Consider the following 106,673-nt stretch of genomic DNA (forward strand, 5'->3'; position numbering starts at 1 on the left):
TATTTTGGATGAAACACTGAAAACCAGACCATTTCACACTTTTTTTTTGAAAATTTCATCTGCTATTCTGACCTGCTTAGGTGAGCAGCTGTGCCTCCTTTATTCATACTAGTCACACTGAAAGCAGACGGAAAGCTGTGGCAAGATGTCCTGTCTGCTGGGTGCAGCATGTTAGGAACTGAGAGGATCTCACAGCTTTGTGCAGAAACTGTCTTGGCATTTTCAGTCCATTAAGTACAACGGATTTTTTTTCCCTTTGTAGTAAAACCAGGTATTGGTTTCTGAGGAAAAGCACATACAATACAAATAACTGAACTACATCCTTTTCCAGCTCTTTAAATCTGTATCCTTTTCTTATCATTTTTGGTAGCGTTTGAATTTGACAAAGGAATTTTATGTTCCATTGACATTTAAAAACAAAATCAGAGTATCTTTCAGTGCATTAGAAGAGTGTAATTCTGAAGAGCTGATTTTTTATTTCCTTTGGTGAATAACTTGGTGAAGATACAGGGATACACATCCATGTCTCAACGCCGCCTTTTAAGGGAAGGACATGAAAGTCATTTTAGGATCCTACCAAGATTCATCCAAATCCTGCATGGCAGACGGTACTCACGGAATAACCCACGCCAAATATGCTCTGGTGAGGTGAATGTATAGGTGATCCTATAGTGTGATTTATATCTACATAGAATGTTTGCATTTAAATTGGAGCAGTGTGTGAGGTGAATATGAGCAGTAAGTAGCCTAGTATTGGTGTTACTGATTTTCTCAACTCTGATGATTCTTGCAGGAACCAGTATTTCTTCTCAAAGCATACTCATGTAGGGATCTAGCACCTGTTATAGTTAAAAAATATATATCTTTATCCATACTAGATACTACTCACGGATAGCGATTACTCTCTGTCACCAGTACTTGCTGGAGAAAAACATTGTATCCTGGTTTTTCTTGCAGTTCCAGGTGTATCTTACAGACACAGATTTAAATGCTTTACACCACCCCCCCCTTTGATACTCTAGAAGAACTTCACTGTACTCAAAAAAATCAGGAAGCCTCTGATCTTTAAGTGTAATGTACTAAATTTAGGGCTTGCCGCCATTTATTCAATCTCAAAATCTGTTTCATACAGTATGTTACTGTGACTGATAATTATATAATCTTTGTATTTAGTAAAGCTACATTTTGTTGGGGTTTTTCCCTGAAATAGGTTAACCCTGACTAGGTGAGATAAGCTGAAGCAAATTTTTCAATAACTAATTAATCCTTTCTTGGTTTTATATGCACAGTGACCTATTAATGTTTAAAAGAGGACTTTTTTTTCTGTTTCTTTTTAAATTCATTTGAGCATACGAAATTTAAATCAACATAAGCTAAGCTACCTTTACATGAAAATATAAAATTTTCAAGGCCTTTCAATATTCCTTTCTTTAATGTTGACACTAACTCTTAGAAAAAAATTAGGGAGAGAAAAATTCCTCTCTGGTGGTTCCTTTTGCTCACGCCTTCTTTTGTACTGTGCTCACTGAGCCTTTTGTCATCTATTTTCTTTGGAATGAAGATTGTGAGGTTTTTGATAACCTTTTTTCTGTAACTTCTGAAATGTAAAGGGTTCGCCTTTCCTGACTTACCAGTTCTAGGCATTCACGATGCCAAGGTTTGGTACCTTTAGGAGTGCTAACTAATAAATTACCAAGATTTAACAATTACTTCCATTCAGCTCAGACTGGAAAAAGTTTTCATGTTAATTGCTAGTAATCACAGTAAAGTCAGGAAAAATTTATTTGTGTTTTAAACACATGGGGTGCAATCTTACAAAGCAAAGCAAAACAAGGCCTCCTCAAATTTCAATCTTACCTTCCTTTAGGATTCGACCATCACTTGGTAGTAATCACACTGCAGTCAAGTTCAAAGTGTTGCATAGAAGCTACCACTTGCACCAATTGTTTTATAACATTTATGTACTTCTGAGTTGCGGATGCCTGCTGGCCATTCATGAATGGATTGGAGCTAATTCCAAGTATAGGCAAAGCCTTGCTGCATAGGAGAAAAACACAAATTTAATGTATTGAACACATTCTAACACAGATAGTTTTCCTTATTTTAGCCTAATTTCCTTCAGACTTAGATCCTTAATGTAAATCTTGTAATGCTATACAATCATCTCTTATTTACAGGTTCCTTTCACTATATATAGGTGTGTATAGTCAGAAAACTGTATGTTTCTGTAGGAAGCTGTCTGTCTTCTCTCCCACCCATCTTTATTATTATTCCCAAACTCCTTTTGGTTGTGTTGCAGCCTTTTCTGTTTGAAGTCTTCAATTATGCAAAAATTTGTTTCCTTTCCTTCCTGTTACCCATTTTGACAGTAGGAAAGAAATTATATGCTTCTAATGTTAACCTTATATATCCAGTAAGAACTATTCCATTGTTTTGGTCAAAGCCCTTTGATGGCCTTTTGGACTGATAAAGAGTTTTCCCGCCTTCCTGGTGGCAGGTCTCAATTAGCATTCAGTGTCACTTCCAGACCAAATGTTACACAGAAGGTGGATCAAGGGTTTAGACTGTGGAAAGGGAGAGGTACTGCAGCCTGGGAACATTTCTGTCCTTTGGCTACACTGGGTAAAATTACAATTTTGGCAAGCATGTATTTCCAAAGTAAATGTGCTTGTGATTCTGTGAATCCCATGATGTATGCATCTCTTTTCTCCTTGTGACAAGATTAAGCCACTCTGTCCTGTTGTCCCAGGTCTCACAGAGCTTTGTTCTCTCTTCATTATCACCTCTGGAAATTGCCGAGAGCAGGTTTGCTTGCTGTCGCTTCACCCTTTCCCCGCATGTTAAAATCTTTAATATAGAGTATAGAAATCTTTATATGAACAATAAATGTCCTAGTTCATATATTGATTTTGCATTACCTTATTTACCTTAATAAGGGAAGCTGGGCTGGCTTCCAGAGTCTTCATGCTTCATCAAATCCATCTTTGTTTTATTTTCATTTTAACAAAGCAGACTTTATTTACTTATAGCGCAGGGACAGTTGGATCTGTCCTCCTTCGCCTAATCCTCATTGCACTGCTCTCTGTGGGTGTCTTTTACCCAGGGCAGGCTATGTTGCCTTTATGCCCTCACCCTGGTTGAGCCCTGGCTCTGGTGACGCTTGCTCTTCGGAACACAGAGGTTTGGGACCAGGTGCCATGTGGCCCCTCCTGCCTGGGCAGGCAGGGCCCAGGCTGATATGGCCAGGCTCATGTGAGACAGCATCGTGGTTTCTGCATCCATCCCTGACCAAACATATTCTGCGTGCTTCTGCATCTCTGACTGCTGGCAGGTGGGACAGCAGTTGTAGAGTTCGCAGAGGATTTCAGCCCTGGAAAGCCGTGGCTTCAAGCAGTCTTCTGTGGGGACACCTGTCTCCCATCAGCAGGGGAGATTTTCCAGGCTGCTGACCTGCTGTGGCCCTTTGTGATGGGCTTCCTGGTGTGCTGCTCACAGACCATCCTTTGAGATTCTTCCTCTTCTTGCTTTCTCTACGCAAATGGGAACAGTAGGTCAGCTTGAACCGAGAGCTGTAAAACAAGTCTGGCAAGTGGAGGCTCCAGAGTCATCCGTCTTCAGTCTGTGCTGTGCTTAGTATGGCCGGGGAGTATCTTTGGAGGCATCCTGTAGTCTGCATCTTTTCACACTGGATTCAGGTTGGTTTTCTGATGAAGATGGACTGAAGCTCTGAGGCGGTTTGCTTTCACATGTACGCTCTAAGCATGTAATGAATGGATGGATGAGGAGCCTATCCACGTCCCAGGGTCCTTCCAATCCAATCCAATCCAATCCAATCCAATCCAATCCAATCCAAAGAAGTTCTGCGACAAGGTACAGTGAGGCAATGCTGTAATGTGGTTGTCTAATATATTTTTGTAGTGAAAGAGTCAGACAAAGCTTGGTTAACCCACAACCTGGGTAATCCACCACAAATAGTGAAGAGGAGTCTAGAGGAAGAGCCCTCTTGCATCTTCCATGTCAGCCAAGGGGATGGAGATGTGGTGCATCTTCTCTTGGAGTTGTATGAGTTTTTCTGTTGGATATTGGGCATTCTTGTATGGGAAGAGCGTGTTAGCTTACAGGCAGGATAGCAAAATGCATGGATGCAGGAGGTGTCAGACTGAACATATATCAGACTGAATACATTAATACAGCAGACATACTTAAGTACCTGAAGGCTTCTACACAGCCAAAGCCTGCCTGAAGCCTGTGTAAACACTGAGATTGCTGCTCACTGTTAAAGTCTGCCACTACAACTTTATTACTGTTAGTCCCCACGCTAGATAGGTCCAGGCATGTAAGGCTGTGTTTATTGTTTGCTGCATTCACACCTTTGCTGGCTGGATGAACGTGTTGAAAAGGGATTTATTTGAGATTTGGGATTTCCATGCTTGAGACTTCCATTACCTGTCCTGCTGGAAATGCCCTTACACTTTTTCCAGCAGAAAGCTGGAGAAGAGAGTTGGGTGTGAATCCATAGCAGAGGTGATAAACTGCACCAAAATATTAAACCTATGAGTAAGCAATTCAGTACAACTAGTTCCAGATAGTGTTGTGAATATCTGAGAGAAAAACAGTTTTGTTTTGCCTTGTTAAAGCCTAACATGAGTGAAAATATGCTTAGGGCTTCAGCCTATAGCCTAGATATACTGTATCAGACACTGGGTATATCGGCAGTCTGTAAATATTCAGGGTGGGGACATGAGGGGAGACCACTATAATTAAAGAGGTAATTACAAGAACAATGGCGTTACGGGAGGAAAATATATTTGTAAAGTCATCTTGTGCCACCTATTGCATTTATGGAACAAAGTTCAATTAATATGAAAGCTCTTACCTTCTTGGGGTAGTTTGTTCTGAGCAGAGGAAGGGAAAAGTGGACATTTTTCTTCTCTGGTGATGAATCACAGAGGAATTTCTGTGGCAGAAATGAAGAGCTATTATTTTTTCTCAGAATGGTGTTCGTGGCTGGATTTTGTGGCTCAGGGTAAGTTGGCTTAACTTTATAATAACTCCTAGATCTTGTAAATGTAAACAGACTTGTGCAGTCTGCTAAATCAGGAGTGTGTAAGGTGTGTGGCTTGGGACTGTGTTCTTAGAAGCATTCTGAACTCCCTGTTTTACATGTGCCAGAAACGCATGCATTTCAGGAGTCTTACTACTATAAATTTTGTTAGCTCATTGATTCTTGAAAATACACTCTGTTCACAGAATGCACGTTGCTGGAAGAGTTTGACTGGTGGGTGGTAGTGTTTAGGTCTTATTTTAAATTCCCTTTTCTGAAGGAAGTAAAATATTAGATATTTTAGGATCTAAAGTTTCATATAAGGTTTTTATGGAACTTACTTCCCTCTCAAACAGCATCCCCACTCCCAATTTGTTACCATATAATACCTGTGATGTGCTTAAATTAAATTATTTATTTGGCTCAGCCAAGTTACTCAGTGAAAAGTGAGCACATCTCTTTTGGAGTGAGGCAGTAAGTCCATCAAGAACAAGCTCCTTCTTCCCTCAGAAATTAGTTTCAGAGCATCATCACACAATTTTATAGGGCAGTTTTCTGATAAAGAGGTTGTTCCTGTTCAGAGATACCAATTCAGCGACACTGGCAAATGTTGTTTTTCTTCCTTCACTTAGGTGTCTGTACTGACTTGTCCTATAAAACTGAGGGACCCCCAGCCTCCTTTTTTAACTGCTTTTTTCTGAAATTTTTAATTTAGGGGCATTTTTTATTTTAAAATCTTTATTCTTTTTGTTAAAAAGTAAAAGTAAAGGAAATGCATGATTTGAGGTGTGTATTTTACAATTACATTAAGATGCATGCTGTGATAGAAAGTAGCAATATCTAAAATGGGGGACCAATCAGCAGATTTCTGAGAGTGGTCCCTCTCAAGATCCCTGAAATTGCTTATTATTTCCCATTTCTTGTGTTAAAAAGTGATTTGAATTCCTTTTTAAACAACATAAAATTATAATATTCTAAATTACAATGTTATAGAAGTTACTACTTTAAAACTTTTGGTGCCTTACTCAGTTTGGGGGAAACAATTTTATTTCTCCAGCTGCGTGCATAATAATGAAGGAATATCTAGGCTCTGGGATACTGATGTACAGGCCACCACTTTTATTCCCCTGGATGACGATTCCTCCAAGAAAACAAGGGTTTTTAAGAATCTTTCCAATAAGAGAGAGGCACACGCACACAGAATTAAGGGCAATACAAGACCTTGCCTCTGGGCTCCTGTTCCAGTAGATCCACTGACCCTGAACTCCTTGAGCAGGACCTCCCCAGCCTCTGCCTATGATTTTCTCTTTGTCCCTGTTTGCTAAGATTTAAGTTGTCTATGAGTCTTTTTACAAGGAACAGAGCTTTTCTAAGGGTTGTTGTGTGACGTTAAGGGTTACACATATGAATGGAGAAAAAAATGTCAAAAATAGTTGTGTTACTTTGACACATCTAAAATGAATCCTCAGAAAACAAAACCTGACTGTGCCTGCGACTCTTGAAATGGGGAAAAAATGTCTTCCTGACCCTTAGTGCTATTTTAAAAGCCCATTTAATTAGAGGCACTAGCATATATGGCATTAATGCCATGGTATGCAGTGAGTTAGTAGGAAGTTATATTTTTCCTGCTTTCATGGCTGCTGCAGAATATCATATGGCTTTATGAGGAAAGGACATTGGAAAAAATAATGCAATAGTGAAAGAAAGAACTTACAGTTTCCCTGATGAATAAGCAGAGATACTTTGCTTCAATAATTTAGAGTAAAAATGACTTGCTCTTCTTATAGCACGCTTTTGCTTTCCCAGGAGAATTGTCAACAAGAAGGTATTTACTCTCTGGGCAGAACCAGTCCTGGAGCCAGGATGTAACTTTATTTACTCCCTTTATCTTCTTCATTGTTCTTTCAAGACGTTTCCCATCTCATCTGCTGTTGCAGTCTGTTCAGCTGTACTAAAGTCATGCTTAATAGGATGGCCTGCACTACTTCCTTTACTGTGTATGCTTGTGGTGTTTAACAAAATCCCACGATCTTCAAATTAACCTCAAAGGTTAAGCTAACCTGAAAAGGTTGAACGTACATGGCCTTGTGGTAAAGCACGCTAAGTTAAAAGGATCAAAGTTTATTGTAAGATTTCCAGCACTTCCTGATTGAAGCTAGCTCTTGTATTTATTTTTTTTTTTAATCTTATTTCAGAGCCACTATGTCTTCTTCCAAAGCAGGAAGTGAAGATCAACACAACTTTCATGTGTTTCATTTCTTGCTCAGTGATTTAAAAAAAACCCAAAAGAGATTCTATTTTAGTCAGCGGTTAATCCAACCTCACACACAACTTCTGTTACTTGCACTTTGACTTGAGTATGGCATGAAACCTTCCTTGATCTTGTTGGTCATTGCTTTTTGTGAAAATAATAGACAAGGGCTGCTGACAGTCTTAGTTTTCACATTTACTTACACTTCTTTAGTATCTGTCAACTGTCTTTGGTGTCATTGACGGTGAGTTTGTCAACTTGCACACAATTTGGGATGAGGGACCGGGCTGTTGAATAGGTTCATTCTTTCCTTTTGGACTGAGGCTAGAGAACTAACTGGAGGACCCTATGGGAATCTTCTGTAGGGGCTGCTTCTTATCCCTTCTTATTCCCAGGTGGAAGAAATGTGAGATTTTTCCACCTGCACTGCCATCAGCATGCAGTGAGTCTTATCCTCATCTAATTATTTTAATCAGACTTACATTTATTTCTCATTTCAAAGTTTCTAGTCAATTTTGAAACTTTTGTAAAGTAGAGGCCACAAAAAAGTGAGTCTGGGGACCAAGTTAGAGGAGGACCTTGAATGGCTCAGTGGGAGTAGCTTGCAGTTGTCTTTTAGTAAGGAATTTTGTCCACTTCACAAACATGTAGCAGTTGATGGGGCAGTTGGGAAATAATGATCCTATAATTTCAGATGTGAGTGGTTAGTCAAGAGTATACTTTTAAAAATTGTGACTAGTACAGTTCTGGCGACAGTTTATCTTAGAGTTGTCCTGGATTACAATAACTCTTGTGATCTGTGAATTACCTACATTAATCTTAATCTGGATGGGACTGTATTCTGAAAATCGTTAGGAGTTTCAGATGGACAATCATAGTTGCTTAGTTGCATTAGTCGTGAGTAATTCTCTGAATGATTCCATCTTTTGATACACTTCTCTGAGAAATCACTTCAGAAGTTTCCACAGTATGTGACATATAGTTGATGTGAATATATGTCACAGGGCTACTCAAAGAACTTGTTTATATGTGTCTTTGGCTTTTGGGGAAGGAGCTACTCGCTTTTCAGGCTTTTATTTAAAGGAAAAATGTAATCTGTATTTCCCTCCTTTTCTTCTTCCTTTTCTTTCCCTTCCTTTTCTTTACAAAAGTCGTAAGCTTTCATAAGTGTTTTCTCTGTTTTAGCCAAACACTTATCTAATTCCTACCATCTTTGGTGGATTCAGAAGGTGTATATGAGAAAATGGATAGGGATCAGTAGGTCAGTTGTTTTTAAAGAGAGCTAGCATGTGAAATGAAGAATTCAAGATACTGCCTCTGTCCTTTTACATTAGGGGAGCTCTACCTTTTCAATACTGCATGTCATAGCTGGGTTTTTGAAACAGAAACTCAAAAACATGTCCTTCTTGGGAGCCCAAAACCACACTCTAGCTTCTACCATGTAAACCTCTAGAACTCCAGTAGTGTGTTCAGACATTTTAACTGGACTGTTCATGTGGGCCACAGATACTGTTTTTCTATCTGTGTCTGTATTGTCTACCACAGTGGCTATCAAAGATTGTTTAAGGACTTCAGGTGCGAGTACAGGTGGTGTCTACTACCTTCTTCAGTGTAAACCTTTCCCCTTTTGGTTGATAACATTTGGCCTTGGTACTTTCTCTGATTTTTTTCTGACTTCCAACTATTGAAAATTATGTTCTTTGTCTGTAAGGTAAGTTGTAATAATAAATTTTGCAGATGTTGTCATGTGACTTTATAGAGTTATTTTAGGGATAGATTCCTGAAGAAAAAAAAATCAAGCTACTGAGTCTTTTGAGTGTTTTCCTGTGTAATTAGAAGTTATTTTAAAGTTGAGAAGCAAAATTCTCTGATGTCAGTAAAATGAAAACATTTTATGCTGTGCTTCACTTACAGAAATATGTGATTTTTTACTTGAATCAGATAAGACATGGCAGTCTCCAGATGCGCTCGCTTAATAATGATACAGAGTGCTAACTTAATATTTCATGAAAAGGTACCTCCTTTGTCCAAATGAAGTATTTACATTGCTTGTGACGAAATCTTGTAATGCTTCACAGATGAAACAGTTTGTAGACACAACAGAATCTCCTATGGCAGAAAAGGCATCAGAGAAATAAAATATAGATTTAGTCATTTTTCAACTCAAGCAGCAAGACAAAATGTGTGTTTAAGATACCCTGAGGGGAGATTGCTGTGTTTTCCTGTGTGTGACTGGAACTTTTTAAGATTTACGTTGTCAAACAAAGGGACTAATACTTTTCACAATTTGAGAGAGGAGCTGCTTTGGCTCAGATGACTGGCTTTACAGTGCTACTTAACCGACATATGAGCCACCAGAAGCTCAAAGACACAGGATGATGTAAATGGAAGTTGGGTACCTCAGCCAAAAAGTGGGACCCTCAGAGTCCTCGCTTGGTCCTTTGGGTCCATAGGTATTACCACTTTGTGAGTACAATTTTCGCAGTGCCCAAAATTATCCCTCTGGGAATGCCAGATTTGCCACCCTAAACTGCAGTGGCATCCTTAAGTGAGGAGATCCTCTGCTTATGTCCTGTGAGGCATCCTGATCTGGTTAGCACGCTCCGAGTGCGAGTGATGTGCACCAGCAGTTCAGCACGAAACCAACCTCTGCTGCCATTTTCACTGAAAGCATTAGAGGAGGTTTGATGGCACACACCTTTAATATTGGAGCTTAAGAATATAAGAGCTGTCCCTGTGGCCCTGAACAAAGCCTATTTTCTTGCTAAAGGAGGGACTGGGGGTTTTGGCCCTGCTCTTGGAATTTCTTTCTATATTGAATTGTCTCTTAAATACAGATCAGACTGTATGCAGAGAACTTCAGCTGCGTTGGAAAAATTTCTAATGAACCTTTAGGTTTTGTGGTGTTAGGAGATCGTTTTGAGGATCACATGCCCTTGGACTCAGGTATCAGCTTTCTCCCTGAAGGTGCCTAAACCACTGTTTGACAGTGAAACCAGTTTACTGCCTAAACAACTGGAATTTGATGGGGATTTGAGGATAAAGCTCTTACAGTAGCAAGAGTTATGGATCCTCCACCCAGTATTTTCCACTCTGGCATGCTTCCAGTATAAAAAGGAGAAAAGGTGTTGCCAAGCCCATCTTATCAGATGGGTTTTGAGGCATTAGCCCAATTTCAGGCCACCTCAGTTTAGCCCCCTTCAGTGCTACAAAGTAACCCAGCCTATTTTTCAGGAACAAGGAGTCATAAACAGAGTAATAACAGCTGTTTTCCACATTAGATTGCTTCCTTCTCTCAGTTATGAAAGCCTATTATTATTATTGTTTACATTTAAACAATGGGAATGCTCTGTCCCCTCTCTCCCTGTCCCAGCACACACCAACCTCGAACACTCGTGCTCCACAGGATTTTTACGGGTGCTCTGCAACACAGTCGTAGTAGTGCACCGCTGCCCTGAAGTCTCCTCTCCAAACAATGGGCTTGTTCACTCTTGAATAGTTTAAATTTTTTAAAACAATTTCCTCTATGTGACTATGTTTATTATATAAAGGAAAAAACAGAGGTTGCTGTTGGTACCTGCAAACAGCATCAGTGCTTCAGTAACAGAAGGCATGTTTTACAGAATCACAGAATCACTAAGGTTGGAAAAGACCTGTAAGATCATCAAGTCCAACCATAAAAACAAACAAACAAACAAACAAAAAACACAAAAAAAACCCCAACCAAAAAAAACCCAAAAAACCACCACACACCCACAAAAAAAAAAAAAATCAAAACCACCCACAAACCACACCACAACCCACACCAAAAACAACCCACCCACACCACACAGCACCATGCCCATCAAGCCACATCCCACAATGCCACATCCACACGCTCCTTCAATACCTCCAGAGAGGGTGACTCTACCACCTCCCTGGGCAGTCTATTCCAGTGTTTCACTACTCTCTCAGTAAAGAACTTTTTCCTAATATCCAGCCTGAACCTCCCCTGGCGCAACTTGAGGCCATTTCCTCTTGTCCTGTCACTCGTCACTTGGGAGAAGAGACTAACACCCACCTCTCTGCAACCCCCTTTCACGTAGTTGTAGAGAGCGATGAGGTCTCCCCTCAGCCTCCTTTTCTCCAGACTGAACAACCCCAGCTCCCTCAGCCGCTCCCCATAAGACTTGTGTTCCAGACCCCTCACCAGCTTCGTCGCCCTTCTCTGGACACGCTTCAGCACCTCAATGTCCTTCTTGTAGTGAGGGGCCCAAAACTGAACACAGTACTCGAGTTGCGGCCTCACCAGAGCCGAGTACAGAGGCATGATCACCTCCCTGCTCCTGCTGGCCACACCATTTCTGATACAGGCCAGGATGCCATTGGCCTTCTTGGCCACCTGGGCACGCTGCTGGCACAATACCAACAGTTAGGCAAGCGAGGGGAGGCAATATGGTATAAAACAGTAATAAAAGAACAGAGAAAATGTGACAAAGTAGGCTTTGGGTTACCGTTTGCCAAATTGTGGAGCATACTAGAAATACACTGATCAGCTCCTAATCTCTGCTGTTGCATGAGAGACAGTAGCTTCAGTGCAACTGCTGCTGCAGATGAGAACACGCTCATTTATGTCTGAGTCCATTTTTCAGTGCTTAGGCTTCAGGAGAAACCTTGGTTGTGGGTTTATAGCACTGCACTTGATCTAAAGACCTGCTTGCGAAAGGAGTATTTGCACAAGCTCTTCGTCAGCTGACTGCTGGTGGCTGCACCTGTGAATCTTTAAATGCCTGCAAATCCACAGCAGCTGGGCTGGCTGAAGCTGAATACCTGTCAGCTGCCAGGAGGTGCCAGACAGATGCGTGCTGCTTTTTTAGGCAAGCTGATGACAGAGCTGTGAGTCTTTTCCCTCCACTCAGGTACAGTGAGAGCTTCTTCCTTCTTGCCTGAAGAAGAAAACATGAAATAAGCTCAGTGAAGTCATGGGGTTTTGTTGTTGGTTTGGGGGGACTAATATACTTATATGCTCTTACTTATTTGTAGCTGAGCTGCTGTTCCCTTCACTAGCTAATGAACTAGGGAGACTTAAAAGGAAGATGTGGATTGTTTTTTTCTGTTCTAAGGAATTACATGCAACAGTAGGGACTTGAATACATCTTGTATGTAAACTGCATCAAATTTGTTCATAGTGCGGGAAAAGAAATTCTGATGAGGGAAAAACCCTGAGAGCTGCTGGAAAGCATTTCTAGAATCTTAGGATGGGGAAAAAATCGACTATTTGGGGACCCCTTACACCTTACTTCCCCGAGTGCTCTGAAGAAGTCTGTACATTATATTTCTTAAACAAAAATCCCCTTTCTTGCCCTGAAGTTTCCCTCCAAAATGTAGTGCAGCAAATATATCCTTGTTAGGGAGTGGGGATACTCTTAATGTCACTTTGCTGCTGCTGCTCTCTTTGTCTGAGCAGTATCTTTGGTTCTTTGCTGATCCTTTGAATTGACTGGGTATCTGTATTTGTTATCCTTGGTATTGTGCGTTTGGTGTCCTGAAAAGGTGTGTATATGTGTTCAGCATTGGCTAAACTGTTGTAGCGTGGGGATCAAAAAAGCACCAGTCACAGGATGTTCTGTGTTTGAGTAAGGGGAGACAGAGGGTTTTGGCCAAGGACATAAAATCTGTCCTGTTAAAAAGACTTTGTTAAATACTTCAAAGATTGGCTGCAGGATGAGACCTTAACTGAAGAGGCCTTATTTGCGGCCACCATAGTGCAGGGAACTACAAAGAGTGCCCTCACCTTTGATCCTCTTGCCCCGTGCTTTTCTCTTAATGCAACTACAAGGGTAAGGGCTAAGTTAAAATTATGTTCGACTAATCAGGTATGCACTTGGTAAGACAGGAGCTGGTGGAAACTAAATGCATTTTTTGCAGAGGCAACAAGAGGAAGAGCAGCAAGAATGTCTGGGAGTTGGTGTCTGGGTTGTCTCTTACTCCTATGAGATTCATGGGCATTAGTTCAGCTGCTGCATGTGTCAGAACAAGTGGAATTTGCTCTTTGGCCTTTGTTCCATCCTTCTTTACATCTTCATTCTTCTTATGGAAAGGAGAAGAAACACAAAACTGTTTCAAAAGCTTTTGGGGGTTGAGGCATTGCCCCAGAACTGCAGAAGGGGGGGACTTGGCAAGTTTTGCTTTCTGTTAATTGCAAAGTCCTGATCGGTGGAGATTAGGAGGTTGACATGATGGGTTGCCAAGTTTTTGTAAGTCTTTCCTCCTTTTTAGCTAAAGGTTGCATAATGACATCTCTTGCATGGCTGGTGCACCTATTTTTGTTACTGCACATCCCAAAATAGTGTGAAGGTTTTTGAGGCGTGCTGAAAAATCCTGCCTTCTGAAGTTGGAGGCTAATGGTAATAAACCGCCCTTGGCAGAGGAGTGGTTTTGTTGTCTGAATTCACAACTCTGCCTGAGCTGTCACATCTAGGCCAAAAGTAAATACAGAAATAGGGCAAGTAGCAATATTTAATGTGGAAAATGAAGGTAATGTTGCTGTTAAAAAGCTTGGTCTCCATACTGCTATCCTGAACGGGCCAGGAAGCATCCCAGGGAACTGGAAAAGAAGGAAAATGTTTGTTGCTTTAGGTTGATTAAAATCTCAGGGACTGGCTGTTTTTTCAATCAGGTAAGGGTATAGGTTTCCTGTTTGCTTCCCGGAGACTGGAAACAGGACGCAGTTACAGCTGCTGTGTATCTTTGTTGCAGTTGTTTATGGATGTTGTAACAACTCTTTGCAGGGTTAGATTTTTTTTTTTAAGAATTGTTTTATTAAAGGAATCCCTGCCTTTTTTGTAATGATACAATAATGTTTTCTTAAAAATCCTGCATCTACAAAGTAAATAGGTCAGGTGTGATTGTATGTCATGTCTTTCCACAGAGAGCAGTGTAAGCTTTCTCTTTTCTCCATTGACTAAATTTAACCAAGAATATTGCACTGCTAAGCACAAGGGGTAAGGTAATTTGTTGTCTCATTGCAGTGAGATTTTCTTTCTTGGAAGGAAGTTAATTTCTGTCCAGAACCTGAAGCAGTTCTCCAGATTGCCTCTCCAGAAGAAGCTGGTCTAAGTGTGTTTTCTGCTCTTTTTGATTGGTGGAAAATGAGCTTTGGTTACTCTTTGCTGATGTTAAGTCTCCTCTTTTCTGAAGGGAACTGTGGAGCTTGTCGAAGCCCAGGAGGGTGAAAGGATTGGCAATGGGAGAAATTGAGATACTATTTTGGGAACCTGTAAGTGCAGGGAATGGTGGGCTTTGAGGATTGCTTAAAGCATTTGCTTGCATTTTTTCACACTTTTCCCATGAGTGGGGACTTGGTGGGTTGCGTGGCCACAGGCAGCTTGCTGCAGCACGCATGCCTTGGCCACAAAAATTCCAAATCATGAGTCAAAATCAAAACTGGCTTGAAAAGTAAGAAGCTGTTAAGAAGACAATGGCATTTTTATCCTATCTGTTATGCGGGTTTGACTATTTTCAAGTGTAACCTTACAATAGCATGGCTCAGATTTATGCAGGGTAAGTAAGACTTAAGGTTGATGGCCAACTCACCAATCTAAAATGACAGGTAACTGAGATGATCTAATAGCCAGATTTTTTTATTTCATTGGGAGCTATGAATGATCCTCCAGTGCTGAAATACCATAACTACCTTGTCCAAAAAGATCCAAACTGATCATTTTAGAGATGTGATGGAATTAATATTTTCTGTGTCTTAATTTTATCTCTGATCAAAAGCAGGTTTCTCTCCTCTCTGTCCTGTTTGCTCTTTCAGGATTTTGGGGAACGATGATTTCTGCAAATGTTCTTTTCCTTTCCTTCCTTTGTAATAAATAGTTTTGCAGGTTTTATCTGTGTTCATCAGTGTTACAGGAGCATCTGATATTTTTGTTGGAACCAATTCTCCCATGACTTTTGACCTGAAAGTTTTTATGCTTCCTGAATATGTTGTTAATCTGGAAAAAAATGATTTTGTGTACCTCAAGAGTCACAAAAAGAGTTTCCTATTGCTGACAAGGTTTTATTTTATATTTTGACTATAAATATAGTTGTGATTGTGGCACAACACTTCATTTGTTGTAATAGTCTGTGTTGATTTTCCTTGCTTTCTGGAGTAATGTTCTTATTAACATATATTGTTTCAGAATACAAAGTAAACCTGTTTTTCCTTTCCTGAATTCAGCTTTCATCACATGTTTCTGTTCTCATTACTCACAGAGAGTAATGAGTTAGGTTATCCTTTCTGTTGCTACTGAACTCCATATCCATTTCTTTTTCTTATCTCCTCCACTTGCTCCTTTAATCCCATTGCTGCTGTAAAAATGGATCTCATCCTCTTGATTTTCCTGAATTTTAGTCTTACCTTCTATCTAACGTCAGTGGTGATTTATTTCCACCTTTAATTACAGTTTTCAATTCTTATCAGACTGCAATCTCCCATCCACTGAATTTTGAATACTGCTGCAGACCATTTCAGCGCAGAGCCAGGAGCCCTCTTTTCCTCACCCCAGTGCAGTCTGAGTATCCGCATCTCATTGCAGGCAGTGCTGTACGGAGTACTGCTGCTTGTGAAGTTAAGAAGGTCACATCCATTTCTTTGTTGGCTTTTGCAGCTGTGGACAGATGAAACTGTCACCAAATACTGCAGGATCAAGTGTTTTACTACTAACTCCTGCGTGATCAAATTCAACCTGAAAAAAAGCCCGTTTTTTGTGTCTCGTTGAAAGGAGAAACCTCAGTAAATCCTGCAGGAGGGGCCTAGGATTAAATACTTGTGGGAGCATGTTTAGAAAGGATGTGTAAATAGAAAACTATAAACTGATTGAAATTCAGTTCACAGAACACCAAAAAGATATAATTTTGACATTAGAAATGGAAACAGATGTGTGATAACTGCATTCAGTGGCCAGGCTTCTGTCATGGTTTTAGGGAAGAAACTCTATGTGTAGTGACGAGGTCGGAGAAGTGCTGTCCCTGATGGGGTGTTACACTTCCTAAAAAAGTACTGAAGTCGTCTTTTGCTTTTTGCTTTACTTTCCGGATACCCAGCGTAAGGGATGTGTAATCTTCAAAGCTTTTAAGTTTATTATTGTCTTACAGTGCAAAGTGTACTTTTAAGATGTAATCCCTCAGTAGCTTTCCTTACATTCTTCCTGGCAATATCTTTTTTGAGAGATTGCAGGGTTCATCCTATTAATTGAACAGCATCCTTCACTTTGAAGTGCTCCAGCAACTATTGCTATTACCAGCATGCTCATTTTCATGGAAGCAGTGTCTTCCTTTATGCATGGCAGCTTTTACTGTTTTTCTCTGACTATGAGTTTTGATTGCTTGTTCTTGCTTAAATTTAGGTTTGGGTGTGATACAGGGACCTTTTCTGATGACTTAGCATCCAAGTTGGAAACTGCCAAAGCAATTTCTAAATGGGTTAGTTTTGTTGCTGCATGGAGATTTAACAAGCTGCTTTGTATAATGGATTTATACAAACACATATTTGTGTGTGTATGGATGTATAATGTGTATATAAATTAATTTTCAGTGTTTTGGAATCTTTTGATGTAAACCAGACAGAATTGGCAATTTTGAATGCTTAATGACTTTAAAAAGAATGAAACCTTTTTTGTATTCATTCTTTGAAAAAAAACATCAAGAAGGATTAGAAGGAGAAAATGAATAGGGCTTTTAAATAGTCTAGTATGCTAAACTAGATGCCAACAGATGATGCATCAAATTGCTCAACGTCTTCAAAACTCTATGCAATTATAAATTCTGCAGTTACAGGTGTGAGTTAGGTGTATTTGCTAGGTTTTTTTAGAGAGAGTATACATTTACATTATGCTAAAGATGATCCTGTAAGGATAGCTTTTGTCATGCTGAGTCCCACAAAGTGCCACATGGTTTTGTTGATGTGCTTTTTGCGAAGTACCTCACCCCTGAAGGAAAAATACATTTAATAATTATACTTTAATGTTGAACTTAGCCAAAGTTTAATATCCTTTACCACAAACATTGCTACCCTCATGCTGCACACTTGCATGTGCTTTATTAAGCAGGTACAGTATCTTGTCTATTTAAGCCACAGTCATAGCTTCCTTCTCTGGGTTTCATAAAACTAAGATGACCCAGCCTTTTACCCTCAGTTGACTGCATGCATCCTTCAACAGCTTCTCCCACAGCGTTTTCCTCTGCTCTGTGGGCTGGAGTACGTTCCTCGCAGCCCATGCTGAGGTGGCAGGGAGAGCTTAACTGAGCGCGGAGTATGAGTGGAGTTGAAATGAATTTCCTTGTGTTTATAAATACATACATGTGTTCCCATGCAGATTTTCTCAGGAGGGCTGTTGTTCCTGTGTGTTTTAATAGAGCTTAAATCTGCCCCTAAGCCTTGTTGCTAACATGCATGCTCATGTACCACAGTTTTCCTCTCCGCTTGTATTTCAAGCTGGATCAGGAAGGCCAGGGCAGGGTTTTGTGCTTCAACTTGTTTGTTCTTTCTTGCTGCTGTTCTCTGAAGTGCACAGCAAGGAGACCAGCTATTATAACCGTGGAGCAAACATTTCTCCCATGCACACACTCCAAAATAGAATGCTGAAATAAAAAGGCATTTGGTTACGGGCTGGAGTCCTCTTTTTCCAGGAGGGTGTTTCATAATCTGCTTCACAGGAGCCTGTAGTGTCTCTAGCCCGGTGAAATTTTAAGCTTTCTGTGCAGCATAGAACTGCTAGAAAAACAAAACCACCCTTGCATGAAATACCATTTAGCCAGGTGACTGAGGCCAATTTCTACAGAGACACTCTGTTTGGGCTCCTGTCCCACCCGCCCAGCGGGAGCAGGCTCTGAGTCTCCTGTACAGCACAGGCTGAGGCCTATATACCATTTCTTCACATGTGTTGTTCAGTCTGAGGACACTCTGGTTCCTGAAAGTGGGAGGTGAACGTGTGTCTAGTTGGTTAATATTGAAGAGTAGTAGGGTTGAAACAAACAAGGCTATATTTTGGTGCTCTGAGCCATGGTCATTATTAGATCTTGAATGGTCCAGGAAGAACGTACGTAACTGTGGGTTTTGGAGATTTGAAGGCTAGGAAGGAGAGGAAGCTAGGTGGGAGCCTGGAGGATGGGTATTACATGTATCTGTTGTGCTAGTCCAAGAAATAAAATTATTTTTAAACTAGTACTTGGTCTTCAGCTGAATGACTTGCTCCCCTGTTTCCTCTGCTCTGAAATTTGAAGGCAGAAGCCTGTTGAGATCTTGTTGTCTGCATTACATACAACATGAAGGGGCTCTGGAACAGGTGGTGTTGATTAACACAAGGGTTTAGAATGCTTCTGTCTTGACAATGAGAACAAGCACAGCCAACATGCTGTAGGTTGTTCTGTTTCCTCTTTTACATTCATGGTTTTGGTTTCATTTCTTAAGGAAGTAGCCAGCTTGCCAAAGTATCAGGTTCCCGTGTCTTACTGAATTGGGTGTAGGTGCGTCTGATACCTTTCTGAGAAGGGTGTTATCTCCTCTTTCACTTGATTTTAATCTCTGAAGGAAGGCCATAAAACTTCCCCTCCCTCTCTTTGTGTGTCTGGAAAGCACTCCTATGCCTGCTTTATCATTGCGTAGAACTTCGGATAACAAAAGTTAGGTTTTCAGCATGCTGTGTTGCAGGTGACAGCAAACCCCTGTTACTCCTAACAGTCATATCTAGTTAGCCAAGCATATTGCTGAGGACTCTCGCTAGCCAATGTTTGAGACTGGCTTGGTGCTGTTAAGTAAGAAATTAGTATCAGTGGTTATACTTGCATACGGAATATCATATGTAGTAGGATTTCTACGTGCTCTGAGACTATTCTTCCTGGGGCAATGTTGTGGTGCAAGAGCTAGAAATGCTGTGAATTGTGATCTTTGTCTGAGGACTACAAGTCAAGATAGTGATCTAGGAGCACCCACCTCCATCGAGCCAATTAGGTGACAGTCCTGGAAAGGAGGGAGTACAGGCTTAGAGCTGAGCCGTAGATCCTGTTTCTGATGTTGTGACAGATGCTGTTACCTGATCCAGGAGATGTCACTTACTCTGTCTCAACTCTCACAGGTGTGAGTATTTACATGACTTGTGGGAGCGGTGTGAAGACTCATTCACTAATTTTGAACTGTCTTCGAAATCCAATATACTAGTAATGACCTCATAAAATACAGAACAGTTAAGTAAAACATTTCTAAGGAGTGTTATTTCTTTTAAATCTACCTTTAATTAAAAACATCTGATATTGCTTAGGAAATGCTTGTGTTTTGACATAGCACAAAATGTAATGGGCCCCAAAATGAAATAGCAAAATTTAAAATAAATTACCTCAATTACATTCTTCAGGTCACATTTTAATGCCATGCACTGAATAGAGCTGCTTATATAGATGGTAGATTTATTATAATACATCTGACTGGTTTGGATTATCAACATTTCCTGCCACATGGCAGGAAACGCAGTGAGAACGCAAATGGGGCATTTCAGAAAATAACCTCTGGTGCAGTCTGTGGGTGACCTGCGTTTGTTTGGGTTTGTTTTTATGGGATTGGTTGATGGCTGGGAGTGCTGAAGCAGAAACTGAGCTTTTCCCCACCTGCAAATGGGATTTTGTGAACAGATGAAACCATCAATCCAAGTTTTTTATTCTCACTGTCCTCTTTCCTTGACCCCTCTTGTTGTGAAAGGACGATTATAACACCATGAAGTGAAGAAAAACAATCCATTTGTTTTCATACGGTTGTTGCTGTCACTCCTGCTCATTGGTTCACTCTTTGTATTAGTGAGTCTGGATGGCTGGTAACTAATCTCAAGTCTATTAATTAACAGGTAGTCCATCACTGGGCAATTACTTTAAAGGATCAAGTAAACCAAGATGTCTCAGCATTCATGTCTGAAAGATCCTATGGAATACTTTGGTTATAGCTGATTTCAGCATCTGTTTCCTTATTTCTCATTGTCTTATGAATAATATTTGTACATATTTCAACTTACAAAGTCACATTAGTAGAATACATGTGCTTTTGGCAGTTCCTGCTGCTTCACGTGGGCTCCTTCATGGGGAACAGGTGCTTAATGGGTTTACCACCAAGGAAAACACCCCAGTTTGTTCCACCAAAGATATGTGGCTGAGAATTCCCACACAAACAGGAAATGCTGGATGCATTTCTGGGGAACTTTCTAACCAAAGGTTCATTGGAAAAGGACATCTGCCCCTTTGGTAGTTCATTTCCCTGTGTGGAGTAGGGGTGGGTGGTAAAAAAAGATTATGATGGTGGATTTACTGGATCATCGTTTGTTAAAACTAGGGCTCTTAAAGGGAGGTTCTTGACAAGGCACACTTAGGATTAATTTTTTAATGCATTCTTACTCTGATGTTTGAACAGTGCATGTGTTCACATTTAAAGCAAACAGCTTGCATCTAATGCATGCCAGTGCTTTATGCAGGAAGACAAGAAGTGGTAACCAGCAACCAGCGAGCCCTTCGGAGGACCTCTGAGCCTGCTGACAGGCACAGTTGCTCTGCATGTAATTTGAAGAAAGGTATTGTGTCCCCAGTGGCTTGGGTTTGACTGAAAGATGGAGTTTTGCGCTCTCATTTTGCACTGAAGACGGGCACACAGATAAATAGGTCACTGTCTGCGGAACTATTTTGCACTAAATCAATTAGCAGCAACATGACCTTAAGCCTGATCTCTTTGCTCTACAAAGATATTGCTGAATTGTGGCTTCTTCTGAAGAAAAGCACAGGTGTGTCTAGTTTTTCAAATTTTCTTAGTTACTTGATTGCAGGTCAGGTAGGAACTCTGTCAGATAATATTATCCTACTGAGGAAAAGGGGATGTGTTTTAGTACAAAGGCAGCAGTTGTACTCTTTTTGTGTAGATTCATATATACATACAACTTACTGTTATGGGGGGGGGGTGTGTTCTGTCCTTGTGTAAATTTGCAGTGTATACTTTTATTTGCAGTAGTATTTCTCGGTATATCAGATGTATCCATTAAATCTATTCCTATATATTACATGGAAGGTACTTTGCAGTGATTATGGCAATCAGAACCGCTGCTAAAGCTTACAAGGAGAGTTTGCTGTTGCAGAGAGCTGACCTGCTGTTCCTGAATTACAGTGGTTTTTAATTTTCAATTAATTGCATTTTATGTAAATATCAGATACATAATTTCTCCTGATCCCTATTTGAGGTAGGGAAAAAGCGTAATTTCTTTCACAGGATACAGTTTGGCATCCCCTAGTTGTTAGTATAGGAGGGTTAATCTAAAAGGCATTATTTCTTAAATTCTTTCAGTCAGAGCTTTCTATAGGAATCTTGTTTCTGTTAAGATATAATGAAACAGTGGAGATATTATTTGCTGTTAATAGTGCAGCTACAGTCCATTGCAAAACTGAAAGCATGTTTTGTGGAATAGGGACAAGCAAAAATTGCTTCCTTATTCTGGTGTTCGAATTCACATTTCCAGTTCTGTTTTCTGCTTTTGGTATGTGTGACTATTGCAAAGGAGGACCAGAGAAAGAGCACTGAGTCCATGGACTGGTGTCTAACCTTCCAATGTTGCTGCTTTTGAAATGTCAAATTTAAATGAAACAGGTATGTAAAGGGTGGATCTTCTAACCAAAGGGTGGATCTTCTTACTAATCTTTAATTAGTATTACTAATTAAATTATCAACAGGTGAGTCTGAGTGCTCTGATTCTCAGTAGTGCTCTATGCTACGAGGGGTAATGCCAAAAGGCGTGCTGCTTAGGAGGAATAAATGAAAGATTTAAGAAAGGTGAAGCTAACCAGATGGAAAGGGTGGAGGGATTAATTAATCTGAGTAACTTTTGGTCTTCATGTGCATCCTTGTCTGTGCTGAGAGGAAAGGGGTGGATTTAGGAAATGGATTTTTAATGTATGAGAGAGGGGATGTCTGTTTTAAACTGCAGAACCATGGAGTGTTTTGTGTCAGATCATGGTGATGCATATGTAGCCATGCGAGGACTATTTGTGTAAGTTGCCAAGTTTAAAATAGGAGGTTTTAATCTGTATTTGATTATAGAGAAATAAGTGGGCAGGGTTGCTTTTGCTGGCAACTACTAAGGCTTGATTTTCATCTGTTGACTGCCACCACTTCTTGTGGGCACGTTCGGTGTGCCAGAGATTGCTCCTTCACAGAGATGTGTTGAAAGATTTTTTGTGTTCAAAGTGGGCAGAGGGTTTGTCCCTTTCACCCGGACTGTTGTTTCCTCTTCCTCCTGAGTGCAATATTGGGGGAGGGGTGCCTACAGTCAGCAGAGGAGAGGGAATGAAAGCAAAGGAGAGGTCTCAGATACCCATCTTTTTATTCGCAACTATTACCCATCTTTCTATTCTATTCCTGTGAAAATTTCCAAGGAAAACAATGTCTTCTTGGGGAATTCCTTTGTCAATCCACGTCAGGGAGTGAGGGTAGGGAGATGGGGGAAAAAGGATGGACAAACTGAAAAGAGAGGGTGGGTTTGGCATATGGTCGCAGGACTCAAGTTCTGCTTGAAGACTGTGCAAGTAGCTGACAGCACTGCTCCCCTGTGGAGACTTTCCTAGTTTTCTTTGTAGGCAGGTGAAAAGCAGAAAGAGGATGACTGGAGTCTCAGCAGAGGTCTTCTGTCTGTGCTTGTAGTTGAGGTGAGTTCCTTAAAACCTGGCTGTCGCAGCCTTATTTGCAATGAAGGTGGACTCACTCCAGCAGCTGGAGTCAGGCGCAGCACTTGGGAGTGGCCTGTCAGGGAATGAATGGTGCAGTGGATGAATTGCCAGCATTCACCACATCTCTGTTAAGAACATGCCAAAGCGTTATCTGAAAGGAGGAGAGCAAGGCAAGTCAGTACCATGCTCGGTTGCCTATGAGCCAGGTATGTGATCTTGTCAGAGCTATAGTACTGCAGCGGGAAGGAGTCTGCTACTGGCTGGTAGGTTTGCATCCTGCAAAGCTGTTATCGACATGGGACCCTTCCTGAGGGTTGTGAACAGTTCTCATGAAACAAATTACTTGCTAGATCTTTTTAGAAAGCAGAGCTACTTCATCATGACTCTGGGATGCTTCATCTTGTTCTTTGGAAGAGCTATTGGCTTAGTTTTCTTTTTTTGCTTTAATTTTGTTTTCCAGAAAATTGATACAGCGTGTAATATATGGTGGTAGACGGATTTTATTAGCCTGAGATACAGCAGGTGTCTCAACACAACCGAGTTTTACCCTATTCTGCATTCATTTTTAAAGTCAATATACTGAATTTAGTACACAATTTAGTTTGTATGTGTTCATTTGTTGTAAGGCCATGATATCTATGTTGGAAATTTTTCTTTCCAGGATTGTGTGGTGGGCTTGGGGACTTCTCAGCAGGGAAATCCTTCAGAATTACAGAAAAATGTAGGTTAGAAGGGACCCCTGAAGGCCACCTAGTCCAGCCTCCTGCTCGAAGCAAGATTAAATTTAAAGCACATTTCTTGGAAACCTGTCCATGTGAGTTTTGTATACCTCTGAGAGCGGAGATCCCTCAGCCTTGCTGAGCAGCCTGTTCCAGTGCTTGGTTTTTTTCATGGTGAATTTTTTCTCATGCATTGAGGTGGAATTTCCCTTGCTGCAGCATCTGACTGTTGCCTCTCATCCCTTTGCTCTGCAAAGTTTCAGTAAAGACATTCACTCCTTTCTGATAAGCATTAGTATTCTTTAAAATAAATGCTCCAGATTCTATAGAGCACCTTTGGTGTCATTGAAACCTGGTACTTAGTGGGACGTAGGGCCAGGTTTTTAAAAGTAAATCCCCATCTTAAAACTACTGATGTGACTTTTTTTGTTCATTTGGCTTTTTGTTTGTTTATTTTAACCTGCCTTCAGTCTCAAAGGAGCAGACTATCCAGTGATGTCAAATGAGACTTCAGATGAGAATACCCAGCACTAGGGAAGTTCAAGGTCAAAGTTTGCTCTTTAGCCTCTTCACTGGACATGATGCATGAGAGATTCTGCCTTTCATCATTACCATGTTACCTTGAAATTAAGGGAGCCTTATGTTTGTTTTCTCAAATGTTTTTATAGATGCTGTGTCTCAGGCACTTCTCTGAGCATCAAATATCCGAACTTCTTTAATTTACATGGCTTTTCTCTTCAAAATGCAGCCCTACTGCATTTCTGTTTTGTGCAGAAGACCCAAAGCCTTTGAAAATGGAAGAGCAGTCACTCATGGTGCTTTTTAAAGACCCTGGCTTTTATAAACCTTGTTACTTTTTTAATATGCATCTACTTTGTACTTGGCACACACAAAATAGGGATTTTTTTTGTTTTGTTTTAGGGAGCTCAAGTAATTTCCCTGTATGCCCGAAAGGGCAGATTTTTTTTTTTAAGAGAAAGCTGTCAATCTCTGGATTTAAAGTTTAGCAAAACAACCTCTCAAAACAGAGGTAATATGCAGTTAGACTGTTACAGTTACAGAAACATAATCTAATGGTTTTTTGCAGATGAGACACTGAAATAAATCCAAGAAATTATATGTTCATTGATGTGTTTTGCACAGTCGGTTTCCATCAAAAATAACTCCTTGCTTACAGGGCCAGAGCTTTATTTAGCAGAACTTGATTAGTCATTACAGCCACGTGCCAAATTCTCAGATTGGATAATTAATGGATGCTTAATTTGAGGCCTAAAAGAGGTGAAAATGGGTGTCTATAAAGCAAAGGATGCTCCTGCCAAACCTCTAGCATACTGCCTGCAAAATGCTGGGTGTGAGCAGCAGACCTGACTGTATTGCATTAAAGGACTCTAGCTGCCCACGAGAGATACCGAACCATGTCCTGCCTCTGTATTACCTGAAGCAGTTAATATTAGCAGTGCTTTAGAGAGACATGTGGTGGGTTTCATCTTTTTAATGGTATTGGGCAGTAAGCCACAGTACTTCAAGAGCTGCTTCGTTACCAACTCTGTCATCTGTGTGGTAAGGTGGGGCAGCCAGTCCGGTTATGAACTCAGCCACATCTTCTTTATAAGTCATCTGCAGTGAGAGTCCCACCAAGAACTGGGAAGTTTACAAACAGCTGCAAGTAAATGTGTCTTAGCTGAAAACTAGTACTCAGCTCCATATAAGCCACTTAGTGAACACTTAGATCTTCCTTTTCTGTCACACCCATGAAGTGCTTCACATCCCCTTTCAAAGCATTAGTTTATAGATGTACAGTTCTGTGGAAAAGTGCTAATGTCACGGTACCACAAAATACATTGTTCGTTAGCCATCCTTCATATCACTGAAATGATAAAATTCAAGAAAGACCTTTTACCAGGGTCTGCAGTGACAGAACAAGTAGCACTGGCTTTAAAGTGGAAGAGGGTATGTTTAGATTGGACATAAGGAAGATTTTATTTTTTTATGATGAGGGTGATGAGACACTGGAACAGGCTGCCCAGAGAAGTTGTGGATGCCCCAACTCTGCAAGTGCTCAAGGTCAGGTTGGATAGAGCTTTGAGCAACCTGATCTAGTAAAAGACGTCCCTGCCCATGGCAGGGGGGGTTGGACTAGATGATCTTTGAAGGTCCCTTCCAACCCAAACCATTCTGTGACAGCTTCACAACTGTTAGTGCTGCAGCCTAATGCTATGATTAACATCAAGTCCTGTTTCCAGTGTTTCAAGCAGTGTGCTGTGCAGGCTTGTACTGTGGCTGTGCGTATTGGTAATCCTCCTTGAGTAAGGGAAGTGTAATTTCTCTCCAGAATAGATGTGTACAATAAGCAATTAGATTTTACCACTTTGCTGTTTTATGAAAGTGATTAATTTTCAGATCAAGAATAAAATCGTTGTTTAAAATCTTATCTTGCTTCCAATATATCACACAAAAATAGCATTCCATTTAGTAGAATTGTGACGTACTCATGCAGCTGGTCCTGTCTGTGTTGACTTTTCAGTTAAAGCTTTGGGGCATGCTTTAGGATATGTTTTTTTCCACAGAGGGAGGGTTGAAAGCAGGTCGTTTCAGTGGAGAAGGATCTTTGGTTTGATTGCCTGAAAAGATATCCACTTTAGCATATGTGTTTAAGCTGTGTGATTGCATCATTAGTTTTTAAGTCATGCTGAAGATGAGTTCTATAATTTGCATGCAGTTCTTTTATTCAGAATTGATTTTTCCATTTTCCGTATTTGTAAGACTTCCCCTTCTTTTCAAGGCTTTAGTACTTAGAAAGCAAAATTCCCATAATAATTTTCTCAGAGCATTAAATCTTATTAAATGCAGTTGGCAAAATCTATCATTTTTGTTATTCTGAGGAGGCTTGTTTGCTAAAGTACTAAGTGAGACACATCTGGGTCACTCGCATTCTTATCACTCAAGTGCTGGCTAGGGGAACATTCTCTGCTGCTCAGGCTGTATCTAATATTTCTCCATTTAAAAAAAAATGAGTCTTGGCTTTTTGCAAAATCTGCCGCTTGTAGGTGACTAAGTACCTCTAATACTTTAGAAATAATTTCATACTATACACTCAGCATGATTTGCAGTATTAAGGAGTTAATGATGCTGCAGTTTTGGCAAAATTTGTAAACCATATTTTGGGAGCATGGTTCCTAGCAGTCTGAAACTATCCTGCAAGAACAGAAAAGGGTTTACTAGCAGGCAAATAAAATTTCTTTATCTTTCTTCAGGATCTCCTGGAAAGAGGTTGAGAGGAATATTATTGTTACAATAGAAAGACCATGCCATACGCACCAGGTGAATTTTTACTTTTAAATGGTATGTCCATGTGATCGGTGTTGCTGCCCTTTAAGTCCTTTTTGTGGCTGACAAAAAGTTATGCTACGATATGGCTGTGTGGCATGATTCAAAGTTCCCCTTGCTTCTCAGTTTGGGAAGGGAGTAATTATCATGACTTGAAATAGCATGAAGAACATCTCTTTCTCACCAAAACGGATTAGGTGCGCTTAAACACTGTATGGAGCAAAAACATGGCAAAACAGATTAGATGCTGTAACTGGTAACACTTTCCGATTTCTTGCAACATTGCAATATCTCCCTCCCATTTTTTTTTCATAGCTTCTAATGTGATTTGTCTTGTTTTAGATTTTCTTCAAGTATAAAGAAATACTAGGTCTTGTGTTGATCCCTAGATTGCCTTCCTAATTATTACATAGTTTTCTTCTAGTTACAGATCAGCTAGTATTTGATTACTCTTGTAAGCCATATCCAAACTTAATGCTAAACCCTGAGAAGCTGTGGGATTACAGAGTATGTGTGTCAAGAAGGCGTGACTGATGAAGCAGAAGTTGTTTTTACCACTCACAGTACCCTGTGAGTACATCTACTATACAGGAAAGCGAGAGGATTGTATTTCCTCTGACGTTTGTGCTTTGAGGTAATATTATTTAGGCAAACTAAGACTGAGAACTTTATTGTGTTTTGCAAAAGTGGAGGTGGAAGAAGGAAGATAACAAAGACAAATACATCCTTTGACATGCGTAATAGGTGGACAAATCCAAAAATTTTAGAGAAGAGTTTGAAAGAAAGAAAAATCTGGGTTGGCTGTCAAAGTATGCTTTTGAGCAGGTATTTCATAATTTGAGTCAAGAAAATGTGGACTGTTGCACATGTTGTCATCTTGTGCCAGCCCAGCAGCACTGCATTTGCTGTACACCTCAAAAGTTTGGTTTTTAAAGAAGGATCATTGATTAATCTCCCTACGTGAAACCAAACCGTCATCCTCGTAGTTTTGTAGTTAGTCCTGTGCCAAAGCTCCAAGCCTGTGGTCTCAAAGAAGAAACAGATGGACTTTTTTTTCCTCTTTAATTGTGATTACAGGAAGCAGGAACTACGTGGGTAAAGCAGGTGGTTCAGGAGGCATCTATATAATACAAAGTTTTTTTTGTTTTTCTGTTATTTCACACATGACAAGTTCCCATCCCTTGTATTTAAATACTGGAATTGTAGCATCTGGGGATTACTTAATGTCTCTTCTAAGTAGTTGTGTTGTTCTTCAGGTATGATTAAATGAGCAGAGTTATCAAGGTTCATTTCAATGGAAACATTTAAGTATTACCAAAACTTATGGATTATGAAAAATGCTGCAGAAATATCATGGACTCTGTGAAAGATCTGAATGGTCAGGGCTTCTGATGCATGAGTCATTAAAAACACCACTCCAACAGTAAGTGCCACTGTCCACTGTGCATGGGCTTATAATAGAGAGAACATCACTCCTAAGGTTTTAGATGTTCTTTGGCAGTATCGCTTCCAAGGCTTGACTCAACTAGATCCTTACTTAAGATTGAAAATGTGTGGGTTTCCAGCATAGCCTGTTGCAGCAATGGGCTACATAGACATGCTATTTGATGCATATTGTGGCAATAGGCTATACAGTCCTAGAAAATGAATTGATTTTAGTAATGCCACAGAAGAGGAACTTACATAAAGCATGATTCGCTGAAAAGAAAAAATATCTCAATTTGAGCACCTCTTTTATGCACCAGGGCTCTTGAAAGGAAACTGTTTTTTCTGAATGGGAGAGGAAATGGGAGATGTAGCTTGACTGTAGGCTGTTAAGATTTTACAAGTAAAATTCTTAAATATCTGTATCATTTAAAATATTTTTTGGACACCCAGTGCCATACAAAGCTGTTTGGAGCGCTAGGTTACTTTATTTCTATTTGTGCTAGCAATTGGGATGCTGGTGGAGGTGAATAATTTGTATTTCCTGCTTGCTTCGGATATTTTAGGTCACTAGAAATGAACAAGTTGTGAGAGCACCGTCTTACCCGGGTGATAATTTTCTTCCTAACTACACTTAAGCAGAGAGCTGCCTTTTGCATGATAATTCCAGACGTTTAATCACTTGCTTCTCCTGGCCCCTTGTTTTGTTTGCAGTGTAGTCAAACAAAATAGAAATTAACTCTCTCTGAAGATATTTCAAACTGATGAGGTTTTAATACGTAGTTTATGAACACTTGCATGAACTCCTGTCATCAGCCCAGTGTGGCTACAAATAGCGCATGGACCAGAGGAGCTCAGTCTGCAGCTGTTGTGCCTGAGCACACGAGCACAGAGCTTGCAGGGATCGTCGCTATTCAGCGACAATTTTTAAAATTCAGTTTTAAAGCTGGAGACCTGTCTTGGCGTCTTGACTAGTTGCACGTGGCTTAGCACGGAAGAGGGCTATCTTCACCAGCTCTGCTGCTCTGGCCCTTCCTCCTTTGGGCCCTACACAAAGGAGTTGACTGTTAGTGATGGTGGTCGGGGAACCAAGATGAAGAGGAAAGAATGACGAAATGAAAGGTTTGCCTTGGGGCTGAGAGAGATGAAGGGACTGCTCTGAAAGTCATTGTCTTGCATTTAGAATTACCAGACGGGAGGGTGCTTTAATGAAGAGATTTTTCAAATGAAGACCCCTCTTCATAAAAGGCATTCAGCTCTTTGAGTGGGTAGGCTGTTCCAGAGGAGAAGCAAAACAAAACTGGTTGAGAAAGAGACATTATTTCTTCAATTTAAGGCATGAATTTCATAGAGAAGCCATAGACGTGTTTTCAGGAAAATCTTGATGACTTGGCAAGAAAGAGGAAAAATGATTTGTAGTTTGCTTTATAGTGTGCTACTGGGATGTGTGGTGAAAGGCATAATTGTGTCTGTATGTGTACGAACAGGTTGGCTTTTGAGTTGCTATAAAGTAATGGCCATAGAATTTCATGCGGAACTACTCAAAAGGTGGTGTAATTCCAGCTGGCTTGGTGGGAATTGGATTAAACCTATTACGAGAGGCTTGTGAGTTGTGTTCTGAGACTTCTTTCCACGTAATGTAGATACGCTCTGTTCAGACTCCAGAATTGTCTTCTGTGAAAATGGGTTTGCTTCGGCATGTTGGGTGAACTCCAAATGATGAGTTTCAGTTTGACCGGAAAAGAAAGAGGAGCCTTTTACCAATAAGTGAAGATTTTGACTTGAGTGACATAGATCGTTTTCTCAGATCCGTGTTTCTTCAGGGCTTACTGGCACAAGGTAATTCAAGCGCAAGTTATCTTTGTGCCCTCGTGCTTAAATCTGTCATTCTGCTTCATTTGAAATGCAGTCAGGTGCCTTTGATGGGATGGGGTCAGGCCCCTCTAAGCCAACTTCCTCCATCATAGAGACAGGACTATCAAAGCAAGATTTAAAATTGAATTAGAAGATTATATATCCGCAAGACTGTGGTTCATCTTTTCAAAGAGAAAGGCTTTTTTTAGTGAGAACCACATATTTAACTGATTCCTTTATGTTAGCAAGATGACACTTCTGTCCTCTCTGACATTCATAATTTAAACACTAGATAATGTGGTTTTTAAAGAACCTCCAGTTGTTGGCTTAGGAAAAAAAACATCTTTGTGTGTTCCTAACTATTATGTGTGTTCAGTTTTTAAAAATAATGATTAAAAAAAGCAGTAATAACTTTACAGAACCTTGCTTTACTGTTTATTAGCACCCACAATACCAGATGCATTATAAATCCCAGGGGCTATATTTTAAGCAGACTACTCTGGAAAACTCTTTTAAATGAGCTCTTCAGGAAAGACTGGATATTCTAGCATGTTTTGGTGTAAGCATCTCTTTTCAGCCATGAATTTTAGATACAGTAAAACAGACAAACTCCTAGGTCTCTGTTTTGAAAATGCTGTGTAAAGCAGTCAAGGTAGAACAGGGAAGATCATGAGCTGTGTAAATCTTAATCCATGTAACTGGGAACAGAGTTTGGGCCTGTAAAAATTCCTTAGGAAACAGTGAACAGATTTTCAGTAATTCTGTATTTTAACGTGCACTTAATTAGCTTTACTAAAATAGAAATTGTCCCTGAAGGCTGTAGCAAGTGGCAGGTTCTCTATTTAAACAATATTTCCAAGAAATTATTTTCCCCAAAGTCCATGAGTGTAAGGATTGTGTGTCCTCGCGGTCTGTTTAGCGTGTGTGCCTTTCCTTACCTTATCCTGTTAAGGAAATAGCATATTCAAGTAATGATGGACAAACTTAAAGTGAAATCAGATTCAGTCCCAGACAAACTGATGAAGTCTCTTTTCTAGAGGGATGCTAAATATAAAGGAAATTATGCAGAGTGATGAGTTTTTACAATTGCATCTTCTCTGAAAGGAGACACACAGAGTATTGGAGAGAAATTTCTGGCTAAATCTGTGAGCACTGATAGTGGATTCAGGTGTATCCTGTCAAGCTGCTGGATGCAAACTGTTCAGCAGTTCCAACAGCTGCAATTTCTAGCATTGTTTTGTACTGCTACTTGTTATCTCAGTTGTTTCAAATTATTGAAAATCAGCTCTGATCTTAACACATGTTCTGCTTCCTGAAGAGTGGCATGAAACCAGATCAGCAAGATGAGAAGGCGGCTGTGCCGTAGTGGAGGAGAGCGCAGCAGGATGGGCTTCTGGAGGTTTTCTATCTGTGAACAGGCACAGTGTGCTGCTCCTGCAGTTGCAAACACACTAGCTCTGAAATTTGAGGTAAAACTGGGTTTAAAACCAGGGGGAGGAAAATAATGGCTTTTCAGTGAAACCCTATTTGACTGCAAGGTTGTGGGCTGCCCTGTGCTGATTGCAAAAGGTGCTGTTCCTATGAGAGAGAACATTGGGGCAATCAAATCTAGGCTTGCGTCTTTACCTGGCTTGAGTCAGAACCACAGTGGGATTGATCACATGGATACATAAGGAAATAGTGATCGTTACGTATCTGGGAAACATAAAGTAAAGAGTTTCCCTGACTTACGAACATCTTGCCTGCTTGAATGGTGTGTGTCACGTATTTACTTATGTATGAAAAACACACCTATTTTATTACATGCTTATGCTGCAATAATGAAAATTATTTCTGCCTGTGACTGTAGGCAGGATGGCATATTACAAAGTGTTTACATTCTTTTTCCCATCTCCCACGAAAAATTCGGTGTTGATCATGTAATAGGTTATATTCAGGTAAATGGGTCCGCCTGCAGGTATTGGTTTGCAGAATCAGGGGTGTTTAGTTTCTTAAACACTGCTGCAGGAGGGTTCCTTATATTAAAAAGCCCTGACAGCAAAAATAAAATCTACAATCCTTTTTCCATTTAGCGGGGTTCCCTCTTCTGGAAATGACTTGGCCATCGGAGATTGGACTTTTGAACGATCTGTGTTCGGTTTTCTGTTAAAAACATTAAGATGATGACATAACTGAAAGTCTGGGTGAAATATGACTTAGCAGTTAAACATATCCACTTATGGATTTGACAGCATGGTATGCAGAGGTCTTCTGATCAAGCAGCAGTTCACCGGATGTAGAAAAATAGCTCTGATCAGTGTGTGACCTTGAAACTGGTCATGGGTCTTCCTCTGCCAGACTGGCTGAAAGAGAACAGAGATGTTCTGTTTCCCAGTATAAGCTGTTGCTTATCTGGAAGAAGTAACTGTAAGTGGGGTTTTTTGCTGGTCTCAAATAATTGCAATAATAGTTGCAACTCTGTCATGCAGTCTTTATCGTGGTCAGCGAAACTGAGGTTTCTGCTTGAAATACCTCTGCTCAAACACTGTGGCAGAAAACAAAGACTTGGGGAAAGCAGCATGTTTGTCATTAAGCTAAAGTGGAAGGGCTGAGATAAAAGGTGAAGCAATGCTTTTCACAGCTGAGGTACGAGTGTGTGTGTGTGTTTTCAATGTGAGGATGTCCTTTCAAGCCTGTTCTACCTACCTTATTGAACGCTGTTGCTTTGGGATATTTGAATACTAGACAACAGGCTAGAGGGAGCATAAGTTTCTCTTCTCCGTGTGAGTTGTGAAGGTTTTAATAAAATTTTAATTTGATATGTAAAAAACCCACTGTTTAAAATCATTCCTGAGGAATATTAGCTACAGTGTTTGGTTCAGTAACATGCTGTACTGCTTCCGAGCGTCAGCAAATCCACATTACTCTTTTATCAATATGCTGTTCAAAGCAAAGTTTGCCCTTGGCAGACACTTGAAAGACTCCAAACGTTTTCACGTATTTTTCAAAACTTGGATAGTTTTCTGGATGTTTGTGTTCTTGGGATGATTTCTTGTGATGTCTCCTGTGAAATTTTACATAAAATGACTTTGCAATGCAAATTTTTTTTTTTTCCTCCACAGATGAAATCATGCATCAGGATATCATTCCCCTCTATGCTGCAGATATTCACGACCAGTTAAAGAAACAATTTGCTTACCTGTCAGGTAAGACTATGGTGTTCCCTTCTACAGACATTGCTTAGGTGTATGGTTGGGTCTGTTGTGCTTTCATAGTTTTTGAGGTCTCGTATAGGAGAAATTCATGTTTTATGAGCAACTCAAAATACAGACTACCAGGACTTGTTATTCAAGGATTTATCAAAAAAAGATGTTTTTTTTAAAAAAAAAAAAGTAAATAAGCATTTTATATTATAGTTCATTTTCCGGTATCGAGGATAATGGGATGGAATTGAGGGTAAGATAAAAGAATAAACGGGGGTTAGATAAATAAGGAATTGCTGATGAGCCCAGTACAGGAACATGTAGTTTCCTGTAGTGAGTGCTAAGAGAACTGTGGGTACTTACCCTGAGCTCCCCAGTGCTTGGAACTGAGGCAGGACTCAAACACTGACCTAGAGGTCTCTGAGCTAACTGAGCCCTTGCTGAGAGTTGGAGAGTGCAGTGTGGATGCACTGGTGGTTGCTGTGGTCTTGCCGTTCTAGGCCCACAGGCTACGCTGATGCTGGCTCTGCTGTCAGGTTCGATAATGAAGCCCAAGCTGACACCTTGGACTTGACCAAAGTAGTGTCTGAGCAAGCACCACAGTACCATGTTCCCCCACCGGCTCAGTGCGAGGGGTCAGGCATATGTAGCACCAAGTTCTGGACTGGGTTTTCGGCTTGGTATCACCACCTGCCTTTTTCAAAGGAACGTGCTTTCAGGCATAAAGCCATCTTTAAAAGCAGGACAGCCATGTTCAGACAGTGTAGAGTGTCTTTGAGATGCCCCCGAATAACCTGTGCCAGGTAGGTGGTGGGGGCCTGTGTTTACGTGCCGTGCACGTGTTGGTTGCTGGGCTTGATCTGTCTTGATGCCGGGACCACAGCTGGCTGCTAATGGGTAAAGGGAGATACTGCCTTTGCTCACTGATCAAGCTGTGTGGCAGGTATCTGATAAGCTTCTGAGTTTGTTTTCCTGCCCTCTTGTTGGTTAAGCTCTTGCAGGTGTGCGGCAGCAAACTTGCTGGAGTTACTGCCCTGCCCTCCCTCCGATACATAGAGAGGGAGAGCATCAGTGGCTTTGCAGAGCTGCCCTGCCTCCTTCAGCATAAAGGAGGTTTACCTCTCTAGCCTGAAGCTGGGCTTTATGACTGTTCCCTTTTCCTTTGAATCCCTCCCTACATCAGATCAAGAGATATGGGGGAATAAAGCAATGTACTGCTTTGCTTGGCAAGAGCTCACTGAATCTTGTTGTACTCATAATTAACCATTAATTATGATTTATTCCTGCCATAGAAGCTAAACTAAGTGTAGGTCTGTGGTAGTGATTGTGTTTTCTGTGGGGTGGTGATAACACTTGGAAATAAGATTCTTTTGTTTATGAAGTTGGCTGTTCGTGCTCCATTTGAGACGATAGTGTTTAAGCTACAGTTCTTTTCTGGCAGTTTATTTTTTTGACTTTCCAAGCTCGTCCTTCTTATCTAGGGGCATAATAGTGTTATGCAAGAATCAGCCTATCTAGGAAACTGTAAGTAGGGTTTACATTTTGCCCTTCTGAAAAGAGGGGGACTGAGTGGTGACTGCAGTAGACGAATAAAATCTCATTGAGTCCAACTGGAGATTGTTCACGTCTTAAGATTGTTGAGTTCACACAGCCACAAGCGTCTTCAGCACTCATTACATCCACTGTGCAATGGAGCTTAGTAAGAGCAGCCGTTCCTCATTCTATTTTCTTATATTTATTCACCATCTGTCTATTAGAAGTCTGTTTTGTCTGCCTGAAATAGCAGGACAGCTGCATTGCTGTGGACTGTGATGATATCCTCTCTTGTATTTTATTATTCTTGGGCAATTTGACTGTAAGGCATTTTCATTACACTTTGGACTTCAGTTCTTTTATCCTAATATTCTCCTGCAGGACACTGACAGCTGATTTTCTGTGCTGTACCAAATAGTGGTGGTGTGGGTTGTGTGAACAAAGGAACAGAGCTAATATTTTGATACTTGGTTATGTACAAGAACAACTCGATATATTTGTTCTTGCAGTTGTGCTTACGACTGGCTTTGCTGGAATGCCACTTAAGATATTCACAGTGTGTGTGAAGGGGACTTTTTTGCTTATTATTAAGTTGTCTTGGAAATAGAATCTTAGGGCATGGCATAAAACTCATTAAAATGAAAGTCCATAGATTACAAATACTTTTGGTAGATAGCATCTTTGTGGGTATGGTGAATTGTGTAATGTCTTAGATGCACTTCAATTTTTAGTTCTTGGCTTTTGCAGCAATGCAACATATACTTGAAAATCGCTTTAGTTTCTCTAATAGGATGTATCTAGGTCTCGTGGGATGCTTGCTTGAATAGTGAATGAAGCCTAGTCTGCTTCTGTGGCTAAAGGCTGTAGCCCTTCCCAAGCTACTTTCTGTGTTTTGGTCTAAATCAGGGTCCCTTCTTTCTCTTGGTATCTTTTCCTCTGCAGGTACAAGGTAATTTGTGTCCTTCATTCTGCTAGATTATAATGGAAATGTTACAGTGTTACAGGGACATCCAAATTAGGCTTGAAATGATATGAAAATAAAGCAAAAACTTACATTAATGCTGGAGGTTTTAGTAAATATAGCAAAGTGCGATGGGATCAAGGTGCTAGCTACTCCTACAGATGCTGAAGGCTCTAGTTCTCTCTCAGCAGTGAGTATGAAGTCGTGTGTTCAGCTTAAACCTAATGGAGGGACAAGCTGTGGATGAGGTTTTTAATCAATCATTCACATAACAAGTTTATAAACCCCGAAGTTAATATTTTACCTCAGGCCCGGCTGTTTACATTTTTCCCTTAGAGTTTTTTTCTTTCTGTGGAACAAGGTCCTTATCTCTGCAAGAATTGTCGTTACTCTTTTTTGTTGTTGCTAGGCTGTATTAAACATCCTCTCTACATGGTTCACTGTTTCACCTGTCCTACTTTTTTCTTTAGTTAGTATTTGTGCAACCACTTTTTCTTCTGCATTGCAAAGCATCTTCTGCCTTTTTTTTTTAATCCTCACAAAGGACATTCGAAGGTCCATTTAAGTCTCTGGAAAATGTATTCATTACAGTCTTTCATTCGCATTTTATATTTTCTTTCATAAGTATTTTCTTTTCTCTTTCCTTGATTGGAAAGTTGCTGTGTGACTTTCATACCCAACTTTGCAACTATCTGCCATTGCTGTATGGAGGTATGTTAAAATAAATGTAGATGAAGAAGAGCATACAGATATGTGTGTATGTTTATATGCATCTTAAATCATACAAGCTATGTGATGTGCAAATGAGACTCTTGGCCACCATAAGTACTGAACCAATTATTTCAACTCATTTTCCGTTCAATTCCTCTTTATGCATTGAACAACTTCAAACAAAGTATTTCCATTAAAGGAAATACAAATAGGGGTTCATGCTACTTGCATTTTTACCTATCTATTCATAGTTGGTTTTCCTGCAGTTGAAAGAGTTTGCATTGGTACTAGCTTTCAAAATGCTTATATCTTTGGCCCTTTAAATTATCATTCTAAATAATAAGTTTCTCCTCGCTCTCTGTAACTTTATTTCCTTGGCTGTGCTCTTGCCCTCCTCTGTGGAAATGATCTGGAAATACCTCACTGGTTATACTGTTCCCTTCGAAGTATCCATGGGTGCTGAGTCTGTTTGTAAAATTGTGTTTGAGAACTTCTGAGTGGATCCTGTACCATGTACATTGCACCAGTTAGTTTAAAATACCAACTTGGTTTTTGTTGCCAATACAACATGGTCAATGTGTATGTTGTGTTTTGACAGTGGAAGAGCTATTACTTAGCAGTTTCTGTCTTGCACAGGTATAGTCTTAACTGCTGTTTTATATTCACTGTGCTAAACCCACAGTCTGTAGAGATTTTTTTTTTTAAAAAATGGTAGTAAAGAAAATGAGAAAGGAAAAAAATGGATCCTTGGCTAAGAGATCTCTAGTTCAAACACATTCAGGTACAAATTTAGTTGTTGCAATCTGATTTCTAAGCCAGTATACTTGCTGCTGATCAGCCTGTGCAAAATGCAGCTTGTGAAGTTATACAAGTAAAACTTCTCTCTCATTTCAAGGAAAGAATATTTTAATAAATTTCTCTTGATTCTGTTTTTCTTTGCAAAGGATATGCAATGAAGCTTTTATCCACTCCCTCATTGAAGTCTACATGTAATTTCAAATACCCAGAGTACTCCAGTTAATTATATTATGCAAGTAGGAAGGAGAAATTCTTTATCAGAAACATACAAACATAATAGATGAACCACCACAACAGTAAAGCAAAATGTGTAGTAAGCTTTTCTCTCATTCACACAAGGACCTCACTTCTGACAACTGTGAAAAAGATTACTTTTACTTAAGCTAGGTCTTTTGAACCAAAGTTGTAGATCCGAGCTGTTTAACAATGATGATGCTCTTGAATCGTGTGTGCATATTGATTAACGTAGAGATCATATTTTTTTCTTATAGTCTGAATACCATTTTATTTGCATTATAGATTCAGGCTAGAAGACCTACATCTTTGCTCCATCATAATCTAATTATATCCATCTACCTTGCTTTCTTTTTGTGGAGTTGGGCAGAGTGCTTTTGAGAATACCTTTTCTTATGCAAACAGGAGCAGAATAACTAGGGAAACATTACGAAATCATCTCCTGCTCTTCTTTCCTGGAAGTCTGAGCAATTTCCTTTGCTGCTCCTAAATTTGGCTGGCCCTACGAAAAAAGCTAGCATGTCTTTCACAGGGTTGTGGGGAATTATCCTTTTTTCTATGTGTGTGTACACACACACGTGTGTGTGTGTTTTTTAGCAGCTGTACAATTAATCGTTTTTGTAATTTGCCCTGTTAGTGACATTTTAAATTGAAAAGAGTATTAATTATTTCTCATTTGAGATTATTTTTAGATAACAAGTCACTAATACGACTCTTGGTTAGAATTTGTGTAAAATCGTCTTGCAATTTCCTTGGCTTGGAACTTCTCTATCACCTTACTTGCTTAATAAAAAAAAAAAAACAAACCCAAAAGAGATTGCAGCTGTGGTGGGAGAAGTTAGATGTAGCAGAATCTAAAGAATAAGTGCTAAAGAATAAATGCTAAATTACGTAGACCTAAGGTAAACTTTAACAGTCCCATCTCACAGTAAGTAGCACAGCTAGTTTTCCAAGGATCATTTCCAAAGATCAGTCCCCTCATACACAAGACCAGGATGCTCTGGGTCCACATAATTTGAATGGTTGGCACTATTGTTTAAATAATTGTATACAAAAGTTAGGAACATGAAGTGCTATTTCCTAAGCACATTTAAGTCTTATTTTACTACCTAGCCTGTGGAGCTAATGTGATTCAACATGGTTTTAAAATGTGTATTTCCTCAAGACACAGGGCTGTCACTGATGTAAAAACTGACCAAAGACCAAGGCGTGTAATTCTATTTAGAAGACTGCTCCACCTAACTGGAGGTTTACTAGAATTGTAGAGATTTATCTACTGAAAAATTTCCATTTCACAGAAATAATTTGTGTTTTCTTTGATACTAAATCTGTTGAAGAAGTTTCAGTTGAATAGGTTGCCAAAGTAAGTTATAAATGAGCTAATAACGAAATTTTGCTTTAATGAAGGCTCATGGAGGTAGGGTGTAAGCAGATCTACTTAATTTAAAGTGGTATTTTGTTTTTATTTTTTTAATTGCTGGCATACAATTCAGTGCTCTTTACTTCTATGGTGTTTCCATTTTTAGCCTGAAAAATAATAATCCTCACATTTGAAGAATGTTCCTTACAGCTGCATGTTATGAGACAAGTCTCAAGTAATTCTTGGGACTCATTTCAGGTAAAGTGTGTGTGGACTGATTGCACGTGCTTAAGGACTGATGCATTCTCTTCTGCTCTTTGTAATTTAAACAAAAACAAAAGCTGGCACTCAAGTGGCATTTTTTTAATATCTCAAAAAGAAATAATACTGAATGTTTTTCAACATTTTCATAGCATCATGGAATCGCAGAATCCTGGAATGGTTTGTGTTGGAAGGCACCTTTAAAGATCATCTAGTCCAACCACCCTGCCATGTGTAGGGACATCTTTCATTAGATCAGGTTGCTCAAAGCCCCATCCAACATTTCCTTTGCATAGTCACAACTGTGTTTATATTTTTAAATGAAAATAAGGGGTTTAATAGCCTTTCATAAATTTAGATTAAACTTAAAAAAAAAAAAAAACCCAAACAAACAAACAACAAAAAACCCCCCTAAGATTAGACTAAGAAAATGCTCTCAAAGAGATACTCAGTTGTCTTGGGAACACATAAAACAATTCCAGTTGGATAAGTCAGTGCATCCCTGCTTAAGCCTAGAAATAGGAGCAGGCTTGTGTGTGCCATTGTGGACAGAACTTGGCCAGCAAATAAGTTGAGGCTGTTCCACAGCTGTGGCTGAAATTTCAGGACTGTAAACTAGAGGGGAAGGAGAGAGATGATTTTTCAATGGTTATGACTATGAGGTATCTAGTCATAGTTACTCTACCAACAAACCTGAATTTATTAAAATATTACAGTTAAAATCACTATTTTTTTGGATGGTGATTAAAATTCCAGTTGCACATTTCGGAAATTACTCTTTACAGACTGAATTACTTTCATGAGTGGTAGCACTCATAGAGTTCATCTAGGTTTCGTGTCCTTTTCTTGTAATTGGGTGTATATACTTCTGAAATGCTGGAAGGTTATGTGAATTGGTTTTAGTAAGATGTAAAATTTTTGCCTTAAGCCTGCATTTCAAGAAGGATGAGAGAAGTAAAATTGTTCATTTTGTCACTCACATGCTTTCCCTCTCACTAAAAACAAATGCAACAACAATAAAAAACCTCAACCTAGCTTCCCAAATTCCCATTTCCCTTTTATCTACTCCCCTTAGATTCTGTAGCTTGACTTTGTTCTGGGAGAAGGGAAGAAAACCACATTTTACACAGCTAATTTTGGAATAAACTCTGTAATGCTGCTTTTGCGGAGGTGAAGCAAGAAAAAGTGATTCTAAATAAAGGGGGGCAAAAAAATCACTCCTTGCTGCATCATGTTCATTATGAAATAAAGGACACTTTAAAAAGTGAACCCACCTACTGCTTTTACTATTATTTAATACAAACACAATTTAAATCTAGGATTTTTACTTTGTTATATTTCCCATGCCAGTTTTGTAGCTTGCTGTGACAAGCACTCATTTGTAAGTAGCGACTGCTTTGCCGGGTGGCCTGTCTCCCATTGATGGCCATGTATTTAAAGTTGTAATACAGAAAGTGACTTCTATAGGCCAGCAATGTTAAAGCTGAAATTATACAGAATTTATTACATACAGCACTTCAGGTCACTCAGCCCTCAACTCTTTTCAGCAGCGAGGTCCTGATAAGGAAAAGCACTTGAGCAGCATTTGAAGGTGTATGTGTGCCTGGCAGGAAAATACTGGAGAAAAAGATAATCAGTGAGTGACGATCTTCTAACAGCACGTGGCAGGACAGAGTTGTCTCCACCCAAGATAACCACGGATGGCTGTACTAGAAACTGAAAATTAATAGGCAGTGTCAAGGCAGGATGGTTCTATTTGCCCTTGACAATCAGTGGTGGTCTGGGAACTTCCTGAAGGTCATAGCCCGGGCTTCTGCTTTTAGGACATGTCCTGCAAGCCTATTGTTGTTGTTCTTTTGTTTCGTATGTCCTATTTATAGAAATTAAGTAGAACAAAGCAAGTAACCGACAGGGATACAGCAAATAATGTATAATTGTACCTAAAAATAGATATTCTAGAGAGAGCAGAACACCTCATGAGCAACAGAAATAATCATTATCATGCTTGCAGATTGTTTTTAGTGAGAGAGGAAAATGCTTTGGTCCTGAGAGCCTGGGTAGAACAAAAAATAATAGAATCAAAACTGGTCTTAACTTACATTTGTGTTGTGAACGTTTATATAGCTACTATTAACTCCCTTAACATTGCTGCCTTTGGATGTGTCGTAAAGGTTATTTTTGCAAACTTATGGTATTTGCATAATAATTGCATTTTCTTGTTGTTTAAATGCATCCAGAGCACGTTATTTTCTAATGTAGTTTGATTTCAAGAGCTACACAGTGGTAGCACCATATTGCCTGTAAGCTGGTAGATTGAAGCCAGAGTCACCACAAATTAACATAAGGATACTATTTAAGCTCCTGTAATTACATGCGGTTTTGGAGGGAAATGGTGGTTTCTTTTATCAAATGAATCTGAGCTCAAATGTTTCTCTTCTTTTTCTGGTGATGTTAGATGTAAAGGCACTTGAAGTGGCTAATAGCACACTATAATTTTCACAAATCACTGGTTTTGTCATGATCAGGCAGTGTTATTAATACAGTTTATAGCTGATTTCTGCACAATTGTCAGATTTCAGGGCTGGAAAAAATATCCTTGTTATTTTGCCACAGTCATTTTTGGCTGTTTTTCTTCTCTTTTTGAACTGTCAAGCAAAGATAACTTTCCAGCAATGTGTCCCTGCCACCCCCCAACCGTTAACTTCATGCAGTCGCTAGGTCTCAACAAGTCCTTTGTCCAACCTGTCTTTATGAGAATATCCTTGCTTAAGACGTGAAATGTTAACATTGCCTTTAAAAAAAATTATATTTTGTATATTAAAATGTGCGTGAAGCACATTACAAAGTGTTGCATTTGTGAATTCTACCCAGTGGTGCAAATGCCAGAAAAGATACAGATGGTATCTAGCTCATCAGCAACCATACTGCAACGTAGGTGTTTGGCTCTGCTGTACCTTTTGTAGGTAATCCGAGAAGTTGAACAGGAAATCTCATTTGAAACACCTTCTCCTAGTTCTTTTAATGTTCTGCCACTTCTTTTAGACTGTCCTGGAAGCAGTGCAGCTAGCTGAAGGAGGGGGTGTGGTGTTGTAGGAATGAGTTCAAACTGGTAAGAAGGTTGAGTTCAGTTCAAGATGGAGATTTGCCTCCTTAATTCTGAATTAACTTCTTTTTCTAAATCAGTTCATTTCTTTCTCCAAATTGGTTATATTTACATACAGTTGACATTTATCAAAAGAAAGATGCACTGCCATCTGGTGTCAAAACTGTGTTCACATGAGCAAAGACATTTGTACGGAAAAAATCTAATGTGGTGTAACAAGTTCCTTTCTATAAAACTTCCTAAGCTCTGAAAAAGAGACTAGACTGTTCAGAATAAACACTGTCCATGCTGATGAGCCCCGTACCAAAAAAACAAGAAACAACACAGTAGTTTCATTACTGGGAAATTGCAGGCTACATAAAGGCACTTGCATGTAAAGATGCCTGCTGTTTGTTTCTTTTTTAGGTGGAAGAGGGGGAGATGGATGCCCTGTTATCACCTTTCCAGACTATCCAGCTTTCAGCGAGATCCCTGAGAAGGAGTTCCAGAACGTACTGACCTACCTGACGAGCATCCCAAGGTGAGCACCTGTCTAGGAGAAAATACCCTTTTATCTGTTAATTGATTTCTCACATTCAGTCACTTAGCTGATGGTGTAAAGGTCAGGCTTGGTATTTAATTAAAGAAAAGGAAAATGCAGCTTATAGTGCAGTGTCAATAAATGTTGATTAGTGACAGCTGCCTTATATAGTGCTTTTTATATTTCATCAGAAAATCACTTCCTGGTATGTATGGATGCAGATTCTGTGATGGACGTTGTCCTCGTTTCTTATCTTTGCTGTATGTTGGAGTGCAATGTTCTGTGTTTTAATTGAAAGTATGTACAATTTTGGCATACATGCTAATTCCTGGATGCTAGTCAAGATGTTACTCAGTGTGAGGGAATGCTCCATAGTTACATACAGAGGTTTGTCCTAATCACTTGTGCTCTGTTTCCGTGGTTGAGCTGAATGTACGGTCTTTGCAGCACTTCCAGAACTTTGACTGAGGATGCTAAGCAGGCCCAGCAATTAATCCTGGCTCTCTTAGAGGGCACAGTAGTGTTATTAATGGGCTGCTCAATAAAAATTGTGGTTTTGTTGAAGATCTGTTAGGGAATGAAATAGTGAGGTTCAAGATCCTGATGGAGGTGAGGAAGGCAAGTAGCAGAGTAGGGTACAGACCCTAGACTTCAAGAAAACAGACTTTGGGCTTATTCAGGGAACTAGTAGGTGGGATTCAGTGGAAGGCAACTCTGAAGAATAAATCTGAGCTGGCAAGTTTTTAAGGACAGCATCCTCCATCCTGGAAAATGAACAGACATAACAGGAGGCTGACCTGGCTGAACAGGGAGCTTGTGACCGAGCCGCAGTACAAAGACAGCATACAGGAAATGAACACTGAGGCAGGGACAGGAACAGGAATATAGAAGCATTGCCCAAACATGTAGGGATAATTTCAGGAAAGTCAAAGCACACCTGGAGCTGAGGGACAAGGAGCAAGGGGACATCAGGGGCCCCCCAGTAAAACTTCTGTTGCTTTAGCAGTACAGGAATAAACAAGGAAAATGTAGACCTGTGCTGAATGGGCTAGGTAAATTAGTAGCAGCCAACACAGATGAGGCTGAGTCACTTGAATTCCTTGCTTCGGTCTTCTCTGACACTGTCTCCCAGGCCTGTGTGTTTAGAGACAGGGTTCAAGGAAGAGAATGACTAGCAACAGGTGAGGATCAAGTCAAGGATCTCTTGAGAAATCTTCACCCAAATCTAGTCTTTGGGATATGCTAAACTGCATCAAGAGTGGTGAGGAGGCCGGCCAATGTCGTAACGAGGCTGGTCTCCATCATCTTTGAAAGGTTTTTGAAATCAGAGATGGACCATGATGACTGGAGAAAGACAAATATTGCATTCATCTTCAGAAAGGGCAAGAATAATGATCCGGAGCATTACAGGCTGGTCAACCTCACTTTGGTCTGTGAGAAAATTATGGAGTGAGTTCTCTTAAAACACATTTATGGGCACAAGAAAGAAAGAGGTGATGGGGAGTAGCCAGCATGGATTGAACAACAATAAATTGTGGTTGACCAATGTATTCCTGTGATGAAATTACTGGATGCATGAATGAGGGGAAACTGTGCGTGTCTTTTACCTCACCTTGAGCAAAATTTTTAACAGTGTCTTCCCTAGCACCCTTGTATCCGCTTTGAGTTGCTATGTCTTGACAGATGGTATGCTGGATGGGGGAGAAACTGCTTGGATCATCAAGCTCAGAGAGGTGGTTAATGGCTCATGCTCTATCTGCAGAGTTCCTCAGGGAACCATATGTATCTGTGTTGCCAGACATCCTTGGCAAGGACCTGGAGGAGGAGGTGGAGTGCACCCTCATCAAGTTTGTGGCTGAGAAACTAGTCAACCAGTCAATACACTTCAGGGAAGGACTGCCATTCAGAGCAACCTAGATGGACAGGAGGAATGGGCTGACAGGAACCTCATGAAATTTGACAATGGCAAATGTCAAGTCATGCAATTGGGATGGACTAACCCTCTGCAAGAGTGTGGGAATGAACTGGCTGTGGGGCTGCTCTTCTGAAAAGGACCTGGGGGCCCAGATAGCCAGCAGGCTAAATGTGAGCCAGCAGGTTGGCCTGGCAGCAGTGAAGGCTGGCGTCCTGGGGCTGCACCAGCAGGAGCATGGCCCGGAGCGGGTGATAGCAGGAGTACCCTGGCTGGCTTTCTCCAGACCCCACCTGTGGTGTGGGCCCAGCTCTGAGCTACCACAGGGTGAGGGCTTAAAAACTGGAGCAAGTCCAGCAGGGCCCCCGTAATGGTGGGGGCTGGAGCTGATGTGCAAGGAGAGGCTACAGAAGCCGGGCTTGCTTAGTCAGGGGAGGGAAAGCTGTGGGGGCCCAACAGCCACCATTCCCAATGATGGTGGGGCAGCAGGGAGGTGGCAATGGGCTCCTCACAGAGGTGGGCGGCAGAGAGAAGGAGGCCCAGTGTGGGATTGGGAACAGAGAGGTTCTGACCTGGATATAAGGAAAAACAATTGTCGATGGGAGGATAATGAAGCATTGAGAAAAGCTGCCCAAGAGAGGCTATGGAGTCTCTGTGCCTGGAGGTTTTCAACATCTGACCGTAGAAAGCCCTGAACAACCTGTTCTGAATTTGGAGTTGACTGTGCTTTGAGCAGGAGGTTGGACTAGAAGCCTCCTGAGATCCCTTCAGACCTGAATGAAGGTATGAATCAAGAGATCTCCTTTATGTCTTTCTCAAATCGGGCTATATGGCTCTCCCAGACTAAAAACTCCTAGAAACACAGGTTGTATAACACTGATTACATGTTGGTCTCAAGCTGTATTTTGCATTCTTTTCACTGACAGCATTCAGTGCAATTGAATTTAGCATGGACCGTGCTAAATTCACGTTTGGAACAAATCATGGCAGATTTCCTTCATGCATGTGTGTGCTTTTGTTTACTGTACATGCATGAAGAGAAAAAGTGTTCTTGTAAAGGGCTTTGCTATTAATTATTTTGTAGGACCTACTCCCTGTGAGGGAATACTGGTTGTACACAGCACAATACTGCGAGATGCCCTCCTGATTGTACTTGTTAACCCCTAGTTTATCAGGGAGAGGAGCCGTGAAGCTGACAGCCAGCTTAATTTTCTTTGTTAATCACTGTGTTGGTTAAATTGTGTGGTGCTAAGCCTCCCTTGATAGTATCTTTCTTGAATACTGTTATTAGAAATAATTATGTACTAAATTCACATCTGCTCTTCCTTTTGAAAGTCCTTGGTGGTGTGCTTCATGGTGGCCCATTGAACTTCTGCACAGAGTGGGGTTTATGTGAGAACTTCTGATCGGCACAAACAGCATCTGGTGCAGGGGGGAGGACTGAGCGCATCCCAGAGCATCAGTTTGGCAGGAGCACGTTTTCACTAACTGAAAGTCTAGGAGTAGATTTTCTGGAGGTTTTTCTGTTCATTTCCCTTACTCTCCAACAATTATTCTATGCGTACTGAGCCACAAGTAGCCATTCCTGAAGTCTGGCTGTTCTTGTAGGATTTTCTGGTTTCTTTAATTTCTAATTCTTTAGAAAGAGATCACTGTTCTGTGTAAACAAAGGAAATATTCCAGTTGGCTAGATATGAAGAGTAAGGTGTTAACTATTGTGAATGTAACAATATTTTAGGTATTAGGGTGATAACTGTTCCATTTCAAACTTGTAGAAATAATGCCACTGTTAAGATACTGATAAAATTGGGACCTTTTTGTGCCTGAGAATTGCTATAATCTCAAAGGGCTGAAGACATCCCTGACATCTTCGCTAGCAGTGTTACGAGCTTACTGTGTAAAATGTTGTTTGAGCTGTTGTGCAGGTTTATAGCAATAACAAACTGCAGAAATGCCACTAGCTGGATGTCAGCATACATCCCCTTATAAAATATGTTTTGCTAATGATAAACTATTGACTGCCTATACCACAAAGACAGGCAGTATTGTAATTTTCCTTGAATTGTGATATTTCTAGTGCTGTTAAAGGTATTGTAGGATAGGATTTTTGCTGTTAACTTAGTTTTCAAGGGCTAAAATTTCAAAGACTGTTTTGGATGCTTTGGAAACTGCTTTTGAGGGAAGTGGAGGAAGTTCATTATTTATTTATTTTATAAGTTTATTAAAGAGGGTCAAGGACTACAGATTTACAGGAAGGATACAAATACAGCACACAGCTTTTATGCATGGACTGCTCTCCAGATCAGTGTCATTTAGCTTATGAAATACGTAACTCTGTCTTTCGGCTGTTCTGACTGACTGAGGGGAAACAGACTTTTCTGTGAAAAGCCCTGTAGAGCACGGACATATCTGGAGCCACGAGAGTTCCTCAGAAAACTATTTGTGCTACTCGGCCCTGTACAAGATTCCTGATCACAGCAAGGGGTTGGCAACAATAACTCAAAACTCATTGTCTGACTGCCTGCATTCGCGTGTTAAGGGAAATGGTATTTCATGGGAATGACAGTGAGGAGCTGCTAAGAGCCTTGTAAGAAGGGACCTTTCTGTGCTCTGCAGTGGAGTTCACCGAATAAAACATTTACCGGTATAGTAAATCTTAGCAGTGGCATCAGGTTTTCAAAATTTGTTCCCAAGTGAAAGAAGTAATCTTGGTAATAAGACTAGCTTAGGATTTCGTTGAAAGAGGAAAAACTGAAACCTGTTAACCTACCTTTATTATTCTCTCTAGTTTTAAAGGTAAACATGACTGTGTCCCCTCTTACCGCATTATTGTTCTATACTATCTAAACACTGGGTTTTGCAGGCTTTTTCTGTGTAAACTTTCTCTTGTCTTTTTCATAGTGAACTTTAAGCATGAAGAGTTAAATGTCTCATGGGCCACCTTGCATTTAGGAATGGAACTATTACAACTTGCAGGGTACCAACTTAGATGACCATGGAGTAGAATAGTGCAAATTGCAGAGGTATCAGCATGCGCTCAGGTGTGTAAATGCCTGATACGCAAGGATGTTAAGAAAGGAGACACTGGAAGGGGAATACCTCATCTCAATTTAAGATACTCATTTAACCCTGGTGCAACTGTATATCATTAAGCAGAGACCTGAACCATCTTCAGGTAGGTGTTGTTAATGTTGCAAGGTAAATTCATGTTCTATAGATAGCTGGATAAAATACGATGTCTAATGTATAGTTTGTAACATACAATTGCAAAATATTCAGTACAGGTTGTTGACATAGTGTGTGACAGCAGTCGTGTATGCTGTGTACTTAAAGATCACTGGTGTGTCAGGAAAAAATGATCAATTAAGGATGAGTACTATAGACAATGGAAGATTACAGCTAATCCTTTTATAACTGCTGTTGTGGAAATGAGATATATGTTGTAAAGGTATACATGTAATACTTCTGAAACATGTTTTTCCTTTTAGCAACTAGTATTTTTTTATTATTATTGAAGTACAAGATAAAGTTTTATTAAAGAGGTGGAGATTCTCTTAGATTTTGCTTAGGTCAAGTGATTTTATATTTTAAACATATAGTACCCAAGGTGAAAGAAAAAGAATCCATGGCAATATGTAATGTATTTAAGGCAATACTTTCTAGGAAGAGCATTTTAACTGAAATGTTGAATTGGTACAAATACTTTACATATAAGTATTGATCCACAGGGATTAATAGTGCCTATCAATGGAGTTGCTGAATAAAGTCATATCTGTAGATAAGTGTCTGTAAGAGGTGAGCTCTTTAAATTCAACTGGGTTTCAGCAGAGGACAGTGAGCCAAGTCTTGCATCTATTTGAGATGCTTTGAGGACATTTTATAATGTCCATGTAGCTAGTCTGATTCTCCTTCTGCAGAGAAGAGTGTCTCCTAATACTTCACTGGGTGAGCCCTTTGGGGATTGCTGCCAAGCTGGGTAGGAAAAGGAGGTAATGCAGAACAAGGTTGTCTCACCTCTTAGCTGAGTAAAAAACTGACGACCTCCATACACAGTGTCCATCGTTGTTATTGCAAAGTGGGAGAGGCACCTGTGGGATGTACCTTTTACATCCCACATATACAAAGGGTGGAGGAAGACTATTCCATTCAAATTTGCAATAGGCTCCTGAAATATCTGCCAACTGTACCTTTAAGTCATCTCAGGGCATTCAGTATTCTCTTCTTTTTTCCTGTTTTGAAAGTTTTTCTTCTTCTATTTCTCCTAGTAAATAGACTTTTAAGATTTGTTTTGTACCTTGAAGGCAAGTGTTATTCATACTTACTTCTATCCATCACAGCTGTCACTCTAAACATATTTTATTAAGTGTATACACATTCTTGGAATATGAATTTACCAAATGTAGGGAGTAGCATGAGAACTTGGTCCAAAAGGAATTAATAGATAATTGCAGTGGTTAAAAAAAAAAAAAGACAGGATTTTTCAACATATGTCTTTGCTTCTGGTTAATTAGCAGTTTCTACTGTGATCAGAAAACAATGTGCTATACGAGAGAACAAAAGGATATAGTTTTAATGCTTTTCTTCGTTGCTCATGTAGGTTCATCTTTGAACAAAGGAAGCAAGCTAAAATACTTGTGGTCACAAGAGACTGGAAAATTAATATTTTAAATGTGTAACACTGAGTCTTAAATACAAAGTTCCTTTCAACAGAAATAAGAAATAGTGTAGGTTAGAAAATTCAGAACAGGTTTTGATGCCAGTTTGAGTCCCCACACTGCTGATTAAATACAATACACAGGCCTTTTTTGCTTATATTCAGAAAGAGCCTTGTACAGCCTGTCTTTGTAATGCCTTTCTGTCCTTCTTCATGATCTTGAGCATATCTCAGGTTAACTTGTCGTGTTCGGCTATTTCCTGTTTTGAAAGCCTTCCCTGTCGGTTTCCTGCCCAGGAGAACGTTCCCTTCTTTGAGATCCCAAATGCTTGAACACCATGTGGCCTTCTAAGAAATCTTGTTGTTTGTGGTACTGTCTGGTGTTGGAAACTAGGGAACCATCCTGTCCAAGTAACAAAACAGAACAAGATGACCTCCAAAAGTGTCAATGTCCAACAGTTTGAAAGCTCATTTCTTAAGGTTTGTGAAGCTTCAGGTAGACCCTTTCTTGTTAACTACACCAGCTCCCCATTCTTTGGGATAACACTGGAAAACTGAAAAAGAAATGCCTGTGCTAAGCCTTCCAGTAGGTTCAGATCTGACAAGACTTCACTAGTGTGTGGGCACAGCAAAGCTGTGCGTGGATTTAGGTAGGGACCAGAAGAATGTGCCACAGTGTGGCATGGGTGTTGCTGGAGCTAACAAACCTCAGCGCAAAGGACACTGGAGAGCACAGAGCTTGGGTCTGGCCAGTTTCCTTGGCATAGATCCACCATCGTGCCCTGGAAGCGGGGGCAGCCGTGTTGGGGTAACGCTGTGTTTTGAGCTGGTAAGTCCCTCAGGGTCCAGGCTGACCTTGCGAAGAGACAGTGTGGGAGGGTAACTGCACATGTTTCCTCGTTTATCCGCAAACTAAACAAGCAGCCCACCACTAGCTAAGAGTTAACCACTTTTGTTTTATAGGGCGCCGGGGGTGGACGTCATCACATAATGGGCAAGAAGTGCCAGAAAACAGATGCCCTGACAGTTTGTGCTGACATACTGAGCAACAGCTTTGCAGCTTCAGAGTTTATTTCTGTCAGCTGTGATTCATTTCCATGTTCTCCTCTTTGTTGGATTACAATCCAGGCTGAAGATGTGGAACCTGTACCCTGCTGTTACCTTGGCAGCCCTTCAGATTTGTCAGTGAGAACATCCCAGGACTTCCAGCAAAATTTGTCATGCTGTGTGTGCCCTTCCTTCCTCAGAGCACAGCTGCCAAACAGTTGCAAATGCCATATGTTCCTGTAAGCAGAAAGCAAATGTAAAGGCTTAGGTTTGAAGTAAGAGCATTGTATCTTAAAGTTAAGTGGTAGTTTGAAGCTTTTGTGTCAGATACGTAGTTTGGCAAGATTAGGTCAAAGCACAACATGTTACTTACTTACACAGTCTGAATTTTTACTGGGCTTGGGTTTGGAACAATTTACACTTGTTTGATGTCCATCTTGTAAATGTCTTAAACTTCTTTTAAAGCTTAGCCCTATATGGGCAAAGCTTTTCTAGTCTTTAAATCCCACTTACACCTTCAGGGCTTAGAGGATTTGAGTAGTATATAGGCTCTGTATGCATGACACACTGTCTAGGGGTAGATTTAATCTGCTAAGGAGACAAGGTGAATTGATCACTGTAACATTGTGGAAGTTAATAGATAAAATGCTGGATGTCATGAAGGAGCTTTCATTAGACCAGTCCTAAGTTCAGAGTATTTAACACCCTATTTAAGTATAAACTCAGCTTTCTAAAACACAACATGTAGCATTCCAGATAAGGCTGTACCAATACTTTGTGCAGTGGCATTAATGGTGGTTGAGGTATACTGGAAACACATATAATTCCAATATGATAGTTCTGTACAGGTATAAAAATGCTTTGGTGGAGTCTGACTTAATGGCTCTAAAGTGAGGATCCTGTAGGCTTTCTGTTGCTCATATTTACTTAATCTTAACCAATGTGGAGCCCTTTTGCCTTTCTTGACCTATTTATCCTTAATTGTCCCTCAAGAAAACGTGGCCTACTTTAGCCATCTGTAGTTAAGTCTAAATGAGTCCTCAAAGTTGTTGTCTTTCTTCAAACAGTCCTTCCTAAAGCAGCTCTGTGTGACCTGAAGAAATTACACTGGATTTTCCATTTAGAATATTAAAACTCCTCTTTAAAAAAACTTACTTTAGTTAATTTCACACACTAAAAGAGGATCTGTTAAGCAATAACTTTGTATTTTAATGATTATTTCTGTTATCTGCAGAAACTCATCAAAGCCATTCTGATTTTAGTCTGCAAGGTTCCTTGGTGGGGTAAAGCTTGCTAAGTTACCATAAAAAAGGCTGATGGGTACCACAGAAAGGAAATCAGTGCTTGTGGTACAAGCAGATGTCCAGGCCCAGGCAGATGATGATGCCTGGACACTTCACTTCTTATTTTTAACACTGGCTACATTCCCTCAGCTTCCTCCCAACAACATAAGCTTTTTGGAGCAGAAAGAATGTCAGCATATATGATGGAATATAGCCAGCATTACTGTACTCCAATCAGTCATGTTTATTTTGAGGAGGAATTGGCTTGAAAGTGGGAGAGAGGCTGATTTGAGGACATGGAATAGCATAGGAGATAAAGAGGAGCTATAGGGACCAATCAAGGAAGACACTGATGCCTGTATCTCGGAAGCCGAGTGGGGAGGGAGAAGAGAAGTGTGACTGTATGCTATATAAATTGGCATAAATACTTTAAGATAAATAACGTGTGTACCAGTGCTGCTTACTTGGCTGAGGAACACAAGCAGTGCTTGGCACGGAAGTGCCTCAAGTAAAATGTTTGGATTCGTATCTCACCATTTCAAGGGACCTTCTGCTGTGCAGGATAAAGACCTTTGGTTGCCTTTGGGACCAAGGCTTGAGAGGAGCTCTCCTGGTTGTCAGTGAGTTGTCACTCGCCTCATCAACAGTATGTCTCCGATAGTAGCCTATCTTCCTTTCGGGTTCTTGCTTTGTAGGCAGATGCAGTGAGCTGTTGCTGTCACAGTCCTGCGGTGACTGATGGATTTTCAGCTCGGGGTAGGGCTCCATGTAACCATGCATGGCTTTCTGAGCTACAGTCATTGTGAAGTTTGGATGAGACTTCCAAAGTTTTGAATTATTATCAGCCCCTTAGACAAAGCTCTTTGAAGTGGTTTTCATTATTTTGTCTCCTGTTTATCTGGCCTTTAAGATCTCCTGCCGTTGACACAACCTCATGTGTAATTATCTTGCCTATGGTTCTAAAGTTGCAAAAAGCATTTTCACGGTGTTGCTCTTCCAGGCTGTATGATTCCGCTCGTCTCTTCTGCCTCATGAGCAAATTATAACCACTTGCCTATCATGGTTTTTACTTATGCCACCTCACACCCCAACATTCATCTAAATTCTTCTTTGCCTGCTTGCTGTGAGATCATATAATACAATTTTGTGTCTCTGATGATTCCCCAATCCCAAGAAAATTGAAATATGGGTGTTTTCAGACATACCTAGGGCATGAACCAGTAACAGCTGAGACTGAAAGTAAGCATAATAGAAAAAGGAAGATAAAAGGTTTTTATCAGTGGTACACTGGATAAGATTTAGGGAGAGAACTGGAATGTGCAGAAGGAAGAAGAAAAAAAAAGTGCACAGTGGAGGGAGGGAAATGCATCAAATTTCTTATCTGAACCTTGTCTAATGATGAAACTAACAGGTTCAGCTCCAACACAAAGGCTCGGATTTTCTTCATTTCCCATGCAGCTTCATCTGTTTCTCTGAAGGGAAGGCAGTAACTCTCAAAACCAAAGTAAAGAGGAGGTCAAATGCTGTGTTTTGAATGTGCATTTAAAAATCCATCTATTCACAGAATTCCAATGTAGAATGAAAAAGATGTTGGATAGTATGCACATTGTTGTAGTCATAGTGATTTAGGTGAGTGGGTTTTTTTGGGGGGAGCAGTTTTTATTTTCAGAATCAGATTTTAAACATAAGAATCAATGAGAAATGGTGCCTTCTGACTTACAGGTTGTGCTTCTGCTGTGGAGTATCACAACAGCAGCTGTTGGGTGAAATGCAGCTGTTACTGCCAGGAACTTTATATATATAATTTTTACTTGTCAGTCAGTGACTTTGGACAGACCACTAGAGGCTGCACTTGTGTAGCAGCACTTCCAACTGTCTCATTTTAAAATTATTTTGCTGGATTTCCTTCTCTTTCCTATATTTCTTCATGAACAATGGTCAGCCTTAGTTTGAGTTGGGTAGGTTTTTCCTTCCGCAGTTAAAGTTCATTGAGCTGACTATGAGAGGGCCCAATAATCAAATATAATAAATTCTTCTAGATCAATAGCCGTTTGTTGAAGCACAGTACAGGCACTCACTAGTCAAACACAATAATGAGTAGGTGGCAGGTTTTGTCCCTGACTCCAGAGATTTGGATATGGAGAGATAAAGGTGCGGTGCAGTGACTTCTACACCACCAAGCACCAGCTTTGAATTCAGCACCTCAGGAAGCTTGAGGTGAGCCTGTTCCTTGGGCCTATGCTCCATGGATGTTTTCCCGGGAGATCAGAAGCAGTGGACATGTCCTCCCAACTGTCCTTCCTACACTAGCTGACTTCTTCAGCGTTTTCAGCTGAAGAGATATAGGTTACAAAAATTAAAGACAAAACTGTATTACTAATTCCATCTGAAATTATGCAGAAGTTGTTAATCATTGCATTCCCATTTTTGTCCCCTATGCAGTGCCATGTGCCAGAGATGGAGCGTGCTCATCATTTCTGTTTTTTCTCATAAATGCTGCTGGAATAAGAACTGATATCTGATAGGCCGGTTACACACCTCAACTGAAAGTGATTCTTGCGGGAATCCAAACTGAGCTGTCAGGCCCACGGTTTGAATCGGAGCCGAAGTGTCACGCCAGGTTGCTTTAGGGGCTCAGGAGGTCTGCTAGGTAGCCAAAGAGCTTCATCCGGGTGTTCGTAAACATTATGTTCGTAAATGTTACCCTTGTTAGGAACAAATCTGTTCTTAGATGTGTGCAGTTTTCTTTGACCTCAGTTAGTTGTACATACACATCTGTGGCAGAATTTGGCACCAAACTGCTCTTTTCTGACTAACCAATTAAATGTCATGACAGGATCATACAGTTGTATGTACAACCATCTTTTGTGAATAGGTTTTCATTCTATTTAATTTCTTGGCAAATTGTTTCTTTACCGCTGTTACCTCAATATCCGTGCAAACCTCAAATTTTCTGTCATAAAAATAGAAAATATAATTTTAAAGTTTGCTAATTTAGAGCAAGGGTATTTAGTGGGAGGGTATTACCGTCCAGCTTTCAGAACACTTCCACCTTGTCTTAGGTGTGTAATCACTTTGATTTGTACACTTACTTAGCAAATTTGGGATATCATTTCTAACATCGGTGTTATAAAGCATTATATCATTTTTTATTCTCCAGGCTCTTCTTCAGTTACATGCTTTTAAGTACTAATTTAAGTGCAGGTTTCTAGAAAACACATAAGTAAGATCTGAAATAGCAGCAGCATTACAAAGCAGTATTCAGCTTAGATACTGTGTTAAAACCTAAAGGCTCACTTAGCAATTGAAACTAGAAAGTTCATTGTCCAATGCAGAGCTCAAATAATGTCTGGTTTATAGTTCTTCTTCAGTTCCTGCTATCTCTAAATTGATTTAATCAGGTACCTTCTACAGTGAGCCTGGGTATTGTGCGCTATAAAAGCCTGTGATATCTGAAGCTTTCAAACTGGGGTGTGTTATATCCTCTTATTTCCATCATTTACTCAAGAAAGCACAAGACCACTTTCTTCTTCTTAGAGACTGTGGTTTCCAATGTCAAAGTCCTTAATCTTAGTCTCACTTTGGATAGTGAGAAAGAAGCTGTCATAAGATCACAATACTTAAAGACCAATTAAGTACAAAAATATTTTTAAATTCATAAGTAGAACACCTTTTAAAATGAAGGGAACATGCCAAATATGATAATTTTTTTGTTTCTTTTTTAAAATACCCAGCTGGTGGATTTGTTTTGAAATTAAGTGAATAAATTGGCCCGTTTTGAAACCAAGTAGGCTTTATGATAATGAGCAATCAAGAATTGTAAGAAAATGAAATTGCTGTAGGTCTAATTAATGTTTAGTGCCTGGGTACTAGATTTTGTTTAATGTTACAGTTGAACTTTAACCTTTTTTTTTCTTTGTCAAATTCATAAACCATTAAATTATTCTGCCCTAGGAAAAAATGCATCCTCTAGGACTTACCTAGTGATTGAATAGAAGAAGTCTTGGTTATCCTATGTAAGGTACACAAGCAGGGGACATGTGGGGCAAGGCTGTGCCAGGTGAATTGTTCCTGCCCTTTTCCTTGCTGGGAAACCAGCATAAAACTAGTAATTTGAAATGTCACCATAGGGCTTAGCTGAATTATTTTCTTTCATAGTTGCTGTACTGGAGATTTCTATCTTGATTTGTTAATATCATTAATACCATGTTCTTCATAATATTATCTGGCTGTGTTCTAGAGCATATAAAAGCCACTAAAGAGATGGCTCTTCTCTGCTTTCATTCATTGCCAGGCCATTAGTAGTTTCATTTTTTTTTTAATGTGTGAAACACTTATGATTAAGAAAGAGGTTTTGTCTCCCCCTCACTGCCCTCCCCCCCCCCCCCCCCCAAGAAGTCATTCCTAGCAGCAGCAGAAGAGGTGGAGAAGTGGTCTTTGAAGGGGCTCAGGTTCAGTCAGTTGAAATGCCTCTGAAATGTAGGATGCGAAGTTTTTCTTGGGAACCAATAACCTTGCTAGCTAGCGTCCAGTTTCCAATAGCCTGTTCCTAAGCAAAGTACCAGAGAATGCTGTTCTTGATTACCCTAGCTAAAATGCTGATGACTGAATATAGGATGACTTCTGGCTTCAAAGAGTGATAGCTGCTGGAAGCATTTTTATCACTGGGGGCATGATGGGAATGCTTGGTATTCAAAGTGTTCGTTACCCCTGTGCTCAGGCTACTGGACTGTCTCCTTGTCTGTGCTGAACCTGTTTGAGCTCCAGCTTGTCTTTTTCTGCACTGGATACAATTCTACCTTTGAGATTTAGTTGTTTTTTTGTTTTTTTTTTTTTAAAGAGCTCGTCCACACAACTCTTGTGGCATGCCAAGCATAAACCTAACTGCTTTATGGACAGGATGGGCAATACCATTCCTAAGATGATCTGTCACTGTGTCTTGCAAGTTTGCCCTTTTGTGGTACAGTAGTATGGTAGATGATGGGTGGATGGGCCAATTTCACAGTCCTTCCTACATAGGCTGATGTGTTGCATGCCAAAAAAGTTCAGGATTTGTGAACCACATGAGACCCTGCATCTCTTCAAGCAGTGTGTGTGTATCACTGATGCACATTGATGGTCAATGATGAGCTACACAGGGTGAGTAAGCTTTAAGAATGGGTGGTACCAGGGATCTAAAGACAGCTTCAGCTGCTTATAATGCAGATTGCTGCAGACATTTGCCTTGGTGCTCTGCTCAGTGCAGTAATTCTTCACTGAATATTACTGAAGTCCTACTATCAAAATAGCTGTTCAGCTGTTGAGAGCAAGAATTTCTAGTAATTTTGTATGTATAGGCAGAGGTAGTCAAGATAGGGAACAATCCTGAGTGTAATGTAAGCCAACTGTTTAATAATAAGGCTTTAAGACTGAAATTCACTTTTACTAAACTGGAATTATTTAAGCTAAAATGCTGCACAGAATTTCAAACATCCAAAAGCTTGATATTATTGAGTTGCTCTGATGAACCTGAAGATTTGCTTTGTTTTGTTTGTAGTAGAGAGCAATGTATGCAAGCAGTTTTCATACAGCAGTGTAGACATAATAAGAACTTATTTGTGTAGCGGTTGTCACCACCCATACCTTGGAGAAATGCAAGGATCTTTCGATGATGACTATGTAATTGCTTCCACACATCCCAGAGGGAAGTTTCTTTCTGCAGTCCTATGTACTATAAGCTTTCCCACCCTTTCCCCCAGGTGCATGAGCTCATAAGTCTTGCAAACAAGACAAAGAGGAAGATGTCCCCATAATCTAAAGCTGAGGATTCACTAAGTGGAAAATCAGTTCCTGCTCTACAGTCTACATGGAGAACTCGGTGCTTGTTGGGCAGGTACTTCAACATCACTCTCTCACCATCTCCAAATGGTGTTACACTGGCTCCCCAAGATGGAGGGAGGGGACTGAGCAGAAGTCTACCCTCTGCTGCATTTTTTCCCATTATCTGCCCTCCGTGGCCCCTGTTCCCCTTCCTCTGCCTTCTACCTTTCTGACCTGGCCTTTGTGAGTTTGCTGGACATTCTTCCTGCAGAGCAGTGATGGTTCCTCTGCCTTTATAAAAATGTTCTGTTCTTTGTGCTGGTGAATAAACAGAAGAACAGAGCTTATCTCATGATGGGGTTTTTGTGTGTGTGTGTTAGGAGGGAAACAAAGGAAGGAAATACTAGCTTTGAATTACAAGCTTATATAAATTATGTTTCAGAAAGTACACCGGATACAAGTTAATGTATTAGAGAAAACAGAGGTTGTAAGGGAAATGTCAAAAAGCTTTAATAGGCAGGTGCTTCTGCTAAGGTTGTCTGCTGTTTCTCGCTCTAAGGGTTGGTTTCCAGTCATTTACAATTCTGCCAAATTTTCTTTTCATTTGTGATGTCTCACCTGAGTTTCTGTTTTAATGTTCAGCCAAAATAGCGGAGCTGTTGCCAAGAGATTAGGGAACAAATCCACTGTGTTTTTCAAACACTGAAACAGCCCTTTGTTTGAGAAGCTCAAGTGCCTCCATCCTTTGGTCAAGGACTTGGGGACTTGACACTTTGACACAAGGGCCACCATTCTTCTAAGAAATACCTTGAGAAAAATCTGCCTAAATCCCAGGTCACAGATGCTCAGTAGCTGCTTAAGTCTGTTGTCAAAAAAGTCCTGCTTCATCCTGGGGCTGAGCAGGGGCTTCTCCATGGTTGCAGAATGAGCTACCCTAGAGCCAGGTCCACTACCAGGGCTGAGAGCAGGAAGACTGTCTCATGGGATGCGAGTGCTGCCCGTTGACAAGCAGGCAATGCAGGCAAGCTGCCTGACTCAACAGGCAGGACCACGGCCAAGGGAAGTGTCCACCTGAGGGAAGATACTGAAAGATTGAGTGGGACGTGGGGTAAGGGAGACTTGGGTTGGAGGATGAGGGGACTGTGATATTCGGGAAGGGGTGGGATGAGAACTGATTTGGTCATTTGTCCTGACAGTATAAAATAAAAAAAGGTAAAGTGCCAAGATTTTTGAGCTGTTCTTGGGACAAGGCAGGAAGGAATGAGAGTGGTTGAAGTGAGGAATGAGAGAGACAAATGCGGGTGGTGGTGACAAGTTTATTATAGAGAGGTGTGAGAAGCTAAGCTGATGAGCACAATGCAATTGGAGCAAGGCAGGGGGTAAAGCTTGATGAGCGGGACAGGCCGTGTCCATCAGAGCATGCTTCTGCTGAGACACAGGAGAAGCCAGAATGCTTTACTCTCAAGCAAATGCAGGGGGAGGGGAGGGGGGGAAATGAGTGTTTGGATAGAATGTAATAAATGTGGCTGAGGGAAAAAGGGACAGCTGGCACTCACTGTTAAATCAGGAGCCAAAGGAAGATTGAATACCTGCTTGTTACCAGAGCACTATTTATCCTATGCTCTAAAAGGGGGGGGGCGGGGCGGGGGGGGTTTGTCTTGCAACTGTCTTGTAACTACATATGCAGGTGTGTGTGGCAGCAAAGAGATGTCAGTAGAGCAGGGGTGCATTGGCAAACAGACCTGTTGCCAGTATTTACTCTTCTTGAATACGTGACTTTATTGTCTTCATAATGTTCTCAACTTTGTTGTACACAATGTCTTAGTTTGGTTTGTTGCTTCCTGCCTATGACTTGCTGGAGCTGGATCCCAGACTCAATAGCCAGCCCTTTGCAACAAGACACCGTTGTCAAGATAACAAATATTTTTCCCACCATGATTGGTTTAGAACAGAGCATTTAATTTTTTTTAAGCAATCTATGTTAATGGAGCGTTAACGGTTTGAAGTCAGGTGCTCAAGACTTTGTCCCTGGGTCTCTTCTAGCCAGTTGTGGGGAATCCTGGCTTTTATTTCTGAGCCTGGAAGGGGGACACATTCTAAATCATGCAACCACCTGACGTATTTGATCCCTCGGTTTGATCCAGTAGAAAAAGAAGGCTGGCTAAAGACATCTTTTGGTCTATCTTAGAGATGTGCTTTGCTTTGTCAACTCTTCCACTTAAGTAAGCCTTGTCTTTTTTTCTAGGAGAAAGATATTAAGCTCTGCTTATTGCCAGGTGTTGAGGCAGATGTGGAGCTGCCATACAGATCTTCTCCGGGATCACAGCTGAAGCCTGTCTTTCCCTGTGCTCCTGGAGAGAAATGTGATTGATGCTGTCAGAGGCTTTAATTTTATTCCTGTTATGCAGAAATGTCAAAGATGTTGCATTTAGATACTCTGGGATCTGAGATTTCACTTCCACTGAAGAAGTATGCAGAAATTTCAGGACTCCCAGGGACTTCTACTGTGCAGGGAAAATAGCTCTTTAAAAGTCTTAATACTCTTCAAAATCCACGTAAACTGCTGTGGGAACAGCTGTAGCACCTTTTTGCCTCTATTCATCCACATTTAGGCTGTGTGACCCAAGGAGTTTGTTTTGCTCCCTGATTATTGTGGAACATAGTTGCTATTAGCATTTTATTTTGCTCAGTGACTAAAGATTAAAATGGTAGGAACTTTAAATGGGGAACAGAAAGATGCTAAAATAAATCTGGATCTCTCTCCTCCTCTTGCCCTTCAAATAAAGAAAGAGAAGGAAGAGGGGAAGCTTTAGTAAATCATGGAAGTTTACTGTAGTGGGACACATATTGCCAATATAAAGCCCTGTTTGTCTGCAAGGGTTATTCAGGCTTACAAGGCAAGTACTGAGATGTTGTTTATCAGTGTTGTCTTAATCCAGAGGCGAGAGTTAGGTAACATGTGCTGAATGTGAGCAGTGAGGGGTCGTTTCTTATATTCTCGTATGTTAAAATGACTGCTTCGCATCTTTTGAAAGAAAGCAAGTGTTCCTTTGCATTTTTTATGATTATTCCTGTTTCTCCCTAAATATTTAGTCTGTGAATTTGAGCAATATTACAGTTTGTAACTTTGAAGAATAGCTTAAGATGACACATCTGGGTACCTGTGTTTTTCATTTTCCTCAACATCCTCTTATTATTATGCTACCAACATAATCTTATAAAGCAAAGCTGGTTTTTTCATGATTCGGCAATTCTGAATAAGGGATCCTGACATTCTGTTACGTTGATTTTTATATTGTCTTTTAAGGTATGATGATAACAAATTGATGCACAATATTCCTAAATGTCATACAATGCAGATAGTTGGCCTTGCAGTAAATTATTATCCTGGCTGAAAATACAGCACATATATTAGAAATGACCAAACACATGAAAAAATAACAAATCCGAGCCTGTCTGCCTTGTATTTGCCTGTCATTTCTATTTTGATTGCGATTGGCTGGCAAGGGCTGCTGCTGGCATTGCACAATTGGCTTAGATGGGGAATTACAAAACAGGAGCAGATCCCTTGATTGGGACTCCGTAGCACATGCCACTGAGCACAGGCAAAAAAGAAAGGTCACTTGTACGCAAGGGTTTGAGGGGATCTCTCTCACAGATGTTTCCATTCCAGAGAAGTGCCTCTGATCTCTTTCTCATCTATGACTTGGAGTGTTTGAATGCCATAGGGATTTTTTGTTTTGGTGTATGTAAAAATGCACCTGGGAACAAGTTTGCAACCTGGAGGCATATGAGAATTTCAGATGCGCAGAGCAATATCGTGGAATAATCAGTAAGACCTGCATTTTTAAGGAGTTTTAAGTATCAGTGAGGAGGAAGGCGATTCAAACAGAAGGTTAAAAGCAGACGCCAAAGGAAAACAACTTTGTTTTGATCCTGGAATTATATTGAAAACAGCATGAAGGAAGGATTATATCGGCACTGAAACAGTGGAGAATCAAAGGGGTTTATTTTCATCTGAAATAATCTCTGTACAAGAAATATAAAAACTACCTTTTGTGAAAAAGAACAATTCATGATTTGAATATGGTCTGGAGCTCTGTGGAACATATTTGGGACTGCTGCATTTCTGTAGTATAGTATATCTTCATCTAAACATATCAAGATTCTGCACAAAAAGGTCAAGCTACTTTTTTAAACTAGTTTTTAACTGCTTTTTTTAGTGAGAAAACCAGAGGAGTTTCATTTGTATTTTTAACTAAACTTTCTCTTTTTCTTCTTTTCTCCTCCAAACTTAGTTTACGAGATGCTGGAATTGGATTTATTCTTGTCATAGATCGCAGACAGGACAAATGGACCTCTGTGAAAGCTTCCATACTGCGGATAGCAGTGAGTACTGTTTTAAATTAACTCCTTAGAAAGATTTTCCATGTTGAACCTTCCTCTTATGAGTAGAAAAGCAGCAATGACTGTACTTCTTCAACAAAATGTTAGCTGATATATGAGACAAAAAGTATCCAGTAGTGCTTTTGTGTCCCAGCTGACTGGGACCGAGCATCATGTGTCTATGATGTGCTTTTAATGCATCTTGCAGCTCAGGACATCAGCCTGAGAAGGCACTTGAAGAGCGTGTGTGTGGATGCAAGTGTGTGCAGCATGCAGCTCTCCCAAGTGGGAGCTAATATTTGCATGGGTAACCTGTGCATCTCATAGAGAGCTTTGGGTCCACCTTTCACTATTTGAGTGAGCTTCCTCTTTAGAAAGAGTTAAGGATGAGGGTCCTGATTTAGTTTACCACTTGTGAAAGGAATTCAGGTGTAAAAGCTGATCTTGTGGTGTTCAAATTAAAGAAAAGGTTGCTTGTAAGCAAGAAAATCTTACATACCTACTATGATCAATCAACAGCACATGTGGTTACTTTCAGTCTCCTTTTTAATTAATATTTTTTAAAATATGAAAACTAAGCTTTTTAGAGGCTTTTTTTACAGAAGTAGGAAAAGACAGATTCATGTTTATCATGTTCTTAGCATACTGTTTGTTTACTTTTTAGTTTATTTTTCTTATTATCCTTGCTTGAATTGTTAGTGTTGATAATCTTTCCAGTAAGTGCTGAAAATCAGAGCTGTAAGCATCTTTTCTTTAATTTTTCATGACTGAAAATTTTAAGCTCTATAAAATAAAAGTCAAATCAAAACAGTAAATGCCATTTTTGTGTAGCACCATTTTGACCAAAGAACTGTTTGTTTATTGTAAATTAAAAGGTATTTATTTATTTAAAGGTAATGTATAATTCCCCCTATAAGACTTTTTGTAAATGAATATATGATATAATATTCCCACAATACAACCTTTTCCACAATAAGTATGTTTAGGAATGTTAACATAAAAAATATACAGAAATATTAGCAAAACTTGCTTTTGCAGCTCACTTTGAGATTTTGAGATGCAGCATTGAACAGATTCCAGTAGTGGAAACAGAGCAGCACAATTTGGGGTGGTTAAAGAAAAAGGACTATATCTCTGAGTTTTTGAATCTCTTTCAAACTCCAATGCTGTAGTTTCTGTTTAAAGACAGATAAGTATTCCACATATGACAGTCCTTTTATTTATGTAATTGAAGTGGTAGTGGGTGGGGGGCAACTACAGACATGTTGCTTATAGCCATAATATTAACATTTATGGTAACGTTCCTCCAGTGTCCGTTATTTTGCCTAGAAGCACAATATACAGGACCTGAGTATCTATTCCCCATGATATGGGAACCATCATTGTAGTGATGCTGTTGGTGCCTAAGGGTTTTGCCTGGAGAAGGGTGTTACGTGCAGCGAGCTCTGTGGGTTGCAGTGCTGTTGATGGTGGGTTATCTTTCTTTTTTCTTCTTTTCTCATTCTTCTGTGAGCTTTATTTAAAAGAGAAATCATGCTTCCTATCTGAAGTCTAATCTGTTAGAGGCCTGATCTTTTTTTAATATCTGTTTCTTTTCACTGAACTGGCTCAGTGTTGGCTTTATATTGTGTCCGTGGATGCACGTGGTAGTATTCCTCTTGGGCTTCTGCAATAGTCACATCATCCCTGAACACTTCAAAATTTTACCTTCCCATTCCAAAAAAAGATGTAGTGACAAATCCTTGTTTACAGTCTCCACCATTTCTTTACTATAATATTTGCCATAAGTGAACTCTAAACGGGTTTCTGCTGTCTCTTACTTAAAAAAAAAAAGGCAAACCAAAGCCAAGTATACAGGATACATATCTTGCGACAAAGTTGCGAGGATTTCTCTGGGTCCTGCTGATGGACAAAGATTTCTAAATGGCTCAAGGGTAACTAGAGGCCTAACTTCCACTTCTTTGGTTTTCCTAACCATTAGAAGTGTCTTTTGATGGTGATAAAGCATGTGGTGTCATTTGGGCTCTCTAGATTGAACCTTATGTTTGAAAGTCTGGTATCTCTAGCAATTTTGATTGCTTATTGCTGTGTGTGAGGATATGAGTCTCACGTTAGTTGAGGAGAGAGTTTTGGCTGTTGGCTCATTTGTACTAGGTCCTGCAGCGTCTTCCCAGCAGTCTTTCTCAATTTTTCTCTAATTGCCCCAAGGGGGTTGACTATTTCAATTTGTGATATCAGAGATGACAGCACAGGGTGCTGTGGCTGGAGCGATGCCCGACAGGAATATCCTGTCTGGAGCATCTGCCCATCACTAATATCCCGACAACTGTAGGAAGTATATTTGTAAGCACTGAGCAGCTGCTAACCAGAAACTCATAGTAATGTGTATTTTTTTAATAATTATTATTTTATGTTGTTTCCAAGACTCCTCACACACACAGAATCACAGAATCACTAAGGTTGGAAAGGACCTGTAAGATCATCAAGTCCAACCATCAACCAACACCACCATGCCCATTAAACCATGTCCCACAGTGCCTCGTCCACACGTTCCTTGAACACCTCCGGTGGTGGTGACGCCACCACCTCCCTGGGCAGCTTATTCCAGTGTCTCACCACTCTCTCAGTAAAGAAATTTTTCCTAATATCCAGTCTGAACCTCCCCTGGCGCAACTTGAGGCCATTTTCTCTAGTTCTATCACTAGTCACTTGGGAGAAGAGACCAACACCCACCTCTCTACAACCTCCTTTCAGGCAGATGCAGAGAGCGATGAGGTCTCCCCTCAGCCTCCTCTTCTCCAGACTGAACAACCCCAGCTCCCTCAGCCGCTCCCCATAAGACTTATGCTCCAGACCCCTCACCAGCTTCATCACCCTTCTCTGGACACGCTCCAGCACCTCAATGTCCTTCTTGTAGTGAGGGGCCCAAAACTGAACACAGGATTCGAGGTGCGGCCTCACCAGCGCCGAGTACAGGGGCACGATCACCTCCCTACTCCTGTTGGCCACACCATTTCTGATACAGGCCAGGATGCCGTTGGCCTTCTTGGCCACCTGGGCACACTGCTGGCTCATATTCATCCATCTGTCAATCAACACCCCCAGGTCCTTTTCCTCTGGGCAGCTTTCCAGCCACTCATCCCCAAGCCTGTGGCATTGCCTGGGGTTGTTGTGGCCAAAGTGCAGGACCCGGCACTTGGCCTTGTTGAACCTCATACAATTGGCCCGGGCCCATCGATCCAGCCTGTCCGGATCCCTCTGCAGAGCCTTCCGACCCTCAAGCAGATCAACACACCCGCCCAACTTGGTGTCATCTGCAAATTTGCTGAGGGTGCACTCTATCCCCTCATCCAGATCATCAATAAAGACATTAAACAAGACCGGTCCCAAAACCGAGCCCTGGGGGACTCCGCTTGTGACCGGCCTCCAACTGGATTTAACTCCATTCACCACAACTCTCTGGGCTTGGCTGTCCAGACAGTTTTTTACCCAGCAAAGAGTGCACCTGTCTAAGCCACGAGTTGCCAGCTTCTCCAGGAGAATGCTGTGGGAGACAGTATCGAAGGCTTTACTAAAGTCCAGGTAGACAACATCCACAGCCTTTCCCTCACCCACTGGGCGGGTCACCTGGTCATAGAAGGAGATCAGGTTGGTCAAGCAGGACCTGCCTCTCATGAACCCGTGCTGGCTGGGCCTGATCCCTTGGTTGTCCTGCACGTGCCCTGTGAGCGCCCTCAAGATGAACCTCTCCGTAATGTTTGGTTTGTATTAGTAGATGTTAGGAGTATGTTTTGAAACAAAACTGTTGAGGAAAGAATTTTTGTTTCAGGCTGAAATTAATGTGGAAAATCTTTCTATATAATAAAAAAATTCTAGGCTTCATTTTTCCTTCTTTGTTGTTAGGGATCATTTTTTTTCCTGGGACAGAAAATGAGCAATGACAAGCTGAATCTTTATTTCATGCTGATACTTTAGGGTTCCTACAGAGAGTCAAGGCTGTGAAGACAAGGTAAACCTATTTTTGCAGACGTAGTGGAAGGACAGTGGCTGCACCGTTCATGCAGGATGACTGCTGCTGAAGCACGTGCAGTGACAGCAGAACTGAAAGCAAAGACACAGGCACTGGGCTGAAAGATGGCCCCTCTTTTCCTGGCATGTGACAGAGAGATTGTGGCAAGCACATGCCCAGGCATGGAGGATTTGCTGTTGTTATACTCTACTTGACAAAACTTCAATGGGCAGGCGGCCCAGGAGGTTGTCCTTAGCCAGTGCAAGACTGCAGACTGTGTGGCTTAAGAGACACTGCAAACAAGATTATTTTTTCATTTTTCCCCTGATTTAGCTAAAGTGAAGTTATTAGCCTAGTGTGGTCAAGCATGGCACATGTTTGGAGGGTGACTCATCCTATCTGAGATAGGTGTGATGGATAACCTAGAGACACTGTTAACTATATAGAAAGCTTAACTTTTAGATGGCTGTAAGTTGGACAGAATTTATCCCTACTGTTGAGTCTCTAGGAAGAATCTGGCCTACTGGGATAGCCAGGCTGAGAGGTGGAGTTCTGGTAGAGATGCCAAAAGCCAAGCTTTATGTTAAGTGTGAAGTCTTGGTAGTAAATTGTCGTCTTCCTAGAGAGGCCGTAGAAAACTGAAAGGTATTACAAGAAAAATATCGAAGTTAGCTGTTGCAAATTGTTCACTCTTAATACATTGTTGTTTGAAGATACAAAAATTCTTAGGTTTTTGCCCTCTCAGCTGAGATTCTTCTAAATTTGTATTATAATGTCCTGTTTTCAGTTAAACACAGTATGCAGAGACACACCAGACCTTGCTGAACTTTTTAGCTTCTGTGGCTGAGCAAGTGGGTAGGCTCATGGAAATAAGGCATGGTTCCTGAATGAGGGTGCCAGGAGGAGCAATCACATAGCTTGGTAAAATGGCTCCATGTTGTCCCAACTGAAGTCAGGTGACTGACAAACACCAGACAAATTGATCCCCTTTTCCTTTCCATGCAGTCAAAAATGAGTTGGGTTTTTTTACTCTTTTTATTGTTACCATAGCCAAAAAAACACTATTCAATCCACAGTTGTAGGAGCAAGGCACATTAGTAAGCAGTGTGTTCTGGGGTTTCACACTGCTCTGTTCATGTTTCCAGTGTCTTTTCTTAAAAAAATGAAGCCTATGTCATTACCTTGTCTTTGTCTCTGTTGTCCTGTCATCATTGTTTTCCTCCATCTTGAGGGAATGGTTGAAGTGTGAACTCAGCCTTTTAGAAAAAAAAAACCCAAACTGCATTCAACATCATGAAAAGTTTCACTCATAGCCATCCATCAACCTCATAGTGAAAGGCCAGAGAAAATAAACGTCCTTAAACTTGGTGCTTAGGGAATAACATATGTGTGGGCAACTGCTCTTGAGGAAGCAGTTGGTATGGAGGTCACTCAAGTAGTAGTGAGAAAAGTTTATCCAGGTACAAAATTTTGCAGCCCTTTCTAAATGCGACAAGAGTTGGGTTTTATCCAACCTCCTGGGGAAGTTTGCTTCGTGATTTGCCACCTTTGATTAAGGATGCAGGTTTCGTGCCTTCTGTTTTGGACTGCATTGTCCAGGGCACTGTTTTTCTTAGCTCTTCATAAATCAAAATGCAGTCTTCACTGTAACAGAGGTTTAGCCCATTAACTTCTTTGAAGATTAGGGCCAAGACCTTTAGCTGGCAGGAGGAGACCAAAAGCCAACGGAGAGACTGGAGTGCTAATACCAGCCTAAACCTTGCAGGAGCCAGGCAGTCCCATTTTTGTGCCATCTGGAGTCTTATCGCTGGTTTTGCATCCAAGGTGAGGAACAGTGAACTACAGTAATCTGACCTTGAGTTCTCTGACCTTGTTTGTAGAGAGACGTTGAGTTTCTTAGTGACTTGTTGATGGAGAAAGGATGCGTTTAGTAACTGATGCTCCATGAAAGGCACTATTTTATGTGATGGATAGGTATTTCCCGCTAGCCCCGTTTCTAGCTAGCTCTTTGTGTCATGTCCTGAAAACTGTAATGACACACAACAATTTGTATGGGTTAAGATTGAAAAAACAGCTCTTTTTTGAGCCCCTAGTCATGTTTCTCATTTTTGCTTGGATCCAAAACAATTCCAAGAACTTGACAGTATGATGAAGCTGGAACAGTATTTGTATTTATTTTGTAGCTATCATTATGAATGATTCCAGTAAATGATAAACTAAAAAGGTGATTTTGAGATGCTGAATGGTTTTGTCTTATTGCTTTGGAAGTTTTGAGAATATTACTTGTGCAGGTACTTTCACAGTTATCCTTGTATAGCCAGCCATTTTTCCTTTTTAGTACATTTTTTTTAATGCATAAAAGGAGAAGTGAATCACTTATTTAAACTCTGAAAACAGGTTCATAACATCACAAGCATTAAATCCAGATCTAATGCAAAACAGCTCAATGTTTTTAAAACTAGATTTCAAACTGCTCCTTTTATGAATTGATTTAATTCAAGATTCTTTCTTGACAAAAAGCCTGTGTAAGAGACTTCATTCTAGCCAGGAATAAACAGTCTTGCAAAAAAAAAAAAAGTACTTATTAGCTCCTTTATATACAGAGGTATTTTGGAAAGAAGGGCCCTGTGGCTTATGGCATGCTAGAAGAGTGTAGAAGAGAAAACACCACCACAGAGTTTGGTAATGTGGGTATATTGAAGCTCTTCATAAAATGAAAAATAGTTTTGTTCCAAGTATTTTAAGACAGAACTACTAAACTGAGTCAAGTGTTAGCTCTTTGATGGCTCGCATGGTTCAGATATTTCTGAAAGCTGGCTGTTTACTTGGGAAGCAGAAGAAAAGGGATTGTAGGTTCACTGTTTATCAGAACAGCTTTCCTTTGCTATGTAGGAGTATAAAAGACTTCTGAGTACCGGGGCAGCTGAGTGAATTGCTCTGTGGGATTGAACAGCAGACTGCGACTTTATTTTAAGTGCATCTCTGTCTGAAAGGTATACATATTTATCTACATAATTCCTTTGTAAACTAAACAAGCCCTAGGAGGAAACCTGAGATATGAAAAGTCAACGGTGTTGGTTTTCTTTTCCAAAAGCTCAACTTCTGGTATTCACTGCTGAAAGCTGTAGTGACTGGCTCCTGGTTGTAGACCCGGGCCACTGCTCTGCTCCTGTGCTGCCTCTTCCGGGGAGTGGCAGCCTGGCGGCACTGCATCCTGTCTCAATGAATATTGTGACTGTTGTAAAGTACGCCATTTAATGAGACTTATTCCTCCTTTGAAAATGCCATCTGCCCAATAGCCTATAGCACATATGCGCTGTTGACAATTGCTGTCAGGCGGGAGTGTGTGGGACTGCTGCTCTGCCTGACTGGTGCAGGTAAAACTGTTGAATGGCTTAAATAGCTCCCTGTTGGCACCAACAAAGCAAGACCACGTTACACAATGGAAACTGAAGATAGGAAGAATCTCAGTACCTGTCTTTGGGTAAACACTGTCCTTCCTCCCCTGCAAATAATCTGTTACTACCCCTTAGCAAGCACCAGGCAGGGGTTGTTTCCTGCTCAGCTTTTGTGATTCCTTACCAGGCATTCAGCATCGTGTCATCTTCATTCATGAGATGGCCTGCATCTCCTTACTTCCCCTTATTAGCAGCTGCTTAACTTCAGGGTTAGTACTGGTGCTACAGACAGCCTCTCTGTCATTAATATTCTGTGAAGGAGAGTGATAATTAAGATTATACACAACTAACAATTTTACATTTTGTTCAAAACCCAGCTGGGTTCAGTATCTGTAAGTTCCCCTTTCCAGAGGCCTGGAGTATGCAGTGGAAGGCTCCCCATCCATGAGAAGTGGATGCCTGAAAGCAGGCAGGTCAACCTGCTCCTTCGTGTTTATCAACTGGTTTCCTGGAGGACTTAAGGTAGCCTCTGTTTTGTCCAGCCAGCAAAAGTTCTTTCAATGTTCCAGGTTTGGGCTACTCATAGGGCAGCAAAGATCTCACTGTATTGGAAAGCTTTGATTTAAGGGCTGTGCTGTGCTGTATATAAATTCTTGGTTTGGTCAGATTTATTTTAAAGCTGAAAACTACAGGCACGTCTACATCTTTTTCTGTATCTTTGGAATTGGCACTAGCCTGACTGGATGGGGAAGTGAAGGAGATAAGCAAATAGCAAACTAATCCCATGAGTGTCATGAAGTATCAAACAAGTGCCAGTGATGATGCAAGTGAGATGAAGGAATATATGGGTTGGGCTAGGATAGTACAGGGGCTACCTTAATTTTCATAGAGGATACCAGAAATATAGACAGTGTTTTTTTTTTCCTACTGGTCTTTTTTGCATAGGCATTAAATGAGTTGAAGTACAATATTTGCGACAAGATGTTGGGGGAGCAGGTAATGTTAATCAATCTAGTAAAGAAAGGCACTTTTGGAAAAAACAGTATTCAAGCACACAAACCCTTCTTCAAGTGACAATGTTGTTCAGTGACTTCACTAAAACAGTCCTTAAAGGCACTTCACCTTATGACACTATTAAATGTACATGAATATTTTTGTGCTTAACACTTGACACAGCATTGTTGAGAAGTCATTGTTTGGTCTGCCTGCTTAGCATGCAGTGGCTTCAAACAAATATGCTGCTGGGCTGGAATGGAGACTGTTGTTGTTCTATCTTGTTCAGGGTGAAGTTGACTGGTTGACAAAGTTCAAACACATTTAAGGAGTCTCTCTTGCACCATATTGTTGTCTCTGCAATTCACCACAGCTTTAGAAAGAAAAAAAACGTTAGGAAAATAGTAATATTTGGACAGTGAAGGTACAAGAACAGATAAACTGGAATAGCTGGCACTGGTCCAGCATTGTTTACTGTAGCAATCCTCCCTTTTTTGTTGTTGTTTCACAAAGATCAATCTGCAGATTTGACTCCTAGCCAGGACAAGCAGAGGAGGCATCATTTTTTGAGACTGGGTTGTGCCGTTGTGCCGTTGTGCTGTCATCGAGTCCAACTCCCTGCTCTTTGCACGACTACCTAAAACTAAACCATATGACTAAAAGCATCGTCCAGATGCTCCTTGAACTCTGACAGGCTTGGTGCCATGACCGCTGTGCTGGGGAGCCTGTTCCAGTGACCGACAACCATCTCAATGAAGAACCTTTTCCTAATATCCAATCTGAACTTCCCCCGACACAGCTTCATTCCATTTCCTCGTGTCCTATTGCTGGTCACCAGAGAGAGGAGATCAGCACCTCCCCCTCTCCTGCCACCCTTGAGGAAGTTGTAGACTGCGATGAGGTCATCCCTCAGCCTTCTCTTCTCCAAGATGAACTAACCAAGTGACCTCAGCCACTCCTCATAAGTCTTGCTCTCCTCGGGACACACTTCAATAGTTTGATGTCCTTCTTATATTGAGGCGCGCAAAACTGCACACAGTGCTTGAGGTGGGACTGCACCAGTGCACCCTGTCCAAACACATCTTGAAAGCCTTCAGCAATGGGCACTCTACCCCAACCCTGGGGAAGGTTGCTGTGAGTGATTGTTCTCACTGTAAAATGATTTCTTTCTTATATTGAGATGAAACTTCTCCTGATACAAGTTGTACCCATTGCCCTTTGTCTTCTCTGTGTGGCTCCCTGTGAAGAGAGAGCCTCTGTCCTCTTTGTAGCCAGCCTTTAAGTGATGGCTGGAATACTGTGGTGAGGTCTCCCCTGAGCCTTCTCTTCTCCAGGAAGAAGAGACCTAACTCTTTCAGTCTTTCCTCGTAGGGCAGGTTCTCCAGCCCACTGATCATCTTCATGGCCCTCCTTTGTATCCTTTCCAGTCTGTCTGCATCTTTCTTGAATTGTGAGGACTAGAACAGGACACAGTACTCCAGGTGCAGCCGGACAAGTGCTGAGTAGAGTGGGATGGTCATGTCTCTATCTCTGTTAGTCATGCCCCCGTGGATGCAGCCCCAGATGCGATTTGCCCTAGTCCCTGCAGTGACCCACTGCTGACTTATGTTCAGCTTGTTGTCCACCTGGACCCCCAGGTCCCTTTCAGTGTATTTTGTCTAAAATTCTGGAGTAAAAGTCTAGACTACAGTCACAAAGTGTAAAAGTGAGAATTTAAAGTTAGAATGAAGAAATTGATTACTCATACATGTAACTTAAAATTTACTTTTACTGTTTGGTGTCTTTTATGCATCTTAATTTCATGCCATTGTGTGTTTCTAATGTACCTACTCAACTTGAAGCTAAGAAGATAGCCATTTCCCAGTATTCTGAGTAAGGCTAAATGGGTTACAAACATGCACTGCCAAAGACAGCATGTCTGGATGTCATGTGCTGGGGTGGATAGCTCACATGAAGATCCATTATTTTTTCAAAGTGTGTTGTTCAAAAGATACTTCTTGGAGCTTTTTCTTCTGAAATGTTGGCATTGCCATTGAATAAACTTCACGTTTTGGAAGTTAATTTTCACCTTCAACAGCTCTGTCAGAGTCTGCACACTGTTGCTACAGGCACAAAATAAATTGACACATGTCTATATAAATAGATTACATAGCTATCATTCTAAAAATATTATTCAGGAGATTTAATAAAAAAGTTATTCTGTCTATTCTTGCAATGTTTCTTAGTATGAGTTAGATAATTTTCTTAAATAAACTTGTGGTTGAATACTTCAGAAAAAATGGTTAAAGATCATCTTTTCTTTACTTTTTCTTCTGAATACAGTAAGGAATTTTCTACAAAAAGTCTTTCCTGTGCTTGGTAGCTGTGGGTTAGTAAGTCCACAGGGTATACTACTTTTAATAAATATAGAAAGATTGTTTAGAGTGCAAGGATGAGGAGCTAGTGTGGGCACGCAGAATTGCTTGGCTTCTGTTCCCAGCCATTGGGCAGACTCTTTAGGACTGAACCACCGTGCTTTCTAGAAAATTCAGATGTCACTGAAGTGGAGGCAGGTTGTGAAGCTCAAGTCTTTTAAGGTTCCTCAATCAATTGGAGATCTCAGTTGTACACTGAATATCTGGGGAACCACAATGAATCTGTGAAGTCTTCCAGAAAAGTTTTAAACTACTTTTCTCCTTAAAAGTTTATCATTTCCGATGCTAAATACCTGCAACCCTTGGAAACCTCAAAATTAGTATTAAACTATTCTCCAACCTTCCAGATACTGACAATTTCACTAGGCATGGAAATGGAGCATAGCATAACAGCTCCTTCAGTCAGCGTTTGTTTTTTGGTTGGCTTTTTTTTTGGTAGTAATTCAATTTGCTAGAAATGTGACATAATTTCCAACAGCATAATGAAGAAAATTGCGTACTTAAGCATTATAATGATCATTTCTTTAGTGAGCTTCACGGCCTCCCTACAGTGGAAATACTGAATAGGGGAGAAGACTTGCATGATTCCAAAATGGCTAAATGCCACATATGCAAACCTCTGCCATGGCAGAGTTTGATTTTTAGTAATTTAATGCTATTTCTTTGCTTTCCTTCTCCTCTCTTCTGTTTTCCCCCTATCACTTGTAGAACTGGGAAAGATCCATCAGAGTAGTAGTTGGAAGATGATGAGAAAAAACACAGCTGAGAATTATTATGTTTGATTTTTATTTTTGTCTGCAAAATTAAAGCTTATTTCTAAGCTACTGCTTGAGAAATTCAGTCTCGGTGGCAATAGTTTGTGTAGGCAACTGGCAAGGTAGTATATGCGCAAATTAGAAATGTGTTGTTACGTGTTCAGATAGTAATGGAGGTTTCTCTTGGCACCCTCTGTTAAAGGGAAGATAAGGTAACCATGAAAGTACAGCTGTTGAAAAAGTACTAAGCCACCACTGTTTGTTCGTTAGCCTCCTTGGCTAGGATGTAATCTTAGCTGAAGAGCAGTACAAGCCAGTCCTGAAAAATTTGATTCCAGGAGAATAAATTCCTGTTCCCAAAGATGAGTAAATGTCTCTTTGAATGAAGTTCTCTGTGCAAGCCTTGCTAGGTTTATAACTGGTCTCCCCATTACAGGAGGCCTTTGATATGGTTAGTTTTTGGTTTAACAGGGGCTTCTCCTTGCTCAAAAAATGTTTTCTGGAGCTGAGACACAGAAGATAACTGGCTAAATTGTTTTGTAGGCATCTTTCCCGGGAAACCTGCAACTAGTCCTTGTTCTGCGCCCAACAGGATTTTTTCATCGAGCTCTCTCAGACATTGCTTTCAAGTTCAACAAAGATGAGTTTAAAATGAAAGTACCTGTAAGTAATCCTTTGTTTCATTTTATTATCAGGGATCTGCTAAAGTACTTAACCCAGCCAGCGAGGACCAAAAAAACCCACCAAACGCAACAAAAAAAATGCTTAAAGGTAGTTCCTGAATCTTGAATTAAATGTTCCTCTTAGAAAATAGCCATGTATGGTTTATCAAGATAAAAAACCCCGATGGAGTCACTTATCTTGTATAATTCATAAGCTTTATTTTAATATGGACTGTTAAGCATGGTGCTTATGCTTATTTACTGTTACTTAAATTTACATCATCTTCAACTGAAACAACTGTTAAGTTTGTTTACTCTATACCCAAAGGAAATAGTTCCGTCACTTGCTTCTGTATTAAACTGAAATTTCTCTATCAGAGGCTGCAAGATGGGGCTCAGAATCCTTAATAAGGGACTTCTCGCCACTGTTTGCATTCACTTTTTTAAATTGCTGCTGCAGATCATAATGCTGGGCTCAGTATCAGAACTACAGGGTTACATTGATAAAACACAATTAACAGAAGATCTTGGTGGCACCCTGGATTACTGCCATAACAGATGGCTGTCCCGTCGCACTGTAAGTCTAAGTTTTGGTTTTAACTTTTCAGCTTAACGAACCCTTCTGTTTTAGACCCTGTCATTTATAAAACAAATTCCAAGTGATGCAAGTTGACTTGCTCGGAGTGAGAAGATGTTCCCAATGGTACTTAGTCATTTTAGGGAAAAAAAATATGAGTAATAATTTGGGAGTGGTTTTCTGAACACTTGGAGCAAAGGAACTACAGTGTATTATTGTGTTGAGGTTTATTGTTTTTGCTACGAGAAAGAAAAAGCTCGAGTTGTAGAATAACTCCAGGTTATAAAAATATGAGGAAGATATACCTGATATGAGCCTAGGAAAAACATACAATTAAGGAATTAATGGTGACGGTATCTGTTGCTTGCAAAATTATACTTTGACCATTTTTCAGTCTCGTAATTCATCTGCTCGGGTTTGTTTTGAGAGTTATATTTTTGCGTGTATGTGTCTGTTTGTACGTATGCATGTGATGAGCATGAAACATAATTAATGGTTTTTATTCCAAAAGGCTATAGAAGGTTTCGCCCAAAAGGTTAAGCAAACAGCTCAGATTCTTCAGTCCTTTGGGACTGAGTTGGCTGAAACAGAACTACCAAATGATGTGCAATCAACCAGCTCCCTTCTTGCGACACACACAGAAAAGAAGGACAAAATGAAGGTATGTAATTTTTTTAAAGATGCTGTCTTTTAGTTAAACTGTGTTTTAATTTATAGCTAATAATGTTAATAGAAAATCTGGAGGATGTTAACAGACAATAATAATGCGAAACATTGAAATCTTATTGAACTTGTTTTGCTCGGTTTGATGTGAAAAATCCTTTTTGCATTCAAAAATAACAATTTTTGAGGCTAAGTTTACTAATGTCCAAATGTATAATGATTTGTATGTGGAAACAGAAATTCCTTTGTAAGTAGTTGTGTGTTTAATTTGTAGTTTTGTTTGCAACAAGAAATTTGATTATGTTTGCATGCATATAAATATATATGACCTTTTGAAGAATGGACAAATGTTCTCTCAAATCAGCTTAAATGAAAGCTGTTTGAGGGTTTCAAAACTATACATGTAAAACTTTTGAGATATTTGTAGCCTAAGAATAGCCTAAGGCTATCTATCATGAAAATTCAACTCAGTTACACTGGGGTCTTAAGATACTAAATGTAGAAAAAAATGACATTTAGCATTTACTGTTGTCAAACACTGCTTTTAATCAACTGTGCTTGCTCTATTGCTATTAAAATCCTTTTTCCAGTTTGGTGCCTAATGAAGTCTGCTGAAAAAAAAAACAACAACGCGCAACTACAGTGTGTGGGGTTTTTGTTTTGTTTTGTAGGAGGATATCAGGTTAGCAGTAGAACAGGGAGACGATATCCTTGGAAGTATTACAAAACCAGTTACTGAGAATCCTGAATACAAACTGAATCAAGATCAGCTAGACAATCAAACAACGGTAGAAAGGTGAGAGGAGCAAAATACTGAACGTGCTGCTTTTCTGGGATTTTTGACGACTCCCCAGCTCTTTTACTTAATTCCATCTGCATGCTTAGCAAATAAGCAAACATTACAATGTGAGCATATAAAAGGTACTTTCAGAAACGACTCCTCTGTTGTCATATCTGTCCTGAGCAAAGTAATCCCCTGATGTTCATTACCAAGTCACCTGGACATAAGGAAATATGGGATGCAGTTTGATTTCCAGTACCAGCAAAGTAACACTGTTGTTTTCCCTTTTTGTCAGATTTGGACTATATAGTTGAGCAGGCTTTCCTTATTTTAAAGAATATCGATGCTTAGTTTAGAAACTGAAGTGCAATCCAAGGAAATTTCGCTGCTGTAGGGAAAGCAGGCACAGAAGGCAGAAGTGATGTATCCCTTCTTTTCAGTAGATTTGTCCATTTTTAAGTCCTTTTGAATTGGAGGTTTCTTTTTCTTTAAACCTGCCTGAAGGAGCTTCTAACATTGCTGATATCATTGTTGTTAGTAGCCTTTAAAGGGCTACTAGGGAGTACACAGCTCTTGAAGTATCTATGCACAAGCTTCCTATACGCTTCCTTTGGGCATATAAGTTGTTGTTTTCCTTTGCTCCCCACCCACCCCCCCTTAAATTACTGCCAGTTTTGGAGACATTATATCACCATAGCACAGATGTAAATTTACACAAAGCTATGAAAGCATAGCTCATTTCCCCCAGGCAGTATTCTGCATTCTTTTTTTGTCTGTCATTCCATGTTTCTGTTACACTTGGGCTGACTTTTCTTTCCAAATAACTGTCCATTCCAATCCACAAAGCTTGGCAGAAGTCACTTTTTTTGGTCATTGTTTCTATCAGCTATCTGAAGGACAATCGGGGTGGTGGTTGCTAATTTATCCAAATGTTCCCACTCAATACAATATCTGAGGGAAGTTGGAACAAACTCTTGAGTTTGTCTGTCCCCGCCTTTTTTCTAATCAGTTTTAACTTGTAAATTCAGGGTTCATTTCTGTGCTATTAAAGACAAAAATTCATTAAAATTCTGATGTATGACCTTCCCTGGACGTAGCATAAGTACAGCAAAGCACACTGTAAAGATAAGTCCATAGGATACCATACTGTCAAATGCAATATTGGAAGATAAGTTGAAAAGTAGAAGTCTTAAGGCATTGGCCAAAATTATAATTGAAGAAGATTCTTTTCATCGCAGTACTGCTGTACACTTGCCTGTGGTATTTAAGTAGTAACTGTGCTCAGAAGAGGAGGAGCAATGACCTTCAGATTTATTATGAGCCTTGCTCCAAGGAATGAAATGTAAGGACAGCTGGCTGGTCACAGCAGTACGAATTTTTGCTTTCATTTTTTCTTATTGCCCAAGGCTTGGGTTCCTCTGGGTCCTAGCCCACACACATTTGCATGTTTTATTTATGTTTGCTAGCCCCAAGTCGCCATGTTCCCAGGCCAGAACTGAGAAGTAGTATGTGCAGCAGCTAGCTTCAAATCAGCACTTGCCAATTTTTCAGAACTTAATGTTTGTGTTGGGTTTCAGTTTTACATCAGTGTTATTCTAGGAAACAATTCTGTGCAATACTCAAAAAAGTTTCCTGTATCCAGTTTGTTTTTTCTGGAAAATATTGCTTTGGGGAGGCTTTTTGTTTACTGTGGAAGATTGTATTGTCCCTTGAAGGCTGCACCCATCATTCTTACAGTATTTCTCTCTTTTTTTTTTTTTTTTTTTAAAGGCTTCTGGCTCAATTACATGAAACGGAGACTGCCTTTGATGAATTTTGGATTAAGCATCAGCAAAAACTTGAGCAGTGTCTGCACCTTCGGAATTTTGAACAGAATTTTAGAGAGGTGAGAACTTCTTGGTGGCAGTCAATATTTGGTAATATAAAAATGATTCAGAAGAAAATACTTCCCCCTCTTGTTTTTGCAGCTCTTGTGTGTGCTTGAAAGCTTTCTCCAACCTTTTTCTTGTACATGTCCTTACTTGACATCCTGCTATCTTTACTACCTTGAGTTCTTGCCTATAGAGACATAATAGCTTCTCTTCTGCAGTCTTATGATTTTTTTTTTTTTCCACAGGCTAAGCAGTGTATAAGCATTCAAAAATTCCTTTGAAATCTGTTCTCCACCACAGAAGCATAATATGCTGGCTGCAAACCTTTAATCTTGCCAATAGGCCCTTTTATGGAACCAAGACTTACCTAAACCTTCTGGCTGAAATTTTATAAAACAGTCTCCAACACTGTGGGTGGGAAGTTGCAACCACAATGTTAGAAGCTGGGTGGAGGCTGAACTAAAATTTTTACAGCCAGTTTCTGATCTCATGTTAGTTTAACTCATATGCTTGATGGCATCTACAGTCACTTTACACTAGTATAGCTGATCTCAGAGCACAGCCCCTGTATCTCCATGGGAGCAGTGCTCAGAAACCCTCTTACAAGTGTGTGTGTCTGTCTGTTTGTATGTCTGTCTCTCAACCGATTATTAGGGTGAGAACCTCTCCCTCATGTATGTTAATGTCACTTTGCATTATTGGCATCTGGTTAAAAGCAAGATCATAAATGTTTGCTGAGCATTAGTTTTCCTGCTTTTTTTTTTTTAGTACCAGGAAACAGGATTTATTTCACTGCCTTTTCTTTGTGTTTGTTTTCATTTTGAATTGGGGGTAAAGGTAAGCTGACAAAAAAGTGATTTGTCTCTGTGCCCCAGTAACCTCATAATGTGAGTCACCTGACTGGAAATAGTGGCTATCAGCTATTTAACTGATGGGTCTCCAGAGGGGTGGAATCATCTCTATTGATACATAGCTGTGTCTCATTTCAGGTCAAAGCAGCTTTGAATATTGTGTCCGAGAGACTGTCTGCTTTCACAGATGTGGGAAAGAGCTGTTCTCATGTGGAGCACATTTTGAAAGATCTTGCCAACTTTGAAGAAAAATCATGTGTAAGAACTCTGCAACTCTCCTCAATTTCTAATATGACAATGTGTGTGGAGGGGAACAGTATTTGGTTATTGAGTATATCTTATGAGCAGATCTTAAGCTGACAACAGGGCAGAATCAGTGTCTGAAGTAATGTGCAGAAGCAATTTGGAATAAAGTCTTTAACCACTGGAGAGGCCCAGTTCTCAGGCATCCCTCGATAAAGAGCAGAGTGACCAGTCACAAAAGTCGGTGTGATCAGTTCGTGGAAGAATTGCATGAAGTGTCTACATAGCCAAGTTCTGCACTTAGTTATCAGGGGGCCACTTCCATTCCTAGTAAAGCCACTTATTTCATTAAATCTCAGAAATGAGAAAGCTGTGTATTCAACGTACAATATGTTCAAAGATGACCAACAGAAACATACACTCTGAACAATGTAGAAAGGGAACCTTATGATCTGTGCTTCACAATAAAATACATAGCTCTGTAAGTGAGGTTGTTGCTCTTGAGGCTGAGGTGCTGGAGTTAGGTATTTTTTAATTTGGGTTCAGGTTGCTGCTGTACTCCAAATTGCACACATATGCACACAAGCATGCTGCTGAATAACTAAGGCATAGAAAGACAATAGTGGTTTCTTCAAAAGGAGGCGTTTGATTGAACTCATTAATGTTTCTGAAGTACTCTGGTACAATAAAGAAGTTCTTGCGCACCTGGAAAGACAGGAAATCACTTTGATTTATTAAGCAAGTCAGCTGTTAGCTAAAGATGTATTCTTTATCAAAATGTATATTTTACTGCGTAAAAACAAGTGGTATGATTTTCATTTTTTTCATTGATGTTGATCCAAGGAAAGATGTACCTAAATCAGTGCTTGCTTTCTTAGGAAACTATAGTAAAAGCCCGAATGCTGGCCTCAGAGGGTGATGCTTTTATTCAAAGCAATCATTATGCTGTGGACTCTGTTATTCCAAAATGCAGTGAACTTCATCATCTCTGTGATGCCTTCACTACTGAGACAGAACGGAGGAGGAATCTTCTTAACAAATCTCTAGAATTGCATGGCTTACTAGAAAAGGTAAATTTTGTATGGAACAGTTCTCTTTCCTATCTTGTTTGCTAAAATCTCACTCAACCAGTTGTCATAATGGCAGGTAAAAATATCTGGGTGTGCTGGAATTTTTCTCCTTAAATAGCTGAATACATCACAAGTAGAGGTATGAAAGGTTTTAGACCTCTTAGTGTTTGATGCTGACATCGGTGCATTCTGAGCCTGTTCTTTTCTCTGTTTCTAGTCTATGAAGTGGTGCGATGAAGGAATTTATCTGCTGGCTTCACAGCCGGTAGATAAGTGTCAGTCTCAGGATGGTGCAGAATCAGCATTACAGGAGATCGAGAAATTCCTGGACACTGGTACAGGCAATAAAATCAAGGAGTTGAATAAAATTTACAGAGAGTATGCACACATCCTCAGTGAGGACCTAAAGGTACCAGAAGATGTTTATGTGTATCTGTGCATTCATTTGTTAATTTTAGAATTGCTCTCTTGCATGGCCATTGATACAGCTAAATAATCAGTACTAGGAGTTATACCTGGGAACTGGAAAGCCAACACATTTACCTACCTGAGGTGCTAGTCCTGTCATATCTTTGGATAAGCATCAAGGGCTTCAGAGCCTTTTAATAACTACTTCAATTTTTCAGGTAGTAGGATTGCTTTTAAAAAAAATTCTCTGAAGTGAGTATTTGAAATATCTTTTTTATGTAGCAAAACCATGCCTGTCCTTGATATTTTCATGTCTTCTGCTTTGTAACTGGTTTTTTGTAAGAACTTGAGAATATGTCTCTTTTTCTCTTGGTTGATCTCTTCATGTAACAGAACCATTAGACACTGTCAAGAAAACTTTCCCTTTCTTTTTTCTTTAAATTGAAACCTGAACCCCATTGGTTTCTCTACAGCAAGCATACAAAATGTTTTATGAAGTGATGTTCCAATTTTTAAGTGTACTAAATGACTGTAATTTATGCCTTGTTAGCCATGAAGAGTAGAGTAATATTTTTATACGTGGTATAAATGCAATCGCAATTTCAAATCAATGTGCCGTAAATGGCAGTGTAGCTTGTTGATAGGTCTCTGACAGGGATATTTTTTTTTTTAATTATTATTTCTGTGGCAACGGTAGGAGCATGTGCAAAAGGTTTTCCAGAAGCAAGAAAGTATGGAAGAAATGTTTCAAAAGAGACAAGTAAGTCTTAAGAAACTGGCAGCTAAGCAGACACGTCCTGTTCAGCCAGTTGCACCACGACCTGAAGCCTTTGTAAAATCTCCTTGTACCTCTCCAGGTAAGTAACTGTAGTAGCCTTTAACTAATTTTTTGCACTCTGCTGAGAAACTGGAAGAAACATTCAGCTGTAACTTGTGGTTGCACAAACATCTGTGTGAGATCTGCTCAAGTTCTAACTGCTGTTTGATTCTGGTTTACATCTTTAGGTCTTCAAAGAGAATACGTATCCAACTCAGAAAGCAGTGCATTTCGGAGGGTAAACTACAGAAGAGGAAAGGTGATTTTTTTTTTTCTTCGGACTTTTCATGTGCATACTGCTTGAGAAAGTCATAATACAATGGAATATTAAAGAACTTCCAGAAGAATGAGGCAATTCCACTGAAAAATTGATGGCATTGCCCCTATCAAACTAACTCTGCTGAAGCAGTCATGTGGTTTAAATAGAGGCTGCTTTGTCGCTGGGCTGGTTATGAGGGAAGGTAAAGTAAATAGTTGCCTATATTAGGAAAAATGTTAGGGGCAGCAAAATATAAAAATCTATGAACAGGAAACATTTATTATTTGCCAGTAGTAATTGGCTACTCTTAAAACTGGCAAAAGTGAAGAGGTAGTTGTCGTTGGCTCCAAGACAGCTTCACCTGACCTAATGGATCGCCATTCCCAAGTGGGGATGGTCTTCCTGCCCCGCCTCCAGCAAGGAAAGTAACCTGACAGCAGCAACAGAAGCAGTTTCCCACTGAGTTAGAGAGTTGAATCAACTCCGCGAAGGCTCAGCAAGAGACAATGCGAGGAGGACAGCAAGAGCACATGACCAGTAGGGACAACAGTTGGAGAAAAGGGTTGGTTCAAGGGGGGATTGAATGCAGAACCTCCCATTTTTTTCAGCAAGCCGTAATTAGGTCAGCCATTACAGCAGAAGTTGTAAGAGTGAACTTCTGTGTCAAGTTAGGAAGTTACCAGAAAGTTAGGACAGTACCTCATTTTTAGCTTAGAAAACAGACTAAGGCCAGTGTTGCCTCCAAGATTATGCTGATGCTCTGATGTTGTCTTCCTGGAAGGGGGCCTCAAACCATGATCTTTTCTAAGCTGGCCTTTCATGGAGAACTCCCTGTGTCTAAATGTTCTTGTGTGCTTCAAGACTTTCAGGTTGACTGGGATTTTTTTGCAGCATTCTTGCAAATTGCCTTCATTTTTAATGGACTACAGTCTTTCCTGTGAAAATGCATGCAAGTAGACCTGAGTGCAAACCTGCGTATTTTGAAGTGGTTTTCCCCCATCTGTGACGTTATGATGATTTTTTTGTTGTTTGTTTGTTTCCTTCTTTAGAGTGAAATGACTGAACTCCATCAAAGCAGAGGAGGATCTACAATGGATGATGAAGAAAACCTAGCTGTGTTACGGCAGTAAGTATATTTTGATAAACGAAAAATGTTTTTTCTCTGATTTGGTTCCAGCAAAGGCTGAGTTTGGCTAAGGATTTGATAAGACAAGTATGCTTCTCTGAATTAAGCCTCAGTGCTTTTTTTAAATGCATTGGCTATGCTCTGGACACAGAGGAAGATATTTCAGTCTGCCTGCAGCATTATTTATAGTTTATATAGTACCAGACTCTAGCTTTGCTGCAGCAAGGTGATGCTATGGCAGGATAACTAGATATTTTCATTTTGGAGATGACATAGTTTTGAGTAATAAGCCTCCTGTAAATCTGTCAGAGGCTTTGGTCTCCATGCTTCAGAAGACTTTGTCTTTTTATTTGACTTTTTTTAGTCCCTGTTTTGATAAATGTTACGAAAAATCACTTTCTTATATAAAAACTAAACAGCATCACTTATATTCAAAAAATAACTTAGTACCACCTTCAATGCGTATAGCAGAGCTTGCATTTCTACCTGTAAACTGAATACTTCTACTGTCTTTTCACTGTTACAACCACCTTAAATAGTACAAACTCACAAGGGTTGGGGGGAAGCATGCTTGCTTGACCATTAGGGAAATTAAACTTAAAGCAGCGTTGTAATATTTAAAGTGTGCCCTAAATGCCTCTAATTTAAAATGACCAATGTAACTTTAAGTCTGTATTTGATAATCCTATGCAGCTCTAACTCCAGCTCCTGTAATACTTGTGAACACAGCATAAACAGATTTTCTATGTGCAATGATAAAATGCTTCACTGCTTCAATTCAGTTACCTACAGCATTTAAAATGCTAGATTTTACTTTTTTCCTGTTTAAACACATCTTTGAAAAATTTTAAAATGTTTTAAAAATACACGCTTCTCAATAAAGATATATAAACTGTTGACAGAAATATCCATGAAACATCGTGTTTTCCATTACCTGGAAATTGTTCTTTTATTGTCTGAAGTAGAATAGAAACACAGACAAAGTTAATGTTGCCTCATTACTTTGCATAAGTGAATAGGCCTGCCTTAATTGTCATTATTTGTCTACAGGCATGTGATTAATGAACTTATTGAGACTGAGCGAGCATATGTGGAAGAACTTCTCTGCGTTCTTGAGGTAAAGATTGAATTTCACTGCAGCTGTTAGTGAATCTATTTATCGCTTCCATTTTGTGGATGCTCTGATGCTTTCCTTGTCATTGTAATGCCTCTGCTTGTCCCATCAAGCAGTGTGATCATTACATCTCTCCTCTCTTATCGTATTTTCACAGAGGCAGTAATGTGCAATTTTTTTCTATAAATATTCATGGAACTAGGATTTTGTATTAGAAGACACAAATTGAGCAGAAAATAAGATATTCCTAAATACTTAGGTGGACCACAGTGAGATTTGTAATGATCCTGCAAAAGTTCATTCCAGAGTCCTGGGTCAACTCCAGGAAGGTTGTGTGCCACACAGGGATGTGAATCTGCATAGAGAGAATCTTGTGTCAGAGGAGAAAACTTGTTTCCTGCATTCCTCTTTGCACATATTTAAGTGATCTTCCAAATGTCTTGGGTACAACTGTGGCAACAGAGTGCCTTGTAATAATAATATCTTGATTTGAAATTATGAAAGAAACAAAGGTGTTCCCTTTGCTCCACACTTGTGGAGGCACAATTGCAGTACTGCTTGTAGAAATACGCTGTAGTATTCTTTGTTGTTCCTCAAGTTTAAGTCTTCAGACATGGATGTGTCATTTTGTTGTAGTCCAATTTGACTGGAGGAGATGATGAAGTTGCAGATAGCTGAGGTTGAATTATCTTAGTCAGGATGAATTCGAATTGAGCCAAGTGGGTACTCTTGGTGTCCATGCCAATGTTAAGCTCCTAAATATGAGCTGTCTTTAAGCTATGCACTGGGAGTAATAATTTCTGAGTACATACCTTCAAGTAAGAGTACTGTATGATGGTTTTGAACTCTCATCTTTCTTTTGCCTAGTTTGTGCTCAGCTTCCCATAGCATTTATGCCCTGGGTCTGGCCCAAGTGCTAGGAAGTGTTGATGACAGTAGGATGGTTGCATCTGGTGTGTGGTAATAAAGGAAGATAGGTCTGGACTGGACCTTAAGGATCACTTTATTCTCTGCTTTTGTATGCAATGCTTTCTGGACAGTTCTGTTCATAAATCAAGACTCGAATAGTTGGAGGGTCCTTATTGCTGCTACTGGAGGGTTGTTGCAGAATCTTTCTATTCCTCTGGTATTACTCTTGCTTTGCATAGAGTATAGTGCAACCCTTGTCTTGCTAGGCCAAGCTGTCTTGGTTTTCTGCCAATGTGATAAGACTCTCCAGTACTCTGACCATGCCAGCACACTTCTCTGTGACTCCTTGCAGTTTGGGATTCATGTCTCTCTAACTTGGGTAATTGGGACTGCCAACAGTAGTTCTGGGTCAGATCCTTGCTGACATATGGTTCAATGGCAGTCTTCCAGCTTTTTGAGTAATTCTAGTTATTAATCCATAATTCTGGCTATTCTCCCAATTCCCTTGTTTCTCCTATTCTATTAATCTTCCCATTTTTCCTGTAAAATAACCTGATATTCCTTTGTATGGACAATGCCTCCTATTATTAAGTCATATTTAATTGCCATGCATTTTCTCTCTGCCAAGGATTCCAATAGAAAAAAACAAGGTAGTTCCCAAGATTGATTACTGGGAAACTCCTATAGCTGCTCTTACCCGAGCTTGATAGTTTTCCTTTCATTAGCAACCATGGTCATCCGACTTTAGTCTGTGAAATCCAGTAATTTTTATTGGGGAAAAATATTGGTCTAGTCTATTTTTAGGTATTCGATGCTTTTGGAACAGTTTTCAAATTGAAGACTGAGCAAAGCCTTATGTACTCTTAAAGTAAGATTAAATGATCCCTGTGGCTGCACGGAGTAGCTTTCCCTCTCCTTTCTTAAAACATGAGTACTGCATAGGTAGTAAAATGTGAAGGGCTTTTATATTAATTTTTTTAAAAAAGTACTACATCAGCCTGAAGTGGAAAAAAAAACTGTCAAAAGCTTTTTTTAATGTATGGATTTCATGCTTTTGTTCCTTCACAATTCCAAAGTACTGAGCCCTGTCAGGTTTGTTTTCACACGAGCTGGGTTAGGTACCCCCTCTTTATGCCAGTGCTGGCTTTGCTGCTATGTTCAGCATCATCTTTACTTCAAGTGGAAATGAATCATTCTCTTCATGCATCTCTTCACTGCATCTGAACTGCATGATGGCTGCAGTTCTTCTTTCCCTGTTAATTTTTTTTAACTCCATTTGATGTAAATTAATTTTATGGTTTTTAAGGCTGTACCACTTTTTTTTTTTTCCCCAGCCTGCATTTTCCTATTTGGGGGAGAGCTATGAGAGAGGGACCAATGGTTAGCTATCTGTGAGCTCCAGTATCTTTGCCTATACCATTGTTTTTTCTTTTTTATGGTGTTTGAGGAAAAAAAATACCCAGATTTTTAAGGGAATGTTTCTGATTTATTAAAAAATCTAATCACTGTCCTATCCAAATGTTTGAATTCTTTAGGCTAACTGACTTTACCAGCTAGTTCTCTTACTTCTTGTAGTTTGGATGTCACTTCAACATTGAAAATCTTGGTTGTAGGTGCACTTTTGCTTATCCTTGAATTTAATTTGTCAGTTTGTTATAATTCAGTGCAGTTTATTATAATCAATGTCACTAATGCAGTGACCACCTTGTCCATGATAATTGTGTTTTTAAAAAAAAAGAGAGAGACACCTAATCCAAATCTAAAGTAGGTCGCATCATTTTCCTTCACTGTCTGTATACTAAGAAATCTGCTTACGTTAAGAAATCTACTTACAATACAGGTACTAGAGCATTCTTGCATTTTTTGTGGTTGATTGGTTGGGGGTGTTTTGGGTTTGGGATTTTTGTGGAGGGTTGCTTAGTTTGGGGGTTTTTTAGTGTTTTGGGAGATCACTTAATCACAGATTAGTGACCTCAGGACCAGAGGAGAACAGTCCTGGGCTAAAGTCACCTGTGTACTCTCTTTTCCTTATCTGTGCCAGATACACAGACAAGAGAATGTGGCCTTATATGACAAATGGAAGATTTCAGAATCTAAAGTTATGACTTCTGGTACCAAAGCTAATGAAAATGTCTTAAAGATAGAATTTGCAGCTTAATGGTTTCTATTACCTGCAGAAATAACTACAGTCAGCTTGTTCCCTCATACTAATAGCGAAGACTAGCATGAAGGTTTGCGTGTGTAGTGGAATTGTGGCTTTAAACTCGGATGTGTAAAGTCCTAACAGAAAAAGTACAAACTATAATTTGTAAGCAGTATGGGAATGAGTAGCTTTTGTTTGGTGGAAATGATTGCAAACTTTGTTTCATCCTTGCTTAACTAAAATTGCAGTCATTATTCAAGTGTCTTTGTAATATATAGGTGTGTCTTCTGGACTGATGGAAAAACAGAATTTGTATTCTTTTTTAATGAGCTCTTTCTTTGCTGTCTGTCAGTCTGCAGGCAGAATGCCTTGTCAGAGAGAGATAAATACTGCAAGTAAAGGGAGATAATCAGTGTGCCCCTCTCCTGTGTTGCAGGGTTATGCTGCAGAGATGGACAACCCCTTAATGGCTCATCTCATTCCACCAGAACTCCAAAATAAGAAGGACATCTTGTTTGGAAATATGGAAGAAATTTATCACTTTCACAACAGGTGAGGATTTGCATTCAGCTCTAACAATAGCATTTGAATGGGATTCTTACACTCTTTCGATCTGATTTAAATTGCTAAAAGATCCTTACTGAGTCCCACCTGGCTATCTGACATGTCCAAATTCATATTGCATAGAAAAGCAAAAGCAAAATATCTACAAAAGATAAGCAAAGCTGCATGAAACTTTATTCAAAAGTTTGCAGTACAGAGGTAAAATTTTGCATTGTGGTCCTCTTACTGAAGAAAGGTATTGGGATCTGGTTACAAGCTAATTAAAGCAAGGTTTGTTTGGTTTTGGGTTTCTTAGATTATTTTTTTTTTTAAGAAATCTGCTATGGAAAGTAAATTATTATTCTAAACCACAAAGTCTCAACTCTTGCATCTGTTTGAGGCTGGTTTATACTTGAGTGACCTCTCTCTGAAGTTTGAATCCTTGCTGCTAGAGAGGTATTGCTTAACAGGATAATATTTAAATTGGTAGAAAAGAGAAGTATTTTCAAGAGAAGTTAAGCATATTAAATAGTTGTTTCTTATTCAGGCAAAACTAGTCTGGAAGTTTTGCCACTGATTTTTTTGGGGTGGGTTTTTTTGGTTTGGGGAGGTAGAGTTTGGTTCGTTTGTTTGCTTTGTGGTGTTTGGTAGTATTTGGAAGGAAAAACCAAACACTTCAAACTGTACAGATCCTGCTGCTGAATACATAAGGCAGGGAAACAAAATTCCCCTTCCTTCCCCAATCTTATATTTGATTTCAGTTGTAAGCTGTAACAGTAAGCTAAAAGAAATTGGTCAAAATGTTTGTTTTAATTTGCTATCCCTTTTTGAGTACATGACCTAGAAATTTTTGTTTAGTTTTGTAGTACAGAATTATGACTCTGTTTCCAAAAGTTTAGAAAACGAATTGCAAGAATGTGAACATTTACTACAACTTTTTTAACCTGTGCTCTAAGAAAATCTTCTTCCTCATAGAATATTCTTGAGAGAACTAGAAAACTACGTAGAATACCCAGAACTAGTAGGACGGTGCTTTCTGGATCAGGTATGTGTCATCTTTCGCTGGCATTTCATTCATAAGACCCTCTAGGACTGTAACATATTAGAGTGATTTTCATGTAGTAATTGCCACCACATCCCCTTTGTTTGTATTGAACAGGTAACAGGTTGAGAATGTAGATGTTAATTAAGAGTTGGGGATATTTTCTGCTGTGTGGGATAATTAATTTTGTTAGAAAGAGCTACTACCTTGTTGAAAGAAAACTGCTTTATTAAAGTGGTAGTTAGGAAAATGGTAGTTAGGAAAATGTGAAGAGGAGTCATGCACTGCATCGTTTCACATGACTATAAATGATTGGTTTACTTGGTTAGGTTTCTTCACTGGATTTTGTTGTTGTTGTTTTCTGTTTTCTTTAAAGAGTATACCTCAACCGAGTAAGTCCAAAATATTTTTCTTCTGAAAATAGAAAGTTATGACAGAATTATTTATAAATCTGGGATTTATTAAACAATGAGTCTCACCCATAGTATACTAAAGGCTAAATAGGAATCTGTTTATGGAAATCAATCTCCTTTTGTTGCTATGTATTGATGCTCTAAAACTCCTGGGAGGAACCATCTCTCCCCTCCTATTTACTGGCTACATCCATGGAGATGCTGTTTCCTAAAACTGAGGGACAGAGGTACTTCTGTGCCTGCTGATTTCCTACCTAGTATTTCCTTTATATCTATAGGTACTATGACATTTTCAACAGTTATTTCCTTTTGCTTTCAACAAGTGCTGAAGTCATGCTATTTAGTTGCTAAAGTGATAAGGGGCAACAAACTGCTTGGTCTACCTTAGTGCAACTCCCAGTGAAAAAACACATTCATAAAATGAAAATGTATAAAGAAAAAAGGGCAAAGACTTAATAAGTTGCATAAAGGGATTCGTGGTTGGGCATTCATAGAAGTATTTTTCATATTGTAATAGAAATATATTTGTAAATGTAATACATACGCTGCTTCATAAGGTGCTTAACGTTCAACTGAAGCAAAAATTAACAGGAACATTTTATTCTGATGTTCCAAGTACAAAATCAGTAGCCATTACAAAATCAGTGACTTTGAATAATTGTTTTTTGCTTGGGATGCCTCAAGGAATTGCATTTTTTGTTGCTGTTGTGTTTTTGTAGCCTTATTGATTATGAAAAAAATTCTTATGAACTTTATCTACTAAAGTCACAAGAACTTATTGCTTGTCTCCCCAATTTCAGATGGAGGATTTCCAGATTTATGAAAAATACTGCCAAAATAAACCTCGATCTGAAAGTTTGTGGAGGCAATTTTCAGATTCTGTCTTCTTTCAGGTATGCTTGCTTGAGTCTCTAAAATAATTGTGGTTCTGGTTTTGTGGTGGCCTGGGTTTTTTGTTTGTTTTTTTTATTTAATCATCTCAGGAACAAATAACAAAAATATTGATTAGTGTCCTGATGAAATCCAATACTGATTACAGGAATGTCAAAGGAAACTCGATCACAAGCTCAGTTTGGACTCATACTTGCTGAAACCCGTTCAAAGAATAACCAAATACCAATTATTGCTAAAGGTATGTGTTACTAAACTATAATGTTAAGTACATTTTGTGCATTTGGTTTTTTAAATGCTGCTTCTCTCAGCCTGCTGGAGAGAAATCGAAAAGTTAGCAGATGTATACATTGAAATAGAGACAAATCCCAGTCTATGAACTTTCAGCTCGGTTCTTTTCTCTTTCAGCCAAAAAGCTGCTAGTAGACAGGCAGATGTTATCACAGAGGCACCTTGTGTAACTGCCTTTGCCCTTATATTTCTGCTGAAGAGAAGAATGAAAAGTTGATTAGGGGAAACAGAAGGACCAAGAAACCTTTGCAACAAAGAAAAGAGAGTATCTGAAGTACTTGTTACTCATCAGTTGTAGTCGCCTCATCCTTATTGCAGGAGTTTGCCTTGCTGGGTTCTAGGAAATGCATTCTAGGAAATGTACTTAACTGAGAGCACTGTATGGTGTTTTCAGGAAGGATGCTGTTGTGATTCACTTAAATATGCTATACTGAGAGACCAAAATGAGAGCAATGTACTATCATGAATTTTTAAATTAATGTATAAGGTTTTGCCATGTTTGAAGTAAGAAATATTTCCCACATAGACACATGTTTCAATAGTTGTATTTAACAGTAGTTTAAAAAAATTGCCTTGGACTAAATCTACTCTTATGTTAAAACTGAGCTGAAGTTAACAGCTTTTAAAGAATTAATTACATTAAGCTTGTGTAAAGAGAGGAGTATTAGAAACATTTTTGATTTAAAGTATCTTTACTGCCTGCAGTCCATGAGTAAATGCTTATTCTCATACTATGAAGTCGGGGTGGGGGGGCACGGGTTTCCATGTGAACTTGCAGCTGTGTTTATCTGGATCAAATTGGGAACATGCAGCTTCACCAATAAGCCCTTTAGAGAAGGGATGCCTTCTTAAACATGTAGACAATGCTCAGTGCAGTAAGTTTGTCTGTTACTGGCATCCCATGCCTCACCGTAATTCAAATAATAAATGAAATTTGCCTATGTTTTTATATTTGTTCACCTCTAAAAAGTAACAAATATAAAAACCATCTATTTGTTTGGTTGTTTTTGGGGTGGTGTGTTTTGTGGGGGGTGTTTTTGTTTTGGTTTTTTAGCAATTGTGATGAAAAAATGTTTGCAAAGTTAGTCTTGTAAAATTCTTAGGTAGAGTTTACAAAAACTCTACATGAATGAAATATATTTGGCTAATTAGCAGCAGAGGGGAGAAGTAAAAGTTCAGGGTCTTCTGAGTTCCAGCCAGTATTTAACCCACTAGATTATGTGGTATATAACTTTACTGGACAACTTTAAAAATTTAGCCCAAATTCAATGTTAAAATCTGAACGTTCCTAGTTACTGCTGTTTCCAAAGTTAAGTATGTATGTTGTCATTCCCTGCCTACTCAGGAAATGCTGAAGTACAGTAAGAACTGTGAAGGTGCTGAAGATCTTCAGGAGGCATTAACTTCTATACTGGGTATTCTCAAAGCAGTTAATGATTCTATGCACCAGATAGCCATTACAGGCTATGATGTGAGTAACAGTATTTTTACTTACTTTTTAATTTATTTTCATCTATTTCTTAGATATATGTACAGCATACCCTATACTGTGTACTAATGAGAAGAATGTTTCACAGAAGTGCGTTTAAACTGAATTGTGTGATGAAAATAGCAGAAAATGGAGATCTCTATACTCTTCTGAAGTTTTCCTGCTATGAATAATATTTTGCTCCGTCTACCCAAGTTTTCTTCCTTTGATCTACTTGACAGCAAGTTAGAAACTGAAAATCGTCATGAAGAGTCTGGTTTAGGCTACTGCCAAATGGGAGTCGCCACTAAGTTTTTATATTTATGTGTAAAGCTACACGCAAAACTTCCAGTTAAAAAAAACAAAACCAAAACCAACAACAACAAAAAAAACCCACAACGTAAGCAGCTTTGGAGTGGAGTTTGGGAAAAAAACCTCCAAACAACCAAATATGTGTATTATGCCTCCCTGCCTCTCTATGTGTAGATCTCTGTATCTCTGCTACTGGTGCTCTTGACTGTAAAATCGTTGCCTGAACAGTGTTGGGCAGAGAAAATTATGTGTAAAAATCCAACGCTGACTTTATTTTTAGTATGTTTCCAAACCCAACATAAACACTGATGTGATAGATTACTTCAAATGACAGAATTTAAGACCTGTTCAGAGTATGCATTTTAGTCTGATGTTGTCTCTTTGTAGTTATAAATACTGCTTTTTTTTTTGTTTCAGGGAAACCTGAATGAGCTGGGCAAGCTTTTAATGCAAGGATCCTTCAACGTCTGGACTGATCATAAAAAGGGTCACTCGAAGGTGAAAGATTTGGCACGCTTCAAGCCAATGCAGCGACACCTCTTCCTCCACGAGAAAGCAGTGCTGTTCTGTAAAAAGCGAGAAGAAAACGGAGAGGGATATGAGAAAGCACCTTCTTATAGCTACAAACACTCCTTAAATGTAAGACACCGAGCAGCCCAGCAAGGTTGAGGTACTGAGGGCTTAGCCTGCAGTAATACAATATTGTAGTTTTTTATCTGGGAAGCTGTGTTACAGTTTTGCACTGGGATCTTTGTCCTTTCAGGCAAACCTAACTGGTGGTGCAGGTCTGTGTTACTTTGTGTTGCCATCCATTAGAGTGATGGCAGGGAGGAAATTACCCTTTGAGAAAATCCAAACCGTACTAGTCTAGCTGAATGGCAGTTGCATTAATCACATAGAAAATGTAGAGCAGGGCAGTATAAAATAGATGTAAGATTTGGTGGTCTGGATTTTAAGAGACATCTTGTGGGGTCAGTTTCAGTTTAATGTATCTAAACCTTTCTTCTCTCTGAGGTAGCCAAGTTGATACAAAGCACTAAATCTCTTATGTGCAACAGATCACATGTTACTTTTCCTTGAGCAAGAAGCCAAAGGTTTTGCTTTTCAGAAACAGGGTACCAAAGAATACCAGTAGCTGCCTGCTTCCATTGTTACTGTAACTGAAATCTGGTAAGATAGCTTCTGTTCTCTTTGCTTCCAGATGGCAGCAGTTGGAATAACAGAAAATGTCAAAGGGGATGTAAAAAAATTTGAAATCTGGTATAATGCAAGGGAAGAAGTTTACATCATACAGGTAAAAACCATGCCACTACCTAAAAGAAAAGGGGAGGAGGAAGAGAGAAGGGGGGGAAAAGTAACCATAAGATGATCTGTGTTGGTTTTCCTTTTATTATATCACTAATAGAAATTGAGGAGGACATGTAGAAGCAACAACAAAAAAAATCACCCCACCTCATCACCCCCCACCCCTTCCACCCCCGGCAAAAAAAAAAACCAACAGTGAACAGGTTAAATCATAAGTTAGTTTATTAAATGATATATTTCGATTGTAGTGTCTTTTAGGGGAAAAAAATAATCATGTTTTACAATATCCATGGGGGATATTGTATACACAATTGCTATTGCTCTCGCTGAAGCAGTGCATGGCTAGGAGCCAGAGTTTAACTGTAGCACATGCACAGCCTCTGCCTCAGCGTATGCTAGATCTCACAGCTAGTTCTGTTCACTGAGGGACTAGAGAGGGGGCTCTGGCTGTCCCTCTTGAAGGATTCCTCTGAGGCTGTGCTTTGGCATGCAGCTCTTTGTGTAATAAGTATTCTGTGCTTGATGGCTAATTATATTTCTTTTTGGGTAGGCACCAACTCCTGAAGTTAAAGCTACTTGGGTAAATGAAATAAGAAAAGTGCTGACAAGTCAACTGCAGGCATGCAGAGGTAAAATATTTTGGATATAGATGTATTTTTCATTTCTTTTTCTCCTTGAACTTCAAAACCTAGCTTGTATATGTTCATTATGTAGGACTGTAAAAATTAAAAGCTCAAAAGACAAATCAATTTAATCCTTCTTTTTCTTTCCTCCATTACAGAAGCTAGTCAGCACAGGACACTAGAACAAACACAGAGTTTACCTCTACCAGCATCATCTTGTACAAGGTAAGTATGTATGTTATCAAGTCAGCCTAGCTGTCTTGCAAATATACTAATGCATCCATTTTGCAGTTCTCCATTAAACATATCCCTTAATACTGGTCCTTACACTTTAGGGTTTTTTAGGTCTTTTCCTACTGTAAAGGTTGGGGATTATACATCTCCCAAACTGTTAAACTGAGCAGCAGTGGCAGGGCTTTGTCAGATGATAGAGAACAGCACAGAAAAGTGATTTTCTGCACCAGCCAAAATCCTAGTGGTGTTATGGTTCTCTTTGCTGAACAGCTAATTACATATTTTACACCTGGATAAGAGAGTTATGTGAAGTAGCCTTTTCCTTCCTTCTTGGTTCTTTTCCATCACCTGGACTATTTTTTTCTTTCTTTCTCTTCTAATTTCATGTTACCTTTTTGTCCTTTTCAGTACATTACCTTTTCTCTGTCCCTCCTTCTTTTCCTCCCAATTAATTTCTTTTTTTTTTTTTTTTTAACTGATGTGTTGATTCCTCCACTGTCCCAAGTTCTGGGTCAAACTTTTATTCTTTTTCTATTTTTTATCCTTCGCCCTACCAATCTGTATATTATTGTCCTCCCACCTGCTGTTCTGCCCCTCTCTGACACCTCTTTTCTATCCTCTGCTACTTGCTCTTTTTTTCGTGATATGTGTGTATACCCATAAGCCTATGTACTCACATCTTCAGTCATCCCCACATGGTGTGTGCTCAAATATGTATCAGTAGCTCTCTGCCCTGCATGTTTTTTGCATCTACTTATCACTCAGGGAGAAATTTCCCAGATGTATAGTATTTGTGACATGTCTTTCTCCATTCCATTCCCAGTTGGAGATGTGATGGGAATCCAACTGCAAGATTCAGCCCATGTTGTTTCTTCATCCCTCATCCATTCCTGTGTTAAGAGCTTCTGAGGAATGAAGTTTATTCCTTTTTTTCTCTGTTTTTTTTTTTTCTTAGTACATTCAGGAGGAAACTGTCAGCACAGAATGTGTGTCCGTAGTTGTGAGTGGAAGTTGTCCTGAGCTGTCTTTTCAGTAGCTCCCACTGCCATAGTATGTGTGTTGCAGTGAGCTAGGGGAGCCTTTCTTCTTTGTATGTGCTCATGGTCTTTCTCTGCACAGTCACCAATGGCTTCTTCAATCCTGGAAGCTCTGATCTGGGAAGTAGCTAAGAAATGGTTTTCAACCTATGTATCTCTACATAAAAGGCAGCCTGTGATGGAAGGTCAACACCCTGTTCAGACCCAAATTTGCTGGAGATGGATTGATTGTCTTAATTTTCTTTCAATAAACAGTCCTTCACGGAACCACATCAGAAACACCAAAAAAATGGATGAGCGAAAAGCTGATCTGGCAAGTCTAGAAGGTTATGGCACCACAGTAGCACCGAAGTACCCTGAGAAAGGCAAAGGTGAGCTTACGCGTATGTATCGCTATCATTAATTGCAAAGAGCATGCCTGCACTGCAGATGCACAGGCAGATCCACCAGCAGAGTAGCCACAGTAGTGCAGCGAAACACAGCATTACACCTGAATGAGCAGGGCTTTGCTGCTTTCAGCCTTAAGGCAGCCCACCCACAAAGTGCTGCCCACACTGCACCGTTGTGCCAATTCCATCTGCCCTTAGCTTGGGGCTTTCTGCCTTCTACTGTGTGCTATGGACAGGCCCAAAGCCACCTCAATGAAGGGTAGCCAAAAGGAGGTCGGAACTGTTGCTTATAAAGGCCCAAGTCTGCAGTAGGTCTTCCCTTAGAGCTGTCCAGCTTCTCAGGTTTCTCTTCCTCTGGATAAATTTCTCAGCATGACCTGTTTTGAAGAGGGTTTTTTTGCTCTTGAATTTTGGTTCCCATCATGGAGATTATTTACTGGACCAGTGGCAGTACAAGCCCCTGCACAGTGAGAACAACTGGCTGCTTGGGTTCTTCTGTTGTACCTGGACTTTCAGTTGTCCGTGCTGGTTCCCTGGCAGAGCGGCAAACAATTTTTTTTGCCTTGACCTTTAAAAGGCCTTCTCCCCTTTCTTTCTGTGTCTCTCTCTTCCTTTGTAGATGACAGTAGCTCTACCTCAGAATGCTCTGTACTGTCAAAAAAGCGCTTTACGCTGCAGGGCTTTACTAACCTCAAAAGTCAGAAAGGTAATTTTTAAAAAAAGCTAGATTGTTTTTTGTTTAAGGTTGTAATTGAAGCATCGCGCGTGTGTGTGTAGTGTAACAGGTTTTCAGTGTATGCACTAGCTTGTTCTCCTAAGTTCAAGCTAGGTTCCTGAGCCACTGACCCTGACAAAGAAATATCAAGAGAAACCAGCTCCACAGTGGGAGGGGGAGATGCAGCTGGGAAAAGTGGAGCTGTTGGAGATGCAAGGAAAAGAGTGCCATTTCCAGTGCCTCCAGTCTCACTATCGAGGCCAAGGAAGGAGTTTATAGTGCCCCATTCCTGTAGGAGAACTAGAGGAAGGAAGTTGCCTTCAGATCAGACACCTGGCCTGCTTCTAGCTTCAGTGGATCTGCCCCAAATGCACTTGTGCTTAGCAAAAAGGAATCAAGGTTTTGCTAGAGTATTTCTGTATTAACATCCTTGCTAACAGAACTCCCAAAACATGACTACAGCAGAATGTGTATGACAATGTTGTTTTGCTGGATACAAAAATAAATAAAAATTTCCCTATGCTTCCAGAAATAGTCTTTATTATTTTTTTTCTAAAACAGGAAATAGGAGTCTGAGACTTTCTTGCTTCCTCCTGCCAAGTAATCACAGTGTTACATTCACTTCTTGCTTTGAACAGCTGTCTTTGAACAGTCTGAATTGCATTAAGATGATGGCACTTGTTCAAGAGCATGATATCTTTTTTCCAAGCATCTTTTCAGAATGCCTTTTTAAAACCTGATTACCTTTGAGTTCTTTCTGGAGAGACTCTAGAGTTGTGTATCTAATGCTAATGAGGTGAGCACTAATATCCCATGCTTGCCTTGACAGAAACTCCATCTCCTTCTGCTAAAAGCCAGACATTGCCAATGATCCTTCTTACAGGACCAGGTATTGCTGTAGCACTAGATTTATATAAAAATGATTGCTTAATTTGGTAATGTTTGTCTAAAATTTGAAATTAATTGTATTCAGTTGATGCCTAATTAATTTAGAAAAGTTTACATATACTTTTATCTATTACTGTAAAATAAATTTGTCAATTTATCTTCAAATAACTACATGTAAATAATTAATTCCTTCTGCTGTAATTGACCAATGATGGCTAAAATTAGAGTGATTACAGAAATCCATTTGTTTTCCAGTGTAAACTCAAAGGTATTTAGCATGCAATCCACCTATTCTCTTTTTTCCAGTTCTTCAATATCTCTCTTCTGTGTTTTTTGCCTATTCATCCTCCTGCAGCTTCTCCTACCAGTCCTGACAAAAAAGCTAAACGGCATGAAGTAGTGAGTGACCCAACTCCTTTTGGTTTAAGAGGTATAGTGATACCACATCTTGTACTCCGCAAATATCTACACATCCCTCGTATAATATGTTACATTAGATTGCTGGGGATGTCTATATGATGCTGTTGCATGCAGCAGTATTGATATCAACTGAGTTTTTCCAAGTGGGTCTGTCAGCTTCTGTATATACTGTTTTTGATAGCACAACTGGTCGAAGTTTTACCTTGGCATCAAATAAAGTAGCATATGGCTAACTAGTTTTTAGGAGAGGGCAGTGGGAAAGGGATCTTCAGCTGAAGAAATAACCAGAAGCTGGGTCTTTAGTGGAATTACAGGGGATCTCCTTCTATGACCAGGTGACCCGCCTAGTGGATGAGGGGAAGGCTGTTGATGTTGTCTACCTGGACTTCAGCAAAGCCTTTGACACTGTTCCCCACAGTATTCTCCTGGAGAAGCTGGCGGCCTGTGGTTTAGACAGGTACACTCTTCGCTGGGTAAAAAACTGGCTGGACGGCCGAGCCCAGAGAGTTGTGGTGAATGGGGAGAAATCCAGTTGGAGGCCGGTCACAAGCGGTGTCCCCCAGGGCTCAGTATTGGGACCGGTCTTGTTTAATGTCTTTATTGATGATCTGGATGAGGGGATAGAGTGCACCCTCAGCAAGTTTGCAGACGACACCAAGTTGGGAGGGAGTGTTGATCTGCTGGAGGGTAGGAAGGCTCTGCAGAGGGATCTGGACAGGCTGGATCGATGGGCCCAGGCCAACCGAATGAAGTTCAATAAGGCCAAGTGCCGGGTTCTACACTTCGGCCACAACAACCCCAGGCAACACTACAGGCTTGGGGACGAGTGGCTGGAAAGCTGCCCCGCAGAAAAGGACCTGGGGGTGTTGATCGACACCCGGCTGAATATGAGCCAGCAGTGTGCCCAGGTGGCCAAGAAGGCCAACGGCATCCTGGCCTGTATCAGAAATGGTGTGGCCAGCAGGAGCAGGGAGGTGATCGTGCCTCTGTACTCGGCTCTGGTGAGGCCGCACCTCGAATCCTGTGTTCAGTTTTGGGCCCCTCACTACAAGAAAGACGTTGAGGTGCTGGAGCGTGTCCAGAGAAGGGCGACGAAGCTGCTGAGGGGTCTGGAGCACAAGTCTTGTGAGGAGCGGCTGAGGGAACTGGGGTTGTTTAGCCTGGAGAAGAGGAGGCTGAGGGGAGACCTTATCGCTCTCTACAGCTACCTGAAAGGGGGTTGCAGAGAGGTGGGTGTTGGTCTCTTCTCCCAAGTGACTAGTGACAGGACAAGAGGAAATGGCCTCAAGTTGCGCCAGGGGAGGTTCAGGCTAGATATTAGGAAAAAGTTCTTTACTGAGAGAGTAGTGAAACATTGGAATAGACTGCCCAGGGAGGTGGTAGAGTCACCCTCCCTGGAGGTATTCAAGGAGCGTGTGGATGTGGCATTGGGGGATGTAGCTTGATCGGCATGGTGCTGTGTGGTGTTGGGTGGGTTGGTTTTTGGTGTGTTGTGGTTTGTTGGGTTTTGGGGTTTTTTTTGTTTTTTTTTTTAAGGTTGGACTTGATGATCTTACAGGTCTTTTCCAACCTTAGTGATTCTGTGATTCTGTGATTCTGGGCGTCCAGTTCCTATGTGACACATGGTTTTCCAGTTAGCACCCTTCCGTCACTGTGCCCTTGTGGAGAGAATTTAACTTTTAAAAAAGGAAAAAAAAAAAAATCTGAAACTCATGTACTGTAGTCAGTGTGAGGATCATCACTGTCATGTGGAATTTCCACTTTAGATCTGCATTTATTACTGTAGTCACAGTCCTGTTCCATCTTTGTTTGGGTGATAGTAGTCAATTTTTCCACCCTGTGAACCCCAGATGATTTAACTGAACCCCTTGTAGCAGTTTGCCTCCTGTCCTCCCAACCCACAGCTAAGCAAAGAATAGAAAAACATTTCAGTTAAATGACCCGTTTCTAACCAGCAAGGTTGTTGGTGAAGGCTTGAGGAGTACAAATCCCTGGGGCTAATTAACTGGAGAGTACAAGGAGAGCAGTCCCTCTCTTCCTGACTTTTTCTGCCACCACCTCTTAGAAAATATTCTAAACTTGAAGCTGTTTCAGGTCCTACCATCATTCTCCTCTCCAGGTTTCCATAGCCTTTGGTTTTGTTCACACGTGGAAACAATGCAGGTTCAGCTGCTGTGCTGGGAAAACTATGCAACGCCATTCACCTTGTCTGAGCAGCAGGCAATGTAATCCCAGGCCAGACGCATGCAGAGACTCCACAAGTGTGGATATGGGAGTTACGAGGTTAATTCTTGTGCAGGTAGCAGTCAAACCTCTGAGATCTCCAGGTACCATGGAAATCCTGAGGGCCTGAAAATGCTATTGGAAAGCAAAGGGTGTTTTGTGTCCTTTTCCATGGATGCTGAATTTTTTCAGGGCGGAGAGTCCTTGATCATTGCTAATTTACAGTAAAATCGTTGGGTCCTCAGAACAGACTTGTCTAATTTGCTGTCCAGTCCAGCAGTCTCTCATTTTATGAAACCACTAAACTAAGTAGATGAATTTAAAACATCTAGTAACTCACTGTTGACTTGCACCTTCCGATCTCTTTTCTGAGACTTCCCCAACTCAGAGGGATAAGCAGGCAGTTGACCTGGGCCTTTCAGGATGAAACCACACCAGGTGATGGTCACAGCTCCCCAGTGCAGGGCAGCTTGTTTCCTTTCACTGCTACATTGCTCCAACTTACATCACTGTGAGCTCAAGGAAAATGAATTGATGACAGAATCACATCGTGCAGATAGATCCTATCTCTGTGAAGAAACCTATGGGCCCATTTCTGAAGAGAAGCAGTTAATGAATTCTTGGTTTTCCTGGCACTGTCAAATCTAAGCTCATTTCTGCATAACCTTGTCTTTTCTCAAGATTGTCTGCCATTTTCTGACATTTCCTGCCTTTATAGGGAGCTCTGATTTAGTCACACAGTGCAGAATACACGCATGCACATTGAATGTGCACGCATAATTTTGCTGCCTGTAGATAGCTAATATGAACATGACCATAGTGGCCACTTCCCCTCCCCACCCAGGATCAGATGGGCTTTTATACTGACTTGTTAATAGTAGAGTGCCAGCTTGTTATGAGGAGTAGGAGTAGTGTTGCTATGGCAGGATCAGGCAGGTCTGCTCTTACCCACATCAGCACAATATATGCAAAGAAGGAGGCTGAGGAACAAGAGCTGTTACCCAAAATGTTTCAGATGAGCAGGCCAGTGAGTATGATGCTACAGGCAGAACAGTTACAGTGATTACAATTAGGAGAAACCAAGTTTTCTTTTGTTGCATTGTTCTTAACTTGGAAATAATGGAAAGGGTTTCAGCTGTGTCCCACGAGCCAACAGTAAGATGTGAGCTTCCAAGGAAATTTGCATGGAATACAGCAGGAATTTATTGCTCAGTTTCTTCACAGATGGAAGTTCATTCTTAACCCTGGACAGGGCCAAATGGGTTAGTACTTCTAACCTTGTGCAGGTCATCCAGCAGCGCAGGAGAGGTAAAAGTCCCACTCGGTTTGGTGTGTTCTGGGTGTGATTTCTTTCTATGATTCTTAGATTGCTTTGACTTTACCCTGATGATGCTTAGGTTTTTTTCCTAATGCACTGGCATGACCAGCCATGAGACAAATGCCTCAGAAGCAGTGAAGAGCAAAAATCCTGGTGCTTTCTCAACTTAACTAATAGTTATATAAAAGTTGGGAGTTTTGTTCTTCCTTTCATTCTTTTCATTGAGTTTCATTGTTGTTACCATTTGGCTTGAACCAAAATATAACTTACAAATATTTATTTGTCTCTTTTATTATGGCTTTTTTTCATTATAAGCTTGACACATTTATTAGCGGCTGCTGACCTCAGTGAAAAGCATCCCACTAGTAAAACTTACTGTAGTTTTATTTGGAAAAAGGTTTTGTGTACTCTGGATATGATTCAGCTTTGTAAATAAATGAAATGCTTCACCCTGAGAGAGAAAAAGGTACACTTGGCAATAAATGACAGGCAGGAGATTGTTCTTGTGGTGTTTGGTGCAGTGATGTAACACCAAGATAAGTCAGCGTGACTAAGTATCCTTGTGTCAGCTTGAATACCCTTAAATAATAAGCTGCCTCATCAGGTGAAGTACAGAGTGCATGTAGTTTGTGTTGAATTTCTTGACAGCTCTAAGTGCTCAACAGTTTGAAGGAGGCAATGCGCATCCATCCCTTGTTCCAGCAGACTGGTTAGGTTGCTTTGGGTGACAACCTGGTGTGTTCATCCTCTTCCCATAAAGTGTACGTTCCTGTCTTCTACCTCCTCCCAAGAGAAAGAGTATCTATCCATCACTCATCTTTGTATAAGAGAGAAATAGCTGCTTTTTAGTTGGGAATTTGCATTCTTTCCATCCGTTTCCCTTTATATAAATCTGAAGGGCCAAATTCACTGCTGTGCATTGCCACAACTCCACTCACTCTGATAGAAACAGGCCAACTTTTGCTAGCTGTGAGTTTCACGCAGTGGCTGTAATAACTTACCCATGTACGGTTTTCCTCCTGTTTATGTTGATCACTTAAGACCTTTTCAGTGGGAAGAACATTTCTCCCAGCCAGTGGCTCATTGCTGCAAAGTTAACCATCAACTGCTTCTTCCCCAAGGTTGGGCTAAAACATCTCATTCTCTTGATGCTTCTGAAGAAAATGACGGCTGGTCTAGTGCTGAAGATCCACTGAATTCATCAGATGCGGAGGAAGAAGGAGGAGGGGGAGGCGAGATGAAGCTGGTAACCAGAAATTTGCTCCTGTTGAGCTAAGCAAATGTTACTGATACATTGTGTTTGGCAGTATGTAGGAAAGCTTTTGAAGCTTGCAGGAAGGAAGGTGTCTGCCTTGAAATCCTCATCTGGGCAAAATTCCTAGGGGAATGGAAAATATCCCCTTCTCTTAAATCAGCCTTGTGGTTGTACCTTGGGAAGGTCTGTCTATGCCTTTGTGTACCCACAGACTAGCGAGACTGTGGCTGCGTATGTCGTAGTACAGAAGTCAAGTGATGACATGCTCAGCTACATGATGTCACTAGTTTGCCAGTTTGTTTTTTGGGTTTTTTTCTTTTGTAAAGATTTGAATTAATTGTTGTAATGGAAACAGTGTTTTTCAGCGTGTGAGAATTAATGTACTGAATTTGCATGTAATCAAATAGCAAAGTTTTACTGCCTCTCAGTATGTATATTTACACGATCTTCAGCATGTGTGTGCATGAGAAAGAAGGGAAAAGTACTATAATTTCATAACAAAAGCTGCAACATACCTTAAAGTACTCAATAGAAATAATTTCTTTGTTTTTCCTCTGTGTGCATTTAGACTCCTGGTAAATATACAGTTGTGACTGATTATGAGAAAGGAGTTTCTGAAGAATTTACAGTGAAAAGTGGAGATCTAGTTCAACTGATTCGTGAAGGGGAGGATGGACTTTGGTACGCAGATCTGTGTTTGAAAATTTTTACACGCAGAACTGTGTTTGGAAGGCAGATGTTTAGGGCAAAACTTTCAAAGGCATCAAATGAAGCAATCTGACTTCTTATTGTTTATATTTTTTTAGGTATGTAAAGAACCTCAGCAGTGGTAGAGAAGGTTGGATCCCAGCAAACAATCTGCTGATGCTCATAGGCAATTCAAAATCAGCTCAATCTTTAAGCAGCTCCGGTAAGCTATTTATTTTAAATGATATGATTGTCTCTCTGAAGATTCCTATTACAAAAGAAAGCTGTGAAAAACAACCACCATATCATATTTTCTTGTGGGTTTTTTTCTTTCCTTTCCCAGAATCAGGCACTGCCTCCAGCACTTTGAGCACATCATCAAGTTGCAGTGATAGCTGCAATGCCAGCAGCACCAGCTTCTCGGACATTAAGGGCTAACACTAAATTTTCACCTCACCTCCAAGGAAGGTAAATCCGGAGTTTGTCATTTTGTGCAGAGTTCTGGACATTGGACTCCAATGGAGAACCGCCAGTTCTGTGTTGCCAGCTTTGAGTATTTTCACTGGTGATTTTTACAGGTTCTCCCAGAAGATCTCAATGAAAGTGCATGGAAAGTGAAGTTGTAAATAGAAGTTAAACGATTTGAAATAGGGTCCTGTAGAGGCTTCTGCTTTGAAGTCTGAAGCTGCAGAGCTGTTACTCACTGATATACATTTTTCTCACTGATATACAATCAGGTTTCTGCAGAACTGTATCTTTTTGTAACAGCCAGAATCTGAATGTAAGCAAACAAAACGTGTTCAGTGCTAAATCCTTATTGTAAACTAATAACATAGCAGTCACTGTATGGGATAGGTATAAGGAAAATAAATCTGAGTTTACAGCTTCTCCTCCCCAAAAAAACGCTTCTCCAAGGATGTACCTCAGTCAGTGCAGTGAATGGGACTCTTAGAGCAACCAGGAAGGAGGTTTGGTCCAGCCTTTTCTCTTCTCTCGGGTCTTCAGGATATTTTTCTGCTCCCTAGACGCTGGGATGCAGGTATTACCAATTGACTGACCACAACAGCATCAGAAGAAAATATTGTTTTATCCTTTTCAACATTTTAATAACATGTGCAATGAAGTAGCTGTTTTCTGAGGTATTTTGGCCTCACAACCAAATTCTTTACCAAGATCACTGTGTTTACATAGCCTTGGCAATTTAGTAGTATCTTTCTCCTTACACAGGTGCACAATGAAACACAAATGTTCTTATTCACTAAATGATTTATTAATAAATGGTAATTGCATGGTTACCTTCAGCTGTCATAGTTAACATGCAGTTACAGGCAGAGGAAACTGGTGGCTGCACTATGGGTCAAGAGCCTTCTTTCAGACAAACCTATGAGGGCTAGAAATCAGACACATTTTTAGTCAGTAGTGTTTGTTGCAGATTTATTCAAAGAGAAAAAACAATGAGGTAATTCTTCTATAAAAGGGTAGCACAGGAGAAAAAAAATCTTTATTAGAGAAGAGTCAGATTTATGCTACAGACAAGTATTTTAAATTTTTGAAAGGAAGGGTGATGCTAAACTTGCCATTTTTCAAGGTATGATGTAAGCCAATGTTGTACATTCTCACCTTGTGAGACGTTCTTTGCCCATCATCCTTACAAACAGTCCAAAACCACCTCTCAAATGTTTTTACTTATATGAAAATAGGTTTTTAACTGATCCATGTACCATATTACTTAAAAATAATGTGGTCATTGAGAGCGTAATTTTTCAGAAGCACTAAGCACAGCAGATTATGTCAACGGGAACTGCTATTAATCATCAGACCCTCTGATGGCTGAGCCCTGAGGTCTATCTTTATGCCAGAATTTTATATTTTAGAAGCTGCAGCTTAGGAAACTTAAATGACAAATACTCTAAAGAATGATCTTACTCCTGGGTTGCAAAAGCAACCCTACTCCTGACGCAATCAAAATGCAGCTGACCATGGTCAGTACAAATTGAAACATATATATACACACACATATATTTATGCAAATATATATGTGCATGTATGTGCTTGTGTGTATATATATGTGTGTGTAGATATGTATATGTGTGTAGATATAATGTATCAATGTAAAAGATGTATTTATAGTCTTCATGCTGCTGAATGTGTCACTTTACAATTCATAAATACTTAGGTTTCTTGCAATACTGAGATATAAAGGCTGATCAGGGTTTTACTTCAGGCATCTTTTCCAACGCAGAAATCCTCTGATCTTTTTTTAATTATCCCATATAATACTGTGCTGAGGGGGAATATTTAGTCTGATATTTAACAATGGAATGGCAAGATGAGATTCAGCTTATCTTCATCTATGTAATTTATTTTGTAAATGATCTGTAACATAATTTACTTATATATTGCTGTCATTGCTAGGATGAGACTGTCCTTTCATTTCTCACTACAGCCTCATTTGTGTTATTTCAATGGTTTTCTCTACATCATTGCACTTTAATACAACCCATTTCACCATTTCCTTTTTTACTGCTGTTGTGAATTAGAAGTTCAGTCAGAGGTCTCTATTGTAATTATGAAAATTTGAATAAATTTCAGCACTTCTTGCTGAATGCCTTTATCTAGACATGCTCTGTGTTTTATTTTGTCTTACAGTCTTAAAAGTTTCTTATGGGTATCATATAAAAACAGAGATAGGCTGAAGAATTTGGAACAGAAAACCAGGTCTGTCTAGCTGTTGCTTGTCAGGGTCCGTGTGTTCAAATCCTTTGCCTGCTCATTCTGGACCACGTCAGAAAAACACCATTTTACCCTTGTGATTCTGTCTCATGTACCTGGCCCTGGGGAATTAAAGCATGTCTGCAGGCTGGGGATAAAAAATGAAAGCCAGTGCCAGGTAATTAGATTGATTCCCTTTCTCCCACACACCCTTTTTTGAAAGACGGCACATCGCTGTTGGGCTTTCCCTAAGAAAAGTGTATCCCGTGGTTCCCCTCCTCCTGTACACACGCTCCTCTTGATCCTGCGGTCTTAGCAGAATAAATTGGAGGTCCATGTCTGCCAACGGCTGCAGCTGGGTGAGAAACAAGAAACCACATTCACACTTGCAGCATCTGAAGAGGAACATGTTTGAGCATTCACTGATTATGGCTTTAAGGACCATCACACCATGATCGTAGGTGAATTTCACACCGAACTGGAGTGATTTGGGCTGAGTTGGTGGCCATATGCAATTACATGATCCAGTTAAGCTGCTATTTGGATTTGATTGCCTTGATTTACTTTTGTTTGTGTTATTGTAACAGCTACCTCTGTTGTAGGTATTTCTACTGTTCTGAGCAAAAGGAGATCCAGCCTTTCTGAGCACAACCACATCATACTTGTTACAGCAAAAGAATGAAAGAATTCCAGCCCAGCTTTACCTTAGTGGAAAGTAAAGAGTTTTCTACATAAAAGCCTAATAATGATTGATACCTCTTTAAATGTA

The 106,673-nt window shown here is 40.1% G+C and overlaps 1 protein-coding gene across 5 annotated transcripts; it reads left to right on the top strand.

The window, feature by feature from the left end:
• Positions 1-239: 239 nt before the first annotated feature.
• On the top strand, positions 240-104,853 carry MCF2L (MCF.2 cell line derived transforming sequence like). Of its 5 annotated transcripts, XM_059826919.1 has the most exons (33): positions 33,433-33,516; positions 42,880-42,994; positions 61,988-62,078; positions 74,188-74,307; positions 74,767-74,883; positions 75,395-75,544; positions 76,218-76,342; positions 78,098-78,212; positions 79,188-79,307; positions 80,171-80,362; positions 80,580-80,771; positions 81,468-81,627; positions 81,776-81,846; positions 82,896-82,972; positions 84,023-84,089; positions 87,575-87,690; positions 88,657-88,726; positions 89,937-90,029; positions 90,176-90,268; positions 91,664-91,789; positions 92,516-92,737; positions 93,300-93,392; positions 93,954-94,032; positions 94,185-94,251; positions 95,553-95,668; positions 96,306-96,392; positions 97,231-97,290; positions 97,645-97,719; positions 102,372-102,496; positions 103,074-103,186; positions 103,312-103,415; positions 103,536-103,660; positions 103,771-104,853. In XM_059826919.1, the coding sequence occupies exons 1-32, from the start codon at positions 33,441-33,443 to the stop codon at positions 103,628-103,630; spliced, it is 3,522 nt and encodes a 1,173-aa protein (XP_059682902.1). In that variant the 5' UTR covers positions 33,433-33,440; the 3' UTR covers positions 103,631-103,660; positions 103,771-104,853. The 5 variants fall into 5 exon arrangements, with proteins under 5 accessions (XP_059682921.1, XP_059682902.1, XP_059682897.1 ...); XM_059826914.1 differs by having other exon boundaries at positions 103,536-104,853; XM_059826926.1 differs by lacking the exon at positions 96,306-96,392 and having other exon boundaries at positions 103,536-104,853.
• Positions 104,854-106,673: the final 1,820 nt, after the last annotated feature.

This window comes from Gavia stellata, chromosome 1, assembly GCF_030936135.1.
Source record: "Gavia stellata isolate bGavSte3 chromosome 1, bGavSte3.hap2, whole genome shotgun sequence".
Taxonomy (NCBI): Eukaryota; Metazoa; Chordata; class Aves; order Gaviiformes; family Gaviidae; genus Gavia; species Gavia stellata.

Bases quoted from the DNA above. Each gene is read 5' to 3' on its own strand.
- MCF2L (XM_059826914.1), top strand. From the start codon at position 33,441: ATGCATCAGGATATCATTCCCCTCTATGCTGCAGATATTCACGACCAG. The intron at 75,545-76,217 runs GTATGTAATTTT...TTTGTTTTGTAG, and splicing joins AAAAGAAGGACAAAATGAAG to GAGGATATCAGGTTAGCAGT. The intron at 76,343-78,097 runs GTGAGAGGAGCA...TTTTTTTTAAAG, and splicing joins AATCAAACAACGGTAGAAAG to GCTTCTGGCTCAATTACATG.